The sequence below is a fragment of the Brassica napus genome, chromosome C6 (assembly GCF_020379485.1).
Source record: "Brassica napus cultivar Da-Ae chromosome C6, Da-Ae, whole genome shotgun sequence".
Taxonomy (NCBI): domain Eukaryota; kingdom Viridiplantae; phylum Streptophyta; class Magnoliopsida; order Brassicales; family Brassicaceae; genus Brassica; species Brassica napus.
Window position 1 is genome coordinate 46,166,069 of NC_063449.1, and position 140,586 is coordinate 46,306,654.

At 34.7% G+C, this 140,586-nt stretch overlaps 19 protein-coding genes and 2 pseudogenes across 22 annotated transcripts; 11 read left to right on the forward strand and 10 right to left on the reverse strand.

The window, feature by feature from the left end:
* Positions 1-1,376: 1,376 nt before the first annotated feature.
* On the reverse strand, positions 1,377-5,515 carry LOC111206973 (probable inorganic phosphate transporter 1-9). The gene is made up of 2 exons (XM_022704486.2): positions 4,775-5,515; positions 1,377-2,823 (listed from the first exon to the last, which is right to left on the reverse strand). Exons 1-2 carry the CDS (start codon positions 5,461-5,463, stop codon positions 1,896-1,898), a joined length of 1,617 nt encoding a protein of 538 aa, XP_022560207.1. The 5' UTR covers positions 5,464-5,515; the 3' UTR covers positions 1,377-1,895.
* A 2,128-nt stretch (positions 5,516-7,643) lies between these two features.
* LOC111206974 (probable inorganic phosphate transporter 1-9) lies at positions 7,644-16,023 on the reverse strand. Its single transcript, XM_048761489.1, has 2 exons — positions 15,018-16,023; positions 7,644-8,900 (listed from the first exon to the last, which is right to left on the reverse strand). Exons 1-2 carry the CDS (start codon positions 15,725-15,727, stop codon positions 7,997-7,999), a joined length of 1,614 nt encoding a protein of 537 aa, XP_048617446.1. The 5' UTR covers positions 15,728-16,023; the 3' UTR covers positions 7,644-7,996.
* A 179-nt stretch (positions 16,024-16,202) lies between these two features.
* LOC125589160 (probable inorganic phosphate transporter 1-9) lies at positions 16,203-20,451 on the reverse strand. The gene is made up of 2 exons (XM_048761490.1): positions 18,510-20,451; positions 16,203-18,001 (listed from the first exon to the last, which is right to left on the reverse strand). Exons 1-2 carry the CDS (start codon positions 19,193-19,195, stop codon positions 17,122-17,124), a joined length of 1,566 nt encoding a protein of 521 aa, XP_048617447.1. The 5' UTR covers positions 19,196-20,451; the 3' UTR covers positions 16,203-17,121.
* A 1,346-nt stretch (positions 20,452-21,797) lies between these two features.
* Positions 21,798-24,611, reverse strand: LOC125588563 (annotated as a pseudogene).
* Positions 24,612-25,799: 1,188 nt separating this feature from the next.
* Positions 25,800-26,919, reverse strand: LOC111207252 (increased DNA methylation 3-like). Of its 2 annotated transcripts, none has more exons than XM_022705128.2 (3): positions 26,752-26,919; positions 26,293-26,493; positions 25,800-26,207 (listed from the first exon to the last, which is right to left on the reverse strand). In XM_022705128.2, exons 2-3 carry the CDS (start codon positions 26,453-26,455, stop codon positions 25,954-25,956), a joined length of 417 nt encoding a protein of 138 aa, XP_022560849.1. In that variant the 5' UTR covers positions 26,456-26,493; positions 26,752-26,919; the 3' UTR covers positions 25,800-25,953. The 2 variants fall into 2 exon arrangements, with proteins under 2 accessions (XP_022560849.1, XP_022560850.1); XM_022705129.1 differs by having other exon boundaries at positions 26,745-26,901.
* Positions 26,920-27,581: 662 nt separating this feature from the next.
* Positions 27,582-30,316, forward strand: LOC111206975 (short-chain dehydrogenase/reductase family 42E member 1-like). Its single transcript, XM_022704488.2, has 4 exons — positions 27,582-28,057; positions 28,253-28,595; positions 28,679-29,129; positions 29,265-30,316. The coding sequence occupies exons 1-4, from the start codon at positions 27,862-27,864 to the stop codon at positions 29,751-29,753; spliced, it is 1,479 nt and encodes a 492-aa protein (XP_022560209.2). The 5' UTR covers positions 27,582-27,861; the 3' UTR covers positions 29,754-30,316.
* A 49-nt stretch (positions 30,317-30,365) lies between these two features.
* On the forward strand, positions 30,366-32,122 carry LOC111207198 (psbP domain-containing protein 3, chloroplastic). Its single transcript, XM_022704995.2, has 9 exons — positions 30,366-30,525; positions 30,606-30,666; positions 30,750-30,925; positions 31,011-31,094; positions 31,335-31,417; positions 31,497-31,572; positions 31,645-31,763; positions 31,854-31,898; positions 31,971-32,122. Exons 1-9 carry the CDS (start codon positions 30,456-30,458, stop codon positions 31,995-31,997), a joined length of 741 nt encoding a protein of 246 aa, XP_022560716.1. The 5' UTR covers positions 30,366-30,455; the 3' UTR covers positions 31,998-32,122.
* Positions 32,093-34,819, reverse strand: LOC111207197 (RNA-binding protein 24-B). The gene is made up of 7 exons (XM_048761491.1): positions 33,921-34,819; positions 33,592-33,736; positions 33,358-33,484; positions 33,215-33,257; positions 32,822-33,138; positions 32,633-32,751; positions 32,093-32,563 (listed from the first exon to the last, which is right to left on the reverse strand). Exons 1-6 carry the CDS (start codon positions 34,125-34,127, stop codon positions 32,742-32,744), a joined length of 849 nt encoding a protein of 282 aa, XP_048617448.1. The 5' UTR covers positions 34,128-34,819; the 3' UTR covers positions 32,093-32,563; positions 32,633-32,741.
* Positions 34,820-35,053: 234 nt separating this feature from the next.
* LOC111206737 (cinnamoyl-CoA reductase 1-like) lies at positions 35,054-36,956 on the reverse strand. The gene is made up of 6 exons (XM_022704031.2): positions 36,713-36,956; positions 36,431-36,600; positions 36,161-36,346; positions 35,730-35,901; positions 35,446-35,635; positions 35,054-35,368 (listed from the first exon to the last, which is right to left on the reverse strand). The coding sequence occupies exons 1-6, from the start codon at positions 36,825-36,827 to the stop codon at positions 35,215-35,217; spliced, it is 987 nt and encodes a 328-aa protein (XP_022559752.1). The 5' UTR covers positions 36,828-36,956; the 3' UTR covers positions 35,054-35,214.
* Positions 36,957-40,987: 4,031 nt separating this feature from the next.
* LOC111206800 (3-hydroxy-3-methylglutaryl-coenzyme A reductase 1) lies at positions 40,988-43,465 on the forward strand. Its single transcript, XM_022704159.2, has 4 exons — positions 40,988-42,031; positions 42,115-42,296; positions 42,398-42,744; positions 42,812-43,465. The coding sequence occupies exons 1-4, from the start codon at positions 41,091-41,093 to the stop codon at positions 43,064-43,066; spliced, it is 1,725 nt and encodes a 574-aa protein (XP_022559880.1). The 5' UTR covers positions 40,988-41,090; the 3' UTR covers positions 43,067-43,465.
* A 5,342-nt stretch (positions 43,466-48,807) lies between these two features.
* LOC111207268 (AT-hook motif nuclear-localized protein 29-like) lies at positions 48,808-50,273 on the forward strand. Its single transcript, XM_022705176.2, has one exon. It carries the CDS (start codon positions 49,179-49,181, stop codon positions 50,049-50,051), a length of 873 nt encoding a protein of 290 aa, XP_022560897.1. The 5' UTR covers positions 48,808-49,178; the 3' UTR covers positions 50,052-50,273.
* A 5,555-nt stretch (positions 50,274-55,828) lies between these two features.
* Positions 55,829-59,116, reverse strand: LOC111206763 (AT-rich interactive domain-containing protein 5). 3 transcript variants are annotated; one of them, XM_022704094.2, is made up of 14 exons: positions 58,957-59,116; positions 58,562-58,828; positions 58,368-58,495; positions 58,233-58,272; positions 57,991-58,043; positions 57,849-57,894; positions 57,533-57,625; positions 57,246-57,368; positions 57,125-57,173; positions 56,966-57,029; positions 56,642-56,708; positions 56,481-56,531; positions 56,229-56,321; positions 55,829-56,161 (listed from the first exon to the last, which is right to left on the reverse strand). In XM_022704094.2, the coding sequence occupies exons 2-14, from the start codon at positions 58,814-58,816 to the stop codon at positions 56,066-56,068; spliced, it is 1,158 nt and encodes a 385-aa protein (XP_022559815.1). In that variant the 5' UTR covers positions 58,817-58,828; positions 58,957-59,116; the 3' UTR covers positions 55,829-56,065. The 3 variants fall into 3 exon arrangements, with proteins under 3 accessions (XP_022559815.1, XP_048617450.1, XP_048617451.1); XM_048761493.1 differs by having other exon boundaries at positions 56,619-56,708; positions 56,965-57,029; XM_048761494.1 differs by lacking the exon at positions 55,829-56,161 and having other exon boundaries at positions 56,619-56,708.
* A 1,957-nt stretch (positions 59,117-61,073) lies between these two features.
* On the forward strand, positions 61,074-61,529 carry LOC111206688 (histone H4). The gene has a single exon (XM_022703921.2). The coding sequence runs from the start codon at positions 61,099-61,101 to the stop codon at positions 61,408-61,410; it is 312 nt and encodes a 103-aa protein (XP_022559642.1). The 5' UTR covers positions 61,074-61,098; the 3' UTR covers positions 61,411-61,529.
* Positions 61,530-62,439: 910 nt separating this feature from the next.
* LOC125588564 (ADP-ribosylation factor GTPase-activating protein AGD7-like) lies at positions 62,440-63,387 on the forward strand. Its single transcript, XM_048759973.1, has 3 exons — positions 62,440-62,641; positions 62,723-62,733; positions 62,851-63,387. Exons 1-3 carry the CDS (start codon positions 62,440-62,442, stop codon positions 63,385-63,387), a joined length of 750 nt encoding a protein of 249 aa, XP_048615930.1.
* A 3,002-nt stretch (positions 63,388-66,389) lies between these two features.
* On the forward strand, positions 66,390-67,315 carry LOC125588565 (short-chain dehydrogenase TIC 32 B, chloroplastic-like). Its single transcript, XM_048759974.1, has 2 exons — positions 66,390-66,507; positions 67,065-67,315. Exons 1-2 carry the CDS (start codon positions 66,390-66,392, stop codon positions 67,313-67,315), a joined length of 369 nt encoding a protein of 122 aa, XP_048615931.1.
* Positions 66,402-72,839, forward strand: LOC111207168 (annotated as a pseudogene).
* On the reverse strand, positions 72,754-74,805 carry LOC111207167 (cyclin-dependent kinase B2-1). The gene is made up of 7 exons (XM_022704898.2): positions 74,361-74,805; positions 73,858-74,061; positions 73,671-73,782; positions 73,504-73,597; positions 73,356-73,425; positions 73,136-73,274; positions 72,754-73,050 (listed from the first exon to the last, which is right to left on the reverse strand). Exons 1-7 carry the CDS (start codon positions 74,585-74,587, stop codon positions 72,955-72,957), a joined length of 942 nt encoding a protein of 313 aa, XP_022560619.1. The 5' UTR covers positions 74,588-74,805; the 3' UTR covers positions 72,754-72,954.
* A 3,597-nt stretch (positions 74,806-78,402) lies between these two features.
* LOC111207208 (pyrophosphate--fructose 6-phosphate 1-phosphotransferase subunit alpha 2) lies at positions 78,403-82,668 on the reverse strand. Its single transcript, XM_022705028.2, has 19 exons — positions 82,423-82,668; positions 81,843-82,015; positions 81,654-81,766; positions 81,472-81,546; positions 81,270-81,383; positions 81,117-81,184; positions 80,912-80,995; positions 80,765-80,818; positions 80,526-80,606; positions 80,349-80,442; positions 80,181-80,254; positions 79,985-80,095; positions 79,848-79,892; positions 79,715-79,771; positions 79,481-79,585; positions 79,276-79,392; positions 79,062-79,165; positions 78,808-78,973; positions 78,403-78,718 (listed from the first exon to the last, which is right to left on the reverse strand). The coding sequence occupies exons 1-19, from the start codon at positions 82,510-82,512 to the stop codon at positions 78,590-78,592; spliced, it is 1,854 nt and encodes a 617-aa protein (XP_022560749.1). The 5' UTR covers positions 82,513-82,668; the 3' UTR covers positions 78,403-78,589.
* Positions 82,669-96,837: 14,169 nt separating this feature from the next.
* LOC106427310 (calvin cycle protein CP12-3, chloroplastic) lies at positions 96,838-97,818 on the forward strand. The gene has a single exon (XM_013868041.3). The coding sequence runs from the start codon at positions 97,301-97,303 to the stop codon at positions 97,703-97,705; it is 405 nt and encodes a 134-aa protein (XP_013723495.1). The 5' UTR covers positions 96,838-97,300; the 3' UTR covers positions 97,706-97,818.
* Positions 97,819-112,876: 15,058 nt separating this feature from the next.
* On the forward strand, positions 112,877-117,349 carry LOC106427334 (squamosa promoter-binding-like protein 16). The gene is made up of 11 exons (XM_013868063.3): positions 112,877-113,226; positions 113,365-113,898; positions 113,981-114,168; positions 114,251-115,023; positions 115,104-115,178; positions 115,252-115,359; positions 115,443-115,554; positions 115,636-115,771; positions 115,848-115,986; positions 116,067-116,570; positions 116,650-117,349. Exons 2-11 carry the CDS (start codon positions 113,375-113,377, stop codon positions 117,055-117,057), a joined length of 2,967 nt encoding a protein of 988 aa, XP_013723517.2. The 5' UTR covers positions 112,877-113,226; positions 113,365-113,374; the 3' UTR covers positions 117,058-117,349.
* Positions 117,350-121,702: 4,353 nt separating this feature from the next.
* On the forward strand, positions 121,703-123,346 carry LOC106427275 (protein RGF1 INDUCIBLE TRANSCRIPTION FACTOR 1). Its single transcript, XM_013868010.3, has 4 exons — positions 121,703-121,925; positions 122,027-122,221; positions 122,308-122,523; positions 122,795-123,346. Exons 1-4 carry the CDS (start codon positions 121,923-121,925, stop codon positions 123,104-123,106), a joined length of 726 nt encoding a protein of 241 aa, XP_013723464.1. The 5' UTR covers positions 121,703-121,922; the 3' UTR covers positions 123,107-123,346.
* Positions 123,347-140,586: the final 17,240 nt, after the last annotated feature.

Genomic DNA, 140,586 nt, shown 5'->3' on the forward strand with positions numbered 1-140,586 from the left:
ATATCATCACGCGAGTAGTGTGATTCTGAGAGTCTTGATTATAATGGCCCTACAAGAGAGATATATTTTCATATGCATATGGAGTACTTTTTTGGGTTAATGTATAATTTTGGTCCAGTTTAATGATAATTTGATGCCAAGATTGGGTTGTAAATGCTAATAGGACACTGATAGACGTCCGTACACTAGATGGGTAGTAAATGTGAAAGGTCTTGAGGATAATAGACAGACGAAGCCTTCATAAATATGAGTGAGAAGGTGTAGACACAGGGGGACCAATCAAACCGTGCATGCATATATATAATTTTATATTCCCTCCGTTTTTTATATAAATCATTTTAGAAAAAATTTTATGTTCTAAATTATATGACATTTTTGATTTTTTATATAAAATTTATTAACACTGTTACAAGACCAATGATAATATATATTATATTTTATTATTAGGTGATTTATGGTTAGATAAATAATTAATGTTTTTGTTTAGAAAATATAAAAATTTAATGATTTCTTAATCTATGTGCACAATTTAAAACGATTTATATTAAAAAACAGAGGAAGTAATTAAGTTTTATCTCTGATTAATATCACTATGTACTGTATTGTATAACAGACCATGAAATAAGATCCATAGGTGACAAAAATCCAACCGATCAGCTATTTAAGGAAGACACGACGAGACTTTTTTTATTAAGAAATGGAACAAATTAGCAAAAGAAAAAAATAAGAAGATTTTTTTTAACAAAGACATGATGTCCATTTTTTAAGGATGATGTTTAAACCTAATATATCAATGATCATATACATGCAGAAAGTGGAGGATTTTAATTATATGATCAATGGAAATGGTATTAGATGATGATTCTATAAGTTAGCCAATACAAGTAAGAAAACTCGAATGTGGTTATGTGCAGAGAGGCACAGTGCGCACGTGAAGTAGCTGGCGTAGGGTAGGGGAAGAGAGATCAAGAGTGTTTCCACGTTTGTTGTATTTTCTCTTGTGTTTTGATGCTTTTCAGTTAACATATGACGACTGTTTTAGTCTCTTGTTCCCCCCGTTTTGCACCACGTACCGAACAAATATTTTATACATGGGTCCAAATGGGCTTTACTATGGGTCTTGTTTCCCAATCGATGAAACATACCCTTATTAAAACTTTATCATAAACACATCAGTTTTTGCGGCTATCAGAATCAGTTTCCAATAAATTTACATCAATAGTAGTTCAACGAACTCAATTCATTTCCGAAAAAAAAAAAAAAAAAAAAAAAAATTCATTTCCCACGAAGGAGTGACGTCTTTGGCCACCGGTATGGGGCTCTCATTCTTTGGTTATGTGAAGGGCATGTTTAATGGGCGCTGCGGGGACGAGCCTGATCACGGTGTAGCCGCGGTTGCGTACGGATCAAGCAAGGGAATTGATTACTTCAGAGTGAAAAATTCGTGGGGGACCAGAATGAAGAGAAAAAAGTTTCATTGGACAATGAGAACACTGGTAAGTTAGAAGGTTTAGATGTAATCAACAAGATGGCTTCTCTCTCAACCAAACCTAAAAAGACATTCATATTTAATATGTTTTCATAATATCACATATCCTCAATTTTAACCTTTTGTTTCTAAATTAGGTAAGTCGAAAATTGAGTAAAAGGACGATCAAGCTTTTACGTTTTTACATACCACTTGCACGGAATTAACAAGTGGGAAAAGAAGAATAAAAGATTAAACATAAGAATGTGAATGTATCGAACCATTAGAGCATGATTATTTAAGAGCCGGTTTTTATCTTTTTTAGTTAAAAGATAAGAGACGGGTTTTTATATTCCGTTAAGAACCCCACCATAAGAACTCCTAATAATCATGCTTTTATAAACCAAGGAAAATAAGAGAGAAAATATCAAAAGTCGATTGCTTGCGTTGTAATTCTCGGCAACTCACTAGCAGACGGTGATCCCGGTGCTGACGAGGTACAAATATCGTCGTCCTCTTCGTTCTCTTCTAACGATCTTCCCATAGTTTCACGCGTGCAGAAGTACGTCACCAACACTCCAGCGATACAAACGCCGCCAAGTATCAAAAACGCGACCCTCACGCGTCTCACGTCTGGGAAAGCATCTTTCTGCTCTTCGTCGCGTTTCGTGCCCCACAAGAAACCAACAGTACCAACAATAGCTCCAAGCTTACCGGCAGCTCCTGAAATCCCATGGCACGTTGACCTAAACCTCGCCGGGAAAAGCTCAGCTGGGATTATAAACGTTGTCGTATTAGGACCAAAGTTGCTAAAGAAGAATATCAGTCCGTACATAATAACAAAGCCTTTATTACTAGGCTTATTACGATCAGACTGATACCAACTGTACGGAATGCCAGCGACTAAGTAAACAACGGCCATACAGAAAAAACCCATTATCTGAATCTTGACACGACCGACTTTATCGATGAAATAAACGGTGAACCAGTAACCAGGGATGGTGGAGCACACGGCGACGATGGCTGCGACCTTAGCCACTTCAAAGGCAGTGTCGTAGACATTTGTGGAACTGGTAGGTTTGTTGGATAAATTGAGGACTTGGGAGAGGAGGAGGTTGCTTGTGTAGAAGACCACGTCCACTAGGAACCAGTTGGCTGAGGCAGCGAAGAGGTCACGGCCGTGCAGGCTGAAGAAACGGCGAGAGAAGAGTTTGTACGAGGAGGAGGAAGAAGAAGAAGGCGGTGGTGGTGGATGTGGTAAATCTTCTTCTATTTGAGATGGTTTGGATATGGACATGACTTTTTGCATGTCTTTTTCTGCTTTGATAGCATCGTTCTCAACTAATGCTGTATATCTGCATGCATCTTTAAAACTTTAGTGATGGACCAGTTGATTTGATTATTTAGTAGAGAAATTTTAAAAGAAAATAAAATATAGTAAAGATCTATTACTTGTATCTCGTGATTAACCCTTAGGGCATGATTAACCCTGGTATCTTAGTCAGAGTTTTTAACTCATGATTTGATATTTTTTTGTTTTTGTTTTTGTTTTTTTTTACAATTTTCGGCTAAGAGACGGCTCTTATATCTTTTATTTAAGAGACGGTTCTTAGTTTTTCTTAGTTAAAAACTAAAAAAATGTAAGAACCATCTCTTATCCGAAACTAAGAACCCAGTTAAAATGTATAGTCAAACTTTTATCAAAAATAAGATAGAGGGTATGATGTAAGAGCTCATTAAAGTGGAACAAAATTATTAATAATAATAGACATAGCAGCTATATAAAATCCCCTAGACTATATTTGCGAAGTGATTTTGCCACATGTCATTTCTACAATCAATTTCACAAAACAAATATGACATGACTACTGAAATTGATGACATGACTTCCAGAAAAATATGACATGGATAATTTCATTTAATGTTAATTTATATTTTTGGAAAACTTATTAGAATATGATAATAATTTATATATTACATTTAATATTAATATTTCTTTTTGGTAAACTTTTTTTTAATATGGTAATAGCTCATACATCATCTATAAAACAAATATATTCATATACAACATTTCAAATTTCAAAATATTATTATTTTTGTATAATTATACAATTTGTATTACTAAAGCTTTCAAAAAAATTTACAATTTTTTAAAAAATAAAATATCTAATCGTAAAATCATTAGTTTCTTATATATCTACAAATTTTATAAATATTGTTTAGGTTACATTTTTGATAATTATACAATTTTATATCATTTTATTAGTTTTATACAAATTGATTTAATATATATCAAATCTATATTAAATATTAGTAAGGAAATAGTAAAATCTATAATATTTAATAAAATGTATTTTTAAATATAAGTTAAATTTAAAAAAAAAATTTACTACATGGTGCAGGAAAACACCTAGTTATAAATTAAATAATTAGTCAACGACATAACTCAGGGAAGGCAACGATCAATGAAGCAAATACAACGAAAGTGGAAGAACTTGGTAGGAAGAGAGCAATATTTTATTTGGAGAGACTAAATATAGATATAATAAAACAAAACTAATAACTATTAGAGTGATTGGTAGTTGTTGTAGGTGCTGTCCACGGTCCTATTTATTTCTAAAGCACCAAATTCAGAGCAATCAAGCTTTAAACTTTTTTTTGAAACCACAACTCTTGAAGTAACCTATAGTTGTACAAGTGCTCTGCAGAGCCAAATATCCAAAGCAATTTTTTAGTGCTTTCCATAAAATTCTACAACAATAAAATCTAAAGCCACAGCAAAAAGTCTACAGATTTTTTCTACGGCAAAAATTTTAAAGTTAAAGTCATTACCAATCAGACCTTTCTTACCTGGAGTATATAACTTGGAGGAATAATCAACATTATATATATATATATATATATATATATTCTACATTTGACAAAGATATTAATATATATTACATATATTAATTTATTATACATATCGAAATGAGAATACTATATGCAAACCTTACCATTTGATTATACTAACCATGGTTTTATACTTTTTATGAAAAGTAGTGTTTATGTTTCTGGCGGGAAACAAAATTTTAAGTTTTCATGGAAAACTAAAATTTAAAATTTTGACAAGAAAATAACTTAATATATTTACACTATCACACCTTAATATTATTTTATGCTTATTATCGGAAAATAATCACACCGAATTTGGTTTAAAATTCATACGCGAATATCTGTTTTTTTCTTTCTTTTGCTTTTACGCCGGAAAATAATTTTCTAAAAACAAGAAACAAAAAACCAAAAGAATAGATTATTGAATGGAACCTGGCGGTTTCAGGCATACGCATTCGCCAGTAAAACGTTAAGGCGGCGGGAATAGAACCGATCATCAGAATCAACCTCCACGCAATATCCGATTCCGCTGCTCTCGTTTTCTCCGGACTCCCTTCTCCGGCGGTCTTGAACGCCGAGCATACAGCCATCGTAACCGTGGAGCTCATCAAGATTCCTAATCCCTGCATGGAGAACACGGCGGAGATAAAAGTCCCACGCGTTTTTTTATTAGCGAACTCCGACATGATGGTGGCGGAGAGAGGGTAATCTCCACCGATCCCTAGCCCGAGTAAGAACCTAAAGAAGCCAAGACTCGCCATGACGCAAGATCGACGACTCGTGCAGACGGAGAAGCCGCAGCCAAAGGAGCTTAAGACCATGATCATGAGACAAAGACCGTAGACACGTCGGCGTCCGAGTCGGTCGCCTAAATAGCCGACGATGAGCTGACCTAAGGCGGCGCCGAGGAGAGCGATGGCGTAAAAAATGGAGAGAATAGGGGTTCCGATTGAATCTTCGTGGTAATAGATTTCGCCGAGCATTTTCAAGACCGGAGCTATACAGAAGAGATCATAAGCGTCGGTGAAGAGACTCATTCCGGCGATGATTATGGCCTTGAAATGGTACAACTGTATCCTGGCCACATCTAACGCCGATAACACTCTTGGCGGCTGAGGCATCTTGTTTTGAATTTCAAAAAAGTTTTTTTTTGTCTTCTTAGTTTTTGACGTGTCCGAGGATTACACAAACTGAAAACAGTGGAAGTCTCTACCTCTTTATTATAACGTCGGGAGAGTTTCTTCTCGAAAGATGTCATCGAATATGCTTTTGACCACATGAAACACAACACCTCCCTCGATAGAGTCAACTTCCTTTAGTTAACTTCCACAACGTTTTGTTCTTAGAATATCGGCAAGTTGTCACTTATAAAATCTTAAAAGGTAAAACACTTTCGGTTCTCACAACGTGCACAACACAGATGTTCCTTTGTTTGAAGTTTGTTTTTTTTTTTTGAATACTAGAAAATTCGAGGTTAAAACTCTTAATATTCCAGGCCCAAAATTATAATATACTCCATCCGTTTCATATTATTTATCGTTTTAAAGTTAAAATTTTATTTCATTTTAAGTGTCTTCTTATGTTTTCAATATAAAATTTAATAACAATATTATCCATTTTATTTTTCTATTGGTTGAAATATGGTTAGATGTATATGTAATAATGTTTTTATCTGAGAGATATGCAAAATTAAATGTTTTCTTAATATGTATGTATAGATCTAAAACAACCAATAAAGTGAAACGGAAGGAATATGATGTTAGTTTTGTTCTAGTGATCACTTAAACCAAAGACGACACAATGGCTACAAATTCTTTTCGAACCAGCTACCTCTGATAAAACTTGTTTTATGTAACTTTATAAAGAAAATGGAATTTTTAAAAATAAGAAATGAATATTAAAACATTGTCTATTTTGGAAGAATGGATTTGGAAAAAATGAAGAAAAAAACATAGTGGACTTTTTAAAATAAAGTTATTCTAAATAGTAAAAAAATATTATATTACTCTTTAATTTTATTTTCTTTACATTATCACAAATACTATATAATTCTCTTTTGTTATTATTTCGACTAGGGCTCTTCAATTTTGATACTTTTTGAAAAAGGGATTTTTTTTGATGAGTTTGAATAATGTTAGAATTTATAGATGATTATTTAATCATATGACTCGTATTTTTAATTATTGATTGATATATATATATATATATATATATATATGCAACTCGAATGTGACGCATGTACGGCAGTACGGGATTACTTGTCTCCTACTAATTTTTTTTTTTCTTTAGTTAGTTAAATTAATTAATTTAGTAAAGTATATACTATCAATTTAGTGAAGAAACAAATAATAAATGCCCCTGTCAAATTTCTTTTGTTCTTTTAATATTGTACCTCCCGTTTAAAACCTTTTCAGATCCACTCCTGTCTAGAGAGAGGCCTAGAAGTATTTATGTAGAGAGATAGAGTGTTTCCACCTTTGTTGTATACTATTTCTTTGTGTTTTGATCCTGTGTTATGTAACATATGACAAGTGTTTTTGTTCCCCGTTTTGCATCGTCTATCGACTACAAGAAAACATCTTATATCCCGACTAAAACTTTCGACAATCATGGTTCGCGGAAAATTTCAGAGGCTAACACATCCATGAAACTAATATAAAAACGAAAAGCTACTGGCAGTGATATTCATATAATCATGTTTTAATATCACATATCCTCAACTTTAACTTTCTTTTGTTTCTAAACTGGGTTGGTAAAAAACGCAAGAAAATTATGATCAAGGTTTGACATTTACATACGAGTTATTCTTGGGTTCACCCCCTAGGGTGAACCTAAAGGTTCACCAACCAATAGAAAATTATCATTTTAAATCTAGTATCTTTTAATTATGGAAACCAAATAACTTGGCAAATTATATTATTTTTTCAAAATAAAATTTAAAAATAAATAAAAATAATATATAAAAAACGAATTCAAAAAAAAAAATGTTGTCAACAAAACACTAAACCCTAAACTCTAATACTAAACCCTAAACTCAAATCCTAAACCCTAAATCCTTGGGTAAACCCCTAAACCCTTGGAAAAACACTAAACATGTTGTCAACAAAACACTAAACCCTAAACTCTAATCCTAAACCCTAAACCCTTGGGAAAACCTTAAACCCTTGGGTAAACCCTAAACCCTTGGGTAAACCCTAAACCCTTAGGTAAACCCTAAACTCTTGGAAAAACACTAAACATTTGGATAAATTCTAAATTATAAATCTTAAACACTAAACTCTAAATCTTAAAAATAAATATTTTTTTTAAATAATATTTTTTAGAACTATTGTTATTTTTATTTATTTAATTTTTTTATTTTTTATTTTAATAGCATAATATAATTTGGCAAGTTATTTTCTTTCCTTAATTAAAAGATACTAGATCTAAAATGACAACTTTCTATTGGTTGGTGAACCTAAAGGTTCACCCTAGGGGGTGAATCCAAGAAAAAGTCTTTACATACCCCTTCAATATGCACCAAATTAAAATGTGAAAAAGAAGAAAACATTCGAGGAAACAAGCATATGTGAGTATCGAACATCAAAAACCAAGGAAAATTAGAGAGGAAATATCAAAAGAAGATTGATTATATATGTTGTGATGTCAAAATCACTATTGTCTTGGAAGCAACTCATTAGCAGATGATGACCCTCCTGGTGCTACCGTGGTACCAATCTCGTCCTCTTCGTTCTCTTCTAGCGATCTTCCCATAGTTTCACGCGTGAAGAAGTACGTCACCAACACTCCAGCGATACAAACGCCGCCAAGGATCAAAAACGCGATCCTCACCCGTTTCACGTCTGGGAAAATATCTTCTTTGTCCTCGTCCTCGTGTTTCGTGGCCCACAAGAAACCAACAGTCCCAACAATCGCCCCAAGCTTCCCGGCAGCTCCGGAAATACCATGACACGTAGACCTAAACCTTGTCGGAAAAAGCTCAGCTGGGATTATAAACGTTGTCGTATTTGGACCAAAGTTGCTAAAGAAGAAGATCAGTCCGTAGAGAACCATGAAGCCTTTATTAGTCTTCTCATGCTTAGACCAGTACCAACTGTAGGGGATGCCAGCGGCTAAGTAAACAACGGCCATGAGAAAAAACCCCATTATCTGAATCTTGACTCGACCAACTCTATCAATGAAGTAAACCGTGAACCAGTAACCGGGGATGGTTGAGCACGCGGCTACGATGGCAGCGACCTTAGCCACTTCGAAGGCTGAGTCGTAGACGTTTGTGGAATTGGGAGGTTTGTTGGAGAAGGTGAAGATTTGAGAGAGGAGGAGGTTGCTTGTGTAGAAGACGACGTCGACTAGGAACCAATTGGCTGAGGCAGCGAAGAGGTCACGGCCATGGAGGCTGAAGAAACGGCGAGAGAAGAGTTTGTATGAGGAAGAAGAGGGTGGTTGTGGTGGCTCCGACGATGAATCTTCGGCTATTTGAGATAATATGGATTCGGACATGACTTTTTGCATGTCTCTTGCTGCTTGAGTTGCATTGTTCTCAACTAATGCTGTGTATCTGCAGCATCTTTAAATTTTAGTAACTGAACTACTGATTTTATTATTTAGGAGAAAAGTATTTTTAAAAGGAAAGTTTAGTAAAGATTTGTTACTCGTAATTCCCTGTAAAATCCTCTAAGTGTAATTTTAGTTAGTAGAACATGTATTAAAACTTTGTAAAGTTATGTGGCAGCATTTTTAAACTAAGTTATATAACATTCAACATTTTTCGAGAAAAACTTATACTCCTATTTTATTATTAGTTAAAATATAGTCAGATGTACATGTAATACTATTTTTATTTTGAAAATAGAAAAAATTAAATATTTTCGTAATTTGTAAACATAAATGTAAAATGACACTTAAAATAAAACGAATGGAGTAGTATATTAGCTTTCATAATATATATTTCAACATAATATCAAGGGATAATTTGAAAAATATACCATTTATGATTTAGAATTTGAAAAATACATTTATTTTTTAATTTTTTGAAAACTACACTTTCCTACACGTGAAAAGATATTTTTATCCTAGTTTTAGTTAAAACTAAAAAAAAATAAAGTAATTGAAAATTGAAACTACTACGTTTGAGATTGGTATATATTCCTCAATCATACGATTCTGTTAGCATTTTATATTAGATCAATATTTATACTTTAATTTGATATACGTTATAGATTATATTTTGAGAAAAAGACAAAAATAACACTAAATCAAGTTTTTGTTCCCAAACTAGCACTCAAGGTCAAAAGTCACAAAAATAGCACTTAATGTTTTATCAAAAGTCACAAATTTAGGGTTTAGAGTTAAAGGGTGGGGTTTAGAATTTAGGGTTTAGGGTTTAGGGTTTAGAGTTTAGGGTTTAGAGTTTAGAGTTTAGGGTTTAGGGTTTAGAGTTTAGAGTTTAGGGTTTAGAGTTTAGGGTTTAGAGTTTAGAGTTTATGGTTTAGGGTTTAGAATTTAGGGTTTAGGGTTTAGAGTTTAGGGTTTAGGGTTTAGAGTTGAAAAATGAGGTTTTGGGGATAAGATTTCAAATTTTGAAAAATAAAAAAATTAAAATTTTCAAAAGATATAATGCTATTTTGGTCATTTTAGTTTTTGAGTGCTATTTTGTGATATAAACTTAGAAAGGTGCTATTTTGGAGATTTGCCCTTATATTTTGATAGATTTTATACCATGATCATTACTGTTTTTTGTCTGTATTTGCCATATCCAGATTTGGGATTCAAGAACTTCATTTAATTTTGAAGAATTCTGTACAATTGAAATATTATTGTGTTTACTTTTCTATTCGTCCATCTTTACAGTGGTGGTTGTTATTTATTTAGTTAAAACTTTAGATTTTGAAGCAATGTAAAGCAGACATTTGATTCTTTTCATTTATATCTGTTTGTTTAAGTTATTTCATCACTTATGAAATATATGCGCAGTTCAAGAAGAAAGTAATAGAAAAATAAAGGAAAAAGGAGATTTAATAGTTTGAAATCAAAGAAAATTATACCAGACATTTAACGATGCAAAATGGAGAAGATACGGTTTATAATTTGAGTCGTGTTTCAAAAAGTGTTTAAACAAGCTCTATGCTTTGATTAAAATTGGATAACAAGAAAATGAGTGGTGAGGACGTCTCAATTGCATATGTTAAAAACTATTTATGTTTTTTTTTCATTGAAATTATCAATGTAGATATTAAGATAGTTATAAACATTTAAATTGGATAATTAAGTCATTTAATCATAGATAAGTGTATTTTTCTAAAAATCTAAAAACTGATGTAGATTTCAAAATATAATCTTATTGGAAGGTATTTTTTTCGAAATTTAACATAGATAAATATTTTCTAATATAATACTATTAGTCTCTAACTCTAAGTAAGAAAATAGTTTAAGAAGGATCAAAAAACAAATCTATATAAACTTTATGGTTTACAATTAAAGAGGTAATATTATAGTAATGAAGAAGTACATAAGCTTGAAAAAGCCAATAATAGTGGTGCCGGTACTTGCGTCGAAAATCTTTTTTTTTTTTTGACTAATTGCGTCGAAAATCTTTCCAACAGTTTTTGTAAGTTAGGTGAAAATCTTTATTGATGAATACGAGTATACGACAAATATAAGATGAATTTCAAGTTTCATAGAAGGTTAGGAAGCTAAGAATTTGTATAATCTATGGTTTGATGAAATCATTATTAGGATAACATTTAAATCCCACAGCAAAAAATAATAATATTGTTTTGTATTTAATGATTAATATATATTTTTTTGAGAATGAAACAGATTAGGTTTATTATTGATTTCTCATATATGTTTAAAATAAAGACAGGAAAATTACTTAAAAATACACATACTATTTTTTATTTATACTATTAAAGCAGAATATTTTTTAGGATTATGCCTTTGATTTTTCTAATTAATTATAAAATTGCTATTACCTTTTTGAAATTTTAAATGGTTTTCGGCCATATTAATTGCGCCAGTCAGAAACAAGTATTTAAAAACGAATTTACAAGCCCATATCGGTAGTAAAAAATGTGAAATTTTCAAGCTCATTTCGATTTTATTAGAAACCCAATCATATTATAATCATTTTTACGTATACTTTAAAGATCAATACTAAAATCGATTTATGACATATATGCTATTTACATTGTATTAACACTTTAGCCATACCAAAAATCTGAATATAATTTTTTATTATTACTTTCCGTTTCTTTTTTTTGGTAAGACCGTCAAACAAACTGGATTACTTGTGGGTGGATTTCACGAATTTATAGACCGAAGCTCATTTAAATACTTGATTTTTATTGACAAAAAATTTAGAAAACTCATTTTAAAACAGTAAAACATAAAAATGGATTCAAATTTTTGTTTGTATTTCTTTTAATCACCTTTTAAAATATGCTACAAAAAGGATATTTGGAATTTAATAGTTTACAGTAAACTAAAAATATTAATACAAGGAACTCTTTTTAAAAACCAACTTTTCGGAATTACTTTGTATGACTATAAAACATCAACACTATTAAAGAATTAGTTATCAAATAACACATAAGGTTACAATTAACAAATATTTAATTTTCAAAATAAACGAATCCCGTGCTTTTAAAATGCGAGTCATTATATATATTATTATATTTATATCTCAATACATATCATCCTAAATATATAAAACAACTACTACACATATAACAAAAAAACAATTATAAAAATATAAATGTTATAAATATAATATGTTATAAAATAATATATTTAAGAAATAGATAATCCTGTGCTTTGAAAGCGAGGATCAAAATCTATTTTGCTAATAAAATACACGAACTATTTTGGATCCCCGTTTAATTCACGAACTAATTTTTGTTACTTATTAAATGCACAAACTTTTGAAATTCGCAGATTTTACACATCATTTTAGACGGCGTTAACTATATTTAAAGGAAGTGACGACGACGTTAGTGTTTAATTAACATATGTTTAAATTGTGAAAAGAAAATTCTTTAAAAATACACAAACTATATTTTATTTGCTAATAAAATACACGAACTATTTTGGATCCCCGTTTAATACACAAACTAATTTTTGTTTTCTATTAAATACACAAACTTTTGAAATTTTCAGATTTTACATATCAATTTAGACGATGTCAACTATGTTTAACAGAAGTGAAGACAATGTTAGTGTTTAATTGAGCATATGGTTAAACTATGAGAAAATTCCTTAAAAATCCTCCGATAGATTATATTGTTAGCTTTCTTCTCAATTACGATTCCATAGTGTAAAATTTTTTTTTTGATGAAATTTCAAATTTTTGATCATAGTAGAAATAATATATGTATAACCTAATTCATAAAAATAAACTTATTTATCATAGTATAAATTAACCTTGAATCATTATCACTACTATCAAAGCGGAGAACAAGAATTAGAAATGCATAACACTAAACTAATTCCAAAATCAGAAACTCGTTTAAAATTACGTAGTTTTCTTCATCCTTTTTCACGACATGGAAATCGACTTCACTTCGAATTGATATAAAGGGAAACCAAAGTAAAGAAGAAGAAAAGAAACATAGTTTGGAGAATAAAAGAGGTTAGAACAGATTAGGGTGCCAAACTCAAATTGAAACTAACTCAAATTAATTTCAATTCGCTGAGGGTGATCGTTTTTTCACAGTTAAACCACTTGTTCAATTAAAACTAATGTTTTCTTCTGTTAAACATAGTTGACATTGTCTAAGTCGATATGTAAAATCTGCAAATTTAAAAAAATTGTGTATTTAATGAAAAACAAAAATTAGTTTGTGTATTAAACGGGGATCCAAAATAGTTCGTGTATTTTATTAGCAAATGAAACAATAGTTTGTGTATTTTTAAGAAATTTTATTTTCAAAATTTAAACATGTGTTAATTAAACACTCACGCCGTCTAAAACGATGCGTAAAATCTGCAAATTTTTAAAGTTTGTGTATTTAATAGGCAACGAAAATTAGTTCGTGTATTAAACGGAGATCCAAAATAGTTCATGTATTTTATTAGCAAATAAAAATTAGTTCGTGTATTTTTAAGGAATTTTTCCAATAAAGAATATCATACTTATAAGTATAGTAATTGGACAAGTGTTTAAGAAAAACTAACAAATTGCTAACAGGTTGGTTAATTAACATTATTGGATGAATTCTGCTCTATCGTTATCAAGATTTACTGTAGTTACTTAACTATACTTTAGTCAGTCAAAACAGATTAGGTTTATTATTGTGATAGATATCGCAGCTACATAAACCAAATGAAATGATTAGTCATACTTTATACTCCACGGAGGGTAAACGATAAATTTCTTCGACTTTATTTATGAAGCGAATATAATCGAAGTGGAAGAACTCGATAGGAAGAGAGGACATATATTAGTGGGAGATATTAAACTAGTTATAATAAAATAGAACTCTATTTCTTAGCTGGAGCTTACACCTGGGGCGAATAATCAATACATTCAATGCATACTAGAACCATATATTATACATATTAAAATGAGAATACTATGTGGATACGTTATCATGAGAGGTCGCTTAAAAGGTATATACCACTGTGTTGGGTATATCTCCCTACAAGTCAACTTTTAGTTCTTAGTAACAAACCACGAAGTTCCCACTCTTTACATAATCACATATTAATATTATTTTATGTTTATCATCGGAACAAAATCAGATCAAATTTAGGTTAAATTTCATGAACTCTTCTCTCACACAAGTTTCAGGTTCTCCAACATTATATATATGGTACGGAAACGTGGGTAGAACTTTTGCATAACACACGACTAAACTTTTTTACGATTTAATTTATAATTCTATACATTTTGGTGTCATGTTCGGTATCATGTTTGATATCTATCACTTTATGTTTTATTTTGATGTCATTTCTTTTGCTTTCATTTCTCGCAACTTTAATTTGGAAGCTGATTCTGTGGCAAAATCAGTTCTCGCTCAGTTTGTAAAAAACCCCTTTCACAGTGGATAGAACCCTTCTAGTTAATGCATTGTTTGTTTGTTCAAAAAAAAAAAACATTTTGGTGTCATTAAAAATCTGAAATTATCCAAGGGATAATCACAAACAAAGACAAGGCAGTATATCCATTTGCATAACTATATGATAAAGAATATTGCTCGACTAAGAATCGAACGATCTAGTTTGTAACCGAAGTAATTCACAGCCAGTGACAATTGTTACCGTTAAAAAGAGTTATTTAAATATGGTTCATCTCTCTCGCGGTTATGTTATACTAATGGTTGGTTAGACTTTAATAACGTATAGAAACCTTTATGTATGTGGGCTAGGTAGGAAGTAAAGTCACACAAGATAGTGCATATGCTATTATCATATTCTATATTACGGTGATATAATAATAGATAAAAAATTAGCGAAAAAGACAGGAAATTAATTAGATTTTAAAAGGATCACGGCCAAGAAAAGAAAAAGAGAGACACACATAAGTAAGTATATAGATGATGATGTATAAGCAATAGAATATTTAATTTATTTTGTAATACGCGAATATTTGTATTTTTGCTTTTACGCCGGAAAATAATTAAAAATCTTGAGGAAAAAAAAACAAAAAACTATAGAAGAGACTATTGAACGGAACCTGGCAGTTTCAGGCATAAGCATTCGCCAGTAGAACGTTAACGCGGCGGGAAGAGCACCAATCATCAGAATCAACCTCCAAGCAATATCCGATTCCCATGGAGCAAAAGTCTCCTCCCCCGCCGCTCTCATTTTCTCCAAACTCCCTTTTCCGGCGTTCTTGAACGCCTCACACACAGCCATCGTAACGGCAGAGCTCATCAAGATTCCTAGCCCCTGCATGGAGAACACGGCGGCGATAAATGTCCCACGCGACCGTTTATTAGCGAACTCCGACATGATCGTGGCGGAGAGAGGGTAGTCTCCACCAATCCCTAGCCCGAGGACGAATCTAAAGAAGCCAAGACTTGCTATGACGCAAGAACGGCGAGTCGTGCAGACGGAGAATCCACAGCCAAAGGAGCTTAAGACCATGATCATGAGACAAAGACCGTAGACTCGTCGGCGGCCGACACGGTCGCCTAAGTAGCCGAAGATGAGCTGACCTAAGGCGGTGCCGAGGAGAGCGATGGCGTAAGAAGTGGAGAGAACAGCGGTTCCGATGGAGTCTTTGTGGTAATAGATATGGCCGATCATTTTCATGATCGGAGCTATACAAAATAGATCGTAAGCGTCGGTGAATAGACCCATTCCGGCGACGATTATCGCCTTGAAATGGTACCACTGTATCCTCGCCACATCTAACGCCGATAACACTTTTAGCGCAGGCATCGTTAATGACTTTATTGTTTTAATAAAAGTTGTTTTTGTTTTTTCTTATTAGGTTTTGTGGAGTTCGTGGATACACAAACTGAGAACAATGGAAGTCTCTGTCCCTTAGCTATTAATGTCTGAAGAGTTTCTTGTTCAAAGAAGTCACCATGGAATATGCTTTTGTTTTTACTGTGAGGAACACAACACCTCCCCCTGGATCGAGTCCACTTTCTTTAGTTGACTTCCACTACCTTTGTAACTTCTGTTCTCACGATGGGCACAACACAAATTATATTTACGCGGGTATAATATGCTACTCATTCCTAAGAACTAATATGTCGTAATGAAAATATTATAAATCTACAAATTATATTTTCTAATAAATCAGAAACTATAGTTATAAGCTTTTATAAATTATAAGCATAAGAAAATATCAAATCCTAATAGATAGCAAGTTTAAAATATGTTTTACAAATAACCTTTATTATTAGCTAGAACCTATATGTTTATACATTTTCTAAATGAAAAATTGGTTTGAAAAATGAAGAGCATGACGTATATAGTTTGGATTATAGCTTAAAATAAAGTTTGGTTATCTGTTTCTTTTCGTCATAATGTGTGGCTTTTTGTCTGAGTTAATCCAAAGTTAATTAGAAAGTAATGTGGGAAAATAGTAAAGTTGAGAAGAACCGTGTAATCAAACGAACACAATGAATTTGGTATGTTGTCTTGTTATGTTGTCTCACCAACCAATATGATAACGCGTATTTTAGAATAGTGGTGCCTATGGGTCTTGCTCTCGATCGATGACACATACTCTTTACAAAACAAAATATTCAAGAAATCAGTAACCTTTTACAATATTCAAAATATCAGTAACCAACTTGAAAATGATTACTATTTTATTGATGTTTTGTATCATTGTCCTGGTTATGTGAAGGGTGTGTCTAATGGGCCGTGAGGGGACGAGTTTGATCACGGTGTGGCTTCGGTTTGGTACCGATCAAGAAAGACATGAATTATGTCATAGTGAATAACTCTTGGGGTCCAAAATGGGGAGAAAAGGGTTTTAGGAGGATGAAGAGGAACACTAGTAATTCAAACCAAAATAAGTGATGTTCATATTTAATCATGTTTTAATATCACATAGCCTCAAAATTAGTTTTCCTATCATTCGTTTAAGGTGTTTGAAGACAATGTTACATATTGTACAAAAGTTTTTGTAATAAATAAAATTTTACCTTCATTCAAAAAATGGATAAGTCGAAAATTGATCAATAAAATGCTGATTAAGCTTTGACATTTACATACCACTTCGGTATGCACCCAACTTAAAAGTGAAAAATAAGTAAACATGAGAATGTGAGTATCAAACCATTAAAAGCAAGGAAAATTAGAGAAGAAATAACTTATTAGCAGACAACATCCTTGTCATCAATATCTTCCTCTTCGTTCTCTTCTAACGATCTTCCCATAGTTTCACGCGTGAAGAAATACGTCACCAACATTCCAGCGATACAAACGCCTCCAAGGATAAAGAACGCGATCCTAACGCGTTTGACGTCAGGGAAAACGTCTTTGTGCTCTTCGTCGCGTTTCGTGCCCCACAAGAAACCAACAGTCCCAGCAATAGCTCCAAGCTTCCCGGCAGCTCCTGAAATCCCATGGCAAGTTGACCTAAACCTAGCCGGAAAAAGCTCAGCTGGGATTATAAACGTTGTCGTATTAGGACCAAAGTTGCTAAAGAAGAAGATGAATCCATAGAGAATCATAAAGCCTTGATCATTAGTCTTATTATTCTCAGACCTAAACCAACTGTACGGAATGCCAGCGGCTAAGTAGACAGCGGCCATAAAGAAAAAGCCCATCATCTGAATCTTGACTCGGCCGATTCTATCGATGAAATAAACGGTGAACCAGTAACCAGGGATGGTGGAGCACGCGGCTACGATGGCTGCGACCTTAGCCGCTTCGAAGGCAGAGTCGTAGACATTTGTCATATTGGCAGGTTTGTCGGATAAGTTGACGATTTGAGAGAGGAGGAGGTTGCTTGTGTAGAAAACCACGTCCACTAGGAACCAATTGGCTGAGGCTGCGAAGAGGTCACGGCCGTGGAGGATGAAGAAACGTCTAGAGAAGAGTTTGTAGGAGGAGTGAGAAGAAGTAGACGGTGGTGGGTGTGGTGTCTCCGATGATGAATCTTCAGCTACTTGAGATACTTTGTATATGGACATGACTTTTTGCATATCTTTTTCTGCTTGAAAAGCATTCTTCTCAACTAATGCTGTATATCTGCATGCGACTTTAAAGTTTTAGTGATTGACCTTTTGATTTTATTATTTAGTAGAAATTTTTTTGAAAATTTTGTAAAGATCTATTACTCGTAATTCTTTGTAAACCATATAAAATGTAACATTTTTATTTTTTAGCTAGTGGAGAAGGTTAAAATATATAGTCAAACTTTTGTTAGAAGTTACGTAGCAACATAAAGCATTTATTCCGAGATAAACATTAAATTATTTAGTATGTTCTTATTCAACTTTTTTTCTTAAAGAGAGAGAGAGTATTATGTCAAAGCTCAATAAAATGATAATCAATACCAACAATGAATAATTGAGATATCTATATAATATATTATGTCCTAGTTTATATAGTATGTGTGAGATTGGGTTAGAATATCAATTCTAATCACATTTCTTTAATTAAGAGTATATGTTGCATATGAACAAAAAAATATGGAAAATAATTTTAAAATATAATGATTTTTGTAAAGAGAAGCTATGATTGAACGTAATTAAACCTGGCGGTTTCAGGCATGCGCATCCGCCAGTAGAACGTTAAAGCGGCGGGAATAGCACCGATCATCAGAATCAGCCTCCATGCAATATCCGATTCCTCCGCTCTTATTTTCTCTGAACTACCCTCTCCGGCGTTCTTAAACGCCGCGCATACAGCCATCGTAACGGCGGAGCTCATCAAGATGCCTAGCCCCTGCATGGAGAACACGGCCGAGATAAAAGACCCACGCGTCTTTTTATTAGCGAACTCCGACATGATCGTGGCGGAGAGAGGGTAGTCTCCACCGATCCCTAGCCCGAGTACGAACCTAAAGAATCCAAGACTCGCCATGACGCAAGACCGGCGAGTGGTACAGACGGAGAACCCGCAGCCAAAGGAGCTTAAGACCATGATCATGAGACATATACCGTAGACTCTTCTGCGTCCGAGACGGTCGCCTAAATAGCCGACGAAGAGCTGGCCTAAGGCGGCGCCGAGGAGAGCTATGACGTAAAAGGTGGAGAGAAGTGGTGTACCGATTGAATCTGTCTTGTAATAGATTTCACTGAGCATGCTCAAGACCGGAGCTATACAGAAGAGGTCGTAAGCGTCGGTGAATAGACCCATTCCTGCGATGATTATGGCCTTGAAATGATACAATTGTATCCTCGTAGCATCTAACGCCGATAATACTCTTACCTCCGTCATCGTCGACTTTATTGTTTTTTAAAAAAACTATAGGGTTTTCTTTCTTCTTAGTTTTTTGAGATGTTCGAAAGATACACAAGCTGAGAACAATGGAAGTCTCTATTATAATTGTTGGAACCATCTTAAAAAAAAAAACACTTAATGAGCTGGCTAGAAAATGGAAAAATATGAATAGAGTTTTTATAAACCTAAGACCGGATCTGTGCACAATTCAATGAAACATCCATTTTCATCCTCAAAACTTTTTAAAAAATTATATACATATATGTAGGTTTCCAAATTATAAAAATATTTGTTTAGTAATATTTTTAAATGTTTAGCATTCCAAAAATCTCAATTCTACCCATGTAGAAACCTAATGATCAATTAAAAATTTAAATAAATATAAAGATATATGAAAAGGATAAATCTCTAAAATTGCTTCTAAATAATTATGAACCTTGTAAATATTATTTTGAACAATTTTAAAGATTGCATTCAGATATTTTTATATTAATTGAATAATTTAAAAGATCGTTCATATTATTAATTTGTAATTATTTTTAATTGTTTTTATTTTGTGATTAAAGAGTCAGAATTTAAGATATAAAATAAAAATGTAGGCGAGTTTTTTATTCAAAGAAGGCACTGGATAGGCTTGTGTTTGACAGCACGGGACACAACACCTCCCTCGATAGATTTTGTGTGACATTTTGACTGCACGGAACACAACACCTCCCTCGAGAGAGTTGACTGGTACAACCATTTGTTTTTGTTTTTGTTTCTGTAAATCGGATTATAGTCTCCACAGGCACTCTTTTCCACTTTCTTGTTCTCACGACGTGCACAACACAAAAAGGAGGTTGTGACTGGTGAAATATGAATGTAACAATTTAAGGAACGGATATAGACTATCTCCAAACAAGTATTTATTGTGACTGATGTATGAAATATATTTGTTTTTAAAAATTAATAAAGAAAATACATATCTTATTACTAAAATAAATTTTAAATAACTTTAACTGGCAAAACGAATTTCATTTTTTTTTTACTTATCGTTAGACTGATAAAGAAAAAACTTGTCCATGTTTATGGAGGAGTGAGTTTGGAAAAATGAAGAAACGATATATTGATAAATTTTCTATTATAGCATTTTTTAGTTTATTTTCAAAAAAATAGTTTTTAAGGGAAAAATGACCAAAAGAAATTTTATTAAAGGGTAAATATACATTTATACTCTATGGTTTACTAATCTAGACTTAGGGTTTAAAGTTAAATGGTGGGGTTTCAAATTTAAAAAAATAAAAAATAAAAAGGGACTATTTTAATCATTTTCTTCTTTTTTGAAGATTATTTTGGTGACAAAAACTTAAAAATAGCTACTTGAGAGAATTGCCCAAATATGTTTGACTTCTTGAATCCTTTAAATAGTACAAATTTCTTAAAATGTTATGTTACTCTTGATTTTTTTTTCTCTAAATGTGTCACAAATTAAAGTGATAATTCTCCTTTGTTATAATTTTCACTATGTCTCTTTATATGTATCCTTTTGAAAGAAGAAAATTTGAGTAATGTTAAGAATTTGTAGACGATTATGTCTAAACTTTGGAGAAAACAAGCGAGGATCCACCTGTCCCGGAAGGTTAAACGTGGTGGAGAAAGGACCTAGAGGGCAGAGCTGCTGCACTTGCATTCTGTACAAGCATCCTGAGAGCAGCATTAACCAAGCACCCCATTCCGGGTGCTTATTATTATTATTTTTTTCTTTTTTTTTCTTTTTCCTGATTAAAAAGAAAAAAAAATTCAAAACCCACCAATCGCGAACCGCCACGTGTCAGTGGAGCCCGCAAACAGTTGAAAATCCTCTCCAACATCGCTGCTTATTTAAGCAGCAGAAGCACTCCATTTTTCAAAAATGATGAGATCTACCCACTATTTTATTCTTATTTTTCTAAGCACCCTAACCTAAATACCATGGCTAATGCTGCTCTGAGTCACTTGGAATCACAATCTCGGGTGATACGTATGCATACTCAGTAACTTTTTACTATATTCAAGAAGTCAGTAGCCAGCTTGGATGAAGGATTACTATTTTCTTGAGGTTTTGTATCATTGTCTTGATTATGTGAATTGTGAAGGGTGTGTTTAATGGTCGTGAGGGGACGATTTTTATCACAGTGTACCTGCGGTTAGGTACGGATCAAGCAAGGACATGCATTAAGTCATAGGAAGAATTCTTGGAGACCAAAATGGGAAGAACAGGGTTTCATGAGGATGAAGAGGAACACATTAGTAAGCTAGAAGATTTATGTGGAATTAATAAGATGGCTTCTTTCCCAACATAAATTAAGTGATATTCATATTTAATCATATCACATAGCCTCAAAGTTAGTTTTCCTATCATTCTTTTTAAAGTATTTGAAAATTTAATCAATGTTACATATAGTGTAAAAAAGGTTTTGTTATAAATAAAATTCTAGATCATTTACATATACTACTTCGGTTATGGACCCAACTTAAATAAAAGAAGTAAACAAGAGAATGTGAGTAAACACCATTAAGAACCAAGGAAAATTAGTGAGGAAATATCAAAAAGACAATTGATTGTATTGTGATATCAAAGTCACTGTCGTCTTGGAAGTAACCCATTAGCAGACGACATCCTTGTTAATTATCAATATCTTCCTCTTCGTTCTCTTCTAACGATCTTCCCATAGTTTCGCGCGTGAAGAAGTACGTCACCAACATTCCAGCGATACAAACGCCCCCAAGGATAAAAAACGCGATCCTAACGCGTTTCACGTCAGGGAAAACGTCTTTGTGCTCTTCGTCGTGTTTCGTGCCCCACAAGAAACCAACAGTCCCAGCAATAGCTCCAAGCTTCCCGAAAGCTCCCGAAATCCCATGGCATGTTGACCTAAACCTAGCCGGGAAAAGCTCGGCTGGGACAATAAACGTAGTCGTATTAGGACCAAAGTTACTAAAGAAGAAGATCGATCCGTAGAGAATCATAAAGCCTTTATTATTAGTCTTCTCATGCAACCAATACCAGCTGTACGGAATGCCAGCGGCTAAGTAAACGACGGCCATAAAGAAAAACCCCATTATTTGAATCTTAACTCGACCGATTCTATCGATGAAATAAACCGTGAACCAGTAACCAGGGATGGTGGAGCACGCGGCTACGATGGCGGCGACCTTAGCTGCTTCGAAGGCAGAGTCATAGACATTTGCGGTACTGGAAGGTTTGTTGGATAAACTGACGATTTGAGAAAGGAGGAGGTTGCTTGTGTAGAAGACAACGTCCACTAGGAACCAATTGGCTGAAGCTGCGAAGAGGTCAAGGCCGTGGAGGCTGAAGAAACGGCGAGAGAAGAGTTTGTACGAACAAGTAGAAGTATGTGGTTCTTCTCGAAAATCTTCGTCTATTTCAGATATGGACATGACTTTTTGCATGTCTTTTTCTGCTTGGACAGCATTTTTCTCAACTAATGCTGTATACCTGCATGCAACTTTAAAATATTATTGACCTATAGATTTGAACATTTAGTAGGAAAATTGAAAAATTTGGTAAAGATTTATATAGGAAAATTTTCCCATATAGTTTTTTTTTAAAGTTTTTATCGCAAAAATAGTTTTCAATAAAGAAAATGACCAAAATAGTTTTTTTTTTTATTTTGAAAATCTTAATTCTAAACCCTAAGTCTTAGATTAGTTAACCATATAGTATAAATGTATTTTTACTTTCTAATAAAACTTATTTTGTTTTTTTTCTTTCTCATTGAAGTTATTTTTGTGACAAAAACTTAAAACTGTTATCTTAGAAAATTTCTCATCTATATATTTGTCGTAATTCTTTCAAAATCATCTAATATATTTTTCCATTTTTTTGTCAGTGGAACTGGAGAAGGTTAACATATAGTCCAACTTTTGTTAAAAGTTACGTAGCACTAAAACATATAGCGATTATTCGAGATTAACATATACTCCTTCCTTCCTTTTCATATTAATTGTTGTTGTGACATAATTTTTTTGGTTAACAAAATAATGCAGTTTTTATTAATTTATTTCTTTTACTCCTAATTAAACTAAGATAAACAATAAATAATATATAATTCTAATGGCAAATAAAGATAAATTTAAATATTTAGCAATTTTTTTAATTTGCGTACAAAACTCTAAAATGACAATTAATTTAAAATGGAGGATATACTACTTAGTAGTTAGTACAACTAATTTAAAAGGAGGGAGTACTACTTAGTATGTTGTTCTTCAACTCTTCTTTTTAAATGATTTCTTCTTCAACTAATTTACAACAAAAAAACAATATAAAGAGAGTATTTTCTCAAAGCTCATTAAAATGTAACTAATAAACAATACCAAACAATGAATAATTGATATGTCTTCTATATAGTGTATATATTACGTCCTAGTTTATATAGTATGTGTGAGATTGGGTTAGAATATCAATTCTAATCACATTTCTTTTTAAAAAGAGAGACATCCCTAGAGTATTATAGACTATGCATATATATGAACAATACAATATGGAAATAATTAAAAATATGAAGAAAAAAAAATATAAACTAAAGAATAGATGATTTTTTTAATAGGAAATAGAAAAGATGATTGAACGCAACCTGGCTGTTTCAGGCATGCGCATTCGCCAGTAGAAGGTTAAAGCGGCGGGAATGGCACCGATCATCAGAATCAACCTCCACGCAATATCCGATTCCTCCGCTCTAGTTTTCTCTGAACTCCTTTCTCCGGCCTTCTTGAACGCCGAGCATACAGACATCGTAACGGCGGAGCTCATCAAGATTCCTAGCCCCTGCATGGAGAAGACGGCTGAGATAAAAGTCCCACGCGACCGTTTATTAGCGAACTCCGACATGATGGTGGCGGAGAGAGGGTAATCTCCACCGATACCGAGCCCGAGGAAGAATCTAAAGAAGCCAAGACTGGCCATGACGCAAGACCGGCGAGTGGTGCAGACGGAGAATCCGCAGCCGAAGGAGCTTAAGACCATGATCATGAGACATATACCGTAGACTCGTCTGCGTCCGAGGCGGTCGCCTAAGTAGCCGACGAAGAGCTGACCTAAGGCGGCGCCGAGGAGAGCGATGGCGTAGAAAGTGGAGAGAAGTGGTGTTCCGACTGAATCTTTCTTGTAATAGATTTGGCTGAGCATTTTTAAGACGGGAGCTATACAGAAAAGATCGTAAGCGTCGGTGAAGAGACTCATTCCGGCGATGACTATGGCCTTGAAATGGTATAACTGTATCCTCGCCACATCTAACGCCGATAACACTCTTGGCGCCGGCATCGTCGACTTTATTTCTTTTTACTTTATTTTTTTTGAGGTGTCGAAGATACACAAACTGAGAACAATGGAAGTCTCTGTCTCTGTTATAATTGTTGGAAACATCTTTTTTTTTTTATAAACTTAATGAGCTGACCAGAAAATTGGAATTATATGAAAAGACTTGTTTATCAACCTAATGATCAATTACAAATTTTGAATAAATATAAAGATTAGTAAAAATGTATAAATCTTTAAACTTGCTTCTAAATAATTCTGAAACTTTTTAAAATTTTGAAGCAATTTTAAAGATTGCACTCAGATAATTTAAAAAACAGTAATTGAACAATTTTGAAGATCAATTATACTATTATTTTTTAACTATTTTTGTGATTTTTTTGTTGGATCAGATAATTTTGTGATTATGAGTCAGAATTTTAAGTTATAGAAAACAATGCCGGCGAGTTATTTAGAGATTTAAAGAAAGCATGGATAGGCTTTTTGTATTTGACTGAACGAGACACATCACCTCCCTCAATAGATTTTTATTAACATTTTTGACTGCACGAGACAACACCTCCTTCAATAGTTCACTTGAACAACCTTTTGTTTTGTAAATCGGATTATGAAATCTCAATAGGTGTACACCATTTTCCACTTTCTGTTCTCACGACGTGCACAACACAAAAAGGAGGTTGAAGATTCGTTTTATAGAACTTTATAGAGGAAATATGAATGTAAAAATTCAAGGAACGGATATAAAATTTCCTATTGACAAGTATTTATTGGTACAGATGTACGAAATATATTTGTTTATGACAATTAATTAAAATAAAATATAAAAATATTATTAAAATAATACTTCCAAAAACGAAATTCAAATCGTTTTTTTTTTTTTGGTCTAAATGTTAGAATTTCAAATCTTTTCTTCTTGTTAAATTGATGAAGAAAAAAACAATTCGATGTTTTGGAGGAATGAATTTGGAAAAATGAAGAAAATTATACTTGACTTTTGAAAATATTCAACTTATAAATAGTATACATATATATATATATATATTTAATTATGGTATTCTTAATTTTACTCTAAATATGTTACAAATTAAAGTCATAATTCTCTTTGGCTATTATTTCTAGCTACTAGGCCTCTTTATATGTACACTTCTGAAAGAGGAAATTTTGATAATTTTGAGTAATGTTAAGAACTGATAGACGATTATTTAATTAGTTGACTCATATTTTTTGTTGATTAATATATTATATAGCTTTTATTGCCTTTTACACAATTAACTGCGTAATTCGGATAGCATACGGATCGGATCATACGATCTGAACTGGAGACTCTTTAAGTACGTACCATCTTCACATCTAACCACATTTTCAGCCTAAGAGCAACTTAACAAATGCGATCATTGTGAAAATGTTTTAATAGCACATTGAACAACATATCCTAGTTAATGAATCAAGACCGAACAAACTATGAAGCAGGGACGCGTACACCGAGCTTGACGACAACAACTTCAAAGATCCCATCAGGTCTAAACTTGGGAGAAAACAAGCGAGGATCCACTTGTCCCGGAAGGCTAAACGTGATGGAGAACGGACCTGGTGGGCAGAGCTGCTGCACTTGCATCCTGTACAAGCATCCCGAGTCACTCGGAATCGCAATCTCGGGTACTACTCCTTGTATGCATACTCTCCCCTCCCTCTGAATATCGCATTTAATCTTATCTGTTTCATAAACAACAAACAAGAAAGATAGCATTTAGGGGTCACAGTCATTGAACTAGTGGTAAGAAATGTGAAAAAGCATTACTTAGATTTTTGTGAATGCCAGGGAGAGAGACTCTGAAGAAGTAGGCAATGTCGCTCTCACCAATGTCTGCAAGACCAATGGGTGGCCCAGGAGTGCCTTGCTTGGCAGAGCCGGTGAAAAAGACATGAGAGATCACTTTGGAGTGATGAATCTCAGGGTTCATGGTGATGACTTCAACAAGGGATAGAATCCAAATTAACCCTATTAAGGAAGATAACAAACAATCAAATCAAATCAAATCAAACACAAGTCATGTTTAAAGAAGCCAATAAGATTGTTCTATACACAACCCAGTAAGCAAAGTTTAAGACTTTAGAATAATAAAAAAAAAAACAAATCATATGAAGCAAGTTTAATCTCGAGTCGATTAGAGGAGACAGACAACACCCAGAAAGGAACTAAAAGCCCTAATCTTAATCAGCAAACCAGAAACAAGGAAAGAGAGACGATACAAGTTACCGGAGATATCTCCGGTGAGCCGCTCCGGTGATGTTTGACCGCCGTCACTCGATTGCTTTACTAAAACCGGTGGTGAATTTTATCGACTCTGGAGAGGATGAAGAAGCCAAAATAACTAGCTGGTTAGAGTGACCTGTCTAAGCAAGCCACGTGTTAAGAACTTTGTTGTCTGTTGATTTTTATTCGTTTGTCTCGTATAAATTCATATTTTAATCGATTTAATTAGATATTTGCTTGTGTTTTGCATCTCTGGTTTATGAGCTAATACAAATACTGCTTATAATAGCAATTCATTCTGAAATGTTTTGTCTTAAATAAACAATTCTAATAGCTAAAACCAGTCATTCTAAACAATTATAATAGCTCAATCAGTCATTTTAAACAATTATAATAGTTTTATTCGTTCCAAAAAGATATATATTTTAAAAAATTTCATATATATTTAAAAAAACATGTGAAGTTTTGATTATAAATTTATTGTTTTTGTGATTAGCTATTTTTCATAATTTTTAGTCAAACAAAATTCAATAAATACAATTAATATCTTTAGAATTTACAATTTACTGGTATTACAAGCATTTTAAAATGTATTTTTAGAAATAAATTTTTTTTAAACATGGAATATTTTGAAATAGAAGGGATATAAAATAACAACACACTCGTACAAGCTGAAGCAACCAGCTGGGTCATTGACTCATTGCCATATGCGTGTTGCAGGTCCTAAACATGGTGCATCGTTTAATTATTATATCACATTTTGGATTTGAAAACCTTAAAAACATGGTGCATCGTTTAATACAAGACAGCTTATTTAATGTTCAACCGGTAAATTCAAGACAGCTTCACTTAGCTAATTTACAATTTCTATAAGCAACCTTTTTCCATCTTTTGTCGTTACCTGATAAACTAGAAATCGTATTTTGCAATTAGCATAACTTAGGGGATTACACGTTAACAACTCTTTATCGTCGTGATCAATCGTCCCCACATGGTCTCGTTGGCATAGACACGTGCTTGAGGTTCTCGTGAATACCGCATATAAGTACATTAATTAGTATATATACTTCATATTTCATTAGGTGCCATTACCTTAATTATATTATACCGAAAATGGAGATGAACCAAGAGGAGAACATAGGAATACAAGGCAAAGTCGTTGCCGTGACTGGTGGGTTGGGTTTCGTCGGTTCCGCCGTGTGCCTTGAGCTGCTCCGCCGTGGAGCTCTCCAGGTCCGCTCCTTAGACTGTCGCAAAACCTCTCCCTGGTCCGACCGTCTCAAAGAATCGGGCGTCCACTGTATATACGGTATTCAAACTCTCTCTGAATCAACGAATGATCAAGATATGATCATTATTGTAAGCATAAATGAGTTTATATTCTTGGAATCATGTTTCTAACTTGATAACAAGTCTTCTTGTATTATATTTTATTTTGAGTTATTTTCATTTTCTTATATAAAATATTTTAACTATATATATATACATTGTTCACATATGTCAGGAGATGTTGTGAGTATAGAGAACGTAGAAAATGCTCTTGATGGAGTAGACTGTGTGATTCATCTTGCTTCTTACGGTGGTTCCGGTAAGGAAATGATTCAGACTCGTCGGATAGAGGAGGTCAACGTCGAAGGTACTCGTAACGTTTTGGAAACCTGTGTTAAGAAAGGGATCACGAGGGTTGTGTATTTGAGCTCAAACGGTGTCGTTTTTGGTGGAAAAGAGATTGAGAATGGAGATGAAACTCTTCCTTGTTTATCTTCCAATCAATACGTCGGCCCGTATGATGAGACTAAATCTGTTGCCGAACAGTTAGTTCTCAAGAACAACGGTCGTATTGTCGAGTAAGTGAAAATATCAAAATGATAATGCTTACTATATCTTAGGACTGGTAATACTAATGTTCTATATGATTATGTGAATGTAGGAGTGGGCATGGAAGTCTTTTATCTACGTGTGCGATTCGTTGTCCACTTGTTTACGGACCTGGTGAAGAGAAGTATCTTGATAGGGTAATCTCTGATGCAAGATTAGGTTTATTACTCTTCAAAATCGGCGATCCAAACTCGAAAACCGACTGGATTAATGTGGATAACATTGTACTAGCACTCATGTTAGCGACCACCGGTTTAATGTCTAAATACTCTAAAGTTGCTGGGAAGGTCTACTTTGTTTCTGATGGTACTCCTATAAATTTCTTTGAGTTTCTCCAGCCACTATTGAAGAATTTAGAATATGACTTGCCCAAGTCATCGCTATCTATTCCACTTGCGGTTTCACTCGGAAATATTTGCAAAGCTATATACATAATGCTATCTCCATTGCTGAACCGACGGTGGATTCCACAACCATTGATTCTTCCACCAGAAGTTTATAAGGTTTGTTTTGATGGCACTAGAAAATATTTTTTTATATATTTTATCGGCTGATCCAATCAGCTTCAGAATAGACAATACTAGATAATTAAAAGAAACTATTTGCATGAACTTATAATATTTTCTTAAATTGAACAGGTCGGGGTGACTAACTACTACTCGATCAACAAAGCCAAGGAAGAACTCGGGTACGAACCCAAGACACAACCGGACGAAGCCATGACCGAAACTATTAAATACTTTAAAGACAAGAAGAGGAGAGAAGTCGGTGGACCGAGCATATACGCTTGGCTTTTCTGTGTGATCGGTTTGCCTAGCATTCTATCGGTCGCATGGCTACCTGATATTGGACCCATACCGTTCCTTCGAGTCATTGCGATGTTCATCTTCAGGTCGATGTTGGCATTGCGGATAGCGTCGGGGATTGTGGTGACAGCGCACGTGAGTGAGGCGTTCTATGCGTTGGGGCTTGCTAGGAGAGTGGATCCGAGGAACGCAACAGCTTGGTTTTGGCGAACGCTGCTTCTCGCTACTTTCTCCCTTCGTTTACTTTGGAAAAGAAGAGGCAAGGAAGGGGAGCAAACAGCAATAAGAGAAGGTCTTTTAACCGACTCAATGTCAGTTTAGTAACTGAAGATTCGCCATGCAGGTTTATACCATATGATTCAAGTATTTTAATTTATGATTTTAATCATTTTAGAAAAATCTAAAAATGACAAGAATAATCTGCTCTTGTTTTTATAATTTGTGTATATACTGTTGTGTGGAAATTAAGTCATTGTTTATGGTTCAAATCCTATATGTAGTTGTATGTAATGCAATCTTTTTTTTTTTTTGTTCGTAAAAGTATGTAATGTAATGTATTTTCTGACTTCTGTACTAATTTCAGTTTCTGAATAATAAAAATAATAATGATTGATATATAATTGAACAAAATTTATTTATATACATTTCTAAAGGGTCACACAATATTATACTTATACATATGAAAAAAGTCACGATTATTTCATTTATTAACTTGTTATAGCTTTAGATTGTATAATATTACAAAACATTATATTTTGAAATTTAAATAATTCAGAAAATATAAATAAGTAATATCTCACTCACATTGTCAGTATATAACTTGCAATGTATAACTTTAGATTGTAGAATATTACAAAAAAAAATTATATTTCGAAATTTAAATAATTTAGAAAAAAATATAAATAAGTAATGTCTCACTCACATAGTCAAAATATAAAATTTTAGAATTAAAGAAAAAAAAAAAAAGAGTAGAAAGACCAAACCGGCAATAGATTTCTCAGAAGCAGACATATCTTGAAACACATGGCAGCGATTACTCCATGGCTTTCTTCTCCACAGAGCTTCTCGAATCCCCGCGTTTCCACTCGCTATAGTAAGATCACTCCGCCACTTCACCATTTCATCGTCGTTCTTTCACAAAACTCATATCCTTGGGAGCCATTGCTTTTCCAGGTTCAAGAAGATGCACATCACTTCCTGCTCTCGTCTCTGCTCAGGAACATCATCAGATTCTGTAAGACAGTGATGAACACTACTTTTTCTTTATCTGGGTTTGTTCTGAATCCCATTAAAGTCTCGGTCTTTGTTTTCTAACAGGTGTAGAGATCAAGTTGGGATGAAGAGAAGGGAAGTCATGTTACAGCTAGCTTCCTCTGCTTTCTTCCTTCCTTTCGTCGTTTCACCTGCATTTGCAGAGACAAGTATTGTTGCTTCAGAGGCTTTCCGTGTGTACACAGATGAAGCCAACAACTTCGAGATATCAATTCCACAAGGTAAAAAAAACTATATCAAAACTCAGATACTTAGTGACGACCACAACATGATTAGCTAACGTATCTAATTGCTTTCACGCAAAAGACTGGCAAGTGGGACAAGCAGCAGAACCCAACGGGTTCAAGTCTATCACAGCTTTCTACCCTGAAGACACTTCAACTTACAATGGTAAGAAGTTGTGTTTGTTCTTTCGTTTTGTTCAGTAAACCATGAGTTAAAAGCATGTTTATTGCAGGTCTCTTTGGTTGGGTCTAAGCTAAGAGACCGTATCTTAAAAGAAATTTTTTAGCTTTTTTAGTTAAAAACTAAGAGACCGTATTTTATATTACGCTAAGAGATTCAACCTAAGAGACCTACAATAAACATGTTCTAACTGATATGTGAAATATGGTTTTCTCGTCATCTCAGTGAGTGTAGCGATCACTGGACTAGGACCAGACTTCACTAGGATGGAGTCTTTTGGAAAGGTCGAAGCTTTCGCCGAAACACTGGTTGAGTCTCTCTCTCTTACACCAATCTCCTCTCTCTTTCTAACACAGAGTTCTCAAATATGACATGTATGTGTTATAGGTCAGTGGATTGGATAGAAGCTGGCAGAAACCAGCAGGAGTGACTGCAAAGCTAGTTGATAGCAGATCTTCCAAAGGTTTAAAGAAATTAAAAATCTTTTGATGTAATCTGCTTTGTTTTGTTGACGCAAGTTTATGTATGTGATTAGGATTCTATTACATTGAGTATACATTACAAAACCCTGGAGAAGCTCGTAAGCATTTGTACTCTGCGATTGGGATGGCAACAAACGGTTGGTACAACCGTTTGTACACTGTCACAGGACAAGTAAGTTTTGGTCCTATTCTTGCAACAACCTCTATGATTAGTTAGTTAGTTGTCTGTCTGATATATAATGATCATCTACTGTTGTTACAGTTTACAGATGAAGAATCTGCTGATCAAAGCTCCAAGATCCAGAAGGTAAGAAGTGAACAATGAAGGATTTTTCACCAAAGACTGTTGCTTATGACTTCTTTCCTCTGTTTTTTGCAGGCAGTCAAGTCTTTCAAATTCATCTAAGAATGTCATTCATTACAATCACCAGAACCAAACATTTTGTTTGCTGAACACTTCTTTCAATCAAATTCTGAGATAAAAAAAAAAAACTGACTCCATACTTTGAAGTAAGCTTTGGATAACAATCATTCATCAGTGTGTTCAGACAATGGAAGAAACATACAAACCCTACACAACTAAAGGATATATAAACATGCTTTACTTACACAATGCAGGACTTGGAGACAAATATACCTATGAATGTTTACTCACTACACTCCTGTACCTGAAGAAAGTGTAGTGAGTATTACGACTTAAGACTAAAAAAAAGAATCAGATTTTGATTCTAGTATGTATATGCTTTGTGTATGTGTGTCTACTATATAGTACACCAACTTATTACCAACGGTTACCCCTCCTAGGGAAAACCGATATCATTCCTGCAAGGCTGCAAACTCAAACCCAGCTTGAGCCAGCAGCATCTTTGCACATTGATGGATGAGTAAGAAAACTGAAGCCACAAACCCTGAGACTCCCACTTTCCTTTTTCTTTCTGCGCCCTTCCAGTGAGCAAGACTATTTTATATAACCTGTAAGATCTTGGCGTTAGGAATCATGATGATGCTAGTTAATAATAGTGTCTGATAAGAAACACAAACCTTTCAGATGCAAGATAAATAACTTGACGACTTAAAATAAACAGGAAGCTTCTGCTGCTGCCACCATTGAAATAGCAATTTTCGCTGGCTCCTCCTTTCTCCTCAGTCTTCAAGGATAGCTGAAACCATTACTATCATGTAAGCGTTTACTTTTTCACAAGATAAAGAAAGCACTGAACTGATCCTCACCTTGTTGTTTGGTCAGAACTGCTACTCTGCATAAACTGAGGGGGATGAACAATGATATGTGACCGTGCTGGAGCAGGGCCTGGAGGGTATGGAGCTTGAAGAGCAGGCATGGATGAAGTGGTCATGGCACTAACAGTGGGTCCACCAAGTTGCAGAACATGGCTTCCTGGAACTGAATATCCTTGAAGTGCTGTATAGCTCTGGCCACTGGGAACAGTCTGATTAAATTGTCCGTATTGATAAACTGGTGTGTTAACTGCCCCAGGTACTCCGTAGACCTGAAGATACTGCTGACCCATGTATGGACCATACAACCCCTAAACCATGCAACAAGACAAGATGTAAACAAAGTTACAAGAGAGATAACAGCAAGTGTTTTTAGCAATTTTTAACCTGTGACTGTGAGTACATGTACTCAGGTCCATATGCAGCCACCCTGAGACAGAGAGAATAAAACAAACATTAGCAACACATTAATGAACCAACTCAACCAAGACGCTAGTGCAATGTGTGAGGTTAGAATTGAATTAAATTACCCATAAGGATAAACAAGTCCTTGCTGGTAGTTATATGGAAGTGGTTGCTGATAAGGATAACTTCCAAAAGGTGAACCACGAGGGCCCTGCACGTTTCCAATGTAGGGGGAAGCAGGTCTTAAGCTTCCTAACCAAAGAAAGAAAACCGATGCACTACGTGTAAATAAATCTACAACAGCAATGATCCACTACGAGCCAGACTCAATGAGTGAAAGGGCATGGATGAAGACTGACCAGGGATGTTAGGTATCAATGCATAGGGCAACGGAGGCCGAGGTCTACCAAGGGAAGCAAGATTACAGTTCGCACGTCTACCATCTATAACAGGAGTTGGGTCAGCACAAGCTCTCCTAGCAGCTTCTGGATCTCTAAAAGTCACCTAAAATTCCTCCATATGAGGACCAGAAACAGAACACTTTGAGTCACAACAAAGTCCAAACTGAAAGACATTTCAAATAAAGTAACTTCCTATGTCCTGTGATGAAACCCACACGATCCTCCATAGCTACATGTCATTGGATCAATGAAGATGTCATTATAATGAAGGAGAGAGAGAGACTCACAAAGCCGTATCCTTTGGATCGGCCGGTGTTCTTATCAGCAATGACGACGGCCTCAAGGATATCACCGTACTGCTCGAAATGGCGACGAAGGGCTTCACTCTGAGTCTCCCAAGCGAGGCCACCGACGAAAACCTTAGTTAACGTCGTATCTCCGAACGGCGAGTTCAAGTAGTGAAACCCAGAACCCGGAACCGGTTGATACGCCATGAGACAGAGAGAGAGAGAGAGAGAAGAATCAAAATAAAAATGGAAACTTTATAGAACAAAGGATCAAACTTTAAGTGGAGACCGAGTAAACCCTAGACGTAATTACAATGATTAAGCTTGAAATCCAGAAGGGGGTAGATTGATTCTAGGGTTTACTCGGAGATGGTGAGGGAGAGAAGAAAGAAAAAAAAACTAAAAGATGAGTGATTGCCTACTAATAATGACGAAAGGAGGAAAAGGGATCAATTTTCCCGGGAAAAACGAAAAAAAGCAAAAGCAGAGTAATGGGCCAGACAAGAGGACAAAGTCGGTCGGTGTAATTAGGGTTTCTATTACTGGAAAAAAAAAAATCACAACGATAGAAAGAGGGAATTAAAGCAAAATACAGAGATGGTGATGATGATGGTGAATTGATTCGAGGAAAAGGAGGTTTCGTTTGGGGAATTCCATTGGTGGTGGTGACTGATGATGATGATGAACGAGTTGTTGATGACGATGATGATGATGATGATGATGATGGTGAAGAGGAAAGACAGAGAGAGGGAGAGAGAATAGAGATACCTTTTGTTTTTGGGCCAGTGTAAATGACATGGGGCCCGTTAATTTATTCTTTTAATTATGTAATTAACGTTGCAATTATCGATATCTGTCTTGTCGTTATCCGTTTACGCATAATGTGAACTTGTGTTTGGTCCGAAGCAAAAAAAAAAAAAAAAAAAAAAAAAAAAAGTATCTTACTTTATTTTATTTTATTTTGTTGATTATTATCCTTTCGGATTCAAATTATAACGAGACAACATTTAATCGATTTTGGATAGTGTAGATGAAAGCTCGTCCTCGGTGAATCCCAAATCAGTGGCTAGGGATTCTTATGCTAGTGACAGTTGTGGTCCGTTGTCAACTATATTAAGATGCTTATAACGGCATAATTAAATTTGATTTTTCTTTTACCAAAGAAGAACATATAGACAATAGTAGACTTGAGGAGGTGAAAAAAGCATTTTCATGGAATCACTTTTTATTTCAAGAGTAAAATATAACTGAGGAAGTGAAGAAGATGAAGCCTCTCTTCCTTTCACTATGCTTATTACTTTGGAAGATCACCGGTAGCTTCAAAACTCACAACAGAGTCATCAATGGTCTCTTCTAATGACCTAAACTTCCACCCCAGTTTCTTCAACTTCTCTGAACTTATTCGAAGTATATTCTCATTCACTTGCTTCTCCTTTCTCTCACTGAAACTGCCATTATATACACATTTGATCAAATCAGACCAGAGATCTCAAGATTTGTGAAAGGAATCCGTTGGTTTACCTACCTTTTGGGGAAATTGCGGTTAGGATACATATTCATCAGCTTCTCCATAAGATCATTGTTGTGAAGTGAATGAGAGTTGCATATGTATCTTCCTTTTGCTTCTTGATTTTCATACACCAGCAATAGTGCATCAGCCACATCACGTACATCCACAAGATAGAGTTGGTCACTCAACAAGGATATTACACCGCCTGAGACCACACCAGTTCATCAAATACTTTCAAGAACATGAGTTAAATAAAATCAAGTACTATATGTAATTAGAGAAAAATATGATTACATCACCTTTTATAAAATTTAGTAGTCCCAAGCTACTAGAGTTAAGCGTGGACTGAAGCCTAGGGCCTATGACGACCGAGGGACAGACCGTAACAACATCAGCTGAGCTTGTTCTGCTCCACTCTATAGCTTCACGTTCCATTAAGGTTTTGGCAAGAAAGTAATATGACCAATAACCCTGAGATTTTTTATTTATTTATAAGAAAACAATAACCCCGAGATCCTCAGATTTTGCACCGTGGAAAACGAACAAGATATTTTGAATACTGAACTTACACAAGCACGAACACTTCGTTAATCCAAAGAACATATAAACTTGTGTTGACTAAACTAAATTAGATATAATTAGTTAAACCGTGGAGCTTAATGTGTCTTTTGTTTTTCGTTGGACCAACCAAACCGTGAAACTTCGGTGATAGAAGCAGAAGTTACATTACCTCACGTGAGTAAAGGTATTGAGTGTCTGACCAACAGCTCTCGTCCACGTCAACATCTCTAGGCCATTTTGGGTTGTAAACAACAGCAGCAATCGATGATACAACCACAACTTTCTTCACTTTAGCTTCTGTACATGCTTCTAGAACGTTTTTGGTGCCAGTGAGAGCTGGTTTAATCAGTTGTTCCTGAATGTTTTTAGATTTAAAACCGGTTAGTAATTCAAGAAATAAACAAAATAGAAAAAAAAGATGCAAAACTCAAGCACTTGCCTCTGTGAGAGGAACATCTTCAAAAGGCACAGGACCAGCAATATGGAAAACACCATAACAACCAGAAATAGCTGAAGAAAGACCTTCATAGTCAAACAAATCTGCCTTGAAAAGCTTAAGATTCTTTGAAGCATTATCTAACTTCTTCAAATGGTCGTTCTTTCGACCACCTGAGAACATATCAATAATCAATGAAGAAAACAGAGAAAGTTCCGAAGTCTCCTCCAAAGTAAACATAGAAAATATGAGATAAATTATTTTGGGATGTTGCTTCCTGCTTACAAGGATCTCGAACGGTTCCATGGACAGTGTAGCCACGGGAGAGAAGAGACTTAACGAGCCACGAAGCTATATATCCTCCTGAACCAGTAACACAGATCCTCTGCTTTTCAGCCATTGACGCCCCTCTCTCTCTCTTTAAGCAACTTTAAGAATGTTCTTTGGAGTGAACGAAATAGAAAAAGGTTCACACCTATTTATACACAAGTCATATCAGACTTTAACCAACTTCTTTAACTGTAAAAGCGTAGAATTATGAGGGATTAAGGTGGATAAAGATTGCAGTTCATATTTACAAACATTAAAATGAAATAATTTTTTGAAAGAAAATTTTGAAATTCTGCTAAGCATTTATTATGGCTTGTATATATTTTTTTAGTTATTTATTCGTCTATATTTTACATTTTTGAGAATCTTAAAAATGAAAAGTATTAAGAGGGGAAAACATCCTCTGCATGTGAGAAAAGTATGTAGGATAAAAAAGACTTTTGAATTTTATCATCCACACTTCTCCAAGCGATAGACTTTTCCTTTATTTGAGAAAAAATCAAGAGAGAAAAAAGACTGCATTATTATGGATCTCTTTTTCGGAAACTTAGTCTTTTAGCAGTCAGTATGGATCTCTGACTACTTTTCTTTCTCTAACACTATTGGTCAGAAAAGTCGTCAAATGTTAAAAAAAAAAATCAAAAGGTGAACAAAACGTGCACTTTGGTTCTTTATAAGAAGCCAAGTTGGTAGAAACTGAGGAGATATAAACGCTGCCACGAGACACAGAACTACTAATATAATCACTGACCAGATTGAGCTAGGTTAGATATGCGTGTACCCATGAGTTGTTCTTCACACACTGTTTTTAGTTACCATAGAGTTTTAGACATGGAAGAGGGCACATATATAGATGCAAAGATTTAAGGTAAGGGCTTGTCTATGTTGTAAATGATAGAAAAATCTTTCTTAGGGTTTTTGGTGTTGCACGATCCCCTCTGGTACAAATCTTTCTTCCAAGTTGAAGGAATCAACATAAGCTATACTCTTGGTGGCAACATCTCAATGCTTAGTAACCTTCTCATATGGTTTAGCTTAAACCCACTTCACAATGTTCTTTAGTAGTTGCAGGGAAAATTGAGCGGGTATCTATTAAAAACAAAGGAACATCAGATTACAATTCACTTTAAAGAAAGTCGATTAAAGGGAAGAAATAATAAAAATAAGACTCAACACAACTGGAGAACCTGATTGCAATGGGAGATACTCTCTCCACAATTATTTTTCAATATACAAAGCTTTCACATCAAACCTACCGTCCAAAAATCAAGTAGTAACATTAAAACACAACAGCAACTTAGCCTCAGGCTGTGGAAACAAATGTGACAATTGGAAGGTTGAGAAGTGTCAAAGAACACTAACATAATGTTCACGTGACCCAAACAAGGCAAACCATTTCCCAAGACTACAAGACATAACAGTAAGCAGCACAATGACTCTGGTCAGTTTTCAAGTAATTAATACTCCATCTGTTTCAATAGATGATGTTTTAGGTGATTTTTGTTTTTTTCAGAATAGATGATGCTTTTATTTATTAGATAATTTTAATTTTATCAAAAACTGTGTAACTAATTATGTTTTTATTATTTTTGTTTATAGTTAGATAAATCAATTTTAAATTATATTTTTAATAGTCTTAAAAAAAAAAAAAAATTCTTAATGTGCGAAAAGAATCAAAACTTTGTGTATTATAAAACGGGAGTAGAAACCTGAAATAAATGTACAAGACTCTCAAAGTACACCTTTACTAATCAAAACAAGGACATTTGTTACAAGCATTGACAATGAGAATCAAACCCAAAATAAGACATAGCACAAGTTCTCTTGAATGGCCGTTTTACAAATCACAGATCATTGAAACGGCAACATTCTGGGGTTGTTTTAAGTAACTTGACTGGACTTTAATTACGCATAAGAAGTCATGCTACAGGACAAAAGAGGACCACATCTGACACAAGTATAGACAGTCGCAAAGTTAGCCTAAGAATCAGTAAGAAGCTGAGAGAGAGAGAGTCCATACCCATACGTCAATCATTCATTCAGGCGATAGATTGATGATATGAAATTATGAAAAATGAAGTGAGGAAGACTATATAAGAATCTCCTTAGTCCTAAACGACAGCGTTTTGGTAGACACGGATTATCCATAGTTTGGTAATAGTCCAAATAAAACACATCATCAAGCTTATCGACATTAACAAAAGAAAAGATTTGTACGTTTGTGCGAAGGAATCTGAAAATATAAAACCAAAATCCCCTATATATTATTTTATTATTTGAGAAGCATTACAACTTCTTTTTGTATCCACATGTCATCACTAGAATGATTCTTAGAATCATTAGAGAAATATGTTTGTTCATCTAATTATATAATAAGTTTTTTATTAAACTAACAATAAATTCATCATTAATGTACTTTATTATTTCCTTAAATAAAATTTACGGAATTGTCTAATGTGGCTAAAGTATATATGGCAATTAATAATTTTGAATAATAAAGATTTGATAAAAAATAGTGTATCTTCTATCATATTTGTTTAATTTTAAGGTATTAAATAAATTAAATAACCACAATAACCCTATAATAAAAATTTAGATTTTTATGTATATGTTATATTTTGAATTTTTACAAACGGCTATAAATTACTAAAACTGTTAAAAGTCTCACATTCAAATTTTATTATTCATGGTTTAAAATTTTTGTTATGACAAAATACAAATGATTACAAAAATTATATAAGTAAAAAGTCTAATTTAATTAATTAATAAGATTAATATATATATCATTTTAAATTAAACTATAAACCATATAAAATACAATATTTTAGTTTCAAAATTTACTTTGAACAATTTTTTTGATAAAAGTTTTGAACGATCATTGACAACTTATTTTTTTTTAATTCTAAATTAGTAAAACTATTAATCCCACAATGAAAATTTTGTTATCAGTAGTTTAAATTTTTTTCTATAAAATATACAAATGATCAAAAAACTATATGAGTAGAAATCATCATTTAATAGACATTAATATTAAAAATATACTAAAATATATTATCTATGTTAGTATCATTTAAATTTAATAACATATCCTATCAAATAAAAAAAATTTGGATTAATACAATTGATTTATATGTTCGCACCAATTTAATTATATTTTTAATAGTTACTGACTTTTAATTATTTAATATATATTTATTGTTTTATAATATGTAAAAATATTTAATACATAAAATAATTTATATATATAATGTTGATTCCGCGCAAGGCGTATATCTTAACTTAGTATACTAATATAAGAGTAGTTAAAAGGTTTTAATAGTATTTTTAGTTATTATTTAACATAAGGGATGGTTGGTTTAATTTGTTTGCTTACTTCGAGCGAGCTCTAGTGTCGACCAGATCGTTGAACGTGACACAATGTGGCCTCCACTGCTTCAGGACAAATCAACTACCCTTATTTTATTTTTAGAATTATCTAGTTTATGCTGCTGTCATTTACATTTTTTTCCGTATTATTACTCACTTTATACTTCATTATTCTTACATAATTTTGAGACATCACATGTTTGAGAAATAGCTTATACCATAATTCAAGCAATATTCATTTGTTTGTAAATTACATTTCCTAAGAATATTTGTCAATATAATTTTTTTGTTTCAGAAAACCATGCAAGTTTACAACGCGTAAATATATCTTTTCAGAAAAAGAAATCCATATATTATTCAAACTCAAATGGATTAATATACGTGCTAAGTTTGAAACCAATTGTGAATAAAACTACTGAAATTTGTGGTCTACAAATTTAAAAGTTCTAATATATAGGTTCATTGTTTCCAAATAATAAAACAGATCAATTTGTTTTATTAAAATAGAAAATAAATAATGCAATCAAAATTTCGATTTGAATTTTTTTTTATTTAAAATGAATGTTAATGTGATAATAACCATTTGAAATAAAATCACTTTCATTCAACCTTTTCATTTTAAGAAAAACGAGGAAAAAATAAATATTTACAGCACCACATAGAAAACTTTTTATGATTCAGTTATTCAACGCTATAAACTTTTACTTTTTCGGTTATATCCTTCAAATGACAACTAATTTTATTTGAATTTTATTCTTCATCTGAATAAAAAAAGCCTAATAATAGACGAACTCGGAGGAAAAAAAAGGTGCTGTGTCGAAACAGAAAAGCGTGTTCGCCTGCTATAAAAAGCGCTAGTCTCTCTCACCCCTTGCTTTCCTCTCCACACTAATCACGCCAACCTCACCGCACCCCCCCCCCCCCCCCCCCCCCCCCTCTCGCTTCGGTTTGGATATTTATTTAATTAATGGATATCCGACGGAGACCTCCTAAACCGCCGGTTAACCCCAACCGGTTCCTCGATAACCGCTCTCCCCCTCCTCCCTCCGATGACGACGACATCGATCGCAACCGTTCTCCCCGTCCCAAAGCCTCCGACGCCCTCCCGCTCCCTCTCTACCTCACCAACGCCGTCTTCTTCACCCTCTTCTTCTCCGTCGCCTACTACCTCCTCCACCGCTGGCGCGACAAGATCCGCTACAACACCCCCCTCCACGTCGTCACCATCACCGAGCTCGGCGCCATCGTCGCCCTCATCGCCTCCTTCATCTACCTCCTCGGCTTCTTCGGCATCGATTTCGTCCAGTCGTTCATCTCACGCGCCGATTCCAACGATTCCGATCGAGATTACCTCGTGAACGAGGACCACCGCCTCGCCACCTGCCCTACTCCGTCGCCGATCGTCGCTAAACTAGATCCTCTCCCGGAGGAAGACGAGGAGATCGTGAAATCGGTGCTCGACGGGGCGATCCCTTCGTACTCGCTCGAATCTCGCCTCGGAGATTGCAAGCGGGCGGCGTCGATAAGGAGAGAAGCGTTGCAGAGGCTTACCGGGAGGTCGATTGAAGGATTGCCGTTGGATGGATTCGATTACGATTCGATCTTGGGGCAATGCTGCGAGATGCCTGTGGGATACGTGCAGATCCCCGTGGGGATCGCTGGACCGTTGCTGCTTGATGGTTACGAGTACTCTGTGCCGATGGCGACGACGGAAGGGTGCTTGGTGGCGAGTACTAACAGAGGGTGTAAGGCTATGTACGTCTCCGGTGGTGCGACGAGTACTGTGCTTAAGGATGGGATGACGAGAGCGCCTGTTGTGAGGTTTGCTTCGGCGAGGAGAGCTTCTGAGCTCAAGTTTTTCTTGGAGAGTCCGGAGAACTTTGAGACTCTGGCTGTTGTTTTCAACAGGTCTGGCTTCAGGCTTGTGTTATATAATTTGCATGGAAGCTTCTTATTAGGGACTAAAGAAGTGATTTTGTGGATGGATGCAGGTCGAGTAGATTTGCGAGGCTGCAGAGTGTTATGTGCACGCTCGCTGGGAAGAATGCTTATGTGAGGTTCAGTTGTAGTACTGGTGATGCTATGGGGATGAACATGGTATCCAAAGGTGTTCAGAATGTTCTTGAGTTTCTTACTGAAGATTTTCCCGATATGGATGTCATTGGAATCTCTGGTGAGTTCCTTGAAAGACTCTAGATTTATTGTTTGATGTTATGTTGAGAAGCTATGAAGCGCTAAAGATTTGATTTTTTCTGTGTGTTTTATTTGTTTCAGGTAACTTTTGTTCGGACAAGAAGCCAGCTGCTGTGAACTGGATCGAGGGACGTGGCAAATCAGTTGTTTGCGAGGCGGTGATCAGAGGAGAGACCGTGAACAAGGTGTTGAAAACGAGCGTGGCTTCTTTGGTGGAGCTCAACATGCTCAAGAACCTCACGGGATCTGCTATTGCAGGGTCTCTAGGTGGATTCAACGCTCACGCCAGCAACATTGTTTCTGCTGTGTTCTTAGCGACTGGTCAGGATCCAGCTCAAAACGTGGAGAGCTCTCAGTGCATCACAATGATGGAAGCCATTAACGACGGGAAAGATATCCATATCTCTGTTACTATGCCGTCTATTGAGGTAAATTGAAGCTATTTTTTAGAGTTTCTTTAATTAATAGTTAATGGTTTGGTTTTGGATTATTCAGGTGGGGACAGTGGGAGGAGGAACACAGCTTGCGTCTCAATCTGCGTGTCTGAACCTGCTCGGAGTTAAAGGAGCGAGCAAGGAGGCGCCGGGGATGAACTCAAGGAGGCTAGCGACGATAGTGGCGGGAGCAGTTTTGGCGGGAGAGTTATCACTAATGTCAGCAATAGCAGCTGGACAACTTGTGAAGAGTCACATGAAATACAATAGATCCAGCAGAGACATCACTGGAGCAACGACGACGACAACAACATGATCTGAAGTCTGAACCATCATCATCATCTCTGTCTGGCCCAAAACTCGAAGGAGGACAAAAATGTAAAGAAGGCAGGCTTTTTACAACTCAACTCTCTGGCGGAACACACTAAGCCATGTGCGTACGTACCCCTTGTCTTCTTTTGTTCAATAAAAATTAAAATTGTTTTTGTTTTTGTTTGACTTTTAAACTTTCTTTTTTTTTTGTGGGGATTAAGAGGGAGAGAATTGTGATTGTCATTTTCTCCTTCTCTTTCTCTCACTCATGGATAATTCATGTTCTATTTGATCTGTCTAAGCTTTGCCTTGTGTTTGTTAGCAAGTGTTGTGTCTTGTCTATATGATGATGGAAAACATGTATGCAGTTGCGTTTAAGGATATGAGTGCGTACTTGCTGTGATTTTGTCTCTGTTTGTTTAATTTATTTTTATTATTATATAACTACGAAATATATGTGCGTTGGGACATCTCTCTCTTCTAGTAGTTGGTAAGTGGTAAGAACTAAGAAGATACGAATCTTCTTTCCTCCAGAAGACTCATCCACCTATATGTATATATAATATTCCCATCTTTGGGTCGACACTTGACCCTCTAGCATTGATTAAGAGAAAAAAAATAAAAGAACGTGTTTCTTTTGTGGTCCACTAGGTCAAATGATCAATAGCTTTTTATATTAGGTTCCATGACTGCGATTCAGATTTTATATTTTGAAAAAGTGACTGTATTGGTCTTCAAATATAAACAAGTAGAGTTTCTTCTGCACGGCCATGATGAGAGTCGTCAAAACTCAATTAGGATTGGATGGATATCAGTATCGTTTTAAGTGGGTATTGGGTCACTCTTAGTACTCATGGGCCGAACTGTTTCGTTAACGTATGTCTATGTGTAAGTCTTTTACCTGGGCCTAAATTCTCGACAATAACTTACAAAAGTCCATAATGATTTTATAGGTCAACACGTGGGCCTTCTTTTCTCGAGCCACTTTGGTAATAGGCGCATATCCTTCTCCTCTATGTAGAAGTTTATATACACGTAACTCAGCTATTTATATATGAAGGCTTTGTAATCATTGGTATATAATATGAAGTTAGTTTCTTGCGAAAATACATTTTTTTTCCGTCTAAGACTTCTTTTATTCAATATTGTCTACCAAAAACAATAACATAACAACTGATATACTATGTCACATCAAAAAACTCAAAACAAACTCTTGATAAAATAATCTAACTTGACAGAAAATATCATATGACAGAGATAATGATGAAATCCAGTTCGAATATTGGTGGATGACGACAATGTAACATTGATATCAGCCTGGTCTTGTTTATTCACTATCCAATGTTTTGTATTAGTTTACTTTATCTTTCGCCAAGATTGTTAAAATCTGAATGATTAAATACAAAAAAACAAAGGCATGTTGATGAAAAACAATTTGAGAAAAGCATTAAACTCAATGGAGTTTACCCTTTTCGATATTAAAGAGATTACATTAGTAAAGAAAAGACATGATAATTGGTGGATGGGGTTACTGGGTTAGTGGCATCACAAGAAGTCGCCAAAGTTATATGAAATGATGAGAAAGTGTGTAGTCCAAAATGCTGTCCCCCAATATTCTTGTTTACTTTCTGCTTTTTAAAAGGTAATATAAGAAAATCAATGAATTCCAAATTCATAATTATCTTCTTCTGTCACATTTCTTTTTTAATCAGCCATCTTAATATGTGTAATGTGTACAGTGCATTTTACATACATTGTGGAACAAATAGACTCCAAGTATTCGATTCATCCCCTAACTCCAACCTTTTTAACAAGAAAATATATACATACAGACCGACAAGATTATTTATGCATGGACCCAAAGATTATTTCAATTCAACATTTAATCAAACGATATATTTACCACGTGGATTATAAGGATGGAAAATAATTCAATTTTGTATGGGTACCTAGTACTTATCTTATCGCCACTAACTGATGCACTGCATGATGCAAGGTGAGGTCCAACAAGACTATATGAATAGATTTGGTCCATCGCAGGTTACAAGTGTTTGGTTTCAAACGACTGAATTAAATATACAAATAATATTCTTATAACTAGTTAAGTTCAAAAAAAAAAAATTTCGTATAAATAGGTTTATCACAAATGTTCTAGTTCAGTGATGTACTTCAGTACTTGATATGATTAGTTTTGTAGGAAAACATGGTGGAGACTGGAGGTTATGCATTAACAATAAACTAATCTTTAAATATTCTGAATGTCACTAGTTCAAGCAAGTTGTGTCAAATAAAATTTGAAATTGCAGTTTAGGAGATTCGACCAGTGCTATAATTTAAACAAATCGTGTATTTCTTGTAACTGTAAAACTTGCATGATATAGCGTCATCACTTTTTAAATATCTTTTGTGGTAAATTCACATCATGTTATACTCATGCAATTAATCATTTTCTATTGCATTTTCTACACTTGAATGTTCGATGGTTGATTTTCGTAATTTTGAAAACGGATGGCTTATAGAGTTTATCACACAAAAAAAAAAGAATTGAGAGAAATATAAAGAAAAAATAAATAAATACGAGACAACAAGGTATTTAGTAGCTATGCGTGGATCCCACTAACGCGTGGATTCCACAAAAATTTTAAAAACCACTTCCAGAAATCACCAAATAAAGATTGGTAATTAGAACGATTTTGATACTGTTTGCGGATCCAACCAACACGTGGCGACCCGCGATTGGTTTATTTTTAATTTTTTTTTTAAAGGCAAAAAAAAAAACCTAAAGATCGCTTATCCGATAAAGACAGATTGGGAACGTGCACCAAGTACCTATGCTCCGACCACTTCCACGTGGTAAAACAGCTCAGCTTGTGCTCTGACATTTTGACCGCACGTGGTTATGCTCCGTGCACGTGTGGATGAACCAGACTGTGCGATCTCATCGCCCACCTCATGAGTCGTCCGATGGCGCCCGTCCAGTAACTGAACGGCTCTGATCGAGATTCGAGTCTCATTTGCTTTCTGTGTGGGCGTCCTATTAACGTGCTAACGTCGTTACATGTTTTACAATTTCTCTTTTATTCGTCCCACGATACTCATTTTCAGTGCCGTCCCAAAATTTTGGGTGGCCTAAAGCACAAAAAAATTATGTGGCCTCGTATATAAATACATGTAAATACCAACAATAAAGTAGTAACAATCAATCAATACGAAAATGCATAAACTCATCGAGTGGTAAAAATTAAAATATGTTGGATAAAAAAAGGATCGAAACTATTGTATGCTAATTCAAATTAGACTACTAAATCATTTGACCAGATTATTACTCAGTAACATGTGGCATTAATGTTTTGTTTATATTTTGTGGCCTAACACAGATGCTTTACCTGCTTATAGAAGGGACGGACCTGCTCATTTTGTTTCGTGCTATGTGAAAGCTATATTTTGCATGCTCTCCTTCCCTTTTTTTTTGCATGCTCCCCTTTCACATATGAAGACTCTCGTTTCTCTGATCAAAAAGAAGGAACGAGACATCTCTATCCTTAATGTTCTTCATGATATCATCTCTTTAGTAAACTCGTTTGTTTCCTTCTCGTTTCATTTTATTCCTCGGCTTAAGAATGTACGGGCTGATACCCTTGCAAAGTCAGCCTTGTCTGAACTGCAACTCTCCCTTGTCGGAGTAGTTAGCTACTTTGTTTCTAGACTTTAATTTAATGAATGGTTTGCCCAAAAAAAAAGTACTGACATGCTTCGATCATCGAATATTTTAATGTGTACACAAATTCTTTTAGATATGGACATGTATTTTTTTAGCTCACACACACACCTATATTTATATGCATCCACTAATTTCATTTGCATGGAGATTTGACATTATATAAAGGGGTTTTTTTGCTGAACATTCAAACTATATAACATTTTGATGCATGCGATTCATTTATAAAGAAGATATATAATTAATTATTTTTCTTATTTTTTGTCGTCATATTTCATATTAGATTTAAAAAAAAACAATTCACTCCAAGGTATAAGTTATAACATAGTCTTTTATGGAACTAATTAAGGTATAACATAGTTAATTTTGCAGGTTAAGTTTAGTAATTTTGGCTAAAACATCAGCTTTAGAGTTTGTATCTTTCTAGAGATTTTCATAAAGCAAAATGTCTCTCATATATTAAGAAAGCCTCGAGCATTCTATATGCGTCTTTATCTAGTTAGCTTAAATTATTCGTTATATACGCCCTCAGCATAGAGAAGGGAATATGGGTGAAAAATATACTATAAAATGTTCTTAATTAATCAAAAAAGTACGGCTGAGCAGTTATAAGCATTCTGAAATGTTGAAAAGCAAAAGTTCAAAATAATACGTTGGAAAGCAATATGCGATGTCAAAGAAGAAAAAGAAGGTAAAAAGAGCAATAATGCATAATTTAGCAATCTATCGAATAGTTTAACTTCCCCCTCTCACCCCCCCCCCCCCCCCCCCCGGAAAAAAAAAATTACCAGTCAAATAGTAGGATAAGGTTACATACTAAAATATCTTCTATCTAATTTATTAAAACTGAAGTACACATTAAAAATAACTTTAATTTTTTCTAAATATTTACAACTGAATGCCACTGGTTTTAAATTTGTAATTATAATTAATCTAATAATAATCATATATTTAAAAAAAATATAAACAGAATCAATAACAAACAAATTTGTTAAGAAACAATAACTCCTGATTTTACTCTTCTTTACATATAAGATATATTAATAACATTATTTTTGGAAACAGTTCGGATTTTTTTAGTTAAAGGAAGAAATAAACATATATATTAATATATATGTTCAATGAATATATATTAATAACATTACCTACGACCCATCTATGAGAAGAAACATTTATATATATATATATATGGATTTATGAATAAGCAAATGGAATTTTATACAAATCATTCAAAATCAAAAGCATGACTTTTTTCATCATCAGCCTCTAATTCCACAAATAACTTTTAACAAAAACCAGAAATGAGCTATTCTATAACCAAAATAAAAAACCCAGAAATGAACTATTATAGTTCATATCTAATATATAATATTAAATTCATTATCTTTAAAAACATTATAGTAGTTTTATACACATAAGTAGATTTTGTATAATACATATTTCTATTTTACAAACATATGCAATTAACATAAAATTTATATACGTAATTAGATTACAAATATTTTGAAACACACAATTCTACAATTCTACAATGTACTGATCTTTATATCTTATTCTAATTAAATTTTAACAAGAAAAAGAATTAACAAACAAATCTCACGCTTTAGAAGAACATTTTCAGAGTCAACAAACGTGCACGCCTAAGCAAATTAGTGAAAAAAAAATTAAACCGGACACCAGACGTACATATGCCTAAACAAATTATTGAACACACGACGGGTTAATAAACTATCAACAACAAAAATTATCCCGCGTTTTTAAAGCGCGGATCAAAATCTAGTTCATATTATAAGTATTAAAGTTGCAAATATTTGTCTTTATGTTTTAATAAAAAGAGAACTATTATCTCCGCTTTAAGCTATAAGCTACAAAAGAAAACGAATATATCCAGAAGTGAAAACTCGAAATATATATAAGACTATTTATATTATTAATATGCGATTATACGTATATAACTCATATTTTAATATGCCACATTATGTGTGTTAGATTAAAAAAAAAAAAAAAATTTAAAGAATGATTTTCAGCTAAATTCTCGTTGTGTCAATCTCTATTATTTCTTTAGCTTTCATCTCAACAAAAGCATGTCAGAGTCACTTACTCTCACAGCAGAAGAAATAACTTGAAGCTTGCCAATTCGTTTCACATCACTTAATACGACGCCGTCTAGAGTGAAGAATCTGCTTCTCTCTTGCCCTAAAGCGAGTTAGGGCTTAAGACAAAGTAGCACCACTTTTGATTTGTGTCTCTTTGCTATGTTTTTGTCGGTTTGTGTAACCGATCAACTCAAGCTATTGGCTCCTCACTCACTGAAACTTGACCAAAGTTTAACTTCACCCTCACAATATCATTTATACATGAGCCACAAGAAAATAATTAACCAGTAGATGCGACGGTCATGGACGGTGTTTACGATCAATCAGGAGGAGCTTCTCGTTACTTTCACAACCTCTTTAGGCCTGAGCTTCACCACCAGCTTCAACCACAGCCTCAGCCTCATCGCCATCCTCAACTTCAACCTCAGCCTCAGTCAGATGATGAATCTGACTCCAACAAGGATCCGGGTCCACCAGATTCTGACCCGGTTACCTCGGGTTCATCTCAGGGGAAGCGTTCACGTGGACGTCCTCCGGGATCTAAGAACAAGCCGAAGCCACCGGTGATTGTGACAAGAGATAGCCCTAACGTGCTTAGATCTCATGTTCTTGAAATCTCATCTGGAGCCGACATAGTTGAGAGCGTCAACACTTACGCTCGCCGGAGAGGGAGAGGTGTCTCCGTTCTCAGTGGTAACGGGGTGGTGTTAAACGTCGTTCTCCGGCAGCCGGTGACGGCTCATGGGAGTAATGGGGGAGTTGGAGCCGGAGCTGGAGGGGTTGTGACTTTACATGGCAGGTTTGATATTCTTTCCATCACTGGCACGGTTCTTCCACCGCCGGCGCCGCCGGGAGCCGGTGGTCTGTCAATCTTTGTCGCCGGTGCACAAGGTCACGTGATCGGAGGAAGCGTGGTGGCTCCGCTCGTAGCTTCGGGTCCAGTGATACTGATGGCTGCATCCTTCTCTAACGCAACTTTTGAGAGGCTGCCGCTGGAAGATGAAGGAGGAGAAGGTGGAGGAGGAGGAGGTCCACCGCCCCCTACGTCAGCATCACCACCTTCCGGAGCTGGTCAGGGAGAGTTAAGAGGTAATATGAGTGGTTATGATCAGTTTCCTGGTGATCCTCATTTGCTTGGTTGGGGAGCTGGAGCAGCTTCAAGACCATCTTTTTAGATTTGAAAAAAATATGTATGTCAAATAGCTAAAACTTTTAAATTTGAAAATAAGATAATCATTTCATGATGACATGTTCTTAATTATTAATGTGTTCTTTTGGTTTTGAATTTAGTTTATCATGAACATTTGGAGTGGATATACAATTCACCATCTACATTTCCTCTTCTTTTATATATAATAACTAGGGTTCTGTGCTGAACCCTGAAATATTATTTGTCAGATGCTTGACTACCCAAAAATTGATATTATAAGCAAATTTTGTCATATGACTTGCCTTCTTATTGATCAAAGTCATTGAGTTCACTCACACAGATTTGGTTTATATTGGTATGAGCAATCCCTTGTTAGGGATAGCTATGAAAGATAAACAGTTAATGTATGTTTTTATGCATATCAACTTGCAAATCAAACATCTTTTTCATTTTCAGTTACCACATATTTGGAATAATCCTCAGGATTGTATATTTTGGGAATGTTAACAGTAAATATCTTCTTGTGATTCAAAGTTCATGTAAATTTTTATATTAAAACTCTACAGTTATTAATTAGATCTGAAGAAATTGGTTTTGGAAACGAACCAACTTGGAATATGAAAGTTTACATGATAATAGTATACCTTGGACCAAGCTTCTTTTGCAAGGCAATCAACTGAACGAAAAAAATATATAAAACACTAAGTAAATGAAAATAGTTAAATTCATTAAAAGAGAGTAAAAACACAATAATAGAGTTAAGATAGAGAGGGAGTAATCTGATAGAGCTCCCAGACACGAGTATCGAGACTCGATTGCAGCCGCTGTCTCTCGACGCCGGTGAGCCCTCTGGCCGCCGACGTCGGGTCCTCCGTTTTAGCTCTTCTCATCTTTCTCGTTTCCATTTCGTTTCCACCGTTTACGTTAGCCTTCCGACCTGGTTCTCCGTCTCTGTCAACATCTCTGCTCACGCCAAGTTTCCTCCCCGTAGAAAGCTTGTCCTTGTGAGTCGCAGATCTTGGCTGTCTCATTACAGATCTGGTTCCACCGGATCTGACTTTTCATGGGGGATTCCCCAACCCGTCGAGATTCTCGCCGGTTTCAGTTCCCGTTTTCCATCACCATCATCGTGCTGCTATGCTCACCTCCCCCTCGACGAATACCCACCCCTTGTTGGGGTTGAAGCCATTCATCCTCTCCAAGTTGAGCCTCACAAGCCAGATCCGCCGCCATCTCCGCACCAAAATAGGAAAAATAGGAAAAGCTTTAGCTATCTTCCTACGCTGTGTCTCATCTCTCCATCTGTTGGTCTGAGGCCTGAGCCGATGACTCACCACTCACCAAATGCATCTCATCCAGTCACCCGTCGCTGCACTTCAACCGCTGTACTGTCATCTTTCCGAAGAGGTCAGGTTTCTTATCTCCTTGGGGTCTTTACCAAAACAGATGTGCAAATATGGTCTTATTTCTCTTGTGCGAAGAGTTTATTATTCACTCATTTGCCGGTGGATTCATCGAGTTCAACTTCATCATCACTAGCAGCCTTCTCCTTGGAGAAGCAAACCACTACCTCCTTGTTAAGGAGTGTTTCCCTTCCAAACATTAAATGGAAGTGTCCATCCATATCTATATCCGTTTTGCTATCTTGCGTAGCGGTTCGTTTGGGGCCTGAAGATGCAACGGGTTTCGTTTCGGCGATTCTCCGAGGTGAAGATTGGATGTTAACGTCACTTGTGACTATTTCTCAGCTTTCCAGTCGTGAAGGGGTCGTGAAGGTTTTATCGACGCATTTGACCTTGGTCTTGAATTCGCTGTCATCTTCTCATGAAGAACTATCCTACTTATCTGCTTTTGTGATTGTAGTTTATCATTTTAATCAAAGAATATGGTTTATTCCCTCTGTTTATTGTAACCGAACAAGTTGAGATTGAATGAAAGTATGTTGTGTTCAAAAAAGAAAGATAAATTCATTAAACTCAACTCTTACTAATGGCCATTTTCTTCATTATGTTAAACAATTGTTGACAGTCTGATATAAACGTCATCGAGTTCTTCTAACCAATAAGCGGAAACAAATTCATAGCCTAAATGTTAAACTCCGTATGAAACGAAGACAAAACCGGATTACTTGCAAATTAAATGAACCAAAAGTCAATCCATCATCCTCTGTTTGAGAACCATTCCACCTCTTTAAAACTCGTTGTCCTTGACAACCTGTTTTGAACCTCCTAAGTTTAAGCTCGGGGATTCTCACCTTCATCAAGCGATTTTGGAACATATTGGTGTATGCACAATCCCTTTTGTGGCATAGCGATGAAATCTAATCACTTAATTTCTTTACTATGTATATTAACTAACAAATCAATTTTATTTCATTCATTTAGTTATCACATATTTGAAATCCTCAAGATTGTATATTTTGGGAATATTAATTATGAATATAGTTTTTTGTTTTGAATTGAATGTAGTGAAAGAACCTTCTACATTTTTTTTAACATATTGAAAAACTTCAAATAAAAAATGTTTAGGAACTTTATTTGATGATATATACGTTTTTAATCAACTGCCTTCTTTGTGTGTTTTCGATGCGATCAATATAAATCTTTCTTCGATTTTATCGATTAATCGTGAAATAACGCTTCTAAAAATTTACGGAAATAAAAGGAACATTTTAAAATTTTGAAAAAGTTTTAAAGGTAGCGGTTACAACAATAAAAACATATCACAACAAAAAATGTTTATACGTTACAACGATATAAACATACCATTGAAGAAGAAGGAGGTTTTTCCATTGATACAGTGACTAGATTAATGGTGGAAAGCACGAGCATTACATGACCTGCCAAAACAAAAGCATGAAAGACATTTGGGTTTGAAACCAAGTGGGGTTTTGAGTACCAAGGTGTGTGAAAATGAGGAATGCATCAAGTCCCTAGGGAGAATATGTAGTGACAATCTGAAAACAAATACTAATTTTTTAAGTTTCGTATATATATGGGAAAATTTTTACATGACCAATGCATGTCCAAAAGATATTTGTGGTGAATTGTCTCCTATTAGCTGGGGAAGTTTAGGGCATGAACCATGTACAGAGAATTAAAGGGTATTGTACTTTGGCGACCTTTTAGATACATGCGATAAGACTATCTTTTGAAGATTTCCATGTGGTTGTGTCATGTGCCTTACATGCAACTGAGCAACACATGACTGAGAACAAAGTAGATGCTATTGTTTATTGAATTTTTTTTATAGACAATTTATGCCTATGATTGAACTAATACAAATAATAATTAAAAAAAATGATGATCGTAGATATATACATTATGTACATACTATATGTATTGAGTATAGGCCATGAATCTTGATACAGTATGTGGGGACCATGGATGGTCTTGGGCATAGCCAAGTGAAACATTGAACTAGGACCTCTGATTTTTTTTAAAAAAATTTACATAGAAAAAAAACCTCTAACTTTGTTAAAAAAAAAAATTGTTAAAATTTTACTAAAATGTCCATGTCCCCAACATTTCAGGAACGTCCATGGTCGGACCTTGCATGGTTTTAAGTTTATTCTAGCTCAGTCACTAGTAAAAATCTGTCGCATAGCCACTGTAGTGCCACGGCAAAACCGTGGCTAAATTAAAAAAGCCACGATTTAACCACAGTTAGCCACGCTTTAAAAAATAGCCACGATTACATAAAAACTGTTGTTAAATTTTGCCACGCTTTAGCCACAAAATCAAACGTGGCTATTATAGCTACGATTTAGCTACGAAAAATTAGTAGCCAAAAACTAGCCACGCTTTTGCCACATCTATTTTAGTGGCTAGAGTGTTAGCCCCGGTGTAGCCACTATTTTTCCATGGCTATGTCGAAAACCCTAATTATATACCCTAAACCCCAAACATATACCCTAAACTTATACCTACAAAACAATATATCTGATTAAAATTTACCTAATTTACCTGGATTTAATATCCACCACTTATTTAAACTTCCAAAATTTATAAATAATTTAACATAAACATCATCACTTTAAAACACCAAATTTTAAACTTATCACCCTATATTATAAACATTCACTCTTCAACTCAATAGTTTCAAACTTCATTCTCAAACTTATATGAAACCCAAATCTTAAATATAAACTAAAAAATTAATCTTTTCAAAAGTTAATGTCAAACCATATACTTAATTCCAAATCTTAACTATAAACGACATACTTCAAAATTAGTCTATATCACAAAACACTAAACTTAAATTTTAAATAACATATAATTCCTATAAGATATAAATATATCTCAAACTATATACAACATTTCAAATTTTACAATTACAAAATAAAATAAAATTATGATATCAATTTATTTAAACAAATATAATTTATATAATAACTATAGATAAATCAAAGGGAAAAAACAATTGTATTGGTTTTTTTTTCAGCCATTGATTGATTTTAATCAAAGGCTCACAGTCAATCTTCTCTCTATCTGCGTCCTCCTTTCCTATTGGACAATCCATCAAAATTGGGATTATTATTTCTGGCCATTGATTAATTGTAATCCAGTGGCCAAGAATCAATCTTGTTCATTTCTCTTCCTTTGTACGCTTTCTCTCTCTCTTTCTTCTTTTCAAGCCGACACCATCTCCTTCTTCGATGTCTTCTCTGTTTCTCTATTATGGTTGTTTGAGCTCTAATTGCATCTGTTTGTGTTTATTGCAGAAGAGGACAGACAGAGGAGACAGAGAGAAATATATTAGACGAAGGCGATTGTGTTGAAGTGGAGAAATCAGATTCGGAGCTGAAGTCTCTGAACGGCGAGAATTGGTGTGGAAGAGGCGAAGATTGCGGTGAGATAATGAAGTAGAAGAGGAAGAGGCGAAGGTTGTGGTCGATCTGCACGAGCACCGAACACCTGAGGTGTACATCGGATCTGGAAAGATGACGACGACAGCGCGAGCAGGTCCAAGCTTGGTGAGGAAGAAGCTGGAAGAGAGAGAGAGAGAGAGCTCTGATATTTCTGGAAGACGATGACGATGGAGGCGAGCAGGTCGGATCTCCGGTGAGGAAGCAACGATGACACAGGAAGGAGAAGTGGTGGAGTGGTCGTGCGGCGGTGAGGTGGTGCGACGGAAATATATATATATATGTATCATATATTAATATGTATAATATATTAATGTAAATTTATATACAGATTTTGTATTTTATTAATAAAATTTGTTTTGTTTTCATTTCTGTTTTTTTTTTGTTTTTTGGTGTAAAAATAGCCACTGATATGTTTGATTAAACCGTGGCTATACTTAACCATGAAAAAAAACAGTAGCAAAACCGTAGCTAAATTAGCCACGAAAGTGCAGTGGCAAAACCGTGGCCAATAGCCACGAATAGCCACGGTTTGTTTTAGCCACGAGGCTATAGCCACGGTTTTTTTTTCTATCCATAAGCGTGGCTATCTTTTGTATAGCCACGATTTTAAGTTGTATAGCCACGGTTTTGTAGTGGCTATGCGATAGATTTTTACTAGTGAGTGTTTATTATGGTGGGTTACTAGAAACGTCTTACACGATAAGTATTTACCAAGTACTGATATTTGACATTTATAATGATCAGAGAATTATAAAATTTAATGTAATTTTAATAATGAACTACCATAATTTATACATGATAACAAAGATACATGTATGATGTATCATACATACTCATAGTGCAGACTGCGTGAGTATTTATGGATCGCCCAAGCAACACGCCGCAAAGGAGGCCTAGTTTTAGGCCCATTATACTTGGCCCAAACAAATACATGCTTAGAAAACCATAACATTCCTGCTAACTTTAATGGAAGACATCAATGTTTTGTTCGCATTTCTACTTCAATCTTCTGAACTCGAGTTAACAGTAACATTGTCGCATTTGCTAACGTTTTTAGTTCCTTCTGATACAAACGAATCTCTAAAGAAAAATAGAGTTCGTTCGAAATCACCAAAGAAACATATAAAAAAAAGAACGAGCTCATCATCACTTTTGAGATGAGATTCCTTTCACTGCTCAAATGGGACTCGCACAAACAGTCGACCGTGCAGGCTCACGACCGCTGATGTGTGCAGCGGATCGATTCTTGCTGGAAAATTCACAACCTACCAAAAACCAAACTCAAAGTTAAAGACAGAACTATCCTTTAGTTTACTGGAGTAAGAATCAAACCTTTTTGAAGGGTGTGATTCCCCAAGGATTGTCAAGTTGTTCAGGCTGGCCTGCTATAACCAGCCGCCCTGCAGGGTCTGATTGAACTCGAACCTGTAACATGAAAGCAACTTAATGTCTGAATAACTACATTTCGTATACAAAGATTCTTTGTACTAGTAATAGATCTCTCTTTTAGTATGCATGTGACAAGCAACTGATCAAGATACTTTAGGAGATTTGAGTTTTAGGGAAAAAAAAGAAGCTTTTTACCTCTTCACGAAGAAGTCCAGGTATCAGTGCAAATATCTCAAAGCAGTCTTTCTGTAAATAAAGATAACAAAAATAATCCAGATTCAAAACGAAACAAAGGCTATCTCGTTTCAAGAGCTGTGGTAAATGATGCATTACATATGTGAGGCTGAGGTACTCACAGTTTCTCTGACAGTTATCTTCACCCAGTCTGCAGGTGGTCCAACATCTATAACCTCGGCGATTGACCTATTAAGCCAAAATCATATTATTAATCACACAAGAAATAAAATGAAAGAACATTGTTATTGGCTCATATTAGCATTCTCGGGCTGTCACAAAATTCTTCTCTCTGTTCATTTAATCTCGAGTGGTGATTCTTATAACCACCACCCAGAGAAGACACTGCTTGCTATCCAGAAGTGGATAGAAGACTCTGTGTGCACATAGTACAGCGATCTTGCAGAAGAGACACAAATCTCTAAGAGATGATTAGCTTTCTTAACTGTTTGTCTGTTTCATGCGATAAAACAGGGTCCATGCCCGTTGGTGTTTTTTGTTTATGCACCCCTGAAAAAAAATATTAAAATTAAATTACACACGGTTGCATTAGGTAACCATGTAAAATCATAGAGAATTGTGGCAGCTCCTTGAGGAATAATTACCAATGTTTTTGAGGTTCTTTTGCTTTGTGGTAGAACCCAAGCCTTTATCCTAAAAAAGAAGTACAAAAAGCATCATGGCGCATAGCAAATCATAAAGCGTTAGTAGGATCTAAATAGATACCTTAACAATAGGCTCAGTAACATCTCCAGATTCAAGAAGGCGCTGAGAATGCCAACCTTGCATAGCACGAGCTGCAGCATCTCTCCGTGCCCTGCCTGACCCAGAGCCTTGGTGGCTAATTGCCTACATAAGTGCCCTTACTTCAATGAGGGAAACAGGGGAAGCATGTAGGGTCGTGTACATATTATTTAGCTCATGTTACGAATATCAGAGATAACTCAACTATCATGAGTATGAGAGCATTGATAACTATCCTTAAATTGCACATATCCATAAGAAATTCTAACCTCCTTTTCAAGGCCGGCAGGTGGAAGAAGAGCTAAACCAGGAAGGTTAAGATCACCATTTTGCCTTAAATGCTTTTCATACTCCAAGAGTGACTGCACTTGTAAAATAAGAGTACAAATCATCATGAAGTATCTACATCCATATGATCTGATAACATAGAAACCAACCAGAACATTCAATGTTTCAAAAGAGATAGTCCGACAAACTGTTAGACGGCTACACACAAAACCAAACTTGGTAGTCTCAGACACCATTCCAGAAAGATAAGCACAAAGAAATTGTCTAAACAACAACAAAAAAAAAAAAGAAATTTACCTTCTCATAGAAAATGCGGAATGTCCAGGAGACTGTAGTACATGTCCTGAATAAGACAATCAAACAAAATGATGGAGGTCAAAATAAAACAAAGACGGATAAGTTGCAGAGTTTGGAGAAGAAAAAAGAAAACGAGCCATACTTGGGAGGATTGAAGGATTCTCCAACTTGCCGCCATAGCTTAGACGCAGTGACCTATGTAAAAAAAAAGAAAGAAAGAATCATAGGCATTTTGCATACCACAACGCATAGACTTTCAACCAACGAGAACTAGATTTTAGTACACAATTCCAAAACATAGCACAGTGGAATAAACAAGTATATAAATAACCTAAAAGAAACTTTAACCAACTGAACTAAATGAGGGAGAGAAAGGATAATCACCACGTCATAGCCACCTAATTTGATGACGGCTCGCCATAACCTACATTTGCAGAGCAAAGTAAAAAGCATACAGAAAGTCAAACACGGATTAATCAGATAAATAACGAGAATATTCGAAGAAGTAAAGCAACTCACTTGAGACAGTTTAATGGCTGTCCATAAAACTTGGGAGCTTTAAAATCCAAGAAATTCTCCTTGTTGTAGGCCTCAACTTCTTTAATAAACGCCTGTTGATCCTCCTCTTGTCTCCCTGCTTCGTTGGCCTGTAAAGAAAAAGAAAAAAACAATGAACTTGTAATGCAACAAAGAGACCACAAGCTTCACATTACCTCAGAGTCACTGAGCAACCAAGTCTTCCACTTCTTAACACTCTCAACAGCAGCTTGAGGAGGAGTTGATGATGATTCCTTATGGCCACCATCACTGCTGATCTTCTTTTCAGACTGATCAACATCACCGGCCTCAGGTAAATGAAGATCAGTGTCCAAAGTAAGAGTCTTATTATCCTCAGGCTCTTCCTCTACACATTTGGTATCATCTGCAGCAGAAGCAACATCTACCTCTTGCATTTCCGTGTCCGCCATTATTATACAAAACTGAACAAAAAAGAATCAAATCATTCATAAGTGATCTCTCAATTGAGAATTGGAAACGCACTGATTCGACCGCTAACCAAAAAAAAAAAAAAGGAGAGTCCAGAAACGGTTTCCGGTATCAAACGTACGCGGAGAGGGATGGTGTTTGTTAGAAGCCGGAGAAATTGACGGTCGCCGGCGGTGAAGAAGGGAGCCAATTGATCAAAATAATTCAGAGTGGGGTTAAAAAAAAGAAAGAGAATTTAGCAGAAATTGTTAACATTCACAAGAATCCTTATTTTTGGGCTTATTAATGGGCTTATTAAGTATTTTGATTATTTAAACAAAGTTGGACCTTTACGGCCCACATAAATAACAAAGCCTGCCATGATTTTTTTTCATTAGGACAATTAGGCTTTGGCGTTCGGGTATCCGTTGGCGTTCGGATCGGGTTTTTCGGATTTCGGTTCTTTTTTATAACACCTCCTAGGTCTCATTCCAGTAAATTTGCAAGTACGGGTCGGGTTCGGATATAACACATCGGGTTCGGGTCAGTTTTGTATCACATCATAGAAACCATAAAGTAATCATATATCATTTGGATTCGGGTTATATCGGATCGGTTCGGATATACCCGAAATAAAATCTAAAATTTAAAAGTAAAATATAAAAAATATATATATATTTATTTATATATAATTAAGTATTTAAGGTAGTTATTTAAATTTTAAATACTTATTGTTAGATAACATATCAAAATAAATATGAAATTGAATATTTGAAGTATATATTCATGTTTCATAGAATTATATTGTAAATTATTTTGGACATTCGGATCGGTTTCTTCGGATATTTTTCGGATTTTTCTGTTTTTTCGGATTTTTCGGGTTACCCGTTCGGGTTCGGTTAATAACAATTCGGGTTCGGATATATTTTGTACCACCTTACAAGCCCATTCGGATATTTTTTACATTTCGGACCGGATACGGATCGGGTTTTCGGTTCGGTTCAGATTTCGGGTTACGGATATTATATATAAATGTTGTTTAAATTTGTGGAATTAAAAACGTATTATGAAAAGCACGACAAAATGAAAAATTAAAATGAATAAGAATACACGTTTATGATCGATTTTATAAACAAACATTAATCGTCACTGTTAAGCAACGGCAGAAACTATCCACGGCTGCATCCGAAGGCAGGCGTTTACTCCGGACCGTATCTATCTACCTCACTCTCGAAAAAAAAAACCAGGAAGAAGAAAAGTCAGATTCGCTGTCGTGTGTTGGCGAAGACACAAAGAGCAGTGATCAATCTTGGTAGCTAATGAGTAATGATGGGACGACCAGGGGCGGACGTAGGTGAAGACATACGGGGTCACGTGCCCCCGTCTCTTTTTTTTTATTTTCTTTTCATAAGCTATACAATTGCTCTTCTAAACCTACAACTAAATATCATGAAATAAAATTATGTGACTCCGTCTAAATGGACTCTTGCGTCCGCCACTGGGGACGACACGGCCATGTTATAGCTTCATCTTTTCGCGAGTTCATCTCTGCTTAGTTTCACAGATAGAGGCGTTTTATTTTTCCTTATCTACACAAAAAAGGCTTAATCAGATTCCATATCCTTCTTCAAGATCCGATCTTTGGGTGCTGGACCGGAAGAGCACGAGGTCGCATCTTGGAGGCAACGATCTTATGTTGACATAAAAAGAGACTTGTGTTACAGTTTACTCGTATTTAGAAGCTTATAGTTATCGGAGTCATCATATCTCATTTATATTAGCTACTCATATTAATTAGTCTACCACATTAAATGTGTTTAGAGTGCTGATTATAACTTTCAATCAAATGTGCAAACCCTTTATACTCATTCAGACTATATAACATACCGTTCACGGAAGCGTGCATCTGTTTTCATCGTCGTGAGGCGGGCGACTAAACATGCCCTAATGAGAAAAATGCAGTCTTGATTTTTTCCCGCGCCTTTTTATTCATCTTCCCGGTTTAAAACCTTTAACGACGTCGTTTCCACGGTTGACAGATTATATTACTGATACCAATAGATCCAACGACCCAGAGACGTTAGCCAATGAATGAAAACCACGCGGATCGATGATAATAGCTGTCGCGTACGGTGGCCAATAAACTAAGATCATGCGGATCGCTAGCTACAACCGTCAGATTAAAAAACAATCCAACGGATGGTATCCTCCCTTAGAAATAAAAAAACAGAATCCTATATAAAACCTCTCACCATCCTTGTCTTATTTCAAAAACATTTCGAGCATGTCTGGGCGAGGAAAGGGAGGAAAGGGACTGGGAAAGGGAGGAGCCAAGAGGCACAGGAAGGTCCTCCGAGACAACATCCAGGGGATCACTAAGCCGGCGATTCGTCGTTTAGCGAGGAGAGGCGGTGTGAAGCGTATCAGCGGTTTGATCTACGAGGAGACTCGCGGCGTTCTCAAGATCTTTCTAGAGAATGTGATTCGTGACGCTGTTACTTACACTGAGCACGCTAGGAGGAAGACCGTGACGGCGATGGATGTTGTGTATGCTTTGAAGAGGCAGGGAAGGACTCTGTACGGGTTCGGCGGCTGAGGGGATTCAATTAGGGGTTTTTAAATCGCGTTTGTGTTTTTACGGTTTGGTTCTATTTGGGAGTTTAACAACTCTCTAAGTTGTCTTTATCTGAATGTTTTAAAAAAGCTTTATCTGAACTTGTCCGTCTCTTAGAAATTATTGAGGCATTTAGAAGGTGGGAAGGAGTATGAGCTTCTGATAATCGAATATCGACAAGTAATAGTTGTTGTGAGCTGGGACGGGTAGAGATTTCGATACTGGTCATTTAACGATGTTGTGAAAAGGATAATGTCCGAGACTAAGATGAACCTTTACATACTATGCTATCTCTCAATTATTAATCACTGGAAACGAATCAATTGTTGAAGCACTATTCTTGGTGTGGAAATTTTTTTTTTAAGCCAAGCTACCTCAAAAAAGTCAAAACTCGCACTTGCCGTGAATGTGTAGAAATAAAACGTGGGCTACCATGTTTATTATATCATTGCAAGTAAACAATCTTGACGATGGGTCCATAGTTTAGTGGTAGAATCCCCAACGCAGTCGGGAGGCACCGGTTCGATTCCGGTCGGATCCAACCTTATATTTTCTCATTAAAATGTATACTCTGTTTTAATATCATATTAATGTCACTTTAACATTTTTTTTTGTTACAAAACAAATTGTCATTTTAAAATTCCAATTCAACTTTCAGCTTAAAATTAATTATAAATGCATTGATTTTATAAATAATTTCAGTTATCTCAAATACTATTAGTCGAATATGTGTAATTAATAAGATTTTTAATACATTTCAATCATTTTCTTAATATGTGTGAAAAATGTCAAAGTAACATTCTTTATGAAATGAAGGATTAGGGGTGAACGCTCGGGTACCCATTCGGATTCGGTTCGGATCTATTCGGGTTTTGGGTTTTCGGGGTCAAAGATTTCAGCCCCATTCGGATATTTCTAAGTTTCAGTTCGGGTTCGGTTCGGATCTTTGCGGATTCGGTTCGGATCTTTGCGGATTCGGTTCGGATTCGGATAACCCACTAAATTGTCACCATGGAGGGGAGGGACCCACCTGTTAATGCCATAACAAAGAAGCCTCCTTTATCGAAGGGTGATAAGAATGGCGGGCGGGATGATTGGGGGAACGATGAGTCTTTTAGATCGAACGATAAGAGGAGGAACCAGTCCGAGAGTGATTTTAGACAGGAACCATGGAGTTCACTTCAAAGTTATGTCACGTGTTTCATTGGCTCAGGTTGTATTCATTAATCCTTGGAACCCACGTTTGATTTGAAGTCATAGTTGGTAGCTTTAAGGTTTGGTATCTATGCTTTAGTTTCCGACAATGTAATGTCACACAAAACTAGTGTCTTGTTTAGAGATGCTCTCTAAGTCTCTATGCATAGCTTTTGCCAAATACTAGCGAGAATCTTGTAGAGTAAAAATCCTTTTGTTTCATCGTAGGTGAAAGAAGGTGGGTTAGATAACACGGTGAGTGAGACCGTTAACGTTGTTGCGAGTAAGACAACGGAGATAGGACAGAGGACATGGGGAATCATGAAAGGAGTGATGGCGATTGCTTCACAGAAGGTTGAAGAGTTTACTAAAGAAGAAGCATCAAACTGGAATCAACAGAACAAGAGCGGTTTCTACGATGACAAAGCAGCAACCAATTCATCATCAAGTTACCAAAGCAATTACCGTAACTCGAGTTCTTGTGATGACTGGGGAGAAGAGAGCAATTCCAAAAAGGAAGCAGCACCAAAAGTGTCACAAAGTGTTCACCACAACGGTTATGGTAACTCAAACTCCTGGGATGACTGGGGAGAAGAGAAGAATAGTACTACCAAGAAGGAAGCGGCACCAAAGGTGTCAGCTTCTAAGGATGATGACGCTGGTTGGGCTGGTTGGGATGATAAAGAAGATGATGGCTATTATCAGAGTGCTGCAGGGGATAAGAAATCTGTAGGCCATAATGGGAAACCACCGGAGCCGGCTTAAATAGGGGGGCGAGTAGTGCGACCGCTCTGGGCCCAATCCGTGGTCTCCTATATCTTAATAGATAAAGGTCCGATTTTTTTTAAAAAAATACATGTATTTTTATATTAAAAATAAGAAAAATGGTCCCAGGATCCATGACACTATTAAGCCGGTCCTGGAAACCAGACACAGCTTGGACAAGTGGAGGTTTTATCTAGCGGTAAGCACAAATCAAGTATCGATTATCGAACATTTTAATGTCTATACAATCATGAATAACACTGTTGTCTAAATCCACTGGTGAAATGGTGAAAGAGGTTGTAAAGTTAAGGAAAAAGCAAAGCATGTGTGTTATTCGTGCTCTGTCACAAAGAGATAGAGAGCAGAGAGTGGCTATTACAGGTCTGGTTGTTTGTTTTCACATTATCGATTGATTGGGCGGTTCATGAACTAATGGTTGTCATTATTTGTTCTTATACAATATAGCTTTCTTTATTATCTTCATCATTAAATTTGTACACGCTTTATAGAGGACTGCTTGTGCTTGCTCTCTTTTTTGAGATTCGAATATATATTTTTTTGGTATAAAATGTTGGTATTCTTTTACTCTTTCTTATAATTTACATGTCAATCTTTCATTAGTCATAGCCTCTACTCCTTTTTTTCAGGCCATGATTTATGATGCGTTTACATAACAGTGTGTTTTTTTAGCCTTGCTAACATCATCAGTTCACCATACGATAAGTTGATAGCATATACGTATATAACATGTCACGGTCATTTGTTTCTAAAGACGTTACGATCTTAACTAGGCCTGGACGTTCAAGCGCCTATCAGTTTCGATTCGGATTTTTGATGTTTTCGATGTTAGCTCGTAAGTCCCTTTCGGATTTTATTAATTATAGGGTTAGATTCGGTTGGGTTCCTTCCGGGTTCGGTTTGGATTGGATACATGAAATCGGCCAAAAATATATTGTCCAAACCTCAAAAATTGACAAAAAAAAATTAAAATATAAAATTTATTCACAAATCTAATTAAAAATTAGTTAAACTATTTAAATTGACTAAAAAGTATTCAAAATAATAAATAAAACAAACTACAAAAATATTCTGAAAACTCTAAAATATCTAAATCATCTTAACATATATAAAAACATTAACATATTTAACTAATTTCATATATCTTCAAATCCTAGTTTGGATTTCGGTTCGGTTTGATTTATAACCAAACCCAAAGTACTAAGCTCAAAAGTCATGTTCGGATATTTCTGTATAAGAGTTCGAATCCGGTTCATTTTTTCCGGTTCAGGTTTAGGTAGATACTTCGGGTTGGGGTAAAAATGTCTCGGTCTAATCTTAACAGAATAGTTGTATGTGTTAAAATTAATTTTTAAAACGTAAAAATGAGAAAGTTAATGAAAATTATAAATAACAAAAAAAATCAAATTCATGTTTTTAAAACGTAAAAACATGAATAAGCGATAAACCATTATCTCACGCATAACCTTAATTTTAGAATTTGGAAAGTAACATGCCGAAAACTATACAAGGCATTTTGAGATTTATGTTGATTTCTTACTGATATCTTGCATATTTACATTGTTTTAATTATCCTTTCTTGTGCACATTGGTCTTTTGGAATAGCATTTACACATGTTTAGGTTGCATTTCCATGCATTAATCCTTATCAGGTGTTGGAGGGAGTTTCATGATGAACTCTGTGCCACAAGGAGTGTTTTGATGCCCAAAGAATGTAGATGAGTCGTTGAAGGATCCTAGCGGCCAGGCGTAGCGGCAAAGGCCGGTCGCTACAGAAGATAAGTACCGTAGCGGGCGTGTGTAGCGGGATGGAGAGGCCGCTAGATTTGAAGCGTCTTCTACAGCGGCCAGCCATAGCGACTTTACGAGGTCGCTATGCGTTCAAGACTTCTAAAATTTCCCAAAGTATCCTAGCGGCCACACGTAGCGGGCATGACAAGTCGCTACAGAGCGTAGTGACCTCTGGTAGCGACCTTTTCTGGTCACTACGGAGAAAAATATCTATGTTTTTGTGGGTTAACCCAGGTTTGTTGGGTTAACCCAGCTCGTTTTTAGACATCTATAAACATCTTTAAGACCTAATCTGGGGATTATCTTGTTTTGTATGAAGAACACAAGAACTCTTTAGAGAGAAAACTTGAATCTTTAGTTTCTTTTCTTCTTGTTCTCTTGAATTTGCTTGACTATCTTGATTATTAATCATGATTAACACCAAATCATCTTTGATTCTTGGGTTTATCATGAAGAGTAGTGAGTAGTTACCTTTGGATTCATGGGTTAAGGTAGATTAAGGTGATTAAGTGTAGATCTAGGGTGTTTTGTTGTAGATCCTTCTTATTCCTTGCTAGTAGAGTGATCTAAATGCTATTTTAGAGTTGGTCTCTCTAAGGTTGAGCTCTAGACATTTCATACCTGAAAAGTATTGATGAAATGTCTGAACCAACTCTCCTAAGCTTTTAACACTCTTTACCAAAGAGATTTGTTGTTAAAGGTGTTAAGATGGCTAATAGACTTGATTTTAATGATTGCTTTGATAATATTCAACCAAAGAGATTTGATGCTTGAGTTATCTTAGTGAATGAACATTCATCTAGAGATAGAATTTGTTTAGGATTGTGTCTAAGCCTAAGGTTGATAGATTAATTGAAAGGTACCACCTTTAGATTGAAACTTGATCACCCAAGGTCAATTCACTTAGTCCATGGATTCTCTCATCTCTAACTATATTGGTTAATGTATGTACTTTGCTAATTATTCAACGAGATCTTAGCATTAATTTGATTAGCTGCCGGCTATAAACTTAGTGGACCTGTCAACAGCAACTCTTCTATCTACTCACGCGTGACACTATTTATAGCCAAACAGGCTCTCCTTTGCTCCTTACCATCCACCTGTAAGACTCTCAATCATCTCTGCTTCTCCATTTTATTGTTCATCTTCTTCTTCACCAGCAATATTTTGAAGGTTTAACAGAGAGAAAGATCATGGGAATATATGGAATGGTGACTGGAAAAGCGGGAAAGAGTGGATTTGGATCAGCTTCAACAGCTGAAGATGTCACTCAGTCCATTGATGCCAATCATCTCACTGCCATCGTTACAGGTTCTTTTTTTTTTCTTTCTAATCTCATCTTACATTTTTTGCAAATCGTGAAAGCGATAATGCTAAATAGAATGAATTATCAATTATCTAACGTTTTTTTGGTGTCGTGGAAGACTCTATGCCAAAAAGATAATACCAATAATACAAAATTAGGTAAAATCTACTATAAATTCAAGGGTTAATTAGTTAATACGATTAGAGTGGAAGAGAAAGTCAACTTGACGATTTAATTAAAATTGAATTTCGAGAAAGTCGGGAATTGTGTTTTTGTTTGTTTCCATTTTCAACCATACAAAATGTAACGGTTCTACAAATTAAACACCAAAGATAATATTTCCTTTTATCGTGAGTATCCGTAATTTTAGAAGTAAGTCAAAATAAGATTTGTAGTGAATTATATATATATTTTTTTGACATGTAGTGAATTATATTAAAATTATAAAAAATTACTTTAAATATGATTTTTGTAAAAAAATTGAAATATATTTGTATTGAATTTAAATATATAGCTATTAATATTTTTTAAATATCTTTAATTGTTACAAAATATGAAAAAGGTGGAACAAGTGGGATTGGATTGGAAGCAGCAAGAGTGTTAGGAATGAGAGGTGCTCATGTGATTATCGCTGCAAGAAACACAAAAGCAGCTAATGAATCTAAAGAGATGATTCTCAAGATGAACCCTAATGCACGTATTGATTATATTCAACTCGATCTCTCTTCCATCAAATCCGTCAGATCCTTCGTCCATCAGTTTCTTGCCCTTAATCTCCCTCTCAACATACTCATGTATGTATACGAATTTTAGTTTTGAGTTTGTTCTTTTGCATTGAATAAGATTTCGAGGTTTTTAATGTTTATTTGTGTTTGTCTATGAAATTTTAGAAACAATGCAGGTGTTATGTTTTGTCCCTTCCAGCTCACTGAAGATGGGATTGAGTCGCAGTTCGCAACAAACCACATTGGTAAGATATCATTTTCTATATTTCTAATAGAAAAACTATATTGAAATACAGAGAGCTCTTTAAAGATGTCCCACAAAAGCATACTATAATATGCTTCAAGGTAAATCAGATGTGTATTAACGTGAATTAGTTAAATAATTTTCTTTTACCAATCAAACATATATACAGTTATATGAATTTCTTTTTTTTTTTGAACAACATAAGACTTTCATTTAGATAAAGGGTTTAGGTGGAGTGCAGGCCCATAGCAAGATGGGTTGAAAGACATGCCTTAGCAAGCACATCCGCTGGCCCATTTGTGATTCTAGGAATGTAAACAAAACGACAACAAGAAAAGGGAGAAAGAGACGAGAAGGATAGGTCGTCGATGTCGGCGAGAACTCCGTAAAGCTCCGTCGTCTTCCGGCGAGAGTTGATCGCTGTTGCGAGCACTTGAGAGTCTGTACGGATACAGATATGAGTGATGTTGTGAGACGCTGCTTGAAGCAAACCTTCTCTGATTGCGAGAGCCTCCCCCATGCATGGTGAGGAGACGTGTGTCTGAGCTTTTGATCCTCGATCCTCGATTTAGTTCCTGCACTGATTGATCCGTGAAAATCCAGGCAAGGCCAGCTGATCTTGTGCGATGATCCCACGACGCATCGGTGAATCAAAAGGATTCCCCAGGATTGGTGATCTCGATCTGACGATTTAGCGGTCCTTGAGATGGCGCTGCTATTTTGCGGGGTTGGGCTGATTCCCATTCTTTCACTCCCACTAGCGCAAGACGAGCTGTCTCTTCTGGTGATTGTGTTCTATTCTCGAAGAGGAGCTTATTTCTTGCTACCCAGATTGACCAACAGAACCATGGAAAAGCGTTTCCAGTGAAGCCATACGGTGGGAGAGGGTTCCATTTCCACGAGTCTCTGAGATTGGCAATAAAACTGGAGTTTTGGGTGGTGTCCAGACGGTGGCTCCAGGGGCTAAAAGCCCAGACCTCTGTTGCAAATTGGCAGTGAAACAGGATGTGGTCAACACTCTCCGGCGCTCCACATCTAGAGCAGGTCGTATTTACCAGAAGGCCTCTTTTTTGGAGATTCTCTCCTGATGGAAGTGCATCTGAGGCGATTTTCTAGAGGAAGAATTTAAGTTTGGGGGAGAGCTGGTTCGACCAGATGAGCTTTTTCCAATCCCGGGAGTCCTCAGAGTTCCCATTTGCGCAGGTTGGTAGTAAGGCTTCATGTTTTGTTAACACTGTTGAGTAGTATCCTGACTTGACAGTGTAGCTTCCCGATTTATGCAGGGGCCAGATGTAGGAATCGTTGGCTCCCAGGATACTTGGACGTAATGCCAGTATGTGGGAGGCTAGTTCCGGGAGCAGATTATTGATGCGTGCCACATTCCACTCTTTCGATTCTCTGGTAAGGATATCTGAAACCATTAGATCACTGTCTTTTAATAACACTGAACCTATTGGTTTTAAATTTATTTCTGGTTTTATCCAGGAGTCATTCCACAGGGATGTTGCTTCCCCATTCCCCACTGCTTTCCCCAGGTGCTTTATCAGGAGGTCGCGGTCCAAAAGGACCCCTCTCCAGCCATGAGAGATTGCTGATGTTGCCTTTGTCTTCAGAAAGGAGGACTTGTGGCAGTACTTCCCCAAGAGTACCTTAGCGAGGAGGCTATCTGGGTTAGTAATGATTCTCCATCCAACTTTAGCTAAGAGGGCTTGGTTAAAGACTTGCACATCACGGAAACCTAACCCTCCCATGTTTTTTGGCAGGGTCATCTTGTCCCAAGAGACCCAACAGATTTTGCGTGCACCGTTCGAAGAGTCCCACCAGAAGCGCGTTAATACAGATTGTATCTTCTTGCAAAGGCTAGCCGGTAGCTCAAAGCAGGTCATCGCGAAGGATGGGATCGGTGAGAGGACCGACATGATCATGGTGGCTTTCCCTGCCGTGGAGAGAAATTTGGTGGACCAGTTGAGAGACTTCTGTTTCATTCTATCTATTATGGAGTCAAAAAGGTCTTTCTTCCTCCGTCCAAAGTGCTCTGGTAAGCCCAAGTACTTCCCTACTCCCCCCTCCCTCTCTATACCTAATTGTGCCTTAACTCTGGAACGGATGTCTGTAGGAGTTTTGCTAGAGAAAGAGATAGAGGACTTGAGAGTATTTATCTTCTGTCCCGATGCTGCTTCATACTTCCTGAGAATGTCTACAAGAGTAGTGCAGGCGTGAGTGTCTGTCTTAGTGAAGAACATGGTGTCATCAGCAAATAAGAGGTGATTGAGTTTTGGACTGTTTCTTGCAACTCTCACGCCTGGTAGTGACCCCATATCTTGTGCTTTTTTGCAGAGTCCCGACAAGACTTCCCCACAGATGATGAAGATGTAGGGAGACAACGGATCTCCTTGACGGATTCCACGCTGAGGATTTACACTTCCTTTCGCCTCATTGCCAATGAGGAAGGAGTAAGACACTGTCGTCACACACTCCATCACCCAGTGTACCCAGGTATCAAAGAACCCCATCCTTTCGAATACGGCTTTGATAAACGACCACTCGAGTCTATCATAAGCCTTACTAATATCAGTTTTTACAGCCATGGAGCAGTGTTTGACAGCCCCTGACGTCTTAAGGAAGTGAAGCACTTCATGCGTGATGAGGACGTTGTCAGAGATTGCTCTACCAGGTATGAAAGCTGACTGGTTTTCCGAAATCACCTCTTGAAGAACAGGTTTTAGACGTATAGAGAGCAGTTTGGAAATGATTTTGTAGTATACATTGCACAGGGCAATAGGCCTATAGTCAGAGACTGCCTTGGGGCTCTGGATTTTTGGGATTAGTCTGATGTGAGTAGAGTTGATGGAATTAGGTAGAACTCCTTCTCTGAAGAAATACTGAATCTCTTTTATGATCGCAGGTCCAACAACCTTCCAGTTGGACTGGAAGAAACTTGCTGAAAAGCCGTCAGGCCCCGGCGCCTTATCTGGGTGAATCGCAAAGGCAGCATCTTTAATTTCCAGGGGTGTGAGTATCACAGTCAACCTGTTGTTTGTGTCCGTGGAGATAGATGGTGTAAGAGCAGAGTTCACAATTTCTATAGCTGAGGCTCCGGAGGATGTGAAAATGTCAGAGAAGTATGTTGAGATTGTATGTATAATTTTTTCATCTTCAAAAACAGGTACCCCTTCTGCATTTTCTATGACCGAGATTCTGTTTCTGGCTCTCCTCCCTTTGGTTGCAGCATGAAAAAAAAATTGTGTTCTTATCTCCCAGGGAGAGCCAGAGTAGTCTGCTACGCTGTCTCCAAAAGTCTTCCTCTTCTTTGTACGCCTTAAGAAGTTTTTGATTGATGAGGGAGATCAGATTGTCATCAGAGGTAGACGCCGTGAGTGCCTTGTCCAGATCTCCCTTTAGTTCCATAATTAATTTCTTGCTATTAACGTGGAAAACCCTGCTCCATGCAGAAATGGCATGTCTACATTTGCAGATTCTAGCAGCAACAGGGAGGAGTGTATTATGATTCCAGATTTGTTATATGAATTTCTAAAAGGGTAATTATTAGGAAACATCATCGTATGCTTACATGTACTTCAATTGTGTGTCACTATCTTAGGAAAATCTTATATATGTACTACCTTGTATGTTGTGTCACCAATTGGTCCCCACGTGATCTATAGAAATAAGTTTCGAGAAAATGTAAAACAAACAAACTATAGCTATATGCTAGAACATCATGTTAGAACATGGTGATTTTCTTAAGAAATATACTATATAGTACTCCCTCCGTTTCATAATATAAGTAGTTTTGGCTAAAAAGCACGAAGATTAAAAAAATTATTATGTTTTTAAAAAATATTTTATAATAAATAGGTTAGATATAATTTAACCAATAAAAAATAATTCTATTTAATTTGATTGGTCACACTGTATTCATTAAATGTAAAAGTTACCTAGAAATACGAAAATTACTTACATTTTGAAACAAAAACGTTTCCTAAAACTATTTATACAATATGAAAGAGAGGAAGTATAATATATAGGCGCGCGATTAGTAAAGCATTTAATTAATAATCTTTATATCAAACAAACCACTCTATACATTAAAAATGGAATTCCAGGTCATGTTATGTTTATCAGATGGGATCAGTTTACATATGGACTTACGTATACAATCTTATGCGGGTACTTAACTCTCCCATTGAAACACAACCTTCTATCGAATCCAACTACGACACCTGCAAAGTTCCATTGATTTGCTTCTCAAGAAGAAGATAACCAAAAGGTCTCTCAACTCATCTCATGCATGCTCAATAACTATTCATTCATCAGAGATGATCCTTTTGGTAATTACTTTGCTTATGTGTGATTGTGTGACAGGTTGGGAGGTGGGACAAAGTCAAGAGAAGAATAGTTTCATTGTCGGAGAAAGTCAACTTAAGTACAATATTTGCTCCATCGACCATTGCTGCGGTTTGTAATCTTTCACTCCCTTACTACTCAAACATTCATAGTACTTCTGTAATCTTTCTTACATTTTTTTTTTGTGTTCAGATGATCGCGCTTGTGATCGGTCTCATTACTCCTTTAAGGAAGCTAATAATCGGCAATGGAGCTCCTCTTGGAGTACTTCAAGACTCAGTAACTCTAGTGGGGTAATTAAACTAGTATAGAACCACTTGAGGAAGCTAATAATTACAAACTTAATGGAGCTTCTTGTTTTATTTTGGCCTAAGAGATGGAGCCATTCCTGCTATGACCTTGATCATTGGAGGAAACCTACTCAAAGGTATGAGGAGCTCAGGAATGAAAAAATCCACCATCATTGGTGTCTTGGTTGCACGTTACATTCTCCTACCTATAAGTGGTGTGTTAATAGTAAGAGGAGCATACAAGTTGGATCTGATTACCTCAGAGCCCTTGTACCAGTTCGTTCTGCTTATTCAGTATGCTGTCCCACCAGCAATGAATCTAGGTTCGTTGCTCCAAACCCAAACTCTTTTTCCAACTTAAATAATCAACATGATTTAGTCACCACTCTGCATTGCTGCAAACCAAACTCTTTTTCACTTAAATAATCAAACATTAATTTACTGATTTAGTCACACCACTCTGCAGGCACAATAACTCAGTTATTTGGAGCTGGTGAAAGCGAATGCTCAGTGGTTATGTTATGGACTTACGCTTTGGCTTCTGTTTCACTCACTGCTTGGCCTACGTTCTTCATGTGGCTTGTGGCTTAAAACCAACACTAGATCTTCATGTATACTGTTTTGAATCTAGATGATTGGATCATGTATCATCAAGGGTGTAGTATCATTATAGAATAGATTTAAGTCTTCTTAAAAACGTTGAAAGCTAATAAAGCCTTTTGATACAAACTTGGGAACAGAAAGAAACACAATCAGAGGTGATGATAATAAGCTAAAGCGAAGAGAGTGAGAAGCACACTAGAGATATGCTTGAAAGAAGCACTAACTCAAAGATCAAAATCCTCCTCAGAGAGAGGACTTGTCCTGCAGATCATCGAAGTAAGGATGCTCCATAGCCATCTTTGCTGAGATTCGTTTCGCTGGCTCGTACTGCAGCATTTTCTGTTCCAGGAAGATGATAATAAAAACCATAAGTCTGTGGTGTTGAATTTGTTCTGATGACTAGCTAAAGAACTTTGAAACTTACAGAGAGAAGATCAAGTCCAGCCTGGTCGAGTTTCGGAACAGACGTGGAGAGACTCAACGGCTTCCACTGTGGGTACGCGTGCCAGTTCTTGAGTGTGCTCACACCTGGCCACATTTCTTCGTTGGGTGTCCCAAGCAACCTGAGTAAAGAGAGCGACACAATATTAAAGGGTTTGAGTGTTTAATGTTTTTCAAAGCAAGAGTGTGGAACAAAGACTCACCTGAAAATATGGAGAAGCTGTTGGAGCTCAGAGTCTCCAGCAAAAATCGCGTGGTTAGTCACAAGCTCAGCTGTTAATATCAAAGAAAAACAATGTTAGTTACTGTATTTTACAAGTAAAAACTGATGTTGAAGTGAATAAAACGTACCAAAAACGCAGCCAACAGACCACATATCAACAGCTGTAGAGTAATGAGTGGCGCCAAGAAGAACTTCTGGAGCTCTATACCACAGAGTCAATATCTGTTGGATTTAAAAACAAGAAAATGTAGGTATGCAAGAAACAGTGAGTTTTTTTATGCATAGAGATTATTACCTCATGAGTATACTTCTTCATAGGGAGAGTGAAGGCTCTGGCTAAACCAAGATCCGCAATCTTGAGCCTCATAGTCTTGGGATCCATCAAGAGATTGTGAGGCTTCAGATCTCTGTTAACGAAACCAAGAGAAAGTAAGTAAGATCTCTCTCTCTTAAATCATTCTCACTTGTAAAACATTATATACCTGTGCAGCACACCGTGGCCATGGCAGAAGGCGATCCCTTTGCAGAGTTGGTACATCAAACTCTTGACGATTTGGGGAGGAATGTTGTCTCCGGTTTGACGGAAACTTCTGATGTACTTCTTGACGTCAGTGTCCATGTACTCGAACACCAGGTACAGCACAGTTTTGCCGTCTTTGCTCAGTCCCTGCTTAACGTCCATCAACCTGAATAAAATCAACAATCCTAATTGAGATCGAGATGCAGTGTTTGATCATCCCAAATACTGATTGAGATCTATCAACTCTAGGAATCATCTCCAGAATCCTAATTGATCATCCAAATCCTAATTGAGATCTATCAACTCTAGGAATCATCTCATATCCAACGAATCATCAGAGTTAAACACATAGCGATCCAAATCAGATACGAAATCGAGATCTAACGGAACGAACACTGTACTATACGAAACCCTAAGGCAACTGCAATAGAGAGAGAGAGAGAGAGAGAGAGAGGGAATCCGAACATGACGATGTGAGGATCGCGAGCGAGCATGCGTAAGATGGAGATCTCGCGGAGAGTGGTGGAAGGAACGCCTTCTTCGTCCTCGTGGAGACGCGTCTTCTTGAGAGCGACGATCTTTCCCGTGGCTTTCTCTCTGGCTCTGTAGACTTTCCCGTAAGTGCCTTCGCCGACTTTCTCGAGCTTCTCAAAAGCGTCCATGGCGGAAACTGCTATAACTTCCTTATCCATCTCTCTCTCTCTCTCTCTACAACTTTTCTTCCTCTTTCTCTCAGACGGTTCTTAAAGTGAAATGAAGGGAGAGAAGAGAGTGTAGATGGATGGGTTATATAATAAAAATGAAATTCGAATTAATGTAAGATTCCTTTTTCGACTTTACAACGGATGGATAATTCGAAATTCAAACCAGAGCGGTCTTTTTTTTGTTATACGCTTCCTTCATTGTTATTAATATATTTTATTCGCCTCCCTAGGACGACTGACTATATAGTTTTCTAAAAAAATATTTTTCTAAAATTGCAAAGATTGAATTTGATAGCCAATAATCAAATTCGGATCTCTGAATTAATACATGAACTAGCTTTTGACTCGATGTCTTTTTCTTTTATAAAGAAAAGTATTCTTCAGCATTTCAATTTTATAGATATATAAGATTTACATATAACATATTTGTTTAAATTTGGCATGTCTACCATAAACATTCTTATTGTTTATATGTTATAATTTATTGTTTAGATTTTTCAGTTCCTTGTTTGTTTATATGAATTTATTTGTATTTTGTAAAAATTTGGAATATAAATAATTAACATGTATATATATATATATTCGTTCATAAACTTAATCACAATCACAGAAAAATTAATTACAATCATTCGGTGAATATTCAGATGGAGCTTGAAATATCCAAGCTTGGCAAAAGTAGAGCCGCTGCTTCAGGTAAAGAACAATTCTTTCAGTCTCTTTTTTTCCATTATGTTTCTCAACTAGAGAAAGAGGAAGTTGATCATCTGAAAGCCTACAAATAATTTGAGTAACATAAACATCACGATAAAAAGGAACAATTAGTCACGGGTCAAATTTTTTTAAAAACAAAACAGAGTTAAAATCTTTGTGTTAACTCTAATGCTTCCAGGATTTTTCGATAGGTAGAGGCGTGATATGCATCTAAAGAGTTAGTGATTTGCAGCTCCCCTAGTAAAGTTACAACATACGTTATTTCAAATAGAAAAATCTATTGAAAAAAACTTTTTAAAAAAAAAAACTGTAAAGAAATTGATTTTTGTGAACCTGATCAACAAACAATTTGTTTGATCATTTCCTTACTCAATAAAAGGTTCTAGATATGAACTTGAACTCGCCAATTGGATTTGAAATAGTCATCTTAGTTTAGTTTTTGGTAGCGTGCAATGATATGATTTCATGAAAGATAGATGAGATATATATATATAGCTGGCTTGTTATATGGTAGGTTAAATAGGAAATACTAACAAAATATATTGTTAGTTGTGTGATATATGCGCGAATTCAAAGCGAATATACGATTTTAAATTAGTTTAAATACATTTCCTTTTAAATTAAATCACAGTAAAACCAGAATATTCGTTATTGAAGATAAGGAATATGTGTTTTCGAAGTTTTGACAAGAGAATATGGAGATTGTATTAGTTAATTGATATTTTTTTGTTACAATGATTGCGTTGAAATAGGAAACAAAACTTTGGTTTGGAAAGCACGTTATTATTAGTATCTGATAGTATCTTTAGATTTAGATTGTTTGTGTTAGTTGCTTGATATTGTTATATTTATGACGATTGCGTGGAAATAGTAATGTTGGAATGATATTGAATTTAGGAAAATAGTACATTATTAGTTATGATTTTGTACACCGAAAAAATCTAATAATACTAACTATAATAATATTTTTTTGATGCTAACTATTATAACCCAGTATTTTAAATATATAATAACATTTTATACATGTTTGATCAAATCATACAATTAATCAAACCATAAAACCGAGTAAACAAAATAAAAGATGAAATTAAAAAATTAGATGACAAAAAGTTACTTGATAGCAAAACAATGATCGCAAGACAATTACATTATTTATAAACATGATATATATTGGATAGAATTATGGGGTTAAGTATTTGTACTATAGGTTTTTTAGTGTAGTCAAATTAACATTGTATTTATTGGTTTTGTTTATGCAGAACAAATTAAACCGAGGCATGCTGTGGAGAATTACGTATTTTTGGTTCATTCGGTTTAGTTTCCAATTAAAAGGGAGAAGGGGACGTAAGTTAAGTTTGGTTGTCTAGGAAATTTGAAAAACGACAGTTTCTTAAGGTTCATTCGGTTTAGTTTCCAATTAAATCGGTAAAGGGGACATCAATTTAAGTTTGGTTGTTAAGGAAATATTCAAAACGACATCGGTAAAGGGGACATCAATTTAAGTTTAACAAATATTCAAAACAACAGCCTCTTAAGTCAATGGCATAAGATTGTAATTTTTGAGAAAAACTCAGGTACTTCAGTTTTAATAGATTAGACTAGAGTTTGATCCGTGCATCTGCATGAGTGTTTAATTTAATAAAATAGACATATAAATTTTTTTACAATACAAAATATAATAGTTGTACAAACATACATTCATATGGGTATTTATTCGATTTGTAATTGTGATAAATGGACTATTTTTATTGTGTGTAATTTGTTGATTTCTCATATTGTGGTAGAATACAAAACCAATTAAAAATATATTATATAATATATTTGTCGATTTATATTTTTGACTATAGTAACCATTTTGATGTATTTATTTCTAAATTAGAGTACCAATTATTATGTTTATATATATTAATAAATCTATATTTTCAAAATTAAATGTATCATGTTTTAATAACATAGATATACATGTCTCTAAAAAATTTTTTTATATGCCAAATAAATTTCACTTTTATTTTCATTTTTGAGAAAATATTAAATTGAAATTTATTTGTTGTATTCTTATAATTCAAATTTATACGTGTGAATTGTATTAATCATCAAATTATTTAATATATATTTTAAAAATAACTTTATATATTTTAATAAAAATATCTATAGTTTATATTTTGCATGTGAAATAAAATAATGATATATATGAATATATCTATAACATTTAAAGTTTGTAGATACATTTTAAATAAATTTATTTAGTTTTATTGTAAAAGTTGGTTACAGAATAATCCGGTTAGAAAATAATCGTAAGTTTCGTACGTTTGGTTAGAAAAGAATTTAACAAAATAAATGATTTGTAGTTAATCAATTAAGTTTGAAGTTTGGATAGCGAAAAATCTAACAAAATAAATGATTTGTTGTCAATTAATTAATAGTTATTAATTAGGTAGCACATGTAGTTATTAGAATGAAAAAAAAAATTCTATTACTTACTTCACTTTTAATAATATAGATATATTAAAATAGATATTTTGATTATATTGAATATATGGAGGGAGTAACAAAGATATAATATTCATTGAACAAATGGACAATGTTCGTATATGTTTTCTTATTGTTCATATGTTGATCTCGTGTGGTTAAAATGATTTTTTCACTTATTACGTCATTTTTTTACACTATAGTATAAATATATTTAAAAATTGGATTGTAAGATACAACTGATTCATGATATGATTATTAAAGTATAAACTAATCATCTTTTTCGTGAAAAAAAATGTCTCAACTGATTCATGTTTTGATATTCCTTATTGGTTAGATTTGTTTAAATTATTGTTGCCATGTTTTTAGTTAAAAAATCAATTTTAAAAAATGTTTAATAAAACAGGAAAGACAAAGAATATTTATTGTTAGGTTTATTAAATACTGCAATGGCAGTCTATTGTAAATATAATTTTGTATTTCTTTTTTAATAGATTAGATTGTATGTAAATTTTAAATAACTTAAATACTCAATTAATTAAGGGCATGAATTTGTAAATCTAGAGTTTTGGAAGATCATGAAACTTTCGGTTTGTTACAGAAAAAAAAGCTGTGTCACTATATAAAAAGCAAACCCAAATCCAAAATATTATTGCTTATTGTTTTACTAAACTCAACTTTGAACAATAGAGTTGTGTAAATCAGAAAACAAAATCAAAACGTGAGTCTATGAAGAGAGTGATAGAGAGGGGAAGGTCAAAGACGAAAGATTTAAAACAAAGTTTGGGAGATGTAGTAATGGAAAATCATTTAAGCAAATTGTTGACCGCTGGTGGAAGAAGATGAGATTGTGGAGAGCACATCAGTCACCGAAGCCATTACGCTCAGTGCCGCTTTCAATACATCTTGAGAGCATCCCGGTTTCACTAGCGTCCTCACCTGACAATCATAATATCACACATAATCAATACACACTCTACTAAGGAAGCCTTGACATGATTAAAAAAGGGGAAAAAATGTTGTAGTACCTGATCAAGATACTCCTGCAGCTTCTTGATTCTCCCCATGTAATCTTGGTCTTCAACACACAGAGTTACCGCCTTTACATCTGCACCTGGACCATCGTACTGAACCGGTCCTGGGTTTCTGTACATATCTTCCATCAAGAATTTCTGCTCATTTTGTCTCAATAGCCTGCAATATAAAAAGAAGGAATAACCACGAGTCTCCATTTCACCTCCTTCATTCATTTCAATGATGTTGAGAGTTTTTAGCAACTTACTCGTATGCTTTGCCTTTCAAGTCCACCGTAGCTGGATGAATTGCTGGTCTGCCTATTGAGGTTGAACCACAGTTTTGGGACCAGCGCTTAACCGTCATCATTGCCTAAACATTGACCAGTGAAAGAGAGAAGGTAAGTAAGACTGAATGAAACTTGGAGCAAGTCAAAAAGAAAGAGCATATATCAAACAAATTTCAGGGAGACAAAACTCAACCGTCATAGGTGCGGCGCCACATTTCCATTTGTTTACAGGACTCTTCAGGTTAGTCACAGTTGCCATGTAGCCGTTCAAACCAGCTGCAAGGATGTGGTAACATATATGCCCAAGGACCTGCAATAATGTTATCAGCTGATAATGTCAGTTTCCAAAACACTATTAAATTTCCAATAGAATTCTAGTGCAGTTGGCGATCATTTACATAGGCATAGTCACAGTCGAATTTTGATGGGAGAGATCCACGAGCTTGGTAACCAAAAAAGTGACAGATAGCGTTGAACTTCTTCCCCTTGTATGTTCCTTCTTTCTGTCATTTTCGAAAATTAGTGTTTAAGAGAAAAGATCTATTCAACCAATAAACAACTTGAACTTTCAACCAATATCCCTTTATTATAATAATGAAAGAATATCAGTAAAATGGGAACGTGAAGTATACCGTGCGCTTGTTCATTTCAGTCTCCACAAGATAAGCTAGGAGTTTCTCTGTCTCAATCTACAGAAGAAAGCAAGTGAGCGATTAGGATTTTAACTTTGTAAAGAACAGCGGTCACCATTTTCATTCTACTTACCTGGGAGAGCTGAGCAGAATCATCAGACTCGGGATGCAGAAGTAGCTGCAGCAAGAGAAAACGAAAAAATTTCGTAAGTATTCATTCATAAAACATGTGAGGAAAACAAAGAAAGTCCCAAGCTATAGGAATGGAACCTGTTTCTTAATGAATGGAGGCAAGAACTCAAACAAGGCAGATGACCAAGGTGACAGCTTAGTAGAAATGTTATCAGCATGAACACCCTCCTTAAGCAGTCCATGAATTTCCTGCATCGCATAACGCCAACATGTAAGATACTTACTATGATTTTCTACTCAAAGAAACCAGAAAATTATCTTTTCAAATTACTACCTTCAACAGAGCATAGAGTTCAGGAATACTCTCTACGATCCCTTCAGGAATTAGGATGACTCCATGATTTTTGTCTGGAACAAATAAACGGTATATCATTGAGGTTAGTGAGCAAGCAAAAGACATCACTACTGCCAACATTGCATAAACTAGTTCTAATTATGAGACCTTGTCCTGCTCTTGCTTGCACAGCATCACAGATTTGTTTGGTGATGTCAAATATCGTGAGCTTAGATGCTGTAACCTCCTCACCCAGTATCACCTGAGGCAATGGCATCACATGCAAGTAAGAATCTATAGAGATCATTACCAACAACTTCGATTGTATATGTTTAAAAAGAATACCATGTTTGGATGAGACTGAAGTGTACACTCAAGGGCAACATGTGAATGCTTCCGGCCCATGAGACGGACGAAGTAATAATACTGGCAACACATAGGAAAACATATATTATTATAGAGAATAGAAAACCATATTAATATGAATAGAAAATACACTAAGATGCAGCCAGACTAAACACTTAAATGGTTAAGTGGCCTTAGCAACCTTTCTAAAACATCAAACGGCTTGAAATATTATTTACCTTCTCTGCTGAAAGGGCATCGGTGCAGACATTGCTGATGAGTTGAGAATTCACCTGTACACGGTAGAATAACATTAGACTAGATAACGAGATAAGATGTTATTATCCGAAAGAACTGGCGCGAGCAAGGAAATAAATTTCAGTTACCTTGCATATAGTGTCGAAACCAACGTTTGCCTCCACAAACTGATTCTTGAGATCCCCATTAATAGTGACCGGAACACCAACAACCTGAAATATATAAGTAATTTCTGCTATTAACTAATTCATCAGTAGAAAGGTGCAACCATTTCACTTGATTGTTTCATGAAGTATCAGTCTGAGAAAGAGAAAACCGGGAGAAATGTTGGACCTTTGTTGAGCATTTTGCTTCAGCAAAAAATTCAGCAAGATGAGCGGCATCTGTGTTGGATGTTACACCTACTCAATAAAAACATACAATAAGCTTTACAAAAAAATAGATATCATTTATCACCAACACTATAAAAAAGAGAACAGTAGGTACCTCCAATGATAACAAGGCCATCCAACTTCAAATCTGTGCAAGCTTTCAGAGCAGCATTAACCTGCTCGGTTGTTCTAATCTGATCCTTGGTTCTTCCAAGCAAATCAAAGCCACCTTATACAACATACATTAATTCACCAGCCGTCAGAGAGCAATACAAATAAAAAGGCTGAATCATCTTAACAATATCTTTACAACCAACCTTGGTTTTTGTAGGTTTGGAGGACATCATCAGTGATCTCCAGGGCCTTTTGAGCAAATAGACCTTCAGAACCACCTGTTGAAAGGTTACAGAACTTTCAATTATAATCATTCAGAGATCAACACGAAAGTAAGATTTAACAGAAATAAAAAAAAAAAAAAAAAAAAAAAACAGAACATTACCCAAAAATCCTAGCAGAGTGTTCTTTGCGTTATGCACTTTGAGAGCCTCATAAAGACCCCAAATCACATTGTGACCACCAGGAGCCTGCCTTCCAGAAAACACAATTCCAACCCTACAATAGAAAACATCTAAACTCAAAACCAACAACAAAGCAACAATTACAGAGAAGATAATACACAGAAGCATACCTAATGGCTGGATGCTCGGTGATGATCTGAGCATCAGGAACTTTGGCAGTCGCCCTAAGGAAGTGAGCCAAAGGCTGACCTAGAGTATGCGGGAAGGCACGTGCAATGATGTGAGCATCACCAGCTTTTGCCACAGTGGTTCCATCACCAAATTCAACGCGAACAGTTGTCCCCTAATAATAAAAATGCACATCCACCAATAACAAACTCAACTCACAAATTCCCAAAAAAATTTTTAAAAAACACTATTCCAAAAAAAAAAAAATCACGTTGAACTACAACAACAACAACCAAAAACTATTAGTACTACATTGCGCTGGCGCCACGTCAGCATGCAACTCCACCTAATAGTAAGATCAGGCAGTTACGGGGATCCTAAAACCCTAGATCACAGTCTCAAATCACAATCCAACAGATCTGCATGAACAGTGACACCATCGCAACCTCCCTCGAGGAGAAAATCACACTATACATAAAAAAAAATCGCGAGATCACGAAATTGCGAGAAAACGAAACAGAGAAACGAAAAGCATAGAGATCCGAGCGTTCGAGACAGTATTAAGAGTGAGCGTGAAGGGACCTGGAGACAAGGAGGGAGCTGAGGCTGGTACTGAGATCGGAGCTGTTGAAGAGGAGAGAGCTCTCTGGGGATTCCGAAATCTGAATCCATGGGGGAGCGATCGATCGGTTTTTAGGTTTTCGAGAGAGGTTTTTAGGTTGGTGAGTGAGTTAAGTTTTTTTTTTTTTCTCTGTGCTCGTCGAAAAAGTGTTTATATAGTGTGCGGAGGACTTGGCGATACGATCAACCAAACAGCCAAATATTTTTTTTCCTTGGTCGCCAATTTTTCAACTCTTATTAGTCCTCGCTTTCCCCGACTACCCCCTAGTTATCCTGGTTATTACGAGATTGCCACTGACACTGTTCTTTTTTTTTCTTGGTTTAATTCGCTTTTTAAGGTTCGGTTTGGTGTTGAGGGATTATGAATTCTCGGTTTAAATTCAATTAATTTTTTTTATTTACAATCTAACGTAGATATGAAATTTATACTTTTTATTACGAGATTGCCACTGTCATGGTTATTTTTTTGTTAATTCACTGTTTTAAAGGTTTGGTTCGGTTTAAATTCAATTTTTTATCGGTTTAGAGTCTGATCTGACCGTATAACTGAAGACCACTCTGGTTTGGTTTTAGCTGATTGAGAAATTCCCACCTAGATGTGACCAAACTTTATAGAGAAAGAAATAAGAAAGGCATAAATGTTTCTAGAAAGCAGAGTGAATGAGAGCACCGAGGGATAGGTGAAGGGTAATTACGGAAGTACCAAATAAACGAGAGGCAAATAAAAAAAGGAAACATAGGAGAATATATCCAGCATTCAATTAAAAGAATATTCTTACAAAGATAACACTCTAATATACAATGGGAGGAGTCTGGATTTCCTCTTCCTCAAGTATTGCCTCAAAAACTACGTCCAGTCACACTCTTACCCATAGAAATCTTCTATAAAGCTACTTTCTATGTAGATGCTTTCTCAAAATGAATCTCCTTAAATATATGCTACTAGATTTTTAGACCCCTATTGGGCTTTTATCATCAGTTCTTCATTTGTAATGGCCCATGTAATTAGGCGATGTACATATAACACTGAGACGAGGTAATTAAATACACAACACTGAGATGGTAAAAGAAGTACAGTATAGCTCAAGGTTTACTATTAGACTCATGTTGGCAGGGCCGGCTCAGATGTATTGTGGACCCTAGGGCGAGATTTAAAATATGCCCTTTAGTTATTCATTGGTCCAAATTAAATCACTCAATTTTCATTATTTATTTTTATATGTGTATAAAACCCAAATCCACAAGAAAATTATAAAAATGATGTACTATCGTCTACCGCAATGGTCCATAAAGCCCAATATGTTGAACATAAATTTGATGTTTTTCCTTTGACATTGCCGACAAACAATTATATTAAAAATTTAAAGAGGAACTCGGTTGGAACAGTTTAGACAAGGCCCTTTAATTATTCAACGATTGGAATATATGGGCCCCTATTGTACGTTGGTCTTGGCCCTTTTGTACGTGGACCCTGGGCGGATGCACTGCTGGCCCCTGTCCTTGAGCCGGCCCTGCATGTTGGCCTAGTTTTGATTAGTAAAACATAAAATAGTAAAACATAGCATGATCCATCATGAAAAATGTACTCTCTGTGTTCTTGAAAGTAGGATTTTTTGGGATTTTTACCTTGTTCCACGAAGAAAAATTTTGTGTAATACTTTTAATACTTTTTCATTTAAAATTAACTCAGTCAATGCTTATTCACGAGAACTTCTTATATGCTTTATGGGTGAAAGATAATTTTTTTTGGTAAAGTTAAGTTTTTTACCAACTTCATTTTATTTTTTGGTGTAAATTGATTAAACTACAATAGATTTCGCAGCAAAAAATATACATACATTAAAGACAAAAGTTAGATAAAAAATGCATTAATTATTTTTTAATCTACGATAAAAAAATTGAAAAAATCCTATATTCAGGAAAGGAGTATAATACAAGACATCAAAGTTGGTGACCACCACCTAAAACTAAGGGCATCCACATTGGTTCACCCGGATTTCGAGAAAAAAAAATATTAAAATAATAAAAATCAGTGAACCTGTCTAAGAGGAGTTCACTCCAGTGAACCCGGATCGTCACTGTAGTGCGGGCCCCACGACACGTGGCGGCCCGTGATTGGTCCTATTAATAATTTTTTTTTTTTTTAAACAAAAATCAAACAGAAAAAAAATAATAATAAAAAATGTTTTGTGAACCCCTTCCATGGGGTTCACTAATGCGGATGGTCTAAAAGGAGTAGGTAAATGGGGTCTTTGCCTTGTGCTTATCTCAACTACCAACTGTTAGATGATTGTCTTGTGGATAATGCCACACAAATAAAATAAAATAAAATAAATCATTTGATAATGACGTGACAAATAGAACTACGAAGGTTCTAGGGCCTCTTTGTAATACCCAAAGCCATATTAGTCAACCATGCCCATATGGAATAAGAAAAAAAAACCCAAAAATTAGATTTTGAGAGAGAGAGAGGGAAGAGAGAGAGAGGGAGAGAAAAGAGAAGAGAGGGTGGAATTTTAGTTAGATAGTAATAGTAAATTATATTTTTTTGTGTTATTGAACCCAATTTTCCTTAAATAAACTAGTAGAGCAATAATCTTGAGGAAAAAAATGGAATATACAGAGGAGATGAAGTCGGCGACGGCGAGTCACGAGAGAGTGATGATGCTTTCGTCACCAATTTAATTTTTTATACATAACAAAAAATAATCATTAATTTCAGTTTTCATTTTAGATTATAAGATATAATACACTAGATTTGATCCGCACATCCGTGCGAATTTTTGTTTATTTGATAAATGTAAAACTTGAAATATTACTGTAAATATAATTTACATTTTAATGTTATATATTGTGAAACTCTATAATCTTATTATTTATCTTTCTCATATGACATTAGTTTATACTAGTGCATTAATTTTGTTACTAAATTAATGCACTACTGTATAAAAAATAGTTGATTTTTTTGGTAAATATTTTTTTATATTTTTTCAACCTATTTATTATAAGCATTAAAATTTATAGTTAAATTGATTTGTTATTAATATTTAAATGAATTTTAAATTTTAGAGTTTTCTAATAGCATATTTGTGAAAAACACATGAATTAAAGGTTAGTTATATAATTTATATTTTGTAATAATCATTTTAATAATTGTATATTTTTTTGAGTATAAAAAACGATAATATATAATTTTAGATATGAAAGTTTAACAAATGTTGACAATTTTATTTTTTATAACAAATGTGCAAATTTTAACACTTATTTAACAGTGAATGATATTTATTTAGATGAAAACATTTAAAAAATAAAATAGTTTAATTTACCAATTTAATACAAATTTTATATATTTATTTCATATAGTACTTCTATTTTAATATCAATAAACTGCAATTATAAAATTTATAAAAGATAGCATATAATTTTATTCTTGTTTCTTAAATTTTACTTAAAATTAATTTATAATAATATTAATAGTAATAATTACGAAATTGAATAAAGCATTATTTTATAAAAACATTGAAAATTTTTAATTAGATTTTGTTAGATTTTCCTCAACTGATTTTGTTTGAACTAAAAATAATTAAATTTATAGTTAAAATTGATTCATTAAGATTTTTAAAAACGATATATATTTGCTTGATTAAAGTAAATAATCAAAGATGTCATATTAATAAATCAATGAAATGGTTCTACTATGACTTTTGCCTAGTAGATTTTTTTGTACTTTTCTTTTAATAAAGACGATATAGTTAAGAAATCTGATTTCTTTCTTAATAACTATAAATATATTATTAATAAATACATGTTTTAATTAAATCTACATTTCTAAAATATGATTTCTTGATATAGAGGTATTTTATTTTGATTTGTTTTACACATAAAGACATTTTCTATGTTTTTATTACAAGTTGAGCACATTCTACTACTATGGTAGTTTTTAATGGTTGTTTACATATTTGTTACTGTTCTGTTTCGGATGAATATTTTAAATTTTTGAATTGTTTTAAAATGGTGGAATCCAATGCTTCAATAAACAGTAACTATAAAATAGTGAGTAGAGAAATTTAGAATATTTAGATATATACTATTACACGTACATTTGATATGGTTATAGGAAACCTGATTTTTTTGTTATAAATATTGATAATTATATAAGGATTTATATAAATAGATTTCGAATTTTAAAATATATATATTTAAAATCTTTTTATTTTGATATCTAAATATTATTATGTTAATTTATTTGAGAAAATCTAGGATGGTTCAAAAACAATCTAACAATAAAAAATTAGTTTAAAACTTAATTTTTTATTGGATATAATACTTATATTTTTGAACTTATATTATTAAAGAGGTCAATTTTAGGTGGGCCATTATAACTATTTGATAGTCCAAAAATCTGTCGATAAAATATAACTCTATTTTAATCGAGTATACTAGGATACTACCCATCTTAAAACACGGTATTTTTTTAATTTTATTTACAAAATATAATAAAAATTGAAATGTTAATTATTAATATGTATGTTGGGTAATTTGGTCTTCTGTGATGACAATATGATTCTTGTATATTCATATATAGTTATGTTTTTTATTGTTGGATTATTTGATCTTTTGTGAAGATAGTATGAATCTCATATTCATATATAGTTGTTGATGACAGTTCGATCAGATCAAATGAGGGCTTTACAATTTATTAATATTTTTCGTTGTCAATAATGAAAAACCTATAAAACAATTTGAATTTAGAAACTAAAAAAGGTAAATTTATATAAATATAGGACAAATGCAAATTGTTAACAAATAGTTAACGTCTGCATAGACTCTTCACAAGTGGTTAACAAATATATTTTCAAGTTTAAACTTTAAATGTATTGTTCTAGATAGGATTTTAAAAACTTGTTGGTATATATCTTAATACCAAAATATATTCTCTAAAATTGTAAGCTTGTTGAGATATTTTTTTTTAAACGTTTGAATTCAGTTAAGGTCTTGATTGGTAGAGCATTAGCATTATCATTATGCTCTACATTATCCAATCAATAATTGTTAGAAAAGCATTTACTAAATATTAATGCTCTCCAAATGCTCTCTGACCGATGTGTGCTATCATATGAAGCTTTTAAAAGAGTATTTGCATTTATAATTTATAAAATTAAGAAAAATATATAATTAATTCATTTATTTTATTTAATAATATCATAAAATTATTTTTATATCCACAAAATAAAATTTTGATTTCTAAAATTAATTTACAATAAAAATATTTTTTTTTAAATAGTATTTCACATATAAAATATAATTTAATTTATGTAATTTAATTTATTTTAAATGTGAAATATTATTTTAGAATAAATTTATAAAATTTATTTTAAAATAATATTTTTGATATAAACATAATTTTTAAATTATTAAATAAAATAAATTAATTTTATATCTTTTTAATTTTATATGTTAATATATATATTAGAAATATATTCATTAAAAATAAATATATTATATATTATATACTAATTTTTATAATAATTTTAAATAGCATACTCATACTGCTATACCAATCATACTATTAACCAGTTTAACAAAAGTATATAGCTCTTGCAGCATACTGCTTCTATAGCATACTGCTACTGCTAATGTTCTACCAATCAAGGCCTACGAGCATCTCCAACTCATTGTTATTTTTGCCTCTATTATAGCATTTAGAGTTAATTTCACTCCGATTCATTGTTATTCCTTCTTTTAAAATAGAGATTACTATTTTTTTCCTCTATATTTAAATGAATAAATAACAATCTATATTTTTTACTCTATATTTTGAAGATTACTATAACAAAGGAATATATTGGAGCAAACTCCATCTCTATTATAAAGATTCTCTATTTTAGAGAAAAATATAACAAAATACATTGGAGATGGTCAAGGATACAACCGAAACAAAGATAAGATAGAAAAGCACAAACACCAGCGACATGATAAATATAGTAAAAAAGATTTTGTAGAAGATCACGTTCTAGCATTTACGATAAACAATAAATGAATTTAGAATATATAAAATATACTATAAATAAATTACAATTTAGTTTAACAATATATTATTATAGTTTGTATTTATATATTCTTAATGAATATTAATTTAAATCGCAATTTATAAATTAAAATTTATATTAAAATTTTAATATAACAATATGAATTGCATATATTATGATATATTTATTAATGATACTAAAAACTATATTAATATATTATTATGTAAATGCATTTGTAATTATATATTGTATAAAATGTGATTTGGATGAACCTATGTTTTAGTAGTCCTAAGCGAAAATATAACACATGAGATCAAAACTCTAATTTAATAGATTAGATAGTCAAGAACGATTTGCCAAACCATGGTTTATTAAATAGAATCAATTGTGAGAATATATGTTTTGTTAGAATATTTTAGTTCTTATTATTTATTTATGCTCTGTGTCCTCTGTTGTTTGGTTACAGATAAACTCTCTGCATTAACAGTTGAAGCAAACGAGCAGAACAAATGAAGAAGGCAGATTCTTAACGAGTTTTTAGACCTTAAAGGAAACATTCGTGTGTTTTGCCGAGTGAAACCCTTAGACTCCAGAAACTTGAGAGCAACGGTTGCTTCTGACACAAGAAACGTTATTATCACGTTAACAGAAAGCAAGAGGAAAACCTACAACTTCGACAGAGTTTTCGAACCAGATTCATCGCAAGGTCAGGTGGCTCTCATCTTCTTTTTTTGGCGGCTTTCATCTTCTTTGAGACTTTTCCACTATGACGTCGACACGGTTACTTATAGGTAAAATATTATACACATACGTGAAAGTGTTGTTGATGATACTATTCAAAATCGGTTATCGATGGCTACAACGCTTGCGTATTTGCTTATGGACAAACTGATACTGGAAAAATATTCACAATGGTAAAGATTATTAGTGGAAACATCTCTTTGATTTCACTTCTTGTTTCTTCAATCTATTTAAAGTTGATATATAATACTAGAGAAATCAAGGGATTGTTCAGTTTCTTTAACGCGTGGATTCCCAAGATATATTGCGTGGAGGTGGAGGTTCAATATCAAAGAAAAGCCGTAATTTCAAAGAGAATGTTCAAAAGAGATAATAGATCGAATAGAAACATTAATTAAGATGTTGCTATAAAAAAAAAAAAGGAGATTTATGAAACAACAAATACTTGTCTAAGTTTCATTCAACCACAAGAATGTTGCATGATGAATTTGAAGCCTTGACCACACTTTTAAACTCTTCAAGCATCTTAAGTCTTTCCTGCGCGTTAAACTCTTTCATGATGATTTTTGCTTTCTTCAGTCGATTTGCATTTCGTAGAATGTAATTCGCTACTCCTTTCTCTTTTTCTTGTTCCTCTTTGCAGCAGTTCCACACAAAAGTCTCCAAACATTCCGGAACATTCTTTGGTTGATTCCATCTCCCTGAACAAACTTTTCTATAATCCCATTCACAACCTATAAGTTTGAGGACTTGTAATCTAGGAGAAGTGTTGATTATGAGAGTAAGTAGATTACACCATATTGCTTGAGATGTGTATAGCTCCAAATATACCAACTGGTGGAAGATAGTATACTTAGGAAATGCAATCTCACTTATTAGAGATGACCTGGAAGACAAGGAAACGATTCTGATCCTCAGGAGATCTTCATCACTAGTATTATTTGCAATCATCTCAACTAGACGAAACTGGATATCACGAATCCCTTTAATCATCAAGTATTTCAAACAAGGAGCATTCCATCGTTTAGACAAAACGCTGGTGGTTACAACATCTCTTTGTGGAAGCAAAGACAATATTTGGAAAATCCGAGCTTGGGGCAACTTACTGATCCTGTCCACTCCTTCATCGTCTCTCCAACATCGTTTAGACAAATCATTCTGCATTCTCACCGGTAGCAGGAAACAATGAACCGACGGCGATTTATTTTACGGAGTTAGAAGAGATTGAATGAGGAACAAGAACTCAAGTTTTAGGGTTTTCGAAGGTTATATATATTCAAGAAAGGCCCAAAATATAAAAGCAAAAAGCTTAAATAAAATGTCATTATTAATATATTTTATTTAACTTTTCTTTTGTTAATACTAGGGTTAAACCCGCCCTACGGGCGGGTGAGCAATTTAAAAAACAACTAAACATATTTCAAATTTTTTAGTATATATTTGAATATAGCTATTTATATATAAGTGTTTTTAATCTTTTGTATTAATCTTTAATATTGCAAAAGATTATAATAATAAGATATTGTTTTTACATTGTGGAAAAAGATACAAATTTGATAGTGATATATCATTTAACTAATTATTCACTGTTCAAAAATGAAAAGAAATTTTGTTTTGTTACTTTTAATCCCAAAATGGATAATAAACACCAACTGATTATTAAAAAATATAATTAAACTAAATGCGGGTTTATAACTTTATTTTTTATTAATAATTAAATTTGATTTCTAAATTATCAATATCTAATGAATTTACATAATTTTTGTGTTTTTGAAAATATAATGTTAACCTACTTTGTTTAAAATTAAAATCACACAATTAAAAAGTGTCACTGTAACTATCATAATTATCATAGTCTAAGAATAAAAGGTTAAACTCAATCGAACAACAGTTCATTAGAGCTTAATGGAGACAATAACATTATATTCATGTTTTACTGATAAATTTTAGATAATTTTCCAAATGTGGTAAATTTCTTCACTTGACGATGTGTTTCATGAGGAAAAAACAAATTCTACTTAATTAATAGAAATTTATTTATTAAATTTATTAATTTTTTTAAAAAATAAGAATTATGTTTTGATTATGTAATAATCACTGTTGTGTTTTTCTTTCAATTTTCATGTGAATATTTTTAAGATTGAGCTTGGTAACCACAAAAACAATATCCATGATATTACTTTCGTTTTCATTTCCATTTGTCGGATTTTGATGAAATGTCAAAAATAATATCGTAAATGGATTTTTTTTTGTTCTTATGAATATTTTTTAGTTTTTTGTAGTTTTATATTTTGGATTAGATCATGTAAATTTTTAAATAAACTATTATTTGTTAATTATTTTTCACCAAATTCTAGTTATTCAATGTAATTTTTACAAAAAAATATATAGTTTTATTTATTATATCTTATTAATTTTCAAAATGATTTTTATAAGATATTTGTTTTGATTATTTACTAAAACCCCAGATTCTTTCGCCTAGTTACTCCTCATGCAGCTAAAAACTTATATTATTCCTACAATATTTTTGTTGAAGAGAACAAACCAATCATTTACAAAAAATTGAAGGAGAAAGTGAAGACACCAATGATGTTCCACGACTCTTTGATCTTATTAAAGTTAAGGATGGAGGATGAAACTTCCATTCTAAGTAGCCTTGGGAAACTTACTTTCTTCATTCTTGTTAGCTTAGGTTCCATGGGTTTTGAGTTTGTTATTTCTAATTTATTATGAGATTCTAAGCCATACCTCTTTATCAATCAAACTCCCTCACTTTTATCAAACCCGAATTAAGATTTTTCAACTCAATGTTTTTCTTATCCATTACCCTTTTGTTCAAAACTTCGGTTACGTTCTCTCCTGCTAACTCGTAAGCACTTCGCGTCAGCAATGTTCTGTATACTCTAATCTTGGTAGCTTGTCTTTTCTACTCCAACCGCAGATTGCGGCTTATCTCTTGCCTCATAAGTTTCATTTTTTTCCAGAGTTTCCACTGCCCCTGATGATGTTTCTTTTGTTTGCTCTTTTTTCCTCAATCTATCTAACACGTTTCTCTAAGTATTTAGAGTTCTGTAGCTCGGACAGAGTCTCGTGTGTAGAATCTAACTTCAACCTCTCCCAAGTTCTCAGTCCAGGAGAAAATAAAATTGCTAGGCCATGTCCGTTTATTAAAAGCAACGACTTAGATGAGCGACTGAAAGGTCTTCTTCATTGGTCGTTCCGGTGAAACATGGGAAAACGCGGCGATCAAACAATAAAAGAGATCCAAGAGTATCTGTGATGCTAAATAAAACATCAACTCCATTTGTCTTTTTTTTTTCTCCCCAGCGACATGTTTCTCTCTCATCAGCTACTAAAAACACCAGTTTTCTTTCTTTCTCTTACATGTCTTTCGTTAAATTTTGTACTGCTGGTTATTGTCACAGTGTTAACTAAACGAACAGGGTCTGAGCACTGTGGGGGACCAAATAAAGTCTATCACTGGTCACTTGCCCTTCCATGACATGAATATGCTGCGAGGGAACTCATTCTATTTGGTACCAATAGGTTATTGGTGCAGCAGGAGCAGTCATGAACCCTCGTTGCAGTTCTGTTGGATATAAAGAGAACATAATATGTTAGCTTTTCTATTTATTTGTTTCACATTAAAGGTATATTAATCGTAAGTGCAATACAAAACATATAAGTTTGTGATGGCTTGATACCTTCTATCAAAGAGAACATCGAACCAGCATGCAAGACCATACACTCGGGTACACACGAACACTGTAAATTTCAACGGAACATAAATGTCGAAAAATTGTGTTTTCCAAGAAAATAAAGTGACAGGTATATAAGTTTAGACCATGTCATTCACCAAACACAGAATAGTGCACACTGAGATTTCTTTTATGCGAAAGGGAATGGACAAAAGATTATGTGATGTTAACGAAACACCATTGAACCAAATTTCATGTATAAAGAAGCTATACACCTATCTAAGTGAAATTTGACTCTCACCCGCCAAAGCACACACACAACACACAAAGTCACTCTTAACTCTGCTTAACCAATGAATCAGTTAACCCCAATAACTTATTCTTCTTTGTTTTGTTAAGAAAAGTGAGAAGCTTAGTCAAATCATAATCGCATGGCATAAAAAATCGACACCGCAAGCTCCACGTACTCGCGGCCTGATAGAAGTTAATATAATCAAATAAAAATCTGTGATTCTGAGATGCTCCAACGCGAAGAACCCCTATAAAGTTAGTGGAGTCATTGTTTTTTTTTTTTTGCTGAAGTCTTCTTTGATGAGGGGGCAATGGTGTGAGCTCACTGTTGCTGCGTGAATGGTTTTATACCCATTTTTTTTAGAGGGAAATAAACAGTCTCTTCATGTAAAAATATAATATTATTAGTATAGATTTGGAAATAATAAAAATGTAAAACTATACATTATTTCAGATATTATATTTAATGTAATATTACTATTTCTTTTATTGAATATTTATTTATTCTATTTTTTTGTTTTTTCTGACAATGTATATTTACTTATTTTAATTTCTTGTTAATTTTTTTGTATATTATGAAATGATAATATTACATTATGGAAGATTGTTTGAACCGTAAGAAATAGAGATTGCTTATTTTTTGTTTATTCCGGTCAAAATTATTATTTTCGGTCATATGATTTAATGAGCCACATGACTTCTTTTGGAAAAAAGATTTGTATCCTAACATGGACACTCGTCTTTGTAAAATTAAATATAAAAAAATGTAATATTATTATTTTCTTATATTGTGTATTTTCTTATTCTAATTTTTGAGTTTATTTATTTAACTTAATATTATCATTTCTTATATTGTATATTTTATTATTTTAATTTTCAAGTTTATTTCTTTAACCTTTTTGTAAACTAAACGTTAAAAAATGTAATATTGTATATTTTTTTATATTGTATATTTTCATATTCTAATTTTCGAATTTATTTATTTAATTTTTTATATGAAATGGTAATATTAAATTAAGGACAATTACAAAAAAAAAATGTCACGTGTCGTTTTTTGGAATAAGTTTTTTTTCACTAATGTGGACGCTCTATGGAGCCTCAATATGTCCCTTTTATTAGTAAGGATTTCTATTTCTTATACTTTCTATTTACTAATAATTTTATATTTTAAGATAGATTTATATTTTAAGATAGATGTTTAAATACTAATGTACTTTTTCCATTTTTAAAAATTATGTATTTCCTTTTCTTATACTTTCTATTTGCGTAATATCTATATTTTACATTTTAAGATAGATGTTTAAATATTAATATAATTTTTTCATTGTTTTTAAGTTGTGTATTTCTTTTTCTTATATTTTCTATTTACTTAATATCTATATTTTAAATTTTAAGATAGATGTTTAATATTTAATGTACTATTTCCATATTTTAAAAATTGTACATTTACTTATTATTGTATATATAATTCATATATTTATATATTTATAATATTTACTTATTATTTATTTTTCTATATATTGAGTATTTATCTTTCTTATACTTTATATTTAGTTAATATCTATATTTTATATTTTAAGATAGATGTTTAAATTTTAATGTTTTTTTTTCATTTTTAATATAAAACGGCAAAGTTTAATAGAAGAACTTGGACAAATAGTCAAATAGATATATTTAGGTTTTTTTTTTTATAAAATGGTAATGTTACGTTATGGAGATAAGCCATTTTTTTAGTGAAAATGGTAATCTTACATATGTTTAATGTAGTTTTTCCATTTTTTTATGTTATACGTTTACATATTTTTGTTATTTTTAAATGTAAAATGGTAATCTTACATATGTTTAATGGAGTATTTCCATTTTTTATGTTGTATGTTTACATATTATTTATTATTTTCGAAATTATATAAAAATTTTTTTTTTTACAAAATAGTAATGTTACATCATGGAGATAAGCCGTTTTTTTAGTGAAAAATTGTAATCTTACATATGTTTAATGTAGTTTTTCCATTTTTTATGTTGTATGTTTACATATTATTTTTAAAAATAAAAATGTAAAATGGTAATCTTACATATGTTTAATGTAGTATTTTCATTTTTTATGTTGTATATTTACATATATTTATTATTTTCGAAATTATATATAATGTTTTTTGTTTTTTTTTATAAAACGGTAATGTTACTTTATGGAGATAAGCCGTCTTTTTTTTTAAAGTGAAAATAGTAATTTTACATATGTTTAATGTACTTTTTCCATTTTTATGCTGTATGTTTACATATTATTTATAATTTTCGAAAATTAGTAGTATTAAATTGTAAAACTGTATTTTATGCCACGTGTCATCTTTCGGGAGAAGTTTTTTTTTTGCTGATGTGGACGCTCTATGGAGCCTCAAAAATTCCCTTTTATTAATGGTAATGTTACATTATGGAGATAAGCCATTTTTTTTAGTGAAAATGGTAATCTTACATTTGTTTAATGTAGTTTTTCCATTTTTTTTATGTTGTATGTTTACATATTTTTGTTATTTTTAAATGTAAAATGGTAATCTTACATATGTTTAATGCAGTATTTTCATTTTTATGTTGTATGTTTACATATTATTTATTATTTTCGAAATTATATATAATGTTTTTTTTTACAAAATAGTAATGTTACATTATGGAGATAAGCCATTTTTTTAGTGAAAAATTGTAATCTTACATATGTTTAATTTAGTTTTTTCATTTTTTATGTTGTATGTTTACATATTATTTTTTAAAAATAAAAAATGTAAAATGGTAATCTTACGTATGTTTAATGTAGTATTTTCATTTTTATGTTGTATGTTTACATATATTTATTATTTTCGAAATTATATATAATGTTTTTTGTTTTTTTTTATAAAACAATAATGTTACATTATGGAGATAAGCCTTTTTTAAGTGAAAATTACATATGTTTAATGTTGTTTTTCCATTTTTTATGCTGTATGTTTACATATTATTTATATTTTTTGAAAATTAGTAGTATTAAATTGTAAAACTATATTTTATGCCACGTGTCATCTTTCGGAAGAATTTTTTTTTGCTGATGTGGGCGCTCTATGGAGCCTCAAAAGGTCCCTTTTATTAGTAAGGATTTGTTTCCAAATCACCTTATTAACAAAACGACAATTGATTAAAAACCCGGATCCGAAAAACCGAACCAAACCCGATCCGAAAAAGTAGTACCAAACCCGAACCGAAATTGATTAAATATCCGAACGGGTTCAAAATTTTGGTATCTAAAGAACCGAAACCGATCCGAACCGAAGTATCTCGGGTACCTGAATGTAATCGAAATAGATTTATATACCTAAATATATTACTTATTTTTAGATTTAATATATATTAAAAACATCCAAAATATATAAGATACTTTTAAGTTGTCTAAAATACTTGAAAATATATATAAATAGTCAAAAGTAAATGTCTAAAATAGCTAAAATATATTCAAAACACCAAAATGCTTGAAATATCTATTGATTTTCTATCCAATATTCAAATCAAACCAATTTATATGTTAGTTTTAAGTATTTTGACATATATTTTAGACCTCCATTGGGCTCTTATCAAGAAACCCATCAGTTATTCCTTTGTAACTACCCATGTAGACCGGTACTTAATCAATGTACATGTAAACGGTAAACCTCTGAGACGGTAAAATAAATACAATCTAGCACAAGGTTATTGATATACTCGTGTTGATTAGGCCTCTAAAACAATTAGAGGTAAAACATAGCATCATGGATCATGAAAAATGTATAACATAGTAACACAAAACATCAAAGTTGGTGACCACCACCTAAAAACTAAAAGGAGTAGGTAAATGGCGTCAGCTTTGCCTTGTGCTTATCTCAACTACCAACTGTTTGAATATTGATGATTGTCTTCTGGATAATGCCACACAAATAAAATAAAACAATTCATTTGAAAATGACGTGGCAAATAGAACTACGAAGGTTCTAGGGCCTCGCTGTAATAATACCCAAAGCCATGTTAGTCCGCCAGGCCCATATAAATAAAGTCGTAGAGCAATAAATAATACACGGAGGAGAGATGATGTCGACGACGGCGAGTCACGGAAGAGTGATGATCCTTCCGTCACCATCCAGAGCGTTGCAGAATCAGCAACCATTGATTGGATCGGATATGTTCCGCTTAAAACAAACGGAACCGAGGGGGTCGAGGCTGGTGGTTGCGGCGACGGCGAAGTACAAGGGGACGAAGATGAGGGAGGAGAAGCTATCGGAGATGATAGTTGAGAAAGTGAAGGAAGCGACGGAGGTTTGCGAGGCGGACGTGAGATCGGAGGAGTGTAAAGTCGCGTGGGACGAAGTGGAAGAGGTGAGCCAAGCCAGAGCAGATCTGAGGATCAAGCTCAGGCTCCTGAACCAGGATCCGCTCGAGAGTTTCTGCCAAGAGAATCCTGAGACCGACGAGTGTCGTATCTACGAAGATTGAGTAATGAGTGTGTGTCTGTGTATGTTCTGTCTTTTCGTAGAATTTTAGATATATTATCTCGATGTGATTATTTGGGACTATATGCTAACAATAAGAGAGTGTCGCATTTGTTATACGGTTGGACATGAAACAGAGTTATTCTAATTAAGTTAGATTTGCTGTCTGCAAAACCAGACATGTTATGGAGAGTCGAGAGAGATACAAACTGTGGGTTGTTGTCTAACGGACGTCGTGAAATACGTGAAAACGACTCTGTCGTGGTTAGAAATTTAACACAATGGCCCAGTGAGTTAATTGGGCTTATACTAAATCGCCAGGTCCGAGAGTTAGAGCGCAAGCCCAGTGAGTTAATAATAATTATCAGACCATATAAAATTTCTCTATAAATTTGAAATTATATAATGATATTTATTTTCCAATGAAATTTTTCTGAATAACATATTTAATATGAAACGGAAGGAATATGGTTTAGTTTTACAAGGGTTGATGCAATTACATAGAATTTATTATTTCATGTATATAAAGTGAAATAATAATATAAACACACAAAAATGATGAAATATTTTTTAAAAAGAAAGACAAAAAAAAAGAAACAACTAAACAAAGAAAGAAATCCCAAAAAGTATATCTTTTTCTCGTTCTCCGAATCAATATTGAAAGTCAAAGTCAAATTTTGGAGATGAAGAAATCTCTATGATTCTTTGATTTGATTCCATCTCGGCCTTGATTCTTGAATTGAGGGTCTTTATGTATAAAGAAGAAGAAGAAGAAGAAGAAAATGTATAAGAGTTATGGAAAAGGTACAAATACTTGCGCTTTTATTGTACATGATCTCTTGGAAATGTTGAAGTAAAACCTTTAGAAACTGATATAATCTTCACTAAGAGTATACGAGGAGCTTTGATCTTTTCATTCATTTAGTTTTAGTCTCTTAGTTACGTGTGTTGAATCTATTTGATTTCTACTCTCCAAGCGTTGAAAGAAGAAGAAAAAGATTTAATACTCCCTCCCTTATTTAATATAAGTCGTTTTAGAATTGTGCACATAAATTAAGAAAATCATTAATTTTTTATATTTTCTAAACAAAAACATCATTAATTATTTACCTAACCACGAATCAACCAATAATAAAATAGAAGGTATATTATCATTGATCATATAACATTAACTGTTCATAAATTTTACATAGAAAACCTAAAACATCATATAATTTGGAACATAAAAAAATCTTTAAAACGATTTATATTAAAAACCGGAGTATAAAAAACAAAAATGGATGAAAAAGTCATTGATCTGAATTAAGTTTACCACAAAAAAAAAACCTAGGAATGACTGGAACCCCCAAAATGTGAGACAAACATTGGTTTTAACGCTACAATGAGAACCGGAGGAGACATAAACTGTGTCAATTGTCATATGGATAACTGCAAAATTCTGTGATGTCCTCAATAAAGCTACCCGAGCTCTTATGAAATAGAGGTATAGTCTTGTAAATCTCAAACTTTAAACTTTGTTTAGCCCATTGTTTTGATATTTAGAAAATGCAACTAAAATATATTTGTAATGGTCACCATCTAAAGTACTAATCAACGACCAGTTGTTTCTTCGTGATTTCATGTAGTGGTTCCAGATTCAAATAATCATGTACTTGTATTACATGTGATTTTGAAAAAGCTGAAGTTTATACTATGTTTTAGAGTTTACCTGGTTTTGAGAAACTGCTTTTTCTTTCAAAATGTTTAGTTTGGAAATAAAATAACACTAAATCAACATAACACGATTCAATGGTTTATGATGTTTTGTATTACAAAAATTGAGATTCAAATCTTAATTATATAAATCAACAAAAATAAAAAATAAAACTTATATGAGATTTTGACGTGATGCATGTCAAACTTTTTATATGGTCATATTATAAAATTAACGATGTAATATAAAAAAATAATTTTCAGAAATCAAAACCTTAGTTAAATTAAATCCAAGGAAACATTATCTGGTTTAAGAGATAGATTAGAGAACAAGTTAACCCAATACAAACTATGTTTTTTTTCTCGATTCACAACACCTATGTAAGGTAGTCTATATTCCATTTACACATGTTCGTATTTCACGGGAGTAAGAGAAATCGAACATTTTTGTAACAGGGATAAGGTCGCGTTCAAACTCAGGCGAACATACGAAACAGTCATTAGACAAATGGCACTTAACAAAACGATCAAACAATTCGTTTTTTAAAGAAAATAGCTTTGATTGGTAACCATACTGAATGAGCGTTCAAACTCAGGCGAACATACGAAACAGTCATTGGACAAATGGCACTTAACAAAACGATCAAACAATTCGTTTTTTTAAGAAATTAGCTTTGATTGGTAACCATACGAAATGACGGAATGACATATGAAACGCGGTTCCGCAAGTATTTTACCAACCAAGAAAATGTTGCGGAATGAAAAAAAAACGCAAAAACGCAGATTATAAAGAGAAAGTTTATTAAGTGGAAAAATGAGTTTTAGTAGATTATGGTGGAAAAGTTTACAAAATTAACATTTTTATATTATTCAATTATATGTTAATACTATCTTAAAATTTAAAATACATACTAATAATTTTTTAATGATGAATAGTTATGTTGTAAATAAAAATTTATTATAACTTTTTTATTATAAAATGTTAATCTATTGTTAAAACATATTGAAAGATAAACTAGATATTTATAATAAAAACTAAAATATTTTTAATACATTTTAGTTGTTTTCAGATTTGTAATCATTAGTTTAATTATTGCTATTTATTTTTTTGTTATAAAAATTAAATATCATATAAAATAGTTTAATCAATTTAATATATATTTCAGCATTCCACAAATTTTAAATTTTTCCGCCGCTTAATTAATTTTTTCCGTAGCTTAACTATTATTTCTTCGATTCCGCGATTAAGCGATGGTTACCAATTGGAGCCAATGAAAGCAAAGATGATGAGTTGGATGACACATACATTCTAATTCTTATTTTGGCTTCAACGCTCCTAGTTTATTCAGTAAACCAAGGTGATATTTTAGTAATGTTTAACGCAAACTTAAAACGTGTGTTCTTCTTCAAAGTTTCCGGATTTCTATATTTAGGTATAGTTGACAAAAAGTAGTACACCATGCGATTGTAAATTCAAACCTATGTTTACGTCTTTAAGATAATGGAAAGTGATTGTACTCCTATGTAGCAACGACCACGTGCAATGCACCATTCGCTAAAAGTCCAATCAAGAAACACCAACTACTGTGTACGATATTAATTCTCAACTTTTTCGTTACGGTAACATTAATATTTAATTATTTTTTTCTTTTACCTGCATACCACATTGTTATTTCTCTACAATTTTCAGTATTAATGAGAAGACTGACAATAGTTTTCTGGTTGAGTATTTAAAAACTAAAATTATATACCGATTATCGAATTTCTGTTATGCATCGAAGGTTTCTTAACGGGTTTACGCGTAAGAGCAGCTCCATTGGTGAGTTTTAAAGAAGTTCTTAGCATTAAAGAAAAATGAAAAAATAATTAATATTGGTGAAAGAGTGTAGAAAGGTTTTCAATTTGGGCATTTAAAGACTGGTTCTAAACATCAAATGACAGATGTCACTATATCATTGTTTCGATTAGTTTTAAAAAATTAATGTATAACTAAATTATTATAATAACATTATTTTTTTTGTTTTAGAAACTCTAAAAAGTTTTAACTGATGGAACTGCTCTAACACTTTTTAAGTTTTAACTGATAGAGCTGCTCTAACACTTTTTAGCACGTCCTTGTAGGTTAACGTTGTTCCCAATTTTTTTTAACTTTCTTTTGTATTGTTTCCGAAGATATTGGAAACTTTGGAGCTCAAGGTCAAAATACTTGAACTGGTGGTTATTAGTCACAAAATGTTTCTATAAATTTTATATGCTTTTACGATTTTTATTTTGTAAGGCACTGCAGATCAAAATACTTGCAATTAGCTGTGTTCCGTCGGTGAGTTTTGAAATATATCTTATTCCTACCTGATGTAATAGTATTATTTTTTAGTAAAAAAAAAAAGAAGTAATAGTATTATTTCAGATATTTTAATGGAGATATTTTGACAGACACCTGACTTCTCACGTGACCCGATGAGTTCATCAGCAAGTGATGACCAGTATATTATATATGTGATTATGCACTCAAACTTCGCTTAACATGAAAATATTCCATAACATATGCAAAAATACGGAGGAGATCGAAAAGATATTATGAATATCACTTTCTTATTCGTTTAACGAAGATTATTGGGAAAGCATCGTCCATCCAGATTGTTTAGCGATTCACAATCCTATTTTTATAGAGTAAGTAACTAGTTGATGAATATACCTGGCTCTCTGTAGCAATCAATCATAATTCAGTTGCTAATTGAATATTTTTCCACAGAATTTTCTACAGGTCCTATATAAACAATTGCTAGCTAAATACGCTAAAAATATTTTGTCCTCGAGTATATGATTCAAATCAATTGTGTCGGCCGACAAACTAAAAACGCTCGTTAGCTAACACTTAAACTATATCACATCAGAATTATTAGGGGTTTCAAATTATAATTAAGAGGTAATTAGGTGTTTTTTTTTGAACTGAAGGTAATTAGGTGTTTTGCAAACAAAAAAGGTTGTGTAATTATAATATTATTACGTAAGGAACAGAACAAAACTTCTCCACGTTATGTAATTTAAGCAGGCACTAAAACCTGATATTTAGAAAACTAACTAGTCACGAAGAGAGCTTCTTTTGGCAAATACGAAACCGAAATATTCCATCGATCATTAAAAAATTGAATAAGATTTCCACATTACGTCTATGATTCTTGTAATTATTAATTTATCATCATTATTACCAAGAACCTATTATTAACGTGCATGTTCTCCAATCAACGTTTCCAATATTTTCAATCGAATATCGCAACTTGCGGTGAATAGTATAATTCAATTCCATGATAACGAAATAGTAAACTAATATAAGAAAAACGATTTGTGAATGAAAATAACGTTGAATTTACACTTATGTCTCATGTCCAGTTAATGTAAAATGCGTTTTATGCTTCAACTTGATACAAACTCTCCTGAACAAATGCACGTGAGCCTTGATTAGAAAGTAATTGTAGTTTTTCCGAATGATGGAATAATTTGCGATAATGCTTTTAGTACAAATAATATTTTAAGAACCTTTTAAGTGTAGTATAAACAAAAAAAAGTTGAAAAGGGAAATTAAAGAAAATATTAAAAGAGATGTAGTACAAGAAATGAAATAGAGTAAGTACAAAGCATGAAGTCGCTATGAATAGTTGTCAGTATCCTGTGCCAATCTAATGCCATCTACTTTCGTACTAATTACAGCTGTTTCTCATTGAAACCCATTTTTCACTTTCAATTTATTTTTTCTGTAACTCAATTACTTTACATACAAACAATATTGTGGATACTTCCCATCAAAATTACACACACATAGTTAAGATTCGGGAAAATCGCATTTTAAACCCTGAAAATGTCACATTCTCGCATTTTAAACACTGAACGTTTTTTACTAGAACTTTAAACCTTGAAAGTGACATTTTTATCATAACAAACATTTAATGAGGTTTACTTGTTTACCAAATCAACAAGATGACCTGTACTATTCATTTTGTGATGAGGTATTAGTTTTTTTTTAAAAAAAAAATAAAAAATAAAATACATAGAAAATTTAAAAAAATTCGAAAAAATCAATTTTTTTGAAAATTCAAAATATAAAAATAACATTTCAAAATTAAAAATAAAATAAAGTATTTTTAAAAAATTAATCCAATTATAAACCAATAAATATATATAATATAATAACTTGAATGGTGATACTAGATTCTGTTTTCTTAGTTTTTTGATTTTTTTAAAAAAATTTGATTTATTAATACTTAACTTATTAAATTTTTGTGAAACTAGAAAATATCTCATAGACCACTTAAAATGTTTTTGACCTTAACTAAAATATTGTAAGTTAGTTTAAAATATAATTAAGACATAGAGAGGTATGTCTTTAGATTTGTATATGTTAGGGCATGATTATTGGGATCCTTGTTCTTGGATCCTTAACACACATATATTTGTATATATATATTATATATGCGTATATAATTGCGGAGTAAGGACTTTACGGAAACCCAAACCGAAAATTCCTTAATTAAGATAAGTAACATATATTTTTGAGTTTCTCAAAAGTTTGATTAGTTTTTTATTTAATTTCAAAGTTATTTACTATTTTTAAGAACTTCACTTATAAGTTAATTTCTTTTCAAAGAAACTTAAATTACTAAAATAAATATCATTTTAATAAATAATACCAATAATAGGATTAATTTTGAAAATTTAACAAGTTAAGTATTAATAAATAAAAAAAATTTTAAAAATTAAAAACCAAAAACCAGAATCTAGAATCACCATTCAAGTTATTATATTATATATACTTATTGGTTTATAATTGGATTAATTTTTAAAAATATTTATTTTATTTTTAATTTTGAAATATTATTTTTTTATTATTTTTTTATTATTTTAGATTTTTTGAATTGTTTAGATTTTTTCAATTTTTTTCGATTTTTTCGAATTTTCTAAGTATTTTACTTTTTATTTAAAAGAAAAAATAAAAAACCGACACGTCATCACAAAATGAACAGTACATGTCACCTAGTTGACTTGGATGTTTGTTATGATAAAAGTGTCAATTTCAAAGTTTAAAGTGGTAGTTAAAAACGTTCAATGTTTATAATGCAATGTGAACCTCCGAAGATTTAAAATGCGATTTTCCCGTAAGTTTCTACAACATCGTGTATGTATGGGTAAAGAGTAGTATTAAAAATGATCGAATATTCGTTTCTTGGAGGTGTGAGATGTGGCTCCTCTCTCTCTCTCGTTTAGTTTACAGAAGGGGCTATAGTGTCTTTTGCATATCAACAAGATATTGGGTGGACTGCTTTTTGCTGTTTAGGCGTTACCTTCCTGTTATGACGACGACTTCCTCCAAACCCGGACGCGCTTTATTATGAACTTACAGGTTTTTTTGCATTTGTTTTCTTGCAAACTAATTGTTTTTTTTTTTGCTTAAACAAACTAAATGTTGTGTGTGTATATATTCCGTTTTATCATTCATGATCTATTCAGTAGGATTTATAAGTAAAAAAAATCTCATACTACAAGAAAACATATTTTTTAGTAGGGCAGTATTCCTTGTAAATTCGTCGTAAACGGGGTGTTACGACGAATTAACTTCGAAAGACGTTTCGTTGTTAAACGTCCGTCGTAACGGAGGTTTCATCGTAAACGACTCGTTACGTTTACGACGAAATATATTCATCGTAAAGCGCAGGGAAAGGATTCGTCGTAAACGCCACGTAAGTCTTCGTCGTAAAGCCCACGTAATTATTTCGATGTAAAGCACACGTAAATACTTTCGTTGTAAATCACTCGTAAACATTTCGATGTAAAACCGTCGTAAATATTTCGATGTTAATCACTCGTAAACATTCGATGTAAACTCCATGTAATGTTTACGAGGAGTTTACATCGTTTTTTATTATATTATTATTAATTAGTATATAATAGATTTTAATTTATATTTAATATTCAGAATTAAAAAAAAAAAAATTTAAAACGAAATATGAAATTGGAAAACATATTTTAAAAAGTCATACAATAATATTTAAATTCATAATACAAACAGAAAAATAAAAAAAACTACATATTGTCGAAGTAGTTGGTGGGGTTGCTCGGCTGTTGACGGGTTGGATCGGACTCTTGGGGATCTCGTGGTGGCATTCCAAGAGCGGCTCGTCTCTCACTCAACATTCTCTGTATAACCGGGTTTCCCACGGCCATCACGTCTAGCAAATCCTCAAGAGAGTCTAAACGAACCTGCTGGCTATCCATTTGAGCCTTCATCTGAGCAGTCTCTTCATCCCGTCTCGAAGTGTATGACGAAGTTGCCCTTGCAACTTCGTTAACAGAGCCTATACCGACTATCCGTCCCTTCTTTTTAGGAGCCACCTATAAAATCAAAACATATATTAATATAGTTAATTATGTTAAAATATTTAAAATAATGTAAACAAAAATTTTAAGTTACCTCTTCGAAGATTCTGTCGACCTCTTCGGTGGACAATGTGACTGGTAATCCATCGGGAGACTCCTGGGTTAGTTGTGTCTCCCGTTCTTCAATCCGACCAGCCACTGTTCGGAAGAGTTTCTCAGATGCAGGATCCACAAAAACTCCGTCGGATGTGGCGTGAGTCATCTTGAATAGGTCAGACAGAGAAGGTAAGACTCCCGTATTCTCGAACTACAAAAAAAAAATTAAATTAAATATTATAAATTATATTAATTGAATATTTTAAAATATATATTTAAAACAAAACTTACAGCTTCTAGACGGACTCATGCATGAGGTTTTTGTCCGGTTCTGTGAAGCATGGGCAAATGACCATCTTTATCCTTCGTCCTTCGAGAAACCGAGCACGAATTGGCCTTTTTGATCGAAGAGGGGTGCTCCTAATAGGCGATGAGGCCATCCCACACATCCGTCGTGAGCTCAGTGGGCTTTCCCTCATACCCGTAGATCTCTCACTTGTCCTTCCAATCAGAGACTGTGTTGCAGAGGCGTATCTTTGCCTTTGCAACGAATTCCGCCTTCACCCTCTCGGTGATTCCCAAAGACCAATGCCACTTTTGATGAAACATAAAAATTTTGAAAAAATTACAATTAATAATAAATATTAAAAATATATATATATATATTTAAAAGTGAAAACTTAATTAAATTTAAAAATCTTACCGTAAAACATTTAAACCACGTGATCTTAACGTGATTTGGTGTCTTGCTCCAGTTCGGGTATGCCCCGTCGTAGTAACCCTTAATCGTCGCTGAAACGCTCCGGCTAACACGGTTGTTAGCCCCAAACCTGAAAAAAAAACAATTTAACCGTTACAAAATAAAAATTAATTAAATTTTAAAGTAATAAAAATTAATAACTTACCAATAAGTTCCTCAGGGTCTATCGGGGTCTAGAACATCCAAACCCTCCCGTCCAGGCTGGGCAAGTAAATCCTCCACCGTATATCTCGTGAAAGGAGCATATGAAGGCACCCGCAAATCCGGATGAACTGCACTTTCTGGGACAGGCTCAGGTGCAGCCGCTGGAGGAGGAGGTGGAGGCATCTGCGGTGGAAGAGGAGGACTCGAAAAAACTCTATGAGAAGTCTGAGAGTCTGGAACTGCATCGGAAGACGATGGACCGGAAGAAGATGTACCGGAACCATCGCCAAACAACTGGGCATAAGTAGGTGCTGCTGGTTTCCTTCTAGGTGCCATCTAAAAAAAATTTAAATAAATTTAATCAATTATGACGACATAATTAAAAAATTATTCTGTTACCTAACTAATCACCTAAACTATAGGATTCCGTCATCTAAATAATCACCTAAATTAATTATCTAAATAATCACCTAAACTAATTACCTAACTAATTAATAACCTAAACTAACTTAAAAAAAGGAGGAAAGAGAATGTACCTTAGAGGGAGAGGAGAGGAGTTTGGGAGGAATGGACGAGGCAGCCTCGTCTCGGCGACCCAATATATAGAAAATGTTTCATCGTAAACGCGACGTAATATTACGACGAAGTTACCAGGCCCGCGTTTTTTCATTTACGACGAAGTTACCAGGCCTGCGTTTTTCGATTTACGACGAAGTTACCAGGCCCGCGTTTTTCCATTTACGACGAAATTACGTGGAATAGATAACCGTTTACGACGATTTTACAACGCTTAAAGCTAAACACCGAGAATGAAATCCCTAAACCCCAAAGTCACATATCATCTAACATCATATCTCTTCTCTACTACTTTGTGCTCTTTCTCCAACTTAAACTCTAAACCCCTAAAACTCCAATTAATTTTTTTAAAATTAACACAAATACATATTATATAAAACAACATTTGTTACACATACATTAGGATGGTAAAAAAATAATATTTCTTTAAACATATGTTACAATAGAGAAATTCAATATCAGAGACATATATTACATCACTCTAAATCGTTTTCGTTCTCATCAATATTACATCACTCTAAATGGTTTTCGTTCTCATCACTATCATTACAATCATCATCGTCGCTTCTCTCGAACTCGTCTTCACGTGCTTCATCTGTCGCACCTTCGGGAATATCTTCATATTGAAAGTTTTGCGGATCGATCAAAAGGATTTCATCAGTTGGTTGTTCTGGTACCTCAACTTCATTGATAGCGTCTTCTTCTTGCAAGGGCGGTTCTTCTCCACCGACAATGCGTCCACGAGGTGTAATTTTGATAGCAGCTAACCAGTTTATCCCGGAAGTTCGAAGCCGAGGATAAGGAAGGAAGCTTACTTGCTCGGCTTGTGAAGCTAAAATGAAAGGCTCAAATTTGTTGTATCTTCTCCCAAAATTGACATCCACAACACCAAATTTGTTATACCGAATCCCTCGGTTCACAACAGGATCGAACCATTCACATTTGAAGAGGACGCATTTTAGCTTCAATAACCCCGAAAATTCACTTCAATAATCTCCTGCAAGATCTCGTAAAAGTCTGTTTCACCTTTCACACATATTCCGTAGTTACTCGTTGCCCGATGTCTCCCATACTCGTATGTGTGAAAGGTAAATCCTCGTGTGAAATACATAGGTGATGTGGTGACCTTTGCAACTGGACCTTGAACCAATTCGTGAAACCATACGGGATAATAAGGATCGTCATAATCAACCTGCAAAAAGCAGTTATTCTTAATTAATATTGAAGTATCAAAACACTTACTTAATTAATCAATGTATGAGATATATTACGTACCTGTGATTTTAACCACTTGACAAAGTGCTTATCTTTACGTGTGTCCACATCAGTTGCAGATATTCCTGGTATTGCTTCTTCAACTTGAGATACAAACATGCTGCAAATTAAACAAATAATCAAGTCATACATAATTAATTGCAATTCATATAATTAACATTCACAAAAATATTTACCTTTCAATGTAACGGGTCACTGCATCCTCGCAGTTGAGCAGAATATAAGTGTGAGCACTATGTTTATCCTCTTCACATGACCACCATACTTCTTTCGTTTTACCACCAAACCGTGCAATTTCGCAGAAAATGTCAGGAACACCATCAATTGGATATGATGTCGGTACTCCACCATCATCATATCTTCTAGGAACTCTTTTCCTCGTACGAACAGTTGGAGCAAAGTAGTATGATGTGAAGTTAGATGTTTCGGCTGTCAAACTTCCCGCAACTATTGAACCTTCCACCTTTGCAAGATTTCTTGCTTTCCCCTTCAAATGTTTCATCTGTCGCTCATACGGATACATCCATCCGTTGTGAACAGGTCCACGAAGCAATGCTTCATACGGTAGGTGGACAACTAGATGCTCCATGACGTCAAAAAATGAAGGAGGAAATATCTTCTCCAGGTTGCACAATATGATCGGAATGTTATGATGAAGTTGTTCGATGACTTCTTCCTTGAACGTACGTGTGCTGAGATCTCTGAAAAAAACGCTGATGGCTGTATATTGCAAAAGTAATCAAATTACTAACATTTCATAACATATGTATATATATTAACGTTTTATAATTACCTGCAAGTGCTTCATGGACATTTGCTGGAAGGAGCTCGGCAAAAGCAAATGGAAGTAGTCGTTGCATAAACACATGACAATCATGACTCTTCATTCCGGAGAACTTTTGACCTCGTTCAACACATCTTGACAGATTTGAAACATAACCATCAGGAAACTTAACTTCTGATGCAACCCAGTCAAACAAGGTTGTTTTGGCTTCTGATGACAACCGGAAGATGGGAACAGGAACGTTTCCATTGCTCTTGATATGTAACTCACTTCTTGAGCAAATATCAGGTAAGTCCATCCTTGACTTTTTGTTATCTTTTGTCTTCCCAGGGACGTTAAGTAATGTATTCATGATGTTCTCAAAAAAGTTCTTCTCAATATGCATGACATCCAGATTGTGGCGTAAGAGAAGATCCTTCCAATAGGGTAGCTCCCAAAATATACTCTTCTTATGCCAATTGTGAGACACACCATACCCATCAGGCATATTTCCAGGAACATGCCAATTTCCTCCAACTTTAACTGTTTCCTGAGCTCCGTAATAATCAATGTCTGCTTCGATCTGCTGGCCGGTGAGATATGGAGGAGGACCGTCTCTGACAATTTTTTGTGCCGAAACAATGTCTTATTTCTTCTGTACGGATGGGCAAGTGGAAGAAAGCGACGATGACAGTCAAACCAACAACTCTTCCTACCATTCTTCAGTTGAAAAGCATCCGTCGATCCAAGACAATATGGACAAGATAATCTTCCATGTGTTGTCCAGCCAGACAACATCCCATAAGCAGGGAAATCACTTATCGTCCACAGCAGAACTGCTCGCATCGTAAAATTGTTTTTCAAGGAACAATCGTACGTCCTCACCCCTTCTGACCACAATTGCTTTAGCTCTTCTATCAACGGTTGAAGAAAAACATCAAGAGACCGTTTTGGATGCTTCGGCCCAGGGATTAATATGGTCAAAAATAGAAATTCTTGTTCCATGCACATATCCGGCGGTAAATTGTACGGCGTAAGAATGACTGGCCACAAAGAATATTGTCTACCAGACATTCCAAATGGACTAAATCCATCGGTGCATAACCCAAGATAGACATTCCGAATATTTGTAGCAAAATCTGCGTGTACCTTGTTGAAATGTTTCCACGCTCTTGCGTCTGATGGATGTGCAACCTCACCATCTCTCTGGACATGTTCCGCATGCCACCTCATCGACGCAGCAGTCCTCTCAGATTGATATAATCTTTTCAATCTGTCTGTAATTGGTAGGTACCACATCCTTTGGTACGGTACCCTATTCCTCCCACGGCCTTGCGGTTTGAATCGTGGTTTTTTGCAGAATCGACACTCTTCTAACTTGTCATCTTCTTTCCAGTAGATCATGCAGTTGTCGATGCAAACATCAATCATCTCCGAAGGCAACCCAAGACTATAAACCAATTTCTGAATCTCATAATAAGATTCAGCAGACACGTTGTCTTCTGGCAAATACTCTTTAAACAACTCCGCCCATGCATCCATGCAATTCTCAGGTAAATTATGATCCGTTTTAATATTCATCATCCTAGCTGCTAGAGACAATTTAGAGAGACCTTCTCTACAACCAGTGTAGATTGGTTGATTTGCAGCATCTAGCATTTCATAAAACCTTTTTGCATCCAAATTAGGTTCTTCTACATTTCCAGTTCCATCAGCTATTGTTGTAGTTGTTTCTAAAAATGCATCACTAATCATATCTTGAACCCTATCATGATCTACCATCTGCTCATGATCTTGATGATAATTATATTCATTATGCAAATGATTCGGTTCTTCACTATGATGACCATCCTCAAAATTATTATTACTACTACTAGCTTCATTTCCCCATAACCCTCTCCATGTTGATACCAAATGTAGTATTGTGGTGTAAATCATCTGTTTACTAAATGCTTTCATACAGTTTCACTACGTGCAAATTTTGAATTCTTGCATTTCCGACAGGGGCAGAGAACATCTTACCGCTTTCCTGTGTGATCGGTGTACAGCCCGCCTGGTGCATGAATGTCTCTAGCCCACTCAGAAATGCGTTCGTCACCCTCCCGTCGGAATGTTTGTGCAAATACATCCAACTCCGTAACTCGTAAATACTACCGCCACCGGCCATTTTTTTCTTAGATTTTTTTTTGAAATCTTTTTTTTTCGGATTTTTTTTCGGATTTTTTTTCTCCCGTTTGTATGTTGTGAGGAAGAGAGTTGTGGGAAATGACATATATATAGAAAAATTTTCGAGTTGGGTAGTTGAAATATAACAACGATTTTACAATGAATATTTTACATGGATTTAACATATTATTTACAACGACTTTACGACGAAATTAGGTAAGTTAAAGCGCATTGAATACATGTTTTCACCTAAATATAACGGTAACATGCTTCGTTGTAATGTCGATGTAATGATTACGACGTATTTCTCATTCCACGTACATTTGTCGTAAACTTACATGGAGTTTACGACGAAAAGATTTCGTCGTAAATTTACATAGCGTTTACGACGAAAGTTAGATTCTGCGTAATTTTGTTGTAAACATCATGTAAATTTACGACGAAATATTTTCGTCGTAAATGTTCGTTGTTATGGGCACGTTTTCTTGTAGTGTCATTTGGATTGGCAAAATACGTGATGAATAAAAGAAATACATAGTGAATCAGGTATTGAGGTTTAAGGATATGAAAACCTATCTTCAAAAAATCAAGGAATTTTTTTTATCGAAAGAAAAATATAAATCAAGGAATTTATGTTTAAAGGTATAATAAGTTCATGATATTAACGCAATTTGCGGTTTTGATTGATATAGATAGTCAGTAAGTAGTATATGTATCTAACTGTCACTTTGGTTTGTATTCCATTAACATTTCGATTACATATAATTTGTCAACATCAATATCCACACATTCTCTGTTTATTTACTATATTATTTGTTTCTATAAAATTGTTTACATCAGTTTCATATCTCTATGGTCAAATCAAAATGTTATGAAATTATATGGTCTCAAATTATATTGCTGAACACTTTTGCTTATGCACCAAAAATTTTAAAATTCAACGGAACATATGAAGTAAACTGAGCGAAATTCTCTTCTAAAAAAAATTAAATACGATTATTGTCGCTTTCAACTTTGGTTAAAAGTAGTTAACGATAGGGAAAGTCAATAATACATTTGTATTCTTTATCAATATTTAGAGGCTTTTTAATTTATAACATAAACATAAAACCTCTTTTCTCGTTTGAATTGAATATTTTTTTGTTTTTCTGTACGTTACGTTTCTACATGTTTTTCTTAATTCACCACATGATATCATTATTGTTGAATAAAAAATTAATGTATGTCGTCAATGGTTGATAGGAAAATAAGGAATTCAATTCAATGGTGAATACAAAAATAAAATAAAATGCAAACAAACAATAATAATACGAATCTCGGATTATTTACAAAAACGAAGAGTTTTTTATTACAGAAACGCCCTTCAGTTTCTCCGAATTTACAGTTTGTGCCATCACCGAACAAAAACATAAGAAAAGGTTTTGTAGTAAAAGCTAAGAAAGTCGAAGACGACTGAAACACAGAGAGAGAGAGAGAGAGAGAGAGAGAGAGAGAGAGACGAAGCTTCCCCAGAAAAACAAAAGAACTAAACTTTCGATTCCCTTTCGTTCCTTAATCATTTCCACAAGTCTGAAATTTTTTGAAGCCAAGATTCGATTTTTTTGGGAGTCTCTGAAGGGAAGCCCTCTTAATTGTTCGATTCGATTTCGTTGGATCGGAGAAAAGGGTTTTTTGTTCTCTGAAGGTACACGTCGATTCGTTCTATTACAAAAGTCTCCTCTAGTTTTAGTTTCAGACAATTAAACTTTCCCAAAAGAGAAAGACTTTAACTGTCTTCTGTCTGTTTCAATTCCAACCACTGAGCTTTTTTTGAGTGATTCAGGTCGTTAGAGATGGATGAGGTGGGTCCTCAAGTAGCTGGTCCGGTCTCAATTCACCATCCCATAGGGAGAAAACGAGATCTTTATTACCAGATGTCGAATCGTCAGCCGTACTGGCTTGTCCCTCCTCAGCCACAGAACGATTGGAACCCTAAGATGTGGGAATGGGACAGTCAGAGATTCGAAGCTAAACCTGTAGAGGCAGCTGAACAGTCTGATCTTCAGGTTGGGAACGGCACGCAGTTTGATCTCAATGCGAACAACAACAACAACGGAGGTTTGAGTTATGAAGGAGAAGAAATAAGAGGTCTTGATTTGAATCTAAGCACCGTGGAAGAGACCACCAGACCTAGCAAGAAGGTTAAGTCTGGATCTCCGGGGAGGAACTACCCCAAGTGCCAGGTGGATAACTGTAACGAAGATCTATCAGTTGCTAAGGACTATCACAGAAGACATAAGGTGTGCGAGGTTCACAGTAAAGCTACCAAAGCTCTTGTTGGGAATCAGATGCAGAGGTTTTGCCAACAGTGTAGCAGGTTGAAAGAATCTAACCTTTGTTTTTTTTTTTTCCTTCTGAAAATATGATTTAAAAGTCTTAATTTAGATCTTTTGGTTTAGGTTTCATCTTCTTTCCGAGTTTGACGAGGGGAAGAGAAGCTGCAGGCGGAGATTAGCTGGACATAACAGGAGGAGAAGGAAAACTCAGCCGGAGGAGGTTGCATCTGGTGGGGCTGTAGCAGCTTCTGATCAAAACAAAGCTAATGTGGATGTTATGGCTTTGTTAACAGCTTTGGCTTGTGCACAAGGTTAACATCTCTCTCTCTCTCTCCTCTCTCTGGTGATGATGTTAGTGGGAATAAACCTCATTCTTGGTTTGTGTGTTTGCAGGTAGGAACGGTTCTCAATCCAATGGATCTCCGGCTGTGCCGCAAAGAGAGCAGCTTCTTCAGATACTCAACAAGATCAATGCGTTGCCTCTCCCTATGGATCTTGTCTCTAAGTTGAACAGTATCGGAGTTTTAGCTAGGAAAAATCTTGATCAACCTATGAACTCACGATATGATGTGAATGGGGCGGCCTCTTCTCCTTCTACAATGGACTTGCTTGCTGTTCTCTCTTCCACTCTAGGTTCGTCTGCACCTGAGGCCATAGCGTTCTTATCTCAAGGAGGATTTGGTAGCAATGATAAGACTACGCTAACTTCACCTGACCAAGCTACTGCAACCAATTTAGAAAAGAGGACTTTGGAGTTTCCTCCTTTTGTGGGAGGTGAGAGAACCAGCAGCAGCAACAACCCGTCTCCTTCTCAGGAGACTAGATCTTCTAGCTTGTCTCTTCAACTATTCACCTCTTCTCCAGAGGATGAGAGGCAACAACCAACGGTTGCATCTTTAGGGAAGTACTATTCCTCCGCGAGCAGCAACCCTGTGGAAGATAGATCACCGTCATCGTCTCCGGTCATGCAGGAGCTGTTCCCAATGCAGACGTCTCCTGAAACCATGAGATCTAACAATTGCAAAAACTCTAGTCCCTGTCCGAGGAATAGTTGTTTGCCTTTAGAGCTTTTTGGTGGATCAAACAGAGGAGCTGCTGCTGCAAATCCTAGTTATGCTTCGTCTGGTTCGGATTATTCACCTCCCAGCTTAAACTCTGATTCTCAGGTATGCAGATTACCACATTTACATTGTCAACATCTTAGCAGAGCAGGTCTAATGCCTACTTTCATGTGTGTTTTAAACAGGACCGCACAGGGAAGATAGTTTTCAAACTGCTTGGAAAAGATCCTAGTCAGCTCCCTGGGACATTGAGAACCGAAGTAATAGAATTATTGTTTGCTCTCCCTTATTAAGTCCTAAGATCTTCACAGTGCTCAACTCTTAATTTTACAGATCTCTAGCTGGCTTTCTAGCATTCCATCAGAAATGGAGAGTTATATTAGGCCTGGTTGTGTTATTCTATCTGTCTATGTGGCAATGCCAGCTTCTGCTTGGGAACAAGTGAGTTTGATTTGCTTGAATACGTTTGTTAATAGTATTCGAGTTTGCTCTTACTGATGGGGTTTTGTATCGTCTTCGTTTAGCTTGAAGAAAACTTGCTGCAGCGAGTTAGTTCTTTGGTTCAAGATTCAGAGTTTTGGAGCAGCACAAGGTTTTTAGTCAACACAGGGAGACAGCTCGCGTCTTACAAACATGGTGAGCCGCTCATGAGCTTCTTCTTCTCTCTCCCTTGGTGCGTATAGATAATAACTTAGTGTTCTCTATTCAATGTTACAGGTAGAATTCGTCTGAGCAAATCTTGGAGAACGTTGAGTTCACCAGAGCTGATCACGGTGTCACCTGTGGCTGTTGTAGCCGGTGAAGAAACTACTTTGGTAGTAAGAGGAAGAAGCTTGACTAATGATGGAATCAGGTATCAGCGATTTAGCCATTTCTTCTCATGTTTATGTTTCTTTTTTGTTCTAACCTTTAAGGTTATTGTGATGCAGTTTCCGTTGCGCTCATATGGGTAACTATACCTCAGTGGAAGTAACTGGAACGGCGCATAGAAGCACCAAATATGATGAGTTAAATGTAAATAGGTTCAAAGTCAATACCTCTGGCTCTCTGGGGCGCTGTTTCCTTGAGGTAAAACCTCGAAATAACCGAACTAACATAGTTTTGGAAGATGTTAGTTTTAACACTAAGCTAATGTGTCCAACACACAGGTGGAGAATGGATTCAGAAGCGATAGTTTCCCTTTGATTATCGCCAACACCACCATTTGCAAAGAGCTGAATCGCCTTGAAGATGAGTTTCATCCAAGTTCAAGAGAAGAAGTTCTTTGCTTCTTGAACGAGCTCGGTTGGCTGTTTCAGAAGAAATGTAGATCCGAATCAGACTTCTCCCTCTCTCGCTTCAAGTTTCTGCTTGTAAGCTCTGTTGAGAGAGACTACTCTTCTCTCGTGAGAGCCCTCCTGGATATGATAGTGGAGAGAGACGGTGTGATGAGCAAAGAGTCTTTAGATATGTTGGCTGAGTCTCAGCTGCTGAGCCGAGCTGTCAAAAGGAAGAACACAAAGATGGCGGAGACGCTGATTCATTACAGTGCTAAAAGGTTCATCTTCTTGCCTAGCGTCAAGGGACCTGGTGGTATCACGCCTCTGCATCTGGCTGCTTCTACTTCTGGCTCGGAGGATATGATTGATGTCTTGACTAATGATCCACAAGAGGTAATAATAGTTTCTCTACTCTTAGAACTCTCTCTTCTGGTGAGAGTCTCTCACTTTTGTTACTGTTTTTTTTTTTCAGATTGGATTGTCCTCTTGGAATACGTTAATAGATGCAAGTGGACAGACTCCGTTTAGCTACGCTGCAATGAGGAGCAACCACGGTTACAACACCCTGGTGTCTCGCAAACTTGCAGACAAGAGAAACGGTCAAGTATCTTTAAACATCGAAAACGGGATCGACCAGATTGGTTTGAGTAAGAGGCTAAGCTCGGATCTCAAAAGATCTTGCAACACATGCGCAAGCGTGGCCCTCAAGTATCAGAAGAAGGTATCAGGCACACGTCGCTTGTTTCCAACTCGGATCATTCACTCAATGGTTGCCGTTGCTACCGTCTGTGTCTGCGTCTGCGTGTTTATGCATGCTTTCCCTATCGTCAGACAAGGGTCACACTTCAGCTGGGGAGGTCTTGATTATGGCTCAGTCTAAAAAAAAGAGAGGCTTTGTATAATTAAGTGTTGATTATTGCAAGGAGAGTACAGAGAAGAAAGAGTAGACATAGCTTCTCAATACCTGTGTGTGTTTTTTTAAATATATATTTTGGCTAATTATGTTTGTATTCTTGAATCTATTTTAGTTACACTTCTAGTTCTGTTCTTTTGTTTCTCTTAACAACACAGAAGCTGTGGCTAATAAGATTGTAATGTAACATCCTTTCTTCTAATGCTATATGTATAAATGGTGATAATGCTATATGTATAAATAGTATCACCTTCCTTTATTTACTTCGACCACGTGCTATTGGCTATAGTTCAGGTCGGTCAACAGTGTTCTGCACCTTTTACTCACCTTCTTCCCACAAGTGTCTATCACTTTTTGATATACAAACAAATAACAAAAACTAGTTTTCTTTATGTGGATTTGGAAAGAGATAAGATCGCAGAAAAAAAGAAGAGGATTCGTCAACTTTTCTCCCAACATTTTGAACAATTAGTGGTTATGTTTAGTTTTCAATTGATAGCTACTAACTGATTACGTGGATCACACTTCTCTTGTTATTATTATTATCACCATCTCTTAACCATATTCCATGTTATATAGTTTATTGATTTAGTATCTGTCACGAGTACTATAGTACATTACATTTGTGGATGACTTACCATGGTCATCTGTATATTATATTAAAATGTGTTACCCCATAGTCATCTGTGTATTATATTAAAATGTGTACTTGTTTGTCTAATTGTTCCCCCACTCCTTTCTATATTGGACAGCAAAAGAAAATTAAAACCTATGAAAAATCAGTGAGAAAAAGAAGAAACATTTTAGATAATTTACTTGAGAATACTTTGTTATTGGGAGTCCTTTTGAAGGCTTGTTACTTTCAATGTCACTAGTCTATTAGATAAGTGTAGAAGATAGCAGACATTCATTATATATCCAGAAGAAAAAATTAGCATATAGATTGCATTATTTTCTAGTGTAGGGACTTAGATAATTATGTTCATTTTAGAGTTTCGTTAACTCACGCAATCTCAATCGATTGGCATACTGTTTTCCATCGAGACATAGATGTTGTTATCTTATCTATCCGTATGTTCTACCAGCTTAAACGAAGCTATCATGTATTTAAACTTCGGGTCAGATTTGTCTCGCTGTTGCCAGCGCTCCGACGTAACTTTTCCGGAGGAGGTGTGGCTTCGTCTTGACGCGTGTATCCTGAATCGTGCGTCGATCGTACACGTGGTGAGGCGTCTGCCCTTTACCCTTCTCGACGGTTTTTCTTTATTGGGCTGACTGCCCATTGAGTTTTGTAATCTGGCATTGTTTAGGCCTTAGCTTTTGTTTCGGGTTGGACTTTGTCCCGGTTGAGCTTTGTCCCTTTAATAAAATACTTTCAGAAAAAAAAAACTTCGGGTCAGAAGTAGAAATTTGAAAAAGCGGGCTTTCTCTCTCTTCTCTCTCTGTTTCGAGAGATTGAGAGTTGCGGTCGCCCCTTCGACGGCGTAAGAATTTCGACTCTGGTACACGGTGGTCTTCTCGACGGCGTGTAGCCGGCCCTTGTTTCTGGTGGTTCGCGCTCTCTCTGGCGGAACTATTCGGCTTTCGTTTTCACGGCGATGAAGCTTTTGTGGTGGTGATCGCCGGTTATAGTATCAGATGTTTGGGTTGGTCTTGTTTGTTCTCCTCGGGTGTGATCAAGGTGAGTGACGAGTTTGTGGTGTGCGTGGGCCTGATCTTGGATGAGATCTCGATTTTGATTTCGTTTTCGATTTCGATTGAACTCTCCAAAACGTTCGCTTGAAGAAACTGATTCCAGCAATCTTCCAATACAGTCATTGGAGATGGATTCGGTGGCTCTGGTTAAGGTCCTGGTTGAATTCCGAGTGGTGGTTCTGATTCCGACGTGGTCCGGCGTTTCTCGCGGTTGTTCGGTCATGTTTGGTGGTGGCGCTTGGTTGCGAGACACGTGTTTTCTCTTGTTGTTAGAGGTTGACACGTGTCTCTTTCTTTCGCTAAATTCAACACACGTTTCGGCGTGTTTTCCTCGGTTTGTCCGACTAGGTGATGTGGGCCGTAGGCCGTGTTTTAGTTGTTGGGTTTTTTGGTTGGTCCATTGCTTTGGGCTTTTAGAAGTTGGGCTTTGTTGTTTGGTTTTTGTTTTCGGGCTTTTGCCTTTTCATAAAATTCAGATGAAAAAAAAAAGTAAAAATTGAAAAAGATATAAAGTTGAACTACTCCACTAGCTTGGAAGTATATGCATGAAATTTTACTATAACATAAGAATGTAAAAGTATTATAATGTCCACACCAATGTGATAAGTTCCTAATAGTTTAGACTATATAAGAAAATCACGAGCCGTACAGCTATTACTAGATTCTGGACAAAGTAGAATCCAACAGTTTAGAATAGATTGTACTTCACAAAAAAAACACTCACTAGATGATAAAAGCTCATTTCTGTAGCTTTTATTTTACATTATCAATGTTTTGGATCACGTAGAAGACGCTCGCTGACCCTACGATTAGATTATAAGTGGTGGCAATTTTCCGAATCCTACGGTCTAAGATTTGTCATGTAGGTAAAACCAGTAAAAGACAAAAATGTGTGCAACGTCACATAGAAAGATTTGTCTCCGAGAAGAGCTTTTTCAAAATCCAACGGCTCAGACCAGAATCTACACCAATCTCCAGTTCGGTTCTGTCTCCTCCGTGTCCGTTGATATTACTGCCTCTTCACCTTTAGCCACGTAATGTTTTAGACAATTCTTATTTGACTAATTATTTAATTTACTGACTGTTACTCTACTATTCTTTTTTTTTCCATCAAATTTTGATTTTATTAAAAAATACGGGCCAAACCCAATGGCCGAAACCCAAATACACAGGCCCATAAAACTAAACGGGCAACCAAACAAAACAAACCAAACCGAAAGGCCACAAGGCTACCACGGCCCAAGCCCGATACCGACCGACTCTGGAAACGCGTGCGTCGAGGAGGCTGAAGCGCACCACGTGTGGAGATCCTGACCATCAGTGCGCCACGCGTCGCTCCGCCTCGACCCGACCGTCTCCGCCTTCCCAAGCTACTGTACCCAACCGCTGGAATCCTCGAATCACCGGAGCTCTTAATCCCTTCGAGCCTCCACCGAAACCACATCTCTTCTTCACCATACTGAAGCCCTGTCGGAGAGCATCATCCCACTGTGGAAAGCTCATTCGACGGCGAAGATACAAACCCTAAAATTCACTACCCGAAGAAACCTCTCCCGCTCTATGACCAGAGCCCATACTCGAATAAACAACCACCCTCGAGACGCTGAAGCCGGCGACGTAAGACTGACGGAGCCTTAACCTCCCGGGAACTTGAGCTGACGACGACGAAATTATAGTAACTTCCGCCTCTCAGCGACTAAAACCGGCGGCGGCGGAGCTAACTAAGCCTCCACCTCCCGGAAACGAAAACACAAACATCTTCACCACTCCGCTCCTTCAGACCTCCGCGTCTTCACACCAGTGACAGAACCACCACCTAGGATGGCTGACCAGAGCTCAGGCAAGGCAGAAGCCGTTAGAAACGAAGGTGAAACACAATCATGGACTTTTCACTGAAGGATGACGGTCTCCGGCGACGGCACGCACGCTCACGCGCCGGCCGATCACCGGAGATCTACTTTCTCTCTCTTTCGCTACTTTCTCTCTCACTGTTACTCTACTATTCAGTATTTGGTATTTACCCTATTTATTCACTAATTCATCCGAAGTCGGTCAATTCTGATGAACTTTCAAGTTACAATAGGTTGTTATCTACATGTAAGACATCTCTACAATAGAAACTAATATTTGTAATGCAATTATCTTTAAATATAAATTTTATATTTTTTTTATAAAAATGTAGAAAAATGTTACTTTTTTCAAATAAAAATATATTTAAAAATAAAAGTGGATTAGAAAATAAACTCTTCTATAATATTCCTTCAGTTTCTAAATCTAAGATAGTTAAGAAAAAAAATATGCATACTAAGAAAATTAATTTTTTGTCTAAAAAATATCACAAAAACTATAAAATAATGGTATTCAACCAATTTATAAATTAGATTATTAAATATGATTGGTTACACAGTTTTTAATAAAATAAAAATTAGTTAGAAAGTTGAAAACATCTTACACTGAAACATTAAATTTTTTTGAAACATTCTGCGTTTAGGAAGAGAGAGACTAACATTTAGAATCAAATATAAAGGTCGTTTGAAAACACATTTATATAAACAGTGTACAGTTATCAAAAACTCAACATAAACATTACATTATAAGTAATATAAACTAATAAATTTTGATAGGAAAAATATCCCACATTGGGAAGTGATGTAGGACCGAAGAATATAGTCGGCTTGATCTTTTTAAAGCGCAAACGACAAAATAAATTTTGTGCCGAACAAAATAATTTGCGAGCAATGATTCAATTGTTCAACTTCAATAATACTACTTTTCTTAAGCTCTTTTACTTCTAGGGTCTCTACAGACACACACATGTGCACCTTAACTTATACGTGTGCCTCTAATGGAACAAAAGAAGCAATTAGATACACTGATTTGTCAAATAGATAATACAGCCAAGAAAAGTATTAATTAAAGATAACTACAAAAATTAAAAGAGGATATTAAATGATTTTCATTCGAGTTATTATAAACCTCAAATCCTCGTGACCGACTTCAAACTCAAAACACAAGTAACCCTTAATTTCTATCGTTTTCAGCTATAGCAGCCACTAACTTAAATCATCTCTTTTTCTTAGTCTTTTCAATCAAACCACAAGAACTTTGAGTCCAGTAAGCACGGTAGAAAGAAACTCATGGTGACTTATCTCTTCTTCTTATTATCTATTTTCCCCTTTAAAATATTCTATGCAGACTCTTTATATTTGCTACCGTTTGAATTGGTCTTAAAACTCTCCAGGGACCAGTGATGAGAGCAGAAGAAGAAAGTCCACCACCATGGCTAATCCCATTGCTAAGAGCAAACTACTTCGTCCCATGTTCGATCCACGCTGATTCCAACAAAAGCGAATGCAACATGTTCTGTCTTGACTGCACTTCTAGTTCCTTTTGCTCTTACTGTTTGACAAATCACAAAAACCATCGTGTCCTTCAGGTTTGTTCTTCATCATATCTCTCAATTTGTTTTTCTCTTAAATTCACAAAAAAAACATAATAATAAAATCGAATGTTTACCCTTAGATACGAAGATCATCGTACCACAACGTTGTGAGGGTGAATGAGATTCAGAAGTACATAGACATCTCTTGTGTTCAGACTTATATAATCAACAGCGCAAGGATCGTGTTCTTGAACGAACGTCCTCAGCCAAGAATCGGCAAAGGCGTTACCAATACATGCGAAATATGTTGCAGAAGTCTCCTTGATTCTTTCCGTTTCTGCTCTCTTGGTTGCAAAGTAAATACAAATATCTTTTCTCATTCCACTTCAGAAAATCTCATCCTCTGTTTTTGTTTTTGATCTTAAATAAATGCATAAATTATTGTCTAAATTTTAAATTTGTATACTAATCTTAATTTAAAAGTTATAGTTTCAAAAGAAAAGTTGAAACTACTACTTTTAAACTATATTATTAATTTTTTTAAATGTCAGTTAATATTTTTTGAATAGAGCATACGAATAATTTGATATGTCACTGACCATGTTGATCTTGTTTTGGGTGATTCAGCTTGGAGGGATGAAAAGTGGAAATCAAAGTCTAACCTTCTCTTTGAAAGGGAAGCATGGGAGGGAGTATCAAGCTGGGGAGGACTCTGATGAGGCGACCACACCAACTAAGATACGCAAGACATGTGCTTTCAACCGTCTGATGAGTGGTCTCTCCATCTCCACCGCTAAATCAGATTACTTTTCAGGAGATCAATGGTCTTCAAGCTCCGGTGATGAAAGCGGTTTTAATCTTTCTCCGGTGACACCACCTATATATAATCACCGGAACTCAAGCAGACGGAAGGGCGTACCACACCGTGCTCCGTTCTGAACTTAACCAAAACGTAACTAACCATATAGAAAACGTTCCCATACATATTACAAGATGCGGTCATAGTATTGTAAATGGTTGTTAGTATTGTTTTTCTTTATAGAATTAGATAATATAAGGAAAATCATATACAGCGCTTTCCCCTTTGTTTATATAATATATAGGGGATATGTTTGTAGTGCTCAAGGGATTGAAATATGTTTTTATATAGTTTTATCAGTAAAGACCTGTTTGTGAAGACGTATTTGTGCATTACAGAAAAAGAGATTTCCAGAGGAAAACGAAGTGGTTCTCTTGTTTACACTTCTACGACAACTAAATATATAATAAATGAAAGTCGCAAGAAGTTTGTTACCTCTTCAAAATAAAACTGTTGAGATAATCAATTTTGCATTAAACAAAGAAGTTATTAATGTACATTGCAGCTCTTCGGAAGATGATTTAGGGTTTAAACATATCCCTTATTTTCAGAGGTATAGTTTCAAGTTTAAAGTAAATCGGAAAGGCACTACAAAATTCCGTTGCCATGTTACATGGCGTGGAGGTGGAGATCATTGGTTTACTGTATTCAATAAGTAAAGTTGTTTGGCAGATGTACGGTTATGGTGCACTTGATAAACCTCTGATGCTTTTAGATTGCAACGGAGGAAATGGCTATAGCCTTTATGATTGGGACACATAATTTCAAAACCAGATATGCTACTTTGTAATAGATCAACTAACAATAATATAATTTGACTAAGATTTGTAACTTAGTATTTTATGTTATTATTGTTGTTGTATCATCTTACAAATTTAAATACGATGTAAAAGCTATAGGAGTTGTTGAAAGAAAAGAAAAATACTTATTTCCTATCTTGTTCCTAGTAAACAAATTCTATATAAAAATATCAAGTAATTCCTAAAAAATAACAAAATTTAATAAACTATTTATGTTTCTCATCTTACAAATATTGGAATTTGTCTTTGCAAAATCTCGTTCTTTAATAGTGAGATTATTGGCTTCCTCCAACAATCAGAAGTGTACAAAAATCATGATTTCTGCTCTTATTTTTATGCGTTAATATCGCTCTTGTTAGCTTTCTGCTACATACGAAGAACTAATCAAGAGTTTTTCTTTTAAAATATTATTTCTTCTATCTCACTTTCCAAAAGGAGCATCCTTTACAATTGGGGCTGGACATGAAAAAAATGAAATAAAGAAGGCTAAATCCTTTTACTACTGTAATAAAAGAAACTAGACTTTGATCCGCGCGCCAGCGCGGCTATGAATTTTTAGTTTTTAATTATTTATTTTATTAAATGATGTATTTGTAATATTCGTTCGTATTATATTCATTAAATAAATATTTTTTTTTGCATCTTAAACTATATATTTTTTTACGAATGTGTGATATCATAAAAAAATATAAAAAAAAGAGTATATAGAGTTAATTAGATAATTGTAAAAACATAAAATTTTCTTTCGTGTGCGATATTATATAAATAATGATCCGTCCAGTTAACAAAAATCATGATTTTTTTATGTGTAATTTTTTTATTTTGACCATTTCCTTAAAACTATATTAAATTTTACATATTTTAATTAGAATATTTTTGATATCTTTACCTTTTTATTTGAAATGCAACTCAATATTTTTTAAAAAATTATAACAAAATATTTAAAAAATATTTTTAGAATTTGTTTGAAAAATATGAAAATTACATTTTAAATTAAAATTATCCTAAAATATGATAAGTTTTGATGTAAACGAAAACTCAAATTATGTCAAAAATAATTATATTCAATGATAATAACAATTTAAATTGATTATTTAAAAAAAAAATACATTTACAAAAATATTGTTTGAAAGAAAATTCATTTATCTTTCAAATATAAAATGAAAATATTATAATTAAATAATAAAAAATATAAATAAAAACCATAAATTTAGCAAATGACAAGTGAGTTATATTATGCTAAAATTTTCTTTCTAACAATTTAGCAAATGACAAATGAGTTATATTATGCTAAATTTTTTTTCTAACAATTTAGCAAATGACAAATGAGTTATGAGCAAATAATACCATATAATTTTTAAAAAGATAGTCATTCTTAAATATTTTTTTGAATAAATAATTAGTTTTAAATTTAATCAACTGAAAATAATATCCGTACAATTGTGTGAGTCAAATTCTAGTTTTATTGATGCAGTTTATATATTAGTGCTGCATGTTTTAGGTAACATTTTAATGATGCATATTTTTTAAAATCTTTATTATTAAAATTATGCACGTAAGGATAACTCATGAGGTTTTTTGGTTGATTAAATGACATTATATCCAAATTTATCTAAGTATATTTCATTAAGGTAACTCAAAAAGACAAATAATAAAATAAGAAGTTTAAATTCATTTAAGCATATTTCATTAATGTAACTGAAAAGACAAATAATAAATTAGGTAATTTTATTCGTTTTAGGATATTTTATAAATGCAACTGAAAAAGACAAACAAAAAAATAAAGAGTGTAATTAATAAAGTAAAAATATTTTCAAATGGGTACTTTTCTTTTAATAATATCTTTTAATAATATAGATGCATGTGAAGCTTGATGCATCAGTCTTGAAACTGCGAAAACCAATGAGACACATAGGTGGTGCTCTCTCCCGATGAGTTCCTTACGGGTGTAGTAAGGCTGGATCGTTGGTTGCCTAGAGGTTCCATGTCCAAACCCAAAAGTCTTGCTCGAAGTTGAAGATGAATTTTTTATAGTAACATTTGAGAAGGCTTGGATGACTGGTTAAATAATCTGGTGAAAGATGCCGGTATAATCCAACCCACAAAGTCTGAGAAAGTTGAAGGTGGATTGAATCCACTATTCTCGAATGCTGCTCTCCATAATTCAGATGAATAAGAACAAATTGAAAAACACATGCTGCATACTCTCATCAGTCACTCCGCATAGCAAACACGCAGACGGAACCGCCATTCCCCAATGTCTCAGTCTGTCTCTTGTTGCTATTCTCTCTCGCAGTAGGAGCCAAGTGATGAAGGAGTACTTGGGAACTTTTTCTGTGACAGAGTCAGTTGGCGTAAGCTTCCACTCATAATAATCATGTTCATCAGAGTTAACATTTGGAGGTTGAAAAGGTAGACAATTCCGAAGCAGACATAGCAGCGGGTGTCTACTATTCGAAATCCTCCAGGCACCATCTCTCAATTGCTGTGTCTCGCAGTTTTATCATTTGTCTCCAAATCCAACTGCCGACTTGACTAAAATCTGCCGTCCAAAATTCCAAAACCAAAACTAATCAAGAGTTGCTTGTTTTTTTTATTTTCTGCTTAAAATCAAGAGTTGCCTTGTTACCTCTTCAGAAAAAACTATTGCAATATCGTCCAATAAAGGATTGTAAAACAGAAAACCAAGTTCGTATTTGATAATTAAAAAGTTGACAGTCATGTATTGTATAGTGAATACATATATTTATTTATTTTACATTGTAATTAACTTTTGACTATATATCATTCTTTTTTCCATTAAAATGTATGGCAATTGTTTATCTTTTAAAAGTAATGTATGGTAATTGTTTCAGGGAAAACTTTGTAACATATGTATAATGTCACTTTATGTGTGTGTGGCAATTCGTTAAACTTCTACTCATTTTTAACAAATTCAACATCATGAGGTTTAAACTCAAAACTTAGAGACAACTCGTAAAATAGCTCATATATAGGCTATACCCTTATATGAATGCAATACATGATGTTTGAACTGATGAACCCTAGCTATAGTATGTATTTAGATAGTGTAATAAAACCATGGCTAGCTTAATTCTTTGTTCATACAAAAGTTTCTTGTACAACAAAATTTTGATTCACTAACAAATCTCTTCATTTAAAATTTATATACTTTTCAAATACATCTGAGTTTAATTTAGACATCAGAATTTTTTTTAGAGAAAAATCTCTTGCAAGTCCACTAAGTCACTGTATATCTACTAATTAATCAAAAATTTGTTAACGATTCAGATGAATGTATGGATTTGATGCGGATTGAACATAACGTGCATTGTGCAAGTTGGATTGTGCGTTAAAATGGAAAAGAAAATTACTAACTATTTATATTTATTGAACAATATTTGACAAACTAAAATTGATTAGATTAGTCAAAATTTTGTCTATAAAAGAAAGAAGGTGCTTGTTTTTGGCGAAGAGATATTCTGATCGCTTATAAAAAGAAACGTAATATTCTTTTAGAAAATACTATGAATAGCTAAAATAGTTTACTATAAATATTTGCGTATATCTCTTATTGCTAATTTTAAAAACTATAAATATCTACATGTTGTTTTCATCAAATCTCATTCTTAAATCTTCAGAATCATGGCTTTCACCAACTATCATCCATGCACAAAACTCATGTTTTATGCTCTTGTTTTTTATCTGTCAATATCGTTATCAGCCTCTACAGATGCTACAATGAAAAAACCCATCGCAAGAAGTTTGTTACCTCTTCAAAAGAAAACTATTGTGATAAGAAATTCTGCAATTAACAAAGAAGTTATGAATATACATTGCAGCTCTACAGAAAGTGATTTGGGGTTAAAGCATATCCCTTATTTTCAGGATTATACTTTCCATTTTAGGGTAAATTGGAAAGGCACTACAAAATTTCGTTGCCATGTTACATGGCGTGGAGGTGGAGATCATTGGTTTACTGTATTCAATCGTGGGAGAGACAAATGTAGTGAATGTGTTTGGCAGGTCTACGGTGAAGGTGGATATGGTGATAAACCTCTGATGTATTATAATCGCGGCGACGAAGGCTATCACCTTTTTGATTGGGACTAACCTAATTGGGACACATAATTTCAAAACCAGAAAACTACTTTGTAATAGATCAACTAACAATAATATAATTTGACTAAGATTTGTAACTTAGTATTTTATGTTATTATTGTTGTTGTATCATCTTGTAAATTTAAATACGATGTAAAATCTGTGTGAGTTGGAAAAAAAAACTTGTTTCCTATCTAGATCCTATGATTGGGACAAATAATTTCAAAACAAGAAATACTACTTTATAATATGTCGACTAACAATAATTTAATTTGACTAAGAATTGTAACTTAGTATTTTATGTTATTATTGTTGTTGTATCATTTGAAGAATTTTAATCAGATGTAAAAATTATTTGAATTATTGAAAAAAAATAACTTGTTTCCTATCTATATCAAAAAAAAACTGTCTCAATCCAAAAATCTGTGGCATCCACCACTTACGAAATATAATAAATAGATAAAAGCGGAAATAAAATAATAATACAACTCAAATAATAATAATAATTTCCACCATAATATAAAATTCAATACGATAGCATAACGCCAAAAGGCCCAATAACGATAAAAGCGGTAAAAGCGATAGAAGCCCAAAAGCCCAATAGCACCGGTCCGATAATCACTCATGTTCGTCGGTCTCACCTGAAAGGGGGGAAGAAGGAGGGGTGAGCAACAGGGGAGTTGCCCAGCGAGGTATGGGATGCTAAACCGCAAACCACAGACTGAGTTCATAGCACTACTAAAATGTAGGCCTAGCTCTAGCATGAAACAAACACGGTGCCTATTACACCACACATAACAATCAATATTCGGCTAGAGGACTAGCCGTTACATCTCATGCGCTTATAGTACATAACTACTCTCTGCACCGCGCATCTCCTCATAAGGATATATACATATACTTGAAGCGTCGCTAGTACAGTCTGTCTCTGTACCCCCGCCCATCGTAGCGTCGAATGCAAACGTCTCTGCACCACGCCCCAAACAGTAGCGTCGAAGCTCAAACGTCTCTGAACTCACGCCCATACCACACCGTAGCGTCGAAGCTCAGACATCTCTGAACTCACGCCCTCATCACATAGTCCCTACTCATAACTATGTATATACATATATATAGCAGTTCTTAGCATCAATCATTTCACACAATCGTTGAATCCTCTATTATCCTAATTCCAGTTAACAACCAATATCAATAATGAACAAACAAGACTCTCAAATAGACTCGATTCACAAAGACAGATCATGTTTCGAAACTAAACTTTCCATAATGGTAGTACTAAACTAGCTCGGGATTTAACGGAATAGCCCCCACCTTAGCAATGAAGAGAAGTGGTAACTATGAACTCCAGCTGCTCAAATGGACTCCAAATCTGAAATCAGATCGAAATTTCGAGTCGGAACGCTTTTTGAACGGTTTAAAACGGGTATTTACGGAAAAGTCAACCCGCTGGTCAAAGATTAATTATTTAATTAATTAATTAATTAATTAATTAATCCGATTTTTCCTAACCGATTTCCAATTGATTTTAACCGACCGGTTTAACCTAACCGAATTGAAATCAATTTAAACCAGTCAAACCAGTCAAACCACCGGTTTGACCGAGTCACTGAGTTGACTCACCGGGTCGACTCGGCCGAGTTGGCGAGTCGCCGGCGAGTCACCGGTGTCGGTCACCGCCGGCGACGGCAAAGCTCCGGCGGCGGCTTACCGGAAATATGGCCGGAGGCGACGGCGGAGCTGCGGCGGAGGACGGTGGTCCGGCGGCGGAGCTGCGGCGGATTACCGTGGCCCGGCGGCGGCGCGTGTACCTCACGCGCGCGCAGTGGCGAACTTCTGGAGGCGCGTGCGGCTTCGTCCGGGCTCCGATTGAGGCGTTTTCGGTGGCTACGGATTCGTCTCGTCAGGAGGAACACGATGGTTGTCTTGGATTCACGAGATTCATCACGGTTAGGAAGTTATGGGTGATTTACTAAACGGAAACGAAACTGAGCTTAAGGAATGCGGTTTCCGGCGGTTACCTAGGGTGTTTATCGGTGGTGGCAAGCTGAACGTGATCACGGCGCACGGTTGCTCCGGCAACGAGCTCAGGTGAGCTTTCTCTCCTCTTCTTCTTCTCTCTCTCTTTCTCTTTTTCTTGAGTTTTATAGAAGGTGGAGATGGTGGGGACACTACAAGAAAACACACCGAATTCCGACGGAGGTTCCGACGGACACCAAGGTCGTCGGACATTTGTGACGGAATACTGACAACTTTCCGACGAAATCCAAAAAATTTAAGTCGTCGGAATTCCGTCGGCCATTTCCGACGGAATTCCGACGAAATATGGGTCGTCGGAATATTCCGACGACTTTTCGACGACATTCTGATAAAAAATGTAACCGTTGTAGTCGTCGGAAGTTCGTCGGTATAATCCGACGAATTTCCGACGACATTCCGATTAACAGCAAAGACGTCGGAATTCCGTCGGTATTTTCCGACGGAATTCCGACGAACCATGTGACCGTTGCCGACAAATAGATATGACCGTTGTATAGCCGTTTGGGATTGGACAATCCGACGGAATTCCGACGGACTGCTTTACATCCGTCGGAATTTCGTCGGAAAGTCGTCGGAGGTCCGTAAGCAATTTCCTATAAATACAACCCCTCCTCATTCAACTCATTCACACTTCATTCTCTCTTCATTCTCTTTAGTCATAACAATTCCGTGAAAATCATGTCTTCAGAAGTTTATTATCGTTCGTGGATGGATAAACCTCATTTGGATCCGAACACCAATTTGCTTACGGAAGAATACGTTCAAGGGATTGGAGAATTCATGAGGCTTGTTCAACAGCAACCGGATGCAAAAAGTGGTATGTTAAGATGTCCCTGCTCTTCTTGCAATAATAATAAGGTTATAAAAGAATTTGATGTTTGGACTCATTTGTATATGAAAGGGTTTTCACGTAATTATAAAGTTTGGTACCTTCATGGGGAAACTGGTTATGAATATGGTAGTACTAGCGAACCTCAGCCTGTTAGTGAACCTCAGCCTGATATTAGGTTAGAAGAATCTAGAACGGATATAGATTATGGTGTAGGTACTGAGCAGATGGTACATGATCATTATAGAGGGGAAGAACCAAACCCCGAGTCTAGGAGATTTTTTGACATGTTGGATGCAGGAAAACAACCTTTGTATCAAAATTGTAGAGATGGTCATTCAGTCTTATCATCTGCAACTAGATTAATGGGTATTAAGACAGACTATAATTTGGCTGAAGAATGTATGGATGCGATTACTGATTTTGTCAAAGGTATTCTACCTGAGGATAACCTTGCACCGGGTTCATACTACGAGGTTCAGAAACTTGTTGCAGGTCTTCAACTACCGTATGAAGTGATAGATGTATGTATTGACAACTGCATGATCTACTGGAGAGCGGATGAGACACGGAATGTATGCAAATTTTGTGGGAAACCTCGTTATCAGGAGACGAGGGGAAGAGTTCCGATCCCATTCAAAAGAATGTGGTATTTGCCTTTGACGGAAAGATTGAAGAGGTTGTATCAGTGTGAGCGCACAGCAAAAGCAATGAGATGGCATGCAGAGCATTCCACAAATGGTGAGATTAGACATCCTTCAGATGCAAAGGCTTGGAAACATTTCCAGTCAACATATCCAGAATTTGCGGAAGAGAGAAGAAATGTTTATCTTGGATTATCTACTGATGGTTTCAGCCCATTTGGAAAGCATGGAAGGCAGTATTCTCTATGGCCAGTTATTGTGACACCGTACAACTTACGGCCGAGCTTGTGCATGCGACGAGAGTTTTTGTTTCTCTCAATTCTAGTCCCCGGGCCAGATCATCCTAAAAGATCACTAGATGTGTTTCTTCAACCACTAATATATGAGTTGCAACAACTATGGGCGCATGGTTTTGAGACATACGATGTTTCGCGCAAAGAAAACTTTCAGATGCGGGCAGTACTTATGTGGACAATAAGTGACTTTCCAGCATATGGTATGTTATCTGGATGGACAACACATGGGAAGCTATCATGTCCATATTGTCAAGATGACACAGATGCTTTCCAACTAAAGAACGGAAGGAAAACGTGTTGGTTTGACTGTCACAGACGATTTCTACCACCTGATCATCCATACCGCAGGAGTAAGACTTCGTTTACGAAGAACAAGCAGGTGTTTGATGGTCCACCTGAGGAAGTTAGTGGGAAAGATTTGTTGAAGCAGTTTAGGTATTTTGATGCAGAAAGGACGCCAGATGTAGGTGGACATGAAAACATTCGAGTCAATGCGGTTGGAGAGCTACATAACTGGCACAAAAAGAGTATTTTCTGGGATCTACCATATTGGGAGAGTCATCTATTGCGGCATAATTTAGATGTCATGCATATTGAGAAGAACTTCTTCGATAATCTGATGAACACAGTCCTTAACATCCAAGGTAAAACGAAGGATAATTTGAAGTCAAGGTTGGATTTAGTCGATATTTGTGATCGTTCTGAACTTCACGTTGATGAGAACGGTACGGCCCCTTTTCCCATTTATCGGCTAGATGGTGCTAGAAAAGAAGAGTTCTTTGATTGGATTACAGAGAAAGTGAAATTTCCTGACGGATATGCATCAAATTTGGGGAACTGCGTTGATAGAAGCGAAGGAAAGTTTACTGGCTTGAAGAGTCATGATTGTCATGTAATTATGCAGCGCCTCCTTCCGTTTGCCTTTTCAGCATTATTGCCACGTAATGTTCATGAAGCAATTGCAGGGATTAGTGTTTTTTTCCGTGACTTATGCAGCAGAGTATTGACTGAAGAGGGTATTAATAATTTGAAGACAAACGCACCAGTCAGCATGTGCAACCTTGAGAAGATATTTCCTCCATCATTCTTTGATGTAATGGAACATCTTGCTATTCATCTCGCAAGAGAATTGGAACTTGGTGGTCCTGTGCAGTACAGATGGATGTATATTTTTGAGCGTTATATGCATCATCTGAAGAAGATGGTCAAAAATCAAAGCAGGGTGGAAGGATCTATAGTGGCACAGGTGATCAATGAAGAAACTGCAATCTTTGCTGAAAATTATTTTCCACCAGAAGTGCAAACAAAACACCGAAGACCTGCTCGGCATGATGATAGAGGGGAGAGAGCAACATATCATGTTACTGTCCCAAGCATGTTCAAGGAAATAGGACGACTTAGTGGAAAATTCACGAAGCGGAGACTTACGGACACTGAGAACGCTCATTTGCAAACATATTTGCTCACCAACTGTGAAGATGTTCTACAATATGAGAGGTAAAAATATTTATTCATTTATTGTTAGATTAATATTCAATAAATTTATTTCATATTGATAATATTTTTGTATATAGTGTATATATGGCGGAGTTGCGTATGACTCACAGGCATGCAACAGAAGATGAGCTTCGACAACTTAGAGATAACGGATTTGCTGCGTGGCTTCGTAGTTATGTGAGTCATATATCCTATTACCCTATGCAAATGATTAGTTTAAATTTAATATATATAAACTAATTAATTTTGCATATATGTTTTTTTTATAGGTGAATGATGGTTTGGCCAGAGGTCTTGTGTTCGATGATTGGATACGCGAATTTGTGCAGGGACCAAACTATGTGGTCAAATCATATCCTAAATTTTGTACGCGAGGATATGCATTCACAAGGAAAGGTCATTCTAAGACAACATATGATGCTGGTGTTTCATCTTCTTCTGGTGACGATGTCTACTACGGCAACATAAAAGAAATATTGGAAATCCAATTTCCTGGAATGGTTGGATTGCGTTGTGTAGTATTCTATTGTGATTGGTATGACACCACCCCAGATAGAGGAGTGAAGATTGATGCGTTTGGTGTTACATCAGTTCATTCGCGGCGGAAACTTCAATATTATGATCCCTTCATTCTTGGTTCGCAAGCTGATCAGGTATGTCAATATATTCATAATTTTTTACCAATATAATTAATTAATGTTATATATTGAACTAATACTTTGTATAATTGATATGTATAGGTGTGCTACATCAGTTACCCTCGGGTGACGTACAGAGACGATCCATGGGTTACTGTAACGCAAATCAACCCAAGAGGACGAGTGGATGGAACTTCTGATGATGATGAACCATTGCAACCAGAGTCTACCAGCAACGCCCAGGCAGTTGAAGATTTGGAAAATGTTCAACTCGTTGAGAATTTGACTGTGTTTGGACATGATGCTGTCGTACATTCAGAGCCGGAAGCCGAGGTTGGGGAGTTTGATGAAGATTCAGAAGATTCTGATTAGTTTTTTTTTTTTTTTTTTTTTAATGGTCCGTCGGAAATCCCTCGCAATATACCGACGACATAGCGACGACAACGGGTTTCATTGAAAATTGGAAAGTCGTCGGTATTTTGTCGGAAAATACCGACGACATTCCGACGAACTTGTCGAGTTCGTCGGAATGTCGTCGGTATTTTCCGACGAAATACCGACGACATGTTTTTCTATAAAGTTTCAATCATAAAAATCTATAAATTTAGATGCCAAAACTATGAAAATAACACATAATAAGTGTTTAGTATAGTATTAGATCGCAACCGTTCAAATATAACAACTCATTAAAATATTTATGTATGCATATCATTGTTTTCATAACATCTCATCTTAACATTATGTACTTATACAATCATATTTATATAAGCTTACACTACAAAAAATATTGTTGTGTAAAATCGTGTTATAAAACATTTTTATTGTTAAATCTTTATGCAAATACTATATATATTATCAAAGGTTTGGATTTTGCATTTAGAAACTTGAAAAGAACACCCTAAACACTAAGTCGTCGGAATTCCGTCGGAATATACCGACGGAATGTGTCCGTCGGAAAATACTGACGGACACGTTCCGTCGGAATTTCAATTAGCCCGGGAGAACCAAACCGCTTGAAAATTTTCGCGAATCGGCATTTGGTATATTTTAAATATACCGACGGAATACCGACGAACCCGTGTCCGTCGGAATCCTCGGAAATAAAAACCCTCCTCCTTTCTTCTTCGTTATCTCCGCGGCCTCTCTCTCTCTCACAAGCACTCCGGCGATTTCTCCTCCTCTCCGGCGATTCCGGCCTTTCTCCACCTCTCCTCACCGGCGAATCCTCTCCTCACCCTCCTATCTCTTCCCCAAACCCCAAATCATGTAAGAATCATCCCAAACCTTTTTTTTTCAATTGTTTAGGGTTTTGGAAGTTGATCTCGGATTTTAGGTTGTTTGATTGAACATTTTAGGATTGAATGGATAGTTTAGGATATATAAGTTAGGATTGTTGTTTTAGTTTTTTTTGGAACATTTTTTGATTTTTAAAAACGTTTTTTGATTTTTTAAAACGTTTTTTTTTATTTTTAAAAACGTTTTTTGATTTTTAAAAAAGTTTTTTGATTTTTAAAAACGTTTTTTGATTTTTAAAAACGTTTTTTTGAAAAAAATATAAATATTTAACACCATTTTTCTTCATTTATAAATTTTAACAACATTTTTCTATATTTATAAATTTTTTATAATTTTGTATACATATATATATATATGTAAATCATGTATAGTAAAAAATTTAAAATTTTAAAAATTTTTATATTTTTTTTAAGTTTCCACTAATAAATATTTAACAACATTTTTTTTTTAAAATATAAATATTTAACAACATTTTTCTTCATTTATAAATTTTTAACAACATTTTTCTATATTTATAAATTTTTTATAATTTTGTATACATATATATATATATATATATATAAAATGTTTAATAGTTTTTTTTAAAACGTTTATAAAACCTTTTGTAAATATATAAATGAAAATATGTTTGATGGGTTAATTTTTTTTTTTAGGGCCGAGGATGAAGCCCGCCCCGCAGCCCGTCTTCGACGTAGTTCGGTGAGCGGTTCCCGTGCATCGGTATCGTCTCATGACTCGGTTCCCGCATATATTCCCGCTCCAGCTCCCTCTGCCCCTCACGCTGCCCCTCACGCTGCTGCTCAACAGGATCCGGGGGTCATGCCGGTTCATCTATTGGTTCAACAACCAGGTCGAGAGCATCTCCCGTTTCTCCAACTCAACCCACGACGAGGCCATAGCACTTGGTTAGTATTTTTTTTTATTTGTACCGTTATATTTTTTGCTTTAATTAACTTGCTAACTTGTATTTTTTTTTAAAGGTTCACCAAGTCGAAAAATGGCATTAGCCGGAGCATCAACCAGATGATGTACTCCATGCTCCGTTTTGGATATCCAAAGTGGAGTGTGATCCCTTCCGACGAACGAGAGTTGTGGTTTCGTCAGTTTGCGGTATAGTAACCCTTCATTTTTTTTAAGTTTTTACATTTTTTTACATATATTTACTTATTAAATTGTGTTTGTTTTGTAGCAAGAGTTCAACTGGCACTCCGATCTTACGGAAACAGTCCGTAAGAAATTCAACGAAAAGGCCATGGACTCTTACACAAAGCAGATAAACGCGTGGAAGACAGTTTGGCAGAAGAACAAGAAGCCACGGTTCATCAACGGGGGGGTGTGGGAGCAGTTGATAGCTCATTGGGAGAGGGAAGACACTGCAGAGACGTCTTCTAGGAACTCCAGGAACCGGAAGAGCGATCGTGGCGGGAAAGGTATGTATGTGCACAACCTCGGCGCTTGCTCCATGTCTACTAAGGAGGATGAACTTGTAAGTTTTTTATTATTATTTATCTTTATATTTTTTAAATAAATATTTTATATATTTTTGGCTAATAATGGCGGTTTTTTTAGATCGAAGCAAATGACGGTAATCCCGTTGATCGTCTCCAACTCATTAAGGTGGCTCACACTAACAAGACGACGGGTCAAATTCAGGACCCCGTGATCAGAGGTGTAGTTGATTTGGTGGAAGCTGAGATAGTTTCTCAATCTCAGCCTCTCTCTGATGACGGCGACTCCACGGGAGCTTCAACCAACCTGTCTCTATTGCAAATAAATGAGATGGTTGAAAAGGTAATTTTTTTTATTAATATATTTTTTTATAATGTCGATTACTTACTTGTCCATATTTACTTACTTTAAATATTTTTGTAGGCGGTTCCTAAAAGGAAAGGAGGCCGTTTAGTTGGGTTGGCCCGTCGTGCTTCTTCGTATCCGGCATCTTCTTCGCAAGCTCCGTATGCCGATCCCATGATTCTCGAGGAGCTACATGACAAAGATGAACGGATTGGGGCATTGGAGGAGCAGAACACCACTATCCTTTCGGAGAATGCCACTATCCGTTCGGAGAATGCCACTATCCTTGCTGAGTTGGCATCCCAGAAGAAGTTCAACACCGAGATTATGCAGAAGCTAGATCGTTTGATGTCTTCGAGTTCATCTTAGTTTATTTCGGCTTTATAAAACTTTCGGAATGTTTTTTTTTTCTATTTCGGTTTGTATGAATTTTAAACTTTATGAATGTTTTTTTCCTATTTCGGTTTTATGAATTTAAATTTTATAATATTATTAGTTTTAAATTTCCAATTTTTTAAATTTATTAATATCAAAAAATATATAAAAATGCAAAATTAATTTGTAAAAAAAAAAGGTATATACCGACGGACAACGGTCGTCGGAATATACCGACGGACATATATCCGTCGGAATTTACCGACAAACTCATTTCCGTCGGAATATACCGACGAACGTGGTTCGTCGGTATATTCCGACGACCGATGTCCGTCGGTAAATTCCGACGCCCAAAGTTCGTCGGAATAAACCGAGGAACTACGTTCGTCGGAATTGTAGTTTTCCGATGAACTCTGGTCTCGTGTAGCCGCATCGTAATATCGTCGGAAGTTCGTCAGAATGACGTTTCTCGGTATTCATCAGAAAGTCGTCGGAATTTCTGACGAAATTCCGACGAATTTTTTTTTTCCGACGAAACGATACCGACGGACGGGTTCGTCGGAAATTCGTCGGAATAGACCGAATCCGACGAATTTCCGACGATTTCGGCCATCAGAATCCCCCTGTTTTCTTGTAGTGGGAAGAAGGTGGAGATGGTGGAGATGGTGGAGAAGAAGGTGGAAGTGGTGGGGTTGGAGAAAGAAGTGGAGATGGTGGGAGTGGGTCATTACAAAATCACTCAATTACTTAAAATAAGATGATGACAAAGTTTAATAACTAATTTTTATTTCTCATATACCGACCGATGTATGCATACGCAAGGATTAATTAATTTTTTTTTCTATGCTCAAAATGATGTGAAAACGTTTAGATCTTGTTTGTTTTATAACGAATACTTATTACTACTCTTCACACTGGTACATTACGCTAGGATTTTAGTGAATTCATTTTCATTACGGTTTGTATTAAGGGAAAATTTGGAAAAATAAATTCAAATGAGATTATATTTTGAGGAATACACCGTTTATTTTTATTTTTTTTAAACTACACTTATTTATAAGTGAAATGACTAAAATAACCTAATTAATATTTATAATAATTTTAGTCTCAAATTGAAATTTATATTTAAAATTAAATATCTCGGCGTTTTAAATTTAGTACAAAACTCTGTCTCATCCCAATCAATAGAAGCCTAGGGTTTCCTTTTTCTGTCGCATCTATCTACTCCGATTGATTCACAGTGAATTTAATAATCTATCTTGTTACCCCGTTAAATTTCCATGGACGCTTTTTTTTAATCAAAATATCCATGGTCGCTATGTTTAGTATTCCCAAGATCGGATGGTTTGATTAGGTGTAGCCTTTTTCTTAGGTGTAAGCCATAAACTTATCTTCTTCTTCTTTTTTGAATGAGAACCTATATTTTTACTGACCTTTGCCACGCAGCTGGTAAAGTGAATCAATAATATGGAACCAGGGCATATTCTTACCCATATGTAGGAGACTCTAAAAGTGTATCCACATATTTTGGAGAGTCAAAACTGATACAAATATGATTAAGCAATATTCCTATTCCGGATATGAAAAAGATGAGTTAATGGCTTCTACATGTGGCAACCTGGACTTAACCATCTGTTTCACCTTCTATGTCATTAACATTTGAGTTAGATGATCTATTTTTCAACCCTCAATTTTTTCCGATTCTCAGTTTTTGATGACTCAATCGTAACCTTTTGTTTCACATGAATATTCTGTAGCGAAATTGTTGTGTGTCATAGTCCGAAGTCATTTTAGCTGACATGAATGGAGGTCACCGGTATATAAAAAAAAGGTCACCGGTATATCTACTTTTCGTGGATCTGTGCATCTGATAAATTAGAAGCTCCAAACAAACGAATACAATAAGTACATTGTTAAAGACTCCCCATAATTAAAAGTTATGTATGTATTTTGATTATTTATTAATTAGATGTTTTATATATTTAAGGATTAAATGTTTCATCTCTAATAAATTAATAAATTTATTTGTAATTTCAAATTATATTTTTATTTATTAAAACATGGGCAAAAAAGTCTTATTACATATGAATAAGTGTACTCTTCAAAAAAAAATTAAAGGCAATATATGTCTCAAATTTCAAATCCTAAATGGGGTATTTTGCAAATTATCCCTTGTATTAATAGGTTACAGGTTACATAAGTTAAAGATCAATAAGAAAGCATATACTCTTACGTTCCCTATAATATTCTTTGCGGTTACGGTTATAACTTTACGGGAAGCAATTTATTTGCAAATCAATCAAAAAGAAACATTTACTTAGATCTAATAACATGCGCAACGGAAATACTTAAGTGAGAGTCTTTAGAAAAAAAATAATTAAATAATCAGTGGATCCTACCAAAAATTAAGGATTCAACCTTTAAAATTTCTAAATAAGGACTCTTTCTTAATGAATCTTTACACTATTTGCGGGTCTCCACGACTACGTGGCGGCCCGTGAATGATCATTTTTTTTTTTTGAAAAAAATCTAATATATCCAGGATTAATCTGAAATGCCCTTATCGCTAAGAATTCCAATGAGTTTCACCGTTGCGCATGCTCTAAGGACATGATTATCAAAGGAGGGGGAGGGATTTTTAGTGGATTTTTAAGGGGGGAGCTCACAAAAAAAAACGGACTGCAGAAAAGCCAGAATAAGGATCGTTGTTGGCTGGTTTTTTATACTATTCACAGACCCCACTTGACACGTGGCGGCCCGCGATTAGTTGATTTTTTTTATTCAGACAAAAAATTTTTTTTAAAAAAATTAAAAACCCATTTGGATTTCAGCGTTAATCATGGTCTAAGAATGCAACAATGATTCTTAACAAAAAATCATTAGCATTAAGTTATTATAATAATCTATGGAGCCCTTAAAATTTAAGAATCTGTGTCAAATTAGTCTCTTGCAGTCCGTAGTTAAGGACCAATTTTCCGACAAATTCGTTGTTGTGCACGGGTCCCATCACCACGTGAAAACCCGCGATTGGCTCTTTTTTTTTTTTTTTAAATTTTTTTAAGCTGAAAAAAAAAAAATCTAAAAATCTTACATGGGTTATCGAGCCGAGAGTATCGGCATTGCTGATGCTCTAAGTCTTTTCTCCAAGCTCATCACGTAACTTTAAACCATCTTCTCATAAGGCGATTCAGCGGGTGATGGAATTTGTAACGAAGTGATGTTATCATGTTCTTCACTGTCTTGTTGATATGGG

Coding starts and splice junctions, on each gene's coding strand:
- LOC111206973 (XM_022704486.2), bottom strand. CDS start 5,463: ATGCCTCAGCCGCCAAGAGTGTTATCGGCGTTAGATGTGGCCAGGATA. Junction 2,824..4,774: donor CGTATGCCTGAAACCGCCAG/GTTCCATTCAAT, acceptor AGATGCATGCAG/ATATACAGCATTAGTTGAGA.
- LOC106427334 (XM_013868063.3), top strand. CDS start 113,375: ATGGATGAGGTGGGTCCTCAAGTAGCTGGTCCGGTCTCAATTCACCAT. Junction 114,169..114,250: donor AGCTTTGGCTTGTGCACAAG/GTTAACATCTCT, acceptor GTGTGTTTGCAG/GTAGGAACGGTTCTCAATCC. Junction 115,772..115,847: donor TTGACTAATGATGGAATCAG/GTATCAGCGATT, acceptor ATTGTGATGCAG/TTTCCGTTGCGCTCATATGG.
- LOC106427310 (XM_013868041.3), top strand. CDS start 97,301: ATGATGTCGACGACGGCGAGTCACGGAAGAGTGATGATCCTTCCGTCA.
- LOC111207167 (XM_022704898.2), bottom strand. CDS start 74,587: ATGGATAAGGAAGTTATAGCAGTTTCCGCCATGGACGCTTTTGAGAAG. Junction 74,062..74,360: donor CGCGATCCTCACATCGTCAT/GTTCGGATTCCC, acceptor GATTTTATTCAG/GTTGATGGACGTTAAGCAGG. Junction 73,426..73,503: donor GTCTGTTGGCTGCGTTTTTG/GTACGTTTTATT, acceptor TGATATTAACAG/CTGAGCTTGTGACTAACCAC.
- LOC125588564 (XM_048759973.1), top strand. CDS start 62,440: ATGGAGGGGAGGGACCCACCTGTTAATGCCATAACAAAGAAGCCTCCT.
- LOC111207197 (XM_048761491.1), bottom strand. CDS start 34,127: ATGGCGTATCAACCGGTTCCGGGTTCTGGGTTTCACTACTTGAACTCG. Junction 33,737..33,920: donor GATCCAAAGGATACGGCTTT/GTGAGTCTCTCT, acceptor GAGGAATTTTAG/GTGACTTTTAGAGATCCAGA. Junction 33,258..33,357: donor GGACTTGTTTATCCTTATGG/GTAATTTAATTC, acceptor TCTCTGTCTCAG/GGTGGCTGCATATGGACCTG.
- LOC111206800 (XM_022704159.2), top strand. CDS start 41,091: ATGGATATCCGACGGAGACCTCCTAAACCGCCGGTTAACCCCAACCGG. Junction 42,297..42,397: donor GGATGTCATTGGAATCTCTG/GTGAGTTCCTTG, acceptor TATTTGTTTCAG/GTAACTTTTGTTCGGACAAG. Junction 42,745..42,811: donor TTACTATGCCGTCTATTGAG/GTAAATTGAAGC, acceptor TGGATTATTCAG/GTGGGGACAGTGGGAGGAGG.
- LOC125589160 (XM_048761490.1), bottom strand. CDS start 19,195: ATGACGGAGGTAAGAGTATTATCGGCGTTAGATGCTACGAGGATACAA. Junction 18,002..18,509: donor CGCATGCCTGAAACCGCCAG/GTTTAATTACGT, acceptor AGTCGCATGCAG/ATATACAGCATTAGTTGAGA.
- LOC125588565 (XM_048759974.1), top strand. CDS start 66,390: ATGGGAATATATGGAATGGTGACTGGAAAAGCGGGAAAGAGTGGATTT. Junction 66,508..67,064: donor TCTCACTGCCATCGTTACAG/GTTCTTTTTTTT, acceptor AATATGAAAAAG/GTGGAACAAGTGGGATTGGA.
- LOC111207198 (XM_022704995.2), top strand. CDS start 30,456: ATGGCAGCGATTACTCCATGGCTTTCTTCTCCACAGAGCTTCTCGAAT. Junction 30,526..30,605: donor CCGCGTTTCCACTCGCTATA/GTAAGATCACTC, acceptor TTGCTTTTCCAG/GTTCAAGAAGATGCACATCA. Junction 31,095..31,334: donor AGACACTTCAACTTACAATG/GTAAGAAGTTGT, acceptor TCGTCATCTCAG/TGAGTGTAGCGATCACTGGA.
- LOC111207252 (XM_022705128.2), bottom strand. CDS start 26,455: ATGAACCCTGAGATTCATCACTCCAAAGTGATCTCTCATGTCTTTTTC. Junction 26,208..26,292: donor TGGCATTCACAAAAATCTAA/GTAATGCTTTTT, acceptor TTTATGAAACAG/ATAAGATTAAATGCGATATT.
- LOC111206974 (XM_048761489.1), bottom strand. CDS start 15,727: ATGCCTGCGCTAAAAGTGTTATCGGCGTTAGATGTGGCGAGGATACAG. Junction 8,901..15,017: donor CTTATGCCTGAAACTGCCAG/GTTCCGTTCAAT, acceptor AAGATGCTGCAG/ATACACAGCATTAGTTGAGA.
- LOC111206688 (XM_022703921.2), top strand. CDS start 61,099: ATGTCTGGGCGAGGAAAGGGAGGAAAGGGACTGGGAAAGGGAGGAGCC.
- LOC111207268 (XM_022705176.2), top strand. CDS start 49,179: ATGGACGGTGTTTACGATCAATCAGGAGGAGCTTCTCGTTACTTTCAC.
- LOC111206737 (XM_022704031.2), bottom strand. CDS start 36,827: ATGGCTGAAAAGCAGAGGATCTGTGTTACTGGTTCAGGAGGATATATA. Junction 35,902..36,160: donor AATACCTTTACTCACGTGAG/GTAATGTAACTT, acceptor AAAAAATCTCAG/GGTTATTGGTCATATTACTT. Junction 35,636..35,729: donor ACTACTAAATTTTATAAAAG/GTGATGTAATCA, acceptor GTGTGGTCTCAG/GCGGTGTAATATCCTTGTTG.
- LOC111206763 (XM_048761493.1), bottom strand. CDS start 58,816: ATGGCGGACACGGAAATGCAAGAGGTAGATGTTGCTTCTGCTGCAGAT. Junction 57,626..57,848: donor TCCGCATTTTCTATGAGAAG/GTAAATTTCTTT, acceptor TTACAAGTGCAG/TCACTCTTGGAGTATGAAAA. Junction 57,174..57,245: donor TTACTGAGCCTATTGTTAAG/GTATCTATTTAG, acceptor CTTCTTTTTTAG/GATAAAGGCTTGGGTTCTAC.
- LOC111206975 (XM_022704488.2), top strand. CDS start 27,862: ATGGAGATGAACCAAGAGGAGAACATAGGAATACAAGGCAAAGTCGTT. Junction 28,058..28,252: donor GGGCGTCCACTGTATATACG/GTATTCAAACTC, acceptor CACATATGTCAG/GAGATGTTGTGAGTATAGAG. Junction 28,596..28,678: donor AACAACGGTCGTATTGTCGA/GTAAGTGAAAAT, acceptor ATGTGAATGTAG/GAGTGGGCATGGAAGTCTTT.
- LOC106427275 (XM_013868010.3), top strand. Junction 122,222..122,307: donor AAAACCATCGTGTCCTTCAG/GTTTGTTCTTCA, acceptor GTTTACCCTTAG/ATACGAAGATCATCGTACCA. Junction 122,524..122,794: donor TCTGCTCTCTTGGTTGCAAA/GTAAATACAAAT, acceptor TGGGTGATTCAG/CTTGGAGGGATGAAAAGTGG.
- LOC111207208 (XM_022705028.2), bottom strand. CDS start 82,512: ATGGATTCAGATTTCGGAATCCCCAGAGAGCTCTCTCCTCTTCAACAG. Junction 80,255..80,348: donor GCAAGCAAGAGCAGGACAAG/GTCTCATAATTA, acceptor TATTTGTTCCAG/ACAAAAATCATGGAGTCATC. Junction 78,974..79,061: donor TTGAAAGGCAAAGCATACGA/GTAAGTTGCTAA, acceptor TTTATATTGCAG/GCTATTGAGACAAAATGAGC.